Here is a 116,737-nt window from a genome sequence, read left to right as displayed (position 1 = left end):
CATTGTCCCCACCCCATTGTCCCGACTGTCCCCATCCCATTGTCCCCAACCCTGTGTACCAACTGTCCCCATTTTTCCCATCCCATTGTCCCCATTGTCTCCACTATCCCCATTGTTACCCACTCCATTGTCCCCCCATTGTCCCCTGTGTCCCCATTGTCACCCACTGCATTGTCCCCCCATTGTCCCCTGTGTCCCCATTGTCACCCACCCCATTGTCCCAATTGTGTCCCAATTGCCCCCCCCTTGTCACCACCCCATTGTCCCCACCCCATTGTCCCCATTGTCCCCCCAGTGTCCCCCGTGTCACCCACCACGGCGGTGGCACCGCTGCCATCCCACGATGGCCGCCCCGAGCAGGACCAGGGCCAGGAGGGAGCTGCCAACCCCTGCGGCCACTGCTGGGGACAGAGGGGACACTTTGGGGTCACCCAGGGTGGACTGCCCCCCTCTGTGACCCCGAGTGATGCCACCTGTGCCCTGTCACCTCTGTGTCACCTCTGTGTCACCTCCAGGGACAAATCCGTGGTTCCAAGCCCCCACAGTGACCCTGAGTGATACTACCTGTGCCCTGTCCCCTCTGTGTCACCTCTGTGTCACCAGGGACAGAGAGGGGACAAACCCGGGGTGCTGAGCTCCCAATGAGTGACGCCACCTGTGCCCTGTCACCTCTGTGTCACCTCCAGGGACAAACCCAGGATTCCAAGCCCCCCACAATATCCCCGAGCGCCATCACCTGTGTCCCTGTGTCCCCACGTTGTCACCTCCAGGGCCAGCTCAGGGCTGAGTGCCCGGAACACGCGGTGCCCGTCCTGTCCCAGCTGGTTGGTGGCCACGCACTGCCAGGTGCCCGAATGTCCCACATCGATGTCCCCGAGCTCCAGGAGGGGACCCCGGGCCACCTCCTGCCCGTTGTGCAGCCAGGTGAAGGTGACAGGGGCTGAGCCCACCTGCACCGAGCAGCGCAGGGTCACGTTGTCACCTGTGTGCACCTGGTGTGACAGGGGACCAGGGGTGATGGTGGCATTGGCCACGGGCACTGTGGGGACACAGGACAGAGGGTGATGGTGGCATTGGCCACGGGCACTGTGGGGACACAGACAGGGTTGGCACCAGGCGAGGTGGGATGGGGTTGCCGTGGGTGGGGTCACCCCGATCCCGAGGGTCCCACTCACCCAGGACGGTGACATTCATGGTGTCACTCTCGGCCACGCTGTCCCCGTCGCTGACCCGGCACCGGTACTGGCCGCTGTCATTGTCCCCAACGTGTCCCAGCTCCAGGCGGGGGCCGGTGCCCAGCGGTGCCCCCGAGCCCTCCCGGTGCCAGGAGAAGGACAGGGGACCTGTCCCCATGGCCACTGTGCAGCTCAGCACCAGGCTGTCCCCAAGTGCCACCTGTCCCCCGGGGGGCTGCGCTGACAGGGACACACCCGAGGGTGGGACCCCTGTGGGAGGAGGGGACAGCAGGGGACAGTGAGGGACACAGGGGAGGGCAGAGAGGGGCAGGGGGACCCCAGGGAGGGAGGGGGGTGCAGAGATGGGGGGGCTTGGAAATAGGGGGGGACAGGGAGGGGACACCGGGAGAGGGAGGGGGGTGACAGCAGGGAGGGGTGAGGGGACACAGGCAGGGATGGGGGGACTCGGGGACAGTGAGGGGGGGCCGGGGACAGGGATGGGAGGACATGGGGAGGGACCTGGGAAGGAATGGGGGGACTGGGGACAATAGGGGGGGACCTAGGGAGGGATGGGATGACTGGGGACAGGGATGAGGGGACATGGGGACAGAAGGGGGGGGACCCAGGGAGGGGTGGGGGGGACCGGGGACAGAGATGAGGGGACTGGGGACAGAGATGGGGGTCCCGGGCAGTAATGGGGGGACATGGAAAAGGTGTTGGGGAAGGATGGGGGTACCCAGAAAGAGCTGGGGGACCCAGGGTGGCACCCGGGAAGGAATGGGGGACACGGGCCATGGTTGGGGGACCCGGGGAAGGATGGAAGGAGCTGGGGAGGGACCCGGGCAGAGATGGGGACACCCGGGAATGGTGTCAGGGAGGGTTGGGGATCCCCAAGCAGGGCTGGGGGACATGGGAGGGGACTCGGGAAAAGAGGGGGGGACCCGGGGTGGGATGGGGGGACACGGGGGGAGTGATGGGGGAACCCGAGGAAGGACTCAGGGTGGGCTGGGAGCACCAAGTCAGGGCTGGGGGACTCAGGAAAGGTGTCAGGGAGGGCTGTGGGTGCCCAGGCAGTGATGGGGGTCCCCAACCAGGGGATCGGGGAGGGATTTTGTGGGGGCTCCCCGTGCCCATCCCCGCACTCACTGCGCACCGTGACGCTGAGCCGGGCGCTGCTCTTCCGCACGGTCCCACCCTGGGTCTGCACCTCACAGCTGTAATTCCCCGAGTGGGAGACCCCCACGGCGGGCAGCAGCAGCTGCGGGGACCCCTGCGGGCCCCCCACCACCCACCCGTCCCGATAGAACCGGTACAGGAGGGGGGCTGGGGGCCGCAGGGGGCTGGGGGTGCTGCGGCAGCTGAGAGTCAGGGGGGACCCCACGGTGATCTCGGGGGGACCCTGCAACACCGGGACCGAGAAGAGCTCTGGGAAGGAGAGAGGAGGGGATTTGTGAGCCTGAATCCCTGGGGAGGGGCTGTGGGGGTGTCGGGGTGGGGGCTGTGGGGGGCTCACCGTGCACTGTCACTGTCACCGGCACTGACCACCACCACTTCTCTGACGTCCAGTATTCCACCCAGCCCTCGCAGCTGTAGCTGCCGCTGTGGTTCAGCTGCAGAGGGGACAGGGACAGCTCGGTGCCATCGGGGAGCCCCCTCAGTTCTGTCCCCTCGTGGTAGAAGGACACCGAGGTGACCGTGCGGTTCCACTTGCCCCGGCAGCGCAGTGTCACCGTGTCCCCCTCCAGCAGCGCCCGCACCGGCACCTGCAGGACCAGCAATTCTGGGGGACAGAGGGGACCTGTCACACCCGATGGCACCAGGACCCCCCATTGGGTCTCCCAGCACACCAGGAATGCCCAGTTCCAGCACTGGGATGCTCTGGGATGTCACCAGACAGGCTCTGGTCACACAGGAGGTGACCCATGGAGCGGAGCCCACCCAGAGCCCTCGGGGTCCCCACAGCGCCAGCCTGGGCGTACCCAAACCCCGCTCACCATCTGAGACTGTCACTGGGGGGCTGCGCCCACTGCCAGGTCTGTAACACTCGTAGGTGCCACTCTCGGTGACAGTGAAGCTCTCCTGTCTCTTCTGCCACCAAGGCTTCCTGTTCTTGTACCAGGTGGTGGCACCGGAGCCCTGGCAGGTCAGTGTCACCCGGTCCCACAGCACTGGTGGTGTCCAGGGGGGCTCCACGAGGAGCTGGGTGGTCTGGGCACCTGCGGGTGACAGGGGACACCAGCCTGCCAGGGCCACCATGGGCACCTGTGGGTGACAGGGGACACCAGCCTGCCAGGGCCACCATGGGCACCTGCGGGTGACAGGGGACACCAGCCTGCCAGGGCCACCATGGGGCTGGGGACAGCGGCGTGGGGCCAGGGCATCCCCCGAGGACTCACCAGCGAGGCCGAGGGTCTGGGCTGGAAGGGAGAAGGGACAGGGCTCAGTGGGGGTGGCACCATGGGGACAGCAGCTCGGGGACACGGGGTGTGGGGCTGTCCCCGAGTTGTCCCCGTGGGGACAGAAGTTCTTGTGGGAAAGTGCTCGGGGACAGTCCCCAGCAGGTCTGGAGAGGCTCCCAGGGGACAGCTCTGTCACAGCCGCCCACGCGCCACGTTCAGGTGACACTGACGCCACCACGGGGACACCGCGGCCACCCCGTGATGGCTCAGGTCACCCCCGCCAGCCCCACGGCCACATGGTCCCCATGGCCCCGTTCTGATGGCACCTGTCCCCACGGCCACATCCCCGTGGTGATTTTCCCCTTGTCCCTGTCCTTGCATTCCTGTCCCTCTGTCCTCACGGTGCCAAACCCGAAATCTCTGTCCCCAAATCCTTGTCCCCAAATCCTTGTCCCCATCCTTCTCCCCAAATCCTTCTCCCCAAATCCCTGTCCCCAAATCCTCTCCCACATCCCTATCTGCAAATCCCTGACACTCCATTCCTGTCCCCAAATCCTCTCCCCAATCCCTGTCCCCAAATCCCAGTCCCCCCATTCCTTTCCCCCATCTCTGTCCCCAAATCCTTTCCCCCATCCTTGTCCCCAATTCCTGTCCCCAATTCCTGTCCCCCCATTCCTTTCCCCCATCCTTTTCCCCAAATCCCTGTCCCCCATTCCTGTCCCCAAATCCTTGTCACCCCATTCCTTTCCCCTATCCCTGTCCCCAAATCCTCTCCCCAAATCCTTGTCCCCAAATCCTCTCCCCCATCCCTGTCCCCACATCCCTGTCCCCAGGGCCACCCCACACTGGGGTGACACCGGCTCTGTCCCCCCTGGCCCTGCTGGCCTTGGGGACATCAGGGGACCCCTGTGCCCCTCTGTGCCCCCTCCCCAGCAATGTCTGTGGCACTCACCCCACAGGAGCAGTGCCACCCTCCCGGCCATCCCGGTGTCCCCAGCTGTCACTCGCGGCCAGGGCCACCTGTCCCCAGCCTGGTGGCTCTTGAGCTAAAGGGGAAGGAAGAGAATTTACATCTGTCCCCACGTGGGGGTGGCACACGGAGGGGGCAGGGTGGGGACAGGATGGGGACAGGGTGGGGACAAGGCTGGGGGGGACAAGGTGGGACATGGGGTTCTCAGGAGTGGGGGGCTCAGGGGGGTTTGGGGTGCCAGGGATGGGGGTCCAAGGGAATGAGGGGTCCCAGGGGATTGGGGGTCCTCAGAATGGGGGTGCTGAGGAGGGGGAGTCACTGGGATTGGGGGTGCAATGGGAATGGGGGTCCCAGGGCTGGGGGGACACAGGAATGGGAGTCTCAGGGAATGGGGGGGGGGGGGTCCCAGGGATTTGGGGTCCCTGGGAATGGGGATCCAGAAGAGGGAGAGTCACTGAAAATGGGGGTACCATGGGAATGGGGGTAGCCGGGGCTGGGGGGACACAAGGAATGGGGGTCCCATGGTTTGATTTCCAAGGGAATGGGGGTCCCAGGGATGGGGTCTGTGGGAATGGGGGTGCTGAGGAGGGGGTGTCACTGGGAATGGGGGTGCAATGGGAATGGGGGGTCCCAGGGCTGGGGGGACTCAGGGATGGCAGTGCCAGGGGAACATGGGCTCCAGGGATTTGGGGTCAGGGGATGGGGATGCTGGGGGAATGGGGGTTCCCATGGGAATGGGGGTTCCCATGGGAATGGGGGTTCCCGTGGGAATTGGGGGTCCTGGGAGAACCAAGGTGCTGAGGGAATGGAGATTTCAAGGGATGGAATGAACAGGGGAGGGTTCCTTGGGAATGGGGTCCTCGACCATGGAGACCCTGGGGAGTGTCAGCCCCAGATTTGGGTCCCAGGGATGGGGGGACACAAGGAATGGGGGTCCCATGGTTGGGTTCCCAAAGGAATGGGGGTCCCAGGGATGGGCAGTGGGTGGGCCCAGTGGTCTCAGCTCCTTCCCTGGATGCCTCAGGTTTTGGGGTGCCCCAGAGCCCAGCACAGCCCCCCGGAGGTGCTGCTGTTTTTGGGGGGTCACCCCACGTGGGTTCCGAGGGGCTCTGGGTCTGTCCCCACCCCCAGGGACTTTTTCTTCTCTTCATTTCCATTTCCTTCCCTTTTTTTTCTGCCGCTCTCGCACCCCCTCAGTTCCTGGGGAACTCCCGAGGGGTGAACGGGTTTGGGGGAGACCCGGGGAGGGGAAAAGGGGGTGCAGGGTGGGATGGGGGTGTCTGGGAGGCTGTGGGGGATGGGGGTGTCCGGCTGTGCCCCCCAATATTTCACTTTCTCTCTCCTGCAGCAGAAGGAGGGGGCCCTTTGTGATTAGTGTCACACAGGGGGTGGCTTCTGTCCTGGGGGTGACACATCCAGGAGATCCTGTCCTTGTTCTGGAGGTGGCACCTTCCAGAGTGGCACATCCAAGGGTGGCACCGCTGCAGGACCCCAAGCCCCCGGCCAGTGTCACCGAGAGGGGACAAACAGCAAGTGGCAGCTGCAAGACAAAGCCCGGTGGTGTCCCCCAATGTCCCCACATTGTCCCCTCGATGTCCCCGCAATATCCCTGCCATGTCCCCTCATTGCCCCTGCATTGTCCCCTCAATGTCCCCTCGATGTCCCCACAATGTCCCTGTCTGTGTCCCCTCAGTGTCCCCGCAATCTCCCCGGCTGTGTTCCCTCGATGTCCCCACAATGTCCCCTCAATGCCCCCACAATGTCCCCTCGATGTCCCAGCAATGTCCCCCGGCTGTGTCTCCCCAATGTCCCCGCATTGTCCCCCCATTGTCCCCTCAATGTCCCCACATTGTCCCCTCAATGTCCCCTCAATGTCCCCATGTTGTCCCCGGCTGTGTCCCCTAAATGTCCCCACAATGTCCCCTCAATGTCCCTGCATTGTCCCCACATTTCCCCCGCTGAGTCCCCTTGATGTCCCCTTGATGTCCCCGTGATGTCCCCTCAATATCCCCACAATGTCCCCTCATTGTCCCCTCAATGTCCCATCAATGTCCCCTTGATGTCCCCAGTTGTGTCCCCGCATTGTCCCCTCTCCTCGGCTGTGTCCTCTCGATGGTCCCTCAATGTCCCCGCATTGTCCCCGGCTGTGTCCCCTCAATGTCCCCACATTGCCCCCGCATTGCCCCCGCATTGTCCCCATGATGTCCCCTCAATATTCCCACAATGCCCCCACAATGTCCTCACGGCCTCGTTCTGTCCCCACGGCCTTGGGGACATTTCCGGGCCCAGCCCCGTTTTTCCTTCACCCCAAATCCGCCCCGAAGGATTTCCCGGAGCCGGGACGGGACCGCGGCCACTCCCGAACCTTCTGGAAGCCGCCCCGGGCGGGTTTGGGATCTCTTATCTCGGAGGCACCCGGATGGAAATCTCCTAATTGGATCCCAGGGTTAATTAGGTAATTAATCCCGGCGCTGTCACCTCCCGGGGGTTCGGGGCCAGAGCCAAATCCAACGCCCCAAAATTTGGGATCTGCTGTGGGAGAGGGCCTGGAGGCGGAGCGGCGATCCCAAATTTGGGAATATTTGTGGGAGGGAGGGTCCGGGGAACGGGAGGTGGGATTTAAAGCTGGAGAGAGAAATCCACGGAATCAAAATTCCAAGAAGACAGAAATCCCAGGAAACAGAATTCCAGGGAATCAGAAATCCAGGGAAACAGAAATCCCAGGAATGCAGAATTCCAGGAAAACAGAATTCCAGGGAACCAAAAATCCCGGGAAAACAGAAATCTCGGGAGACAGAATTTCCAGAAAATAGAAATGTCGGGAAAACAGAATTCCGGGAAAACAGAAATCCCGGGAAACAGAAATCCCAGAGAAACAGAATTCCAGGGAGGCAGAAATCCCAGGAAAACAAAATTTCTGGGGGATAGAAATCCTGAGAATCAGAATTCCCTGGAAAGAGAAATCCTGAGATTCAAAATTCCAGGGAAAACGGAATTCCAGGGAAAACAGAAATCCCCGGGGAACAGAATTCCCAAGAAAGCAGAAATCCTGGGAAAGCAGAAATTCCGGGAATCAGAATTCCGGGGAGACAGAAATCCTGGGAATTAAAATTCCAGGGAAAGAGAAATCCAGGGAAAACGGAAATGGCCACAAGGAGGGGACAGTGGACATCTCTTGGTGGCCACAAGGAGGGGACAGGGGACAGGGCCAGCTCCTGGTGGCCCTCGGTTCCCTGAGCTCCCCTTCCCTGGGGGGGATTTGGGGTTATTTGGGGGGATTTTAATGGGATTTGGGGACGATTTTTATGCAGGGACTTTTGGGGGGATTTGGGAACCTTCAGAGGATTTGGGGATCCTGAGGGGATTTTGGGATCCTGGAGGGATTTGGGAACCATGAGGAGATTTGGGATCTTGGGAGGATTTGGGGATCCTGAAGGGATTTGGGATCCTGGGGGAGATTTGGGGTCTCTGGGAGGAATTCGGGATCCTGGGAGGATTTGGAGACCCTGGGGGTATTTGGGGATTTTGGGAGGATTTGGGGTCCCTGCAGGGATTTGGGGTCCCACGGGTGCCCCAAACCTCAGGGCTCAGGTACAAATGCAAAACACCAAGAACTGAATAATCCCAAAACTCAACAAATCCCATAAAAACCCCACAAAAAACCTTCTGGGGAAAAAAAAAAAGAAAAAAAAAAAAAAAAACAAACAAAAAAACCACCACACCTTTTTTTCAGTTCTGGGAGTGTTTACCCCCAAAAATTGCCCTAAAAACCCCAAATCCCCAGGACTGAACCTCGTGTTTGTGCCCGGGGATGATTTAGGAGCGCGGCTGAACCTTGGAAAGCCCGGCCCTAATTAAGGCAGCTCATTAAGGGCCTGAATGGGGCCATTAACCCAACGTGCCCCAATTTGGCCTCGTTTGGAGCTCCCCGAATTTCGGCTTCGCTTCCTGTTTGGAGCTGCCCTAAAAGGCCCCGATGAGTCAGGGTTGGGGTTTTTGGGGGAAGGGAGAAGGCGAGCAGGGCTTGGGATGGGTCAGGGTTTGGGTTTGGGGATGATTCAGGGGTTGGGATGGTTCAGACTTTGGGATGATTCAGGGTTTGTCACTGGTTTGGTTTTTAGGGCTGAATTTGGGGCTGGGTTTTGGGGCTTGTTCCAATTTTGGGGTTGGATTTGGGGCTAATTTTGGGGCATGTTCCAATTTTGGGCCTGGTTTTTGAGGCCTGGTTCAGGGTTTGGGGCTTGTCCTGAATTTGGGGCTGTTTCTTGGGGGCTGTTTTTGGGGCCTGGTTCAGGCTTTGGGATGATTCAGGGTTTGTCACTGGTTTGGTTTTTAGGGCTGATTTTGGGGCTGGGTTTTGGGGCTTGTTCCAATTTTGGGGTTTGTTCCAACTTTGGGGCTGGTTTTCGGGGCTGGTTTAAGTTTTGGGGCTGGTTCAGGCTTTAGGGCTGGTTCAGCCTTGGGGTGATTTAGGGTTTGTCACTAGTTTGGTTTTTGGGACTGGTCCTGATTTTGGGGCTGGTTTTTGGGGCTGGTTCAGGGTTCGGGATGAGTCAGGGTTTGTCACTGGTTCAGTTTTTAGGGCTGATTTTGGGGCTGGGTTTGGGGTTTGTTCCAATTTTGGGGCTGGTTTTTGAGGCCTGGTTCAGGGTTTGGGGCTTGTCCTGAATTTGGGGCTGGTTTTTGGGGGCTGTTTTTGGGGCCTGGTTCAGGCTGTGGGATGATTCAGGGTTTGTCACTGGTTCAGTTTTTAGGGCTGATTTTGGGGCTGGGTTTTGGGGCTTGTTCCAATTTTGGGGTTTGTTCCAACTTTGGGGCTGGTTTTCGGGGCTGGTTTAAGTTTTGGGGCTGGTTCAGGCTTTAGGGCTGGTTCAGCCTTGGGGTGATTTAGGGTTTGTCACTAGTTTGGTTTTTGGGACTGGTCCTGATTTTGGGGCTGGTTTTTGGGGCTGGTTCAGGGTTCGGGATGAGTCAGGGTTTGTCACTGGTTCAGTTTTTAGGGCTGATTTTGGGGCTGGGTTTGGGGTTTGTTCCAATTTTGGGGCTGATTTTGGGGCTTGTTCCAGTTTTGGGCCTGGTTCGGCCTTGGGGTGATTCAGGGTTTGTCACTGGTTCGGTTTTTGGGGCTAGGTTTTGGGGCTTGTTCCAATTTTGGGTCTGGGTTTTGGGGCTGATCCTGATTTTGGGGCTGTTTTTGGGGTCTGGCTGTGATTTTGGGGCTGGTTTTGAGGCTGTTTTTTTTGGGGATGGCTCTGATTTTGGGGCTGTTTTTGGGGCCTGGTTCAGCCTTTGGGGTGGTTCAGGGTTTGTCACTGGTTCGGTTTTTAGGGCTGATTTTGGGGCTGGGTTTTGGGGCTTGTTCCAATTTTGGGGTTGGGTTTTGGGGCTGATTGAGGTTTTGGGTCTTGTTCCAATTTGGGGGGTTGGTTTTGGGCCTGGTTCAGAGTTTGGGTCTGGTTTGGCCTTGGGGTGATTCAGGGATTGTCACTGGTTCAGTTTTTAGAACCAGGTCAGGTTTTGGGGCTGATTTTGGGGCTTGCTCCAATTTTGGAATTCCCAACCCTCCCTCCTCCTGTTGTTTTCCCATTCATTTTTAAATTTAATTTAAATAAAATTCCCAACTTCCTTCTGTTGTTTCCCTATTGTTTTAAATTCAAATAAAATTCCCAACCCTCCCTCCTCCTGTTGTTTTCCCATTTATTTTTTTTTATATTCAAATAAAATTCCCAACCTCCTCCTATTGTTTTCCTATTTTTTTAAAATTCAAATAAAATTCCCAAGCTCCTCCTGTTGTGTTTTCCTTTTCTTTAATTTAAATAAAATTAATTTTTTAAAATTAAATAAAATAATTTTTTTAAATAAAATAAAATTATTTTTTAAATTTAAATAAATACATTTTAATTTCGATAAAATCGAATATTTAATTTAAATGAAATATTTATTTAAATAAAATATTTTATTTAAATAAAATATTTATATAAATAAAGTATTTAATTGTAATAAAATATTTAATTAAAAAACATTTCATTTAAATAAAATATTTACGTACATAAAATATTTAATTTAAATTAAAAATTAATTTAAATAAAATTAAAATACTTAAATAAAATAAAATCATTTTCAAAAAATAAATTTAAACAAAACCTCCTCCTGCCGTTTCCCCACACATTTATTTTTCACTCCATTTATCCCACCCCACAGCTGCTCCCAGCCATTTTTTCCAGCCGAGGAATTCCTGAAATCCCGGCCCCGGCCATTCCCTCGCTGGGAGCCGCGTCCCGCCCGGGGCTGGAATTCCGCTCCCATTCCGCTCCCAGGGTGACACACGCGCGGTTCCCGCGGCCGCGTCCCCCCCGTGTGTCACCCCGGTGTCACCCCGGTGTCACCGCCCCCGGGGGACGCGGCCCCGGTGCCGTCACCGCGGGGCTGCGGCCGGCAGAGGCGTTTGATCCCGAAATACAGAGGGGAAAATGGAATGTAGCACCAAAATACAGCAGGGAAAAGTGGATTTTAGCCATAAAATGCAGCAGAAAAATGTGGATTTTAGTCACAAAGTACGGAGGGGGGAAAGTGGATTTTAGTCACAAAATACAGCGGGAAAATGTGGATTTTAGTCCCAAAATATAGTGGGGGAAAGGGGACTTTAGTCACAAAATACAGAGGGGGAAAAGTGGATTTTAGTCACAAAATACAGAGGGGAAATGGGATTTTAGTCCCAAAATACAGAGGGGAAAATGGAATTTAGCACCAAAATACAGCAGGGAAAAGTGGATTTTAGCCATAAAATACAGCAGAAAAATGTGGATTTTAGTCACAAAATGCAGAGGGGGAAAAGTGGATTTTAGTCACAAAATACAGAGGGAAAATGTGGATTTTAGTCACAAAATACAGAGGGGAAATGGGATTTTAGTCCCAAAATACAGAGGGGAAAATGGAATTTAGCACCAAAATACAGCAGGGAAAAGTGGATTTTAGCCATAAAATGCAGCAGAAAAATGTGGATTTTATTCACAAAATGCAGAGGGGGAAAGTGGATTTTAGTCCCAAAATACAGAGGGGAAATGGGATTTTAGTACCAAATTACAGCTACTTTTTATCCCAAAATACAGGGGGGGAAAGTGGCTTTTAGTCATAAAATAAAGGGGGGGAAAGGGGGTTTTAGTAATAAAATACAGGGGGGAAAGAGGGTTTTAGTCACAAAATACAGTGACTTTTTACCCCAAAACACAGTGGGGGAAAGAGGATTTTAGTCCCAAAATAGAGGGGGAAAAGGAGATTTTAGTATCAAAACACTGAAGAGAAAAGCGACTTTTTGCCCCAAAATACAGCAGGGAAATGTGGATTTTAGTCCCTAAATACCGTGGGGGAAAAGCAACTTTTAGTCACAAAATACAGGGGGGAAATGTGGATTTTAGTCACAAAATACAGCAAATTTTATCCCAAAATACAGAGGGGGAAAGGGAATTTTAGTACCAAAATACAGGGGGAAAAGTGGATTTTTGCCCCAAAAAACACCCTGGACACCCTGAGGACCCTGTGCCATCCTGGTGGCTGCAGCCCATCTTTTATCCATGTTTTTAACACCTTTTTAATCCACATTTTTTACCTTTTATCCACGTTTTAAACCTGGTTTTTATCCATGGTTTTAACCCATTTTTTATCCATTTTAACCTGATTTTTATCCATCTTTTTAACTTATTTTTTATCCATGTTTTAACCCATCCTTTATCCACATTATACACATTTTTTACCCATTTTTTTATCCATTTCAACCTGTTCTTTATCCATGTTTTAACTCATTTTTATCCATATTTTTAACCCATCCTTTATCCACATTATACACATTTTTTACCCATTTTACCCATATTTTTAACCCATCCTTTATCCACATTATACACGTTTTTTACCCATTTTAACCCATTTTTATCCATTTTTACCCATATTTTTAACCCATACTTCATCCACATTATCCATGTTTTCTACCCATTTTTACCCATTTTTTAAATCCATATTTTTACCCCATCTTTCATCCACGTTATCCATGCTTTTGCCCATTTTTAATCCATTTTTAACCCACTTTTTACCCATTTTCAACCCATTTCCACCCACCTCCGCAACCCCTTTTTAACCCACGTTTGCAACCCATTTATTCTCCGCCTCTTTAACCTGTTTTCAATTAAACGCCGGCTTTAATTAAGCGATGCTTTTAATTAAACCGTGTTTTTCCAGCCCGTGCTGCTTTTCCACCCTTCCCTCACCCGGGGAGCAGCCCCAGGGCCGGAGCAGCCCCGAGGCTCCTGTGTCCCCTCGGTGCCACCCCCAGTGCCACCTCGGCGGGGTCCCCTCACCCCCAGCACCACTTTTGTCACCGCGGTGCCACCTCTGTCCCCTCGGGGCCACCGCGGGTGACGCGGAGGTGTCGCCTTTGATGGGGATGGGGACGGCAGGAGCGGCTCTGATTAATTCCAGGAGCAGCTGGAAAACAACCGGGGCTGGGGAGGGCAGGGCTGGCATGGGGACAGCGAGGGGACAGCGTGGGGACGACGTGGGGACAGTTTGGGGACACCACGGGGACACCATGGGGACACCGCCAGGAGCTGGCGCAGCCTGCAGCATCCTCGTCCCTTGTGGTCCTTGTCCCGTGTGACACCGGGGGACAGATGGGGGCAGATGTGTCACCTCAGGGTGAGGAAGCTGCTGGGGTCACCGAGCTCTCGGGGACAGCCAGGCCATTGTCACCAGTGGCACCTCCTCTGTCACCAATGTCACCTCCTCGGTGGGGCTCTGTGCCAGCCCCAGTGTCCGGTACCAGTGTCCACTGCCAGTGTCCAGCCATAATGTCACCTTCTCTGTCCATGCGGGTGTCCATCCTTAATGCCCACTGCCAGTGTCCATCCTCGTGTCCATCCCCAGTGTCACCTTCAATGTCCATCCCCATTGTCCTCCCCAATGCCCACTCCATTCTCAATGTCCACCCCATTGTCCATCCCCATTTTCCATCCCTATTTTCCACCTCCAATGTCCACCCTGGTGTCCACCTTGGTGTCCACCCCCAATGACCACCCCATGTCCACCCCTATTTTCCACTCACAATGTCCATTCTCAATGTCCGCCCCCATTGTCCGTTCCCAGTGTCCATCCTGTGTCCATCCCCCTTTTCCATCTCTATTTTCCACCTCCAATGTCCATTCTCAGTGTCCACCTCTGTGTCCACCCTTATTTTCCATCTCCAGTATCCAGTCCTGGTGTCCAGCCCTAACGTCCACCTCTATTTTCCACCCCTATTTTCCACCTCAATGTCCATTCTCAATGTCCACTCCATTCTCAATGTCCACCCCTGTTTTCCATCCCTGTTTTCCACCTCCAATGTCCATTCTCAATGTCCATTCTCAATGTCCATTCTCAATGTCCACCCCTATTTTACACCCCCATTGCCCACCCCTGGTGTCCATGCCCATTGTCTGACCCCATTTTCCATCCCCATTGTCCTGCTCCATTGTCCACCCCTGGTGTCCACCCCTAATTTCCACCTCCAATGTCCATCCCGAATGTCCATTCTCAATGTCCATCCCCATTGTCCACCCCTATTTTACACCTCAATTTTCCACCCTCATGTCCACCCCGTTGTCCACCCCATGTCCACACCTGTGTCCACCCCCAATGTCCCCCCCACGGTCCATCCCCGTTTTCCATCCCTATTTTCCATCCCAGTGCCCACCCCCAATGTCCACTCCATTCTCAATGTCCACTCCCATTGTCCATTCTCAATATCCACCCCCAGTGTCCATTCTCAATATCCACCCTCATTGTCCCCCCCAGTGTCCACCCTTATTTTCCATCCCCAGTGTCCACTCCTGGCGTCCATCCCCAATGTCCACCCCTGATGTCCACCTCTATTTTCCACCCCCGTTGTCGATCCCTACTGTCCACCCCCATGTCCATCCCGAATGTCCATTCTCAATGTCCACTCCCATTGTCCACCTCTGTTTTCCATCCCTATTTTACATCCCCATTGTCCACTCCTATTTTCCACCCTCCTTGGCCACCCCAGTGTCCACCCCCATTGTCCACCCCCATTTTCCATCCGTATTTTCAATCCCCCATGTCCACCTCAGTGTCCACCTCAGTGTCCACCTCCATCGTCCACCTCAGTGTCCGCCTCCATTTTCCATCTCTATTTTCCACTCCCAATGTCCATTCTCAATGTCCCTCCTATGTCCCCCCCCTCCCGTGTCCCCTCTCGGGCCGTGTCCCCCGTGTGGCTCCCGCCCTGTGCAGCCCTGCCCGGTCCCTGTCCCTGTCCCGGTCCCGGTGCCCCCCGTGCCGGCCGCAGCCCCGCACGTTCCGGGCCGTTCCGTTCCGAGCGGGGCCGGGCCGGGAGCGCGGCGGGATCTGGAGCACTCGGTGGCCCCGGGGCCGGGGTTTGGCCCCGTCGGGACAGCGGCAGAGCCGGCCCGGGCGGTCCCGGAACGGCGGAAGGGCCGAGAGCGGCCCCGGGGCAGAGCCGGGCCGGGCGGGGCCGGGATGGAACGGGGGTGGCACCGGAGAGGGAACACGGAACGGGGGGGGACGTGGGACTGAGGGGGGACATGGGACGGGGATGGCACTGGAGATGGGACATGGAGCAGGGAGGGGGGGGACATGGGACTGAGGGGACATGGCATGGAATGGGGACATGGCACTGAGGGGACATGGAGTGGGGGGGGACATGGGACTGAGGGGGGACATGGCACAGAGTGGGGACATGGCACGGAGAGGGGACATGGCACTGAGGGGGGACATGGCACTGAGAGAGGACATGGCACTGAGGGGGGACATGGGACTGCGGAGGGACATGGCACTGAGAGAGGACATGGCACTGAGGGGGGACATGGCACTGAGGGGGGACATGGGACTGCGGAGGGACATGGCACAGAATGGGGACATGGCACTGAGAGAGGACATGGCACTGAGGGGGGACATGGGACTGCGGAGGGACATGGCACAGAATGGGGACATGGCACTGAAAGGGGACATGGCACAGAATGGGGACATGGCACAGAATGGGGACATGGCACAGAATGGGACAAGGCACGGAGAGGGGGGCACAGGAAGAAAAGGGGTGACAGCACCAAGAGGGGGTCACACACTGGGGCAGGGTCACTGTCACCCACTGTCACATGGCCCTGTCCCAGCTCCTCCATCCCTGCCACTGTCCCTGTCCCCATGGGTTCCAACCAGTGCCAGGTGTCACTGTCCCAGCTCCTCCATCCACTGCCATGTCCCTGTCCCAACTTCTCCATCCATTCCTCTGTTCCTGTCCCATCTCCTGCCCCTGTTGTCACCTCCCTGTCCCCAACACTTTGTCCACTGCTGCGGTCCTGTCCCAGCTCCTCCATCCCTGCCACTGTCACTGTGTGGGAGTGACATCCCTGCCACTGTCCCTGTCCCCATGGGTGCCATCCAGTGCCATTTGTCACCATCCCAGTTCCTCCATCCGCCCTGTCCCATCTCCTCCATCCCTGCCATTGTCCTTGTCCCCAATGGCTCCTCCATCCAGTGCCATGTGCCACCATCCCAGTTTCCCAGTTCCTCCATCCCTGCCATTGTCACCGTCCCCAACAGTTCCATCCCTGACATGTCCCTGTCCCAGTTCCTCCATCCCTGTCATGTCCCATCTCCTCCACTGCCACTGTCACTGTCCCTATGGGTGCCACCCAGTGCCAGGTGTCACTGTCCCATCTCCATCCTGTCCCCCTGACCGTGTCCCTGTCCCTGCCATAGAGAGGGGACAGAGGGGACATGGCAGAGATGGAACTGCAGGGGACAAGGACACGGTCCCCATGGTCCCGGTGTGTGCCCGGTGCCCGGTGTGTGCCCGGTGCGGTGCCCGGTGCCCGGGGCCGGTCCGTAGGACGGACCTGCATCCCTTAAACCCCACTCCAGCCACACCTTTAATCCCTGCGAGTCCCGCACCCTGCGTGACCGAGCCGCCACCCCCGTCCCATTGTCCCCGCTGTCCCCCCAGTGTCCCCTCGCTGTCCCCCGGTGTCCGGCCGGGGTCCGGCGGGCCGGGCGCTCCCTAATTAGGGGGTGCGAGCGGAGCAGGGCGGCAGCCACGCACAGCTCGGAGCCACTCACTCATCCCGCAGGAATCCTCGCCACGGGGAGGAGCGGCCCCGGCACAGCGCCTAAAAGGGCCCCGCGCGGGCCGGCTGCTCTCGGAGCCTTCCTGCACCCTCCTCCTCCTCCTCCTCCTCCTCCTCCTCCTCCTCCTCCTCGTGCGCGGCGCCATGGCACGGCACGGCGCCAGCCTGCTGCTGCTGCTGCTCGGGATGATGCCAGGTACGAGCGGGCACCGCGGGGCGGAGTGAGGGACGCGCACCTGGGCACACCCGGGGCACCACTTGGGCACACCTGGGGCACAGCTGGGGCTCCTGGGCACACCTGGGGCTCCTGGTACACCTGGGGCTCCTGGCACACCTGGGGCTCCTGGGCACAGCTGGGGCTCCTGGTACACCTGGGGCTCCTGGGCACACCTGGGGCTCCTGGTACACCTGGGGCTCCTGGCACACCTGGGGCTCCTGGCATACCTGGGGTACTGGGCACACCTGCAGCCCTAGGCACACCTGGAGCACACCTGGGGCTCCTATCACACCTGGGGCACACCTGGGGGCACTTGGGCACACACCTAGGGTACACTTGGGACTCCTGGGCACACCTGGGGCTCCTGGCACACATGCGACCCTGAGCACACCTGGGGGACACCTGGGGCACACCTGGGGCTCCTGGGCACACCTGGGGCTCCTGGCACCTTGGACCTGGCACCTGGACCTTGGGCTCCTGTCACACCTGTGGCTCTGGGGGCACACCTGGGGTACACCTGGAGCACCTGAGCACACCTGGGGTACACCTGGGGCACACCTGGGCACACCTGGGCGCACCTGTTGCACACCTGGGGCTCCTGTCACACCTGGGGCTCTGGCACACCTGGGGCTCTGGGCACAGCAGGGGCTGCTGTCACACCTGCAGCCCTTGTCACACCTGTGGCTCCTGGGCACACTCACGACCCTGGGCACACCTGTGGATCCTATCACACCTGGGGCTCCTGTCACACCTGGGGCTCCTGGGCACACTTGGGGTTCTGGGCACACCTGGGGCACACCTGGGGCTCTGAGCACACACCTGGGGCTGCTGTCACACCTGCAGCCTCTGTCACACCTGTGACCCTTGTCACACCTGTGGCTCCTGGGCACACACGCAACCCTGGGCACACCTGTGGATCCTGTCACGCCTGGGGCTCCTGGGCACACCTGCAGCCCCTGTCACACCTGTGGCCACCACCAGGGTCCTGTGCTGGTGGCACCGAGCCCCGGCTGTCACTGGGGCTGTCACCGAGGGGACCAAGACACACCCGGGACAGTCCCCGCGGGTGCCCAGGGTGGGAGATGGGAGCTGCAGGTGTGGGGTCTTTGGGGTTTCAGGTGTGGGGTCTTTGGGGTTTCAGGTGTGGGGTTTTTGGGGCTGCAGGTGTGGGGTCGGGGGATGCAAGTGTGGGGTTGAGGGCTGCCAGGTGTGGGGTTTTTGGGGCTGCCAAGTGTGGGGTCATTGGGGTTTCAGGTGTGGAGTTTTTGGGGCTGCAGGTGTGGGGTCAGGAGCTGCCAGGTGTGGCATCTTTGGGGCTGCCAGGTGTGGGGTCTTTGGGGTTGCTGGTGTGGGGTTTTTGGGGCTGCAGGTGTGGGGTTGAGGGCTGCCAGGTGTGGGTTCTTTTGGTCTGCCAGGTGTGGGGTTTTGTGGCAGCAGGTGTGGGGTCCGGAGCTGCCAAATGTGGGGTCTTTGGGGTTTCAGGTGTGGGGTTTTTGGGGTTGAAAGTGTGGGAGTTTTGGGGCTGTAGATGTGGGGTCAGTGGCTGACAGGTGTGAGGTTTTTGGGGTTTCAGGTGTGGAGTTTTTGGGGCTGCCAGGTGTGGGGTCAGGAGCTGCCAGGTGTGGGGTCTTTGGGGCTGCAAGTGTGGAAGTTTTGGGGCGGCCAGGTGTGGCATTTTTGGGGCTGCAGGTGTGGTGTTTTGGGGGTTACAGGTGTGGGCTTTTGGGGGCTGCAGCTGTGGGTTCTTTGGCGCTTCCAGGTGTGGCATCTTTGGGGTTTCAGGTGTGGAATTTTTGGGACTGTATGTGTGGGGTTTTTGGGGCTGCAGGTGTGGGGTTTTTGGGGCTGCAGGTGTGGGGTCTTTGGGGTTTCAGGTGTGGAGTTTTTGGGGCTGCAGGTGTGGGGTCTTTGGTGCTTCCAGGTGTGGCATCTTTGGGGCTGCCAGGTGTGGGGTCAGGAGCTGCCAGGTGTGGCATTTTTGGGGCTGCAGATGTGAGGTTTTTGGGGCTGCAGATGTGGGGGGTTTTGGGATTGCAGATGTGGGGTTTCTGGGCTGCAAGTGTGGGGTTTTGTGGCAGCAGGTTTGGGGTCAGGACCTGCCAAGTGTGAGGTCTTTGGGGTTTCAGGTGTGGGGTTTTTGGGGCTGTAGCTGTGGGGTCAGGAGCTGCAGCTGTGGGGTCTTTGGTGCTTCCAGGTGTGGCATCTTTGGGGTTTCAGGTGTGGGGTTCTGTGGCAGCAGGTGTGGGGTCAGGAGCTGCCAGGTGTGGCATTTTTGGGGCTGCAGGTGTGTCAGGGCACAGGTTTGGGGTCCCTGTGCCCCATCCCTGCTCCTCGTGCGTCAGGAGCTGCAGGTGTGGGGTGCTCTGGGCGCCATTTTGGGGGTGACAGTGCCATTTCAGGGGGTGGCAGTGTCATATCTGGGGGTGACAGTGCCATTTTGGGGGTTGAAGTGCTGTTTTGGGGGGTGACAGTGCCATTTTGGAAGGTCACAATGCCATTTCTGGTGTGACAGTGCCATTTGGGGGTGTGACAATGCCATTTCTGGGGGTGACAGTGCCATTTTCTGGTGTGACAATGCCATGTCAGGGTGTGACAGTGCCATGTCGGGGTGTGACAATGCCATGTCGGGCTGTGACGGTGCCATTTCTGGATGTGACAGTGCCATTTTGGGGGTTAAAGTGCTGTTTTGGGGGGTGACAGTGCCATTTCCGGATGTGGCAGTGCCATTTTGAGGGGTGACAGTGCCATTTTGGGGTGTGACAATGCCATTTCTGGGAGTCACAGTGTTGTTTTTGTGGGTGCCAGTGCCATTTCAGGGTGTGACAGTGCCATTTTGGGGTGTGACAGTGCCATTTCTGGGGGTCACAGTGCTGTTTTTGTGGGTGCCAGTGCCATTTCTGGATGTGACAGTGCCATTTTGGGCGTGTGACGGTGCCATGCCAGGGTGCGGCGATGCCATGCCGGGGTGTGACCATGCCATTTTGAGGAGTGACAGTGTTGTTTTGGAGGGTGACAGTGCCATTTCTGGATGTGACAGTGCCATTTCTGGATGTGACAGTGCTGTTTTGGGAAGCGACAGTGCCATTTTTGGGCGTGACAATGCCATTTCGAGGGGTGACGATGCCATTGTCGGGCTGTGACAATGTCATTCTGTCCCCAGCTCTCCTGGTGGCCGTCAGGATCAACGGCAAGGGCCGCGAGGTTCTGTACCTGGCCAAGGGCGACTCGGTCAAGCTGGGCTGTCCGTATGTCCTGGAGCCCGAGGACAACGGACCCCAGGGCGTGGGCATCGAGTGGATCCAGATCAGCCCCGAGAGACCCAGCCCCGAGAACGTGGTGAGGGGAACGGGGGAAATGGGGGGACCAGGGGGGGATCGGGGGGTGCAGGGGGGGATCAGATGAGAGGGGAGGGACAGGCGGGACGGACAGGGAGTGACAGGGACAGGAGGGACAGGGAAGGATGGAGAGGGACAGACAGGGAACAGGCAGGGACGGAGAGGGACAGGTGGGACAGGCAGGGACAGGGAGGGATGGAGAGGGATGGGGAGGGACAGAGGGACAGGTGGGACAAACAGGGACAGACAGGACAGACAGGGGACAGGCAGGGACAGGAGGGACAGGCAGGGACAGACAGGGACAGAGGGGACAGGAGGGACAAAGGGACAGATAGGACAGAGAGGGACAGGGAAGGATTGAGAGGGATGGGGATGGACAGAGAGAGGGACAGACAGGACAGACAGGGGACAGGCAGGGGACAGAGAGGGATGGAGAGGGACAGAGGGGACAGAGAGGGACAGGGAGGGACAGAGGGGGACAGACGGGGACTGACAGGGACAGGAGGGACAGGGAAGGATGGAGAGGGATGGGGATGGACAGAGAGAAGGACAGACAGGACAGACAGGACAGAGAGAACAGAGAGGGACAGGTGGGACAGACAGGACAGACAGGGGACAGGCAGGGACAGGAGGGACAGGGAGGGACAGAGGGGACAGGCAGGGGACAGGGAGGGATGGAGAAAGAGGGGACGGGGAAAGGGAGGGACAGGCAGGACAGAGAAGGACAGAGGGACAGGGGGACAGGTGGAACAGGGAGGGACAGGAGGGACAGACAGGACAGACAGGGACAGGTGGGACAGGAGGAACAGAGAGGGATGGAGAGGGACAGAGAGGACAAATGGGACAGATAGGACAGGGAAGGGACAGGGAAGGTTGGGAAGGGCAGGGAAGGACCAGGCAGAGTTTGGAAGTGCTGGGATGGGAAGGATGAAGGGGGACAGGCAGGGACAAACAGGGACAGACAGGACAGGGAAAGGACAGGAATGACAGGGAAGGATCAGACAGGGTCTGGAAATGCTGGGCAGGACAGGGACAGGCAGGAGAAGCAGGGACAGGAAGGGACAAGGAGGGACAGGCAGGACAAGCTGGGATGGGATCAGATGGAGCCCAGCTGAGCAGGCAGGGACAGGCAGGGACAAAGAGGGTTGGGAAGGGCACAGAAGGACCAGGCAGAGTCTGGGAGTGCTGGGATGGGAAGGATGAAGGGAGACAGGCAGGGACAGGCAGGGACGGACAGGACAGGCAGGATTTGGCAGGACAGGGAAGGACCAGGCAGAGTCTGGAAGGATGAAGCAGGACAGGCTGGGATTGGATTAATGGGATGGAGCCCAGCTGAGCAGGCAGGGACAGGCAGGACAGGGAAGGTCTGGAAGGGCAGGAAAGGAACAGGCAGGGACAGGCAGGGATTGGCCAGAGGGACAGGCAGGGACAGGCAGGGACAGGCAGGGACAGGCAGGGCAGGGAAGGTCTGGAAGGGCAGGAAAGGAACAGGCAGGGACAGGCAGGGATTGGCCAGAGGGACAGGCAGGGACAGGCAGGGACAGGCAGGGACAGGCAGGGCAGGGAAGGTCGGGCAGCGTCTGGGAAGGACCAGACTGGGCTGGGCTGGGGTGGAGCCCTGCCAGGGATGCAGGGACAGGCAGGGACAGGCAGGGACAGACTGGTACAGGCAGAGACAATCAGGGACAGGCAACAAAAGGAAGGAGCAGGGAGGGACAGGAAGGGACGCAGGAGACAGGAAAGGACCAGAAAGGGACAGGAAGGGACATAGAGGTCTGAGGAGGGCAGGGAAGCCACAGGACAGATGGGAGAGGGAAGGACAAGCAGGGCCAGGCGGGAACAGGCGGGCCCAGAGCTGAGCCTAACCCTAAGCCAAGCCTGACCCTAACCAACCTAAACCCAAGCCCTAACCCAACCCCAACCCCAAGAACCAAAACCCAACCCTAATCCTAACCAACCTTAGCCCAACCCCAATCCCAAACCCAACCCAAACCCAAACCCAGCTCAACCCAAACCCAAACCCTAACCGACCTAAACCCAACCAAAACCCCAACCAACCCAATCCAAACCCAAACTCAACCCAAACCAATCTTAACCAACCCAAACCCAACCCTAATCCAACTTAACCCAATCCAAACCCAACCTAAACCCAAGCCAACCCAAACCCAACCTAAAACCAACCCCACTCAACCCAACCCAAACCAAACCTAACCCTAAACCCAACCCAAACCCCAAACCCAAAACCAAACCCAACCCAAAGCCAAACCCAAACCCAAACCAAACTCAACCCAAACCCAACTCAACCTCAACCAAACCCTAATCCAACCCAACTCAACCCAAACCCAACCCAAACCCCAAACCCAAAACCAAACCCAAACCAAACTCAACCCAAACCCAACTCAACCTCAACCAAACCCTAATCCAACCCAACTCAACCCAAACCCAACCCAAACCCCAAACCCAAAACCAAACCCAACCCAAAGCCAAACCCAAACCCAAACCAAACTCAACCCAAACCCAACTCAACCTCAACCAAACCCTAATCCAACCCAACTCAACCCAAACCCAACCCAAACCCCAAACCCAAAGCAAACCAAACCCAAACCCAACCCACCCCCAAGCCCCATCCGCAGCGTCCCCAAGGCCGCACTGACGCTGTCCCCGCGTCCCCGTGTCCCCAGTTCCTGTCCTACCAGGACCACCACGTGAACTACGGCAGCTCGGGGCTGCAGGACCGCGTGGCCTTCGTGCAGACGGACCCGGGCCAGCGCGACGCCTCCATCCGCGTGGCCGACCTGCAGGAGAGCGACACCGGCACCTACCAGTGCCGCGTCAAGAAGAACACGGTGGCCGTGCACGAGGTCATCGTCACCGTGCAAGGTGAGCGCGCGCCCGACGTGGCACCGCGGTGGCACCAATGTGGCACCTGTGTGGCACCGGTGGCACCTGTCCCCCACCCCCCGCCCCGTACTGAGGTGGCGTTGGTTCCTTATGGTCACATTTCTCTGTTGGTGGCACTGGTGGTGTCACCTGTGCCCCTTTCATGTGTCACCTGTGCCTCTCTCATGTGGCACTGGCAGTGTCACTTGTGGCCCTTTCATGTGGCCCTGGCGGTGTCACCTGTGCCCATCTCATGTGGCCTCTGGTGGCACTGGCAGTGTCCCCTGTCCCACTCCCAATTCCCCTTCTCGGGTGGCCCCTGGTGGCACTGACAATGTCCCCTGTGCCCCTTTCATGTGGCACTGACAGTGTCACCTGTGCCCCTTTCATGTGGCCTCCATTGTCACCTGTCCCATTCCCAACTCCCTTTCCTGGCTGGCCCCGGGTGGCACCTATGGTGGCATCACCTGTGCCCTCTCATGTGGCACTGACAGTGTCACCTGTCCCACGCCCAGGTCCCCTTCCTGACTGGCCCCTGATGGCACTGACAGTGTCCCCTGTGCCCCTTTCATGTGGCCCTTGGTGGCCCTGACAATGTCCCCTGTCCCCCATGCAGGTGGCCCTGACAGTGTCCCGTGTCCCCCCGCCCCAGGTGACTCCTGTCCCCCCACACTCCCCGGTGTCCCCTCTCCTTGGTGGCCCCTGGTGACTCTGATGGTGTCCCCCGAGTGTCTCCAACAGTGTCCCCTGTCCCCCATCCTGGCTGTCCTCGGTCCCTGTCCCCCTCCAGGTGTTCCCTGATGGTGTCCCTGTCCCCTTCCTGCATGTCCCCCATCCCTCCCTGTCCTCTGTCCCCTTTCGTGGTGTCCCTGTCCCTTGTCCCCTGTCCACTCTGCTGTCCCTGACACTGTCCCTGTCCCCCTCCCCTGTCCCTTGTCCCCCTGCTCCCCGGGCTGTGTGTCCCTGTCCCCTTCCCGCCTGTCGCTGTCCCCTGGGCTGTCCCTGTTGCTGTGGTGGTGTCCCCTGCTGGTGTCCCTGTGTCCCCTGCCCCTGTCCCTGTGTCCACTGATGTGTCACCCTGTCCCCTGACGCGTCCCCGTGTCCCCTGCCAGTGTCCCTGTGTCCCCTGACATGTCCTCGGTGTCCCCTGCCCCTGTCCTGGTGTCCCCCGCCACTGTCCCCGTGTCCCCTGCTGCTGTCCTGGTGTCCCCTGGGCTGTCCCCTGGGCTGTCCTGGTGTCCCCTGCTGTGTCCCAGTGTCCTCTCCCGTGTCCCCTGCTGTGTCTGTGTGTCACCTGAGCTGTCCCCGTGTTCCCTCCCCTGCTCCCGTGTCCCCTGACGTGTCCCGGTGTCCCCTGCCACTGTCCCTTGGGCTGTCCCTGCCCCTGTCCCCGTGTGCCTCCCGTGTCCTGGTGTCCCCTGCCGTGTCCCCTGCCCCTGTTGTGTGTCCCTTGGGCTGTCCCCTGAGCTGTCCCCGTGTCCCCTGCCTGTGTCCCGGTGTCCCGGGCTGTGTCCGTCCCGTGTCCCGGTGTCCCTTGGGCTGTCCCCTGAGCTGTTCCCGTGTCCCCTGCGCTGTCCCCGTGTCCCCTGCACTGTCCCCGTGTCCCTGCCATGTCCCCGTGTCCCGGTGTCCCCTGCCGTGTCCCTGCCGTGTCCCCGTGTCCCGGTGTCCCCTGAGCTGTCCCCGTGTCCCCTGCCGTGTCCCCTGACGTGTCCCCTGACGTGTCCCCGTGTCCCAGCAGAGAAGCCGGCGGCCCCGCAGTGCTGGAGCGAGGGGGAGCTGATCGAGGGGGGGTCGGTGCTGCTGCGCTGCTTCAGCCGGGGGGGCACCGCGCCCCTCTCGTACCAGTGGGCAAAGCTGGCCGAGGGCTACGGGGGGGGGCGCCTGCCCGCGGGCACCCTGCAAGGTGGGTCTGGGGGCACCGGGGGGGATTTGGGGGTTCTGGGGGTGTTTGGGGTGCCCCTGTGCTCAGATACCCTGCAAGGTGGGTCTGGGGGCACCGGGGGGCACAAAGGGGCACCAAGGGCATTTGGGGGGCATTTGGGGGGGATTTGGGGGGGATTTGGGGGTGTCCCTGCCCACGGGCACCCTGCAAGGCGGGTCTGGGGGCTCAGGGGGGGATTTGGGGGGGTTCAGGGGGGGTTTAAGGGGTCTCTGCCCTCGGGCACCCTGCAAGGGCTCGGGGGGGGGGGCCCTGTCTGGGGGTGCGTGTGGGGGGGAGGGGGTCGGTGTGTCCGTGTCCGTTTGTCCGTGTCCCTGTGTCCCTGTGTCCACGTCCCTGTGTCTGTCCATGTCCGTGTGTCCCTGTGTGTCCCCGTGTCCATGTGTCTGTCCATGTCCATTCGTGTCCCCATGTCCCTGTGTCCCCGTGTGTCCCTGTGACTGTCCATGTCCCCGTGTCCCTGTCCGTGTGTCCATCCATGTCTCCGTGTCCCCACGTCCCTGTGTCCCTCTGTCTGTCCATGTCCCTGTGTCCCCACGTCCCTGTGTGCCGCTGTGTCTCTGTCCCTCTGTCCCTGTGTGTCCCTGTGCCACTGTGTCTATGTCCCCATGTCCCTCTGTGTCCCCATGTCCCCGTGTCTGTCCATGTCCCCATATCCCTGTGTCTGTCCATGTCCTCGTGTCCCTGCTCTCCCTCTCCGGGGGGCGCAGGTGACACCGAGGTGACAGTGCCCGGTGACACCGAGGTGACAATGCCACCCGTGCCGTCCCAGGCCGTGCCCCCGGTGACCTCCTGATCCGCAGCCTGACCGTTGGCCACGCTGGCACCTACCAGTGCCGTGTCACCAACCGCGTGGGCTACTCGGTGTGCCAGCTGAACCTGAGCCCCGGGCCACGTGAGTGACGCTGGGGACACTGGGGACATTGGGGACATTGGGGACACTGGGGACACTGGGGACATTGGGGACATTGGGGACATTTGGGACACTGGGGACACTGGGGACATTGGGGACATTGGCGACATTGGGAACATTGGGGACATCGGGGACACTGGGGACATTGGGGACATTGGGGACATTGGGAACACTGGGGACGTTGGGGACACTGGGGACATTGGGGACACTGGGGACACAGGGCTGAACCTGAGCCCAGGGCCATGTGAGTGATATTGGGGACATCGGGGACATTGGGGACATTGGGGTGTGCCAGCTGAACCTGAGCCCGGGGTCACGTGAGTGACACTGGGGACACTGGGAACATCATTGGGGACATTGGGGACATTAAGCTGTGCCAGCTGAACCTGAGCCCCGGGGCCACGTGAGTGACAATGGGGACATTGGGAACACTGGGGACATTGGGGGCAATGGGGACATTGGGGTGTGCCAGCTCAGCCTGAGCCCTGGACCTTGTGAGTGACATTGGGGACACATTGGGGATGACACAGGGTGACACTGGGATGTCTCAGGTGCTAGGGTGTCCCAAAGGTGGCCCTGGGGTGGCATCAGGGATGGCTCTGGATGGCACCAGGCTGTCCCCGGGCTCCAGGCTGGCACTGCAGTGTCCCTGGGTGGCACCGTGGTGGCCCTGTGTGGCCCCGCGGTGGCAGCAGGGGCTGGCAGTGACAGCCGTGTCCCCGTGCCAGGCGGGCGCCAGGCTGGCATCATCGTGGGCTCCATCCTGGGCTCGCTGCTCCTGCTCAGCCTCCTGGGGCTGCTCATCTGGGCACTGATCGCCCGCTACCAGCGCAAGGAGTGCCAGCGCGCCTGCAGCGACTGCCGGTGGGTGCCAGGGGGGCACGGGGTGGCACTGGGCTGTACTGGGCACCAGTGACTGGCACTGGGTAGCACTGGGCTGTGCTGGGCACCAGTGACTGGCACTGGGCTGTACTGGGCTGTGCTGGGCACCAGTGACTGGCACTGGGCACTGATCACCCATTACCAGTGCCAGGAGTGCCAGCGCACCTGCAGTGACTGCCGGTGGGTGCCAAGGGGTGGCACTGGGCTGTATTGGGCTGTATTGGGCTGTGCTGGGCACCAGTGACTGGCACTGAGCTATACTGGGATGTACTGGGCTGTACTGGGCACCAGTGCCTGGCACTGGGCACTGATCACCCATTACCAGTGCCAGGAGTGCCAGCGCACCTGCAGTGACTGCCGGTGGGTGCCAAGGGGTGGCACTGGGCTGTATTGGGCTGTATTGGGCTGTGCTGGGCACCAGTGACTGGCACTGAGCTATACTGGGATGTACTGGGCTGTACTGGGCACCAGTGACTGGCACTGGGCACTGATCACTCACTACCAGTGCCAGGAGTGCCAGAGGGGCTGCAGAGACTGCCGGTGGGTGCCAGGGGGTGGCACTGGGCACCAGTGACTGGCACTGGGTGTACTGGGCTCTACTGGGCACAATTGGGCTGTGCTGGGCACCAGTGAGTGGCACAGGGCTGTACTGGGCATCAATGATTGGCACAGGGCACTGAGGGACACCCAGGGGTGTCACCAAGCAGGGGTGAGTGCCAGGGGGACACCAATGGGTGCCAATGGGTGTCACCAAGCACAGGAGGGTGGCACAGGGCACTGATGGTCACCAAGGGGTGCCAATAGGTGCCACCAGCCCCCTCGAGCGCCACCAAACCCCTCGTGGCACCACGGGCGGTGCCAACCCCCTTCCCCAAGTGCCACCCACCCCCTGGCGGTGCCACCTGACGATGTCACCGCGCTGTCCCCGCAGGAGCAGCACGGGTGGCACCATGCCCCGGCCGTGCGCCGCCTGTGCCCACCACTCGTACTCCCCGCATGGCATCAGCTACATGCAGTGCCAGCACGGCGACAGCGACGAGCGCGCGGCCGCGCTGCTCTGCAACGAGGGCATGCGACACCAGGTCACCTGTCCCGCGCTGTGACACCGCTGTGACATCGCCGCGACAGCGACAGCGACAGAGAGAACGACACAGAGAGCCCGCCCGACAAAGTGACGGCAGCAGCGGCTCCGCAAGCCCAAAAAAAAAACCCCGAAAAAGCTTCGAATTTCTACAAAATTCTTCCCGAAATCCCACAGAATCGTACACAATTCCAGAGAATTCCTCCCAAAAATTCCATAAAATATTTCAAAACCCACAAAAATTCCCACAGAATTCCACAAAATCCTTCAAAATCCCCCAAAAATTCCTGTCCTGGAGCGCCCTCCTGTGGCCACCACGGGGACAGCGACACAAAGAGCTCGCCTGTAGAAGTGATGGCCGGGGCGGCTCCTGAAGCGCAAAAAACCCTAAAACCGCTCAAAATCCTACAAAATCCCACAGAATTCCTAACAAAATTCCATAAATTATTTCAAAATCCCCAAAAATTTCTTTCTGGGGCGCCCTCGCGGGGCCACCACGGGGATAGCGAGAGTTCGCAAAAGTGACGGCAAGAGCGGCTCGCATCGCTCAAAAACCTTTAAAAGCTTCAAAATCCTACAGAATCCCACAGAATTTCCCACAAAAATCCATAAAATATTTCAAAATCCCCAAAAATTTCTGTCCTGGAGTGCCCTCGCGGGGCCACCACGGGGTCAGGGACAACGAGAGCCAGTCCACAAAGTGACGGCAGGAGCGGCTCCCGAAGCCCAAAAAACCCGAAAAAGCTTCGAATTTCTACAAAATTCTTCCCGAAATCCCACAGAATGCCAGAGAATTCAACCCAAAAATTCCATAAAATATTTCAAAACCCCCCAAAAGTCCCATAGAATTCCATAAAAGCCTTCAAAATCCCCCCAAAATTCCTGTCCTGGAGCGCCCTCGTGTGGCCACCACGGGGACAGCGACAGCAAGCGCCAGCCGGACAAAGTGACGGCAAGAGCGGCTCAGAAGCCCAAAAAAGCCTTAAAAAGTTTCGAATTTCTACAAAATACCACAAAATCACACAGAATTTCCCACAAAAATCCATAAAATATTTCAAAATCCCCAAAAATTCCTGTCCTGGAGCTCCCTCGCGGGGCCACCACGGGGACGAGGGCAGCGACAGCCAGTCCGCAAAAGTGACGGCAGGAGCGGCTCCCGAAGCCCAAAAAACCCCAAAAAACCTCAAAAGCTCACAGAATTCCTCCCAAAATTCCATCAAATATTTCAAAATCCCCAAAAATTCCTGTCCTGGAGCTCCCTCACGGGGCCACCACGGGAACTGGGACAGCGACAGCCAGTCCGCAAAAGTGACGGCAGGAGCGGCTCCCGATGCCCAAAAAACCCTAAAACCGCCCCAAATCCTACAAAATTTCTTCGGAAAACCCATAAAATCTTACAAAATTCCACAAAATTCCATAAAATATTTCAAAATCCCCAAAAATTCCTTTCCTGGAGCGCCCTCGCGGGGCCACCACGGGGACGGGGACGGGGACGGGGACAGGGACAGAAAGAGCCAGCCCGACAAAGTGACGGCAGGAGCGGCTCCCGAAGCCCCAAAAAACCTAAAAACCCTCAAAACCCCACAAAATGCCCCAAATCCCCCCCTCCGTTCCACTCTCCCCTGGTTTTATTGCTTTATTTTGGGGTTTGAGCCCTTTTTTTACAGCCACCCCATTTCCAGACCCTCCCAGTTTGGCGTCCCCATTCCCAGTTCCCAAATTCCCCATTCCATTCCCCATTCCCAGTTCCCATTCCCAGTTCTCCCAGTTCATTCCCCATTCCCAGTTTCCCCAGTCCCATCCCAGTCCCCCCACGGTGTCATTGTCACCCTCTGTCCCCGCCCCGGCCCCAAAAGCGGCCCCGTCCCCACATTTGGGATTTTTTGGGGGTTTTTTTTGGGGGGCCGGTTCGGAACGGAGCGAAAGGAAAACGAAGCCCAAAACCAGGAAAAAAAAAATGGAGAAAAAGGAAAATGAAAAAAAGGAAAAAATGGAATAAAATTGAGAGAATTGAGATGGGAGTGGCGTGACGGGGACAGAGGGGACAGGGAGGGGACAGGGGATGGGGACAAAGGTGACAAAAATGGCAAAAGAGATGGGGACAAGGATGGGACCGAGGGGACAGGGACAGAGGGGACAAACTGAGCGGGACGCTCCAAGCTAAAGATGCCCGGAGGTGACACTTGTGTCCCCAGCTCGCCCCTCTCAGTGGCCTGAGGTGGCTTCTGTCCCTTCCTCAGGGGGACACGGGGGTGGGGAAGGGAACAGGGGACGTGTCTCTGTCCCTGCTGTCCTTATTCCTTGTCCCTTTGTGTTCCTGTCCCCTCCTGTCCTTATTATATTTCCTGTCCCTTCGTGTCCACTCCTGTCCCCATCCCTGTCCCTGTCCCCTCCTGTCCCTATTCCCTGTCCCTGTGTGTCCCCTTCTGTCCCTGTTCTCTCCTGTCCCCGTCCCTTTGTGTCCCTGTCCCCATCCCTGTCCCCTCCTGTGCCTGTCCCCATCCCTTTGTGTCCCCTTTGTGTCCCTTCCTGTCTCTGTCCCTATTTCCCGTCCCCGTCCCTATTCCCTGTCCCTGTCCCTTTCGTGTCCCCGTCCCCTCCTGTCCCCATCCCTGCCCCTGTCCCTTTGTGTCCCCTCCTGTCCCTATCCCTGTCCCTATTCCCTGTCCCTGTGTGTCCCCTCCTGTCCCTGTTCTCTCCTGTCCTTGTCCCTGTCCCCTCCTGTCCCTGTCCTTGTCCCTTTCATGTCCCTGTCCCCTCCTGTCCTTATTCCCTGTCCCTTCATGTCCCCATCCCTGTCCCCCTCCCTGTTCCCATCCCATTGTGTCCCCTCCTGTCCCCATCCCCGTCCCTGTCCCTTCGTGTCCTCTCCTGCGACCCGCAGGGGGGCGGAGCTACTGAGGGGCGTGGTCAGAGAATGGGCGTGGTTCCGACTGATGACGTGTTTGGCCCCGCCCCCGTGGGTCCCGTAACGGCCGCCAGGGGGCGCGCGCGGCGGTTGCCGGGCAACGCAACATGGCGGGGCAGGTGGGGGGGGGCGGGGAAAACGGGGGAAAAAGGGAAAAAAATTGGGAAAAAATGGAAAAAAAGGGGAGGGAAAAGGGGAGGAAGGGGGGCAAAGGTGGGAGGGAAGAGAGGGCGAAATGGGGGGGAGAAAAGGGGAGCAAAGGGGGAAAAATGAGGGGACAAGGGGGGATAAGGGGGGACAGGAGGTTCGGGGGTCTCTGGGGAGGGGCCCGGAGGGGTCCCGGCTCTGAGCGGCCCCTCCCCCTCCCCAGTACGAGGACGCCTTCAGCCCCCCCCGGCTGCAGTGCTGGACCGTGCCCCGCCCCCCCCCAAAGGTACCCCCCGAGCTCGGCCTTGACCCCCCCCCCCCGGAGTGGGGGGGCATTGACCCCCCCAGACCCCTCCTCAACCCCAGCCCCGCCCCCTCAGAGCCCTCTGAGACCCCCAAACCCCTCCCAGGACCCCCCCGAGCCCAGTCCTGACCCCCCCGGGACCCCCCAACCCCACCCCAGGACCCCCAAACCTCACTCCAGGACCCATAAACCCCTTCCCAGGACCCCCAAACTCCATCCCAGGACCCCCAAACCTTCTCCCGGGGCCACCAGGACCCCTCCCCAGCCCAGTCCTGACCTCCCCGGGACCCCCCAAACGCCACCCCAGGACCCCCAAATCCCTTCCCAGGACCCCCAAACTCCCTCCCAGGACCCACCACGACACCCCCAACCCGGTCATCACCCCCGGGACCCCCCAAACCTCACCCCAGGACCCCTAAACTCCATCCCAAGACCCCCAAACGCCTCCCAGCCCCCCCCCCCCCCCCAGGCCGGTTCTGACCCCCCCAAATCCCCCCTCAGCTGCCGACCCCTCGCCCCCCCACCCCGTTCATCGCCGACGACCGGGGGCACCTCCTGCCGCACGTGCCGCGATCCAAGGTGAGCCCCGGGCAGTTTTGGGGTGTCCCCCCCCACTTTCGAGACAGTTTTGGGGTTCCCCATCGCTCCTGGGGCAGCTTTGGGGTCCCCCTCTCGCTCCTGGGGCAGTTTTGGGGGTCCCCCCTGCTCCCGGAGCGGGTTTGGGGTCCCCGGGGGACACCTGGGACAATTTTGGGGTGCTCCCCCGCTCCAGGGCCGGTTTGGGGTCTCCCCCGCTCCCGGGACAGTTTTGGGGTCCCACTTTCACTCCTGGAGCAGTTTTGGGGTCCCTCCCGATCCTGGGACAGGTCGGGGTTCCCCGGGGGGACACCAGAGCAGTTTTGGGGTCCCCCCCTTCTATCCCGGGACAGTTTTGGGGTCCCTCCTCCGTTCCCGGGGTCCCCTACCACCCTAGGGGGGACACCAGGACAGTTTTGGGGTGTCACCCCCCTGTCCCAGGACAGTTTTGGGGTGTCCCTCCCCGCTCCCGGAACATCGGGGCACTTTTGGGGTCACCCGCCAGTGCCGGGGCAGTTTTGGGGTCCCCTGACACCCCCAGGGGGACACGGGGGCAGTTTTGGGGTCTCTCCCCCCACCTGGGGCAGTTTTGGGGTCCCTTCCCGCTCTCGGGATCCCGGGGCAGTTTTTGGGATCCCCGTGAGGGCACCGGGGCAGGTTTGGGGTCCCCACCCCCGTTCCCGGGGGCACAACGGTGCCACCCCCGCTCCTGGGGTAGCTTTGGGGTCTCTCCCCGCACCCGGGGCAGTTTTGGGGTCCCCCCCGCTCCCGGAGCCCCGGGGCAGTTTTGGGGTCTCTCTCCGCACCCGGGGCAGTTTTGGGGTCACCCCCCCGCCGTGCCCCCTGCAGGTGTCGCCCTGGGGCACCTTCCTGGGCACGTGGGCGATGCCAGCGCGGATCCCCCCGGCCCGGCTGGACCGCAGCGCCCGCGAGCCCGGGGCGGCCGAGCGGCTGCGACGGGAACAGCCCCGGGAGCTGCGGAGGGCGTGCAACGGCATCCGGACACGGGTCACCGGCAAGGTGACACCCTGGGGACATGGGGACACAGCTGGGGACACAGCTGGGACATGGGGATAGACACAGGGAACAGCCCCAGGAGCTGCGGAGGGCGTGCAACGGCATCCGGACACGGGTCACCGGCAAGGTGACACACCTGGGGACATGGGGACACAGCTGGGGACACAGCTGGGGACATGGGGATAGACACAGGGAACAGCCCCGGGCACTGCGGAGGGCCTGTAATGGCATCCGGACACGGGTCACCGGCAAGGTGGGGACATGGGGACACAGCTGGGGCATGGGGACACACACAGGGACACAGACGGGAACAGCCTCGGGAGCTGCAGAGGGCTTGTAATGGCATCAGGACACATGTCACCGGCAAGGTGACACTCATGGGGACACAGCTGGGTACAGATGGGAACAGCCCCGGGCACTGCGGAGGGCCTGTAATGGCATCAGGACACATGTCACCGGCAAGGTGACACTCATGGGGACACACACAGGGACACAGACGGGAACAGCCTCGGGAGCTGCGGAGGGCTTGTAATGGCATCAGGACACATGTCACCGGCAAGGTGGGGACATGGGGACATGGGGACACAGCTGGGGACAGCTGGGACATGGGGACCTTCCTGGGGACACACACAGGGACAGCCCCGGGAGCTGTGGAGGGCCTGTAATGGCATTAGGACACGGGTCACCGGGAAGGTGACACTCAAGGGGACATGGGGACACATGGGGACACAGCTGGGGACACAGCTGGGTATAGAGGGGAACAGCGCCGGGCACTGCGGAGGGCCTGACACGGCATCTGGACACGGGTCACTGGAAAGGTGACACACCTGGGACACACCTGGGGACACCTGGGGATACACCTGGGACATGGGGACCTTCCTGGGGACAGCTGGGGACACACACAGGGACACACACAGGGACACACAGGGCCAGCCCCGGGCACTGCGGAAGGCTTGTAATGGCATCCGGACACGTGTCACTGGGAAGGTGACACCCCTGGGGACACGGGGACACACCTGGGGACACACCTGGGACATGGGGACACAGCAGGGACACCCCCAGGGCTCAAGGAGAAGCAGAGCAGGGGTGGCACAGAACAGATGGGAGAGAGGACAGGGGACAGCGGGATGGGGGACATGGGGGACACAGGGACATGGGGGGACACAGGGACATGGAGATGGGGGACAGGGGACATAGGGGGACAAGGGCATTGGGGACAGGGATGGGAGAATGGGGATGAGGGGACAAAGGGACATGGCAGATAAGGGGGGGACGGGGGATAAGGGGACACAGGGGGACAGAGGGATGGGGGACAGGGGGACACGGGGGGACAGGGACAGGGGATGTGGGGATAAAGGGACACAGATATGGGGGATGTGGGGACAAAGGGGGACAGAGGGACAGGGATGGGGGATGTAGGGGGGACATGGGGACAGAGGGATGGGACACAGGCATGGGGGATTTGGGGACAGGGGGACAAAGGGACAGTGGGATATGGGGACAGGGATGGGGGATGTGGGGACAAAAGGACACAGGAGTGGGGGACACAATTTTGGGGCTGTTCCCACAAGGAGCTCCCATTGTCCCCAGTGTCCCCAGTTCCCCCAGTGCTCCCCCATTTTGAGGGGCCCCCCCTGACCCCCCTCTCTCCCCCAGCTGCAGCAGCCCTGGCCCACGGAACCTTCTGGAAAGGACCAGGGGGGTCCCAGCGGGGGCTCCCCCCACGCTGAGCCCCCCAAACCTGGGGACAGCGCTGAGGGGGGACCCTGTCCCCAAAACCCCTCTGAGGTGGGACCCTGTCCCCTAAATCAGCCCTGTCCCCTGAACCCCCCTGAGCAGGGACCCCCCTGTCCCCTCAGCCCCTATTTGGGGGGTCCCCGTCCCCAAAATCCCCCTGGGGAGGGACCCTGTCCCCTCAATCCCTATGGCTGGGGACCCTCACCCCAAAATCCCCCCGGCTCCTGAGCCCCCCGAGGTGGCTCTGCTGTCACTGTCCCCTCCCCTGGGGACAATCCCCCCCACCCCAATCCCGCCTTTCACCCCCCTCAGGGGGGTCTGGGCCCCCCAAAAATGGGAAATAAAGGCTGGGAAATGCAGGAAATGCTTGGAATGAGCCCAAATCCTTTTGGGGTTTAGGGTTTGCCTCTGATCCTTCCTCCTCCTCCTCCTCCTCTCTGGTCCCTTGGGTGGATTCTTAATTAGGAAATTAATTGGGGATGGGATTGGGATGGGATCAAATGCCACACACCCCAAAATCCCAAATCCTGGAGAGGATTTTCACCCAAAAATCCTGGATTTTCCCCCCAAAAAATCCTGGATTTTCCCCCCAAAAAATCCTGGATTTTCCCAAAAAATCCTGAATTTTCCCCCCAAAAAATCCTGGATTTTCCCCCCAAAAGTCCTGGATTTTCCCCCCCAAAAAATCCTGGATTTTCCCCCCAAAAGTCCTGGATTTTCCCCCCCAAAAAATCCTGGATTTTCCCCCCAAAAGTCCTGGATTTTCCCCCCCAAAAAATCCTGGATTTTCCCCCAAAAGTCCTGGATTTTCCCCCCCAAAAAATCCTGAATTTTCCCCCCAAAAAATCCTGGATTTTCCCCCAAAAAATCCTGGATTTTCCCCCCAAAAAATCCTGGATTTTCCCAAAAAATCCTGAATTTTCCCCCCAAAAAATCCTGGATTTTCCCCCCAAAAGTCCTGGATTTTCCCCCCCAAAAAATCCTGGATTTTCCCCCCAAAAAATCCTGGATTTTCCCTGAAAAAATTCTGCATTTTCCCAGCAGGATCCCTCCCCACACGGAGCTGGGGCAGGAACTCAAGATGGGGTGAGGAGGGTCATTTTCCAAAGGTTAAAAATCCCCTAAAACTGACCCCAAAAACCCCTTTGCAAAAGTTAAAAATCCCCTAAAATCCGACCCCAAAACCCCTTTGGAAAGGTTAAAAATCCCCCAAACCCAACCCCAAAACCCACCAAAACCCCTTTGGAAAGGTTAAAAATTCCCCCAAAACCCCTTTGCAAAAGTTAAAAATCCCCTAAACCCGACCCCAAACCCCCTTTGCAAAGGTTAAAAATGCCCAAAACCCAACCCCAAAACCCTTTTGGAAAGGTTAAAAATCCCCCAAACCCGACCCCAAAACTCCCCCAGCTCCTCCAGAATTGCAAATTTTGGGGTTTTTTTCCCCATTTTTCCACGCTGGGCTCCTCTGGGGAGGAGGAGAAAGGAGAATCCCACACCTGGCTGAGGGACACGGGGCTGGAGGATCAGAGCCGCTTTATTGCGTTCCCCAGGGGACAGGTGACAACACCTGGGTGACAAAACTGGGGTGACAACAGCTGGGGTGACAAAGCCCTCCCCACCACGAAACCAGGACGTTCCCACTGCCAGGAGGCTCCAAAATTGGGATTTTTCCCCCCAAAAATGGGCTGAATAATGGAATTTCTATGGGGCTGATGACCCCAGTGGTGGCAGGGTGGTGGCATTGAGATGTCCCCTGTCACCCACCCCTGTGGGGCACTCTTGTCACTGGCAGGAGGCTCCAAAATTGGGATTTTCCCCCCAAAAATGGGGCTGAATCATGGAATTTCCAGGGGGTTGAGGACCCCAGGGGTGGCAGCAAGATGTCACCTGTCACCATTGCCTTCCCACTGGCAGGAGGCTCCAAAATTGTGATTTTCCCCCCAAAAATGGGGCTGAATCATGGAATTCCCAGGGGGTTGAGGACCCCAGTGGTGGCAGGGGGGTGGCACCGAGATGTCACCCCCATGGGGTGCTCCCCACTGGCAGGAGGCTCCAAAAATTGTGATTTTCCCCCCAAAAATGGGGCTGAGTAATGGAATTTCCATGGGATCCAGGACCCCAGTGGTGGCAGGGGGGTGGCAGCGAGATGTCACTTGCCACCACTGCCTCCCCATTAGCAAGAGGCTCCAAAATTGGGATTTTTCCCCCCAAAATGGGCTGAATAATGAAATTCCCACAAGTTTGAGGACCCCAGGGGTGGCATTGGGGTGGCACCGAGATGTCACCCCCGTGGCACTGCTCCCCATTAGCAGGAGGCTCCAAAATTGGGATTTTTCCCCCCAAAATGGGGCTGAGTAATGGAATTCCCACAGGACCCAGGACTCTGAGCGGTGGCAGGGGGGTGGCACTGAGATGTCACCTGTCACCCACCCCCGTGGGGCGCTGCCTCAATGGAGCTCCTTGTGCCGCTGTGGTGCCACCCCGGTGCCAATCCCACTCGTGGGGACACAGATCCCGCATTGTCCCGGCCTCGGGGACACGTGGGGACACCACGGGGACAATGGGGGACACCACGGGGACACCACGGGGGGGGGGGGTGGGGCAGCTCTGCTCATCCCGGGATTTTGGGGAGGGGGATGGGAGGGAGGGGCGGGATTGCCAGGATTCCCGGGATTCCGAGATTCCCAGGATTTCGGGATGGATTCCGGAATTTCGGGATTCCCAGGATTTAGGGATTCTGGAATTTCGGGATTCCAGGATTTTGGGATTCCCAGGATTTTGGGATACTGGGATTTCCGGAATTCCGGGATTCCAGGATTTGGGATTCCGGGATTTTGGCATTCCCGGGATTTTGGGATTTGGGGATTTTGGGATTCCCGGGATTCCAGCAGTCCCGGGATTTTGGGATTTGGGGATTTCGAGATCCCAGGATTTCGGGATCCCGGGATTTCGGGATTCCCGGAATTCGGGATTTCGGGATCTGGGAACACCCCGGGGCTGTCACAGCGCCGCCAGCGCGGCCGAGGACAGCAGGGTCAGGGCCAGCACCAGCAGCCCCGACTGCGTCACCTGCGGCAGCTTCAGCCCCTTGCCCAGGTCCCAGGCCTGCGGAGACAGCGGGGACAGCGCTGTCACTTTGTCCCCAGAGCGGGGCAGCTTCCCTCAGTGTCCCCTGCTCCCGCTCCCCGTTCACAGCCCCTTTTTCCCATTTTCTATCCCCCTTTTTTTCCATCCCCTCTCCCCTTTTTGCCATTTCTTTTCCCCTTTCCCATCCCCTCTCCCCTTTCCCCATTTCCTCTACCCATTCCCATCCCCTTTTTCCCATTTCCTCTCCCCTTTTTCCCAATTCCTCTCCCCCTTTCCATCCCCTTTTTCCCGTCCTTTTTCCCATCCCCTCTCCCCTTTCCTTTCCCACTTTTATCCCAGTTATCCCACCCCCTTTTATCCCAGTTTCCATTCCCTCTCATCCCAGTTATCCCACTCCCTCTCATCCCAGTTCCCGCTCCCTTCCCATTCCCCACTTCCAGCCCTTCTCCCCTCATTCCATCCCCTCTCCACACTCCCATTCCCACTCCCACTCTCCCCATTATTCCCATTCCCATTCTCCCCATTCCCATTCCCCTCAATTCCCATTCCCCATTTCCCATTCCCACCCTTCTCCCCGATTCCCATTTATTCCCATTATTCCCACTCTTCCCATTCCCATTATTCCCATTTCCATCCCCTCTCCCAAATTCCTATTCCCATCATTCCCATTATTTTCATTCCCACCCCTCTCCCCATTCCCATTATTCCCATTATTCGCATTCCCACTGTCTCCATTATTCCCATTCCCACTCTTCCTAGCTCCCATTCCCATTATTCCCACTATTCCCATTATTCCCACTCTCCCCAGTTCCCATTCCTATTATTCCCACTATTCCCCATCATTCCCATCATTCCCATCATTCCCATTATTCCAATTTTCCCCATTCTCATTAATCCCACTCTCCTCAATTCCCATTCCCATTATTCCCATTCCCACTCTCCACATCCCTGTTATTCCCATTATTCCCATTCCCACTTCCCCTATTCCCATCATTCCCATCATTCCCACTCTCCCTTCTCCCTGGCTCCCATTTCCATTATTCCCACTCTCCCCATTCCCGTTATTCCCATTCCCATTATTCCCATTCCCATCACCCCCACTATTCCCATTCCTACCCCTCTTCCCATTCCCATTATTCCCATTCCCATCACCCCCACTATTCCCATTCCTACCCCTCTTCCCATTCCCATTATTCCCATTCCCATCACCCCCACTATTCCCATTCCTACCCCTCTTCCCATTCCCATTATTCCCATTATTCCCATTAATCCCACTCTTCTCAGTCCCCATTCCCATTATTCCCATTCCCATTATTCCCACTTTCCCCATTCTCATTATTCCCATTAATCCCACTCTCCCCACTCCCATTATTCCCATTATTTCCATTATTCCCATTATTCCCATTAATCCCACTCTCCCCATTCCCATTATTCCCATTATTCCCATTCCCACTATTCCCATTATTCCCACTCTCCCCTCTCCCCAGTTCCCATTCCCATTATTCCCACTATTCCCATTCCCATCATTATTCCCATTATTCCCACTTTCCCCATTCCCATTATTCCCATTAATCCCACTCTCCCCAGTTCCCATTCCCACTCTCCCCATTCCCATTATTCCCATTATTCCCACTCTCCCCATTCCCATTATTCCCATTATTCCCATTATTCCCACTCTCCCCGTTCCCATTATTCCCATTAATCCCACTCTCCCCAGTTCCCATTCCCACTCTCCCCATTCCCATTATTCCCATTATTCCCATTCCCCTATTCCCATTATTCCCATAATGTGGAAAACCCTGAGCCCCCCAAACCCCAAGGGCCGTTCTGGGGTCGATCCCTCCCTGGGAATTCCACAAATCCACAATTCCCAAAATCCCAGAATTCCCAAAATCCCCAAAATCCCAGAATTCCAGAAAACCCAGCCCTCCCTCACAGTCCCAGTTCCAAACTGGAATTGGCTCCCATAAAACCCCTCCAGCCATTCCCAATCTTTTGAGCCATTCCCAAAACTCCTCTTCAATCTCATGGACCCAGGCAGGTGGGACACCCTGGGGCCACCCCCATTGTCACCTGCTGTCCCCAAAAGGGTCCTGGGGACATTCCAAGTGCACAATTCCCAGTTCCACACCGCGATCCTCCCATAAAACCCCTCCCAAAGTTTTTGTGCCGTTGCCAAAATTCCTTCCCGATCTCAAACCCTGGTCAGAGGGGACACCCCGGTGCCACCCCAGTGTCACCTGCTGTCCCCAAAAGGGCCCTGGGGACATTCCAGGTGCAGAGTCCCCAATTCCACAATGGAATTGGCCCCCACAAAACCCCTCCAGCCATTCCCAACCTTTTGTGTCGTTCCCAAAATTCCCGAAACCCGCGCAGGTGGGACACCCCGGTGCCACCCCCATTGTCACCCGCTGTCCCCAGAGGGACCCTGCGGGTGGCCCAGGCCCTCACCAGGTGGCGGACGCCGTTCCAGGTGTGGTAGCACAGGGGCAGGGCCAGCAGGAACTTGGCCGAGCACACGAGGGTGGGGCCCAGGCTGAGCGCCCGCACCTGGGCCAGGTAATGGGGGAACTGCTCAGGGAGCAGCAGCGCGGCCACCGAGAACAGGGACACACCTGGGGACAGCAGGGACACGCCTGTCAGGGACAGGGACACACCTGGGGGGGACAGATACACCTGTCAGGGACACACCTGGGGGGGACAGATACACCTGTCAGGGACAGGGACACACCTGGGGGGGACAGATACACCTGTCAGGGACACACCTTGGGGGGGACAGATACACCTGTCAGGGACAGGGACACACCTGGGGACAATAGGGACACACCTGTCAGGGACAGGGACACACCTGGGGACAGCAGGGACACACCTGGGGGGGACAGCAGGGACACACCTGGAGAACAGGGACATAGCTGGGGGGGATAAACCTGTCAGGGATATACCTGGGGAACAACAGAGATACACCTTGAGAGCAGGGATACACCTGGAATGGGGACAGGGATACACCTTGAGAGCAGGGATACACCTGGAATGGGCATGGAACACACCAGGGGAAACAGGGATACACCTGGAAGAACAGGGATACACCTGGAGAACAAACAGGGATACACCTGGAAAGGGAACAGGGAGAACAGGGATACACCTGAAATAGGGATCCAGAGAGAACAGGGATACACCTGGAATGGGGACAGGGATACAGCTGGAGGACAGTGTGGGACACCTGGAATGGGATGGAACACACCAGGGGAAACAGGGAAGAAACTCGGGGATGGAAAAATTCAAATGGAAAAAAGTCAGAGAAATGGGGATGGAAAAAACAGAGACGGGGAAATTTAGTGGGGAATTTTAGGGGAGATTTTGGGGGGATTTTGAAGGGATTTTGTGGTGGTTTTGGTGTGGATTTGGGGGGGAATTTGTGGGATTTTGGGGGGATTTTGTGGTGCTAGAAAATGCAGAGCAGGGGCTTCCCAGCAAACCCCAAAGCTGGGAATGGGGGGAATCTGTGCTGTGGGAACCCAGGGGTGTCCCCAGGTGTCCCCAAGGTGTCCCCAGTGCCACCCACCGAGGCTGAGGGCGACGCCGGTGCCGCGGTGGGTGATGGACATGGCCATGGGCAGCGACCACCTGCAACACAAATGGGCTGGGGTCACCCCAAAACCCACAGGAACGGGGCTGGGGGGCACCCCAAAACCCCGGGGATGGGGTGGGGAGGGGGATTGGGGTGAATCTGGGGGACTGGGGGGAATCTGGGGCATTTTGGGATGGCCTGGGGTGAATTTGGGGGATTTTGGGGGGAATCTGGGGGAATTTGGAGGGTCCTGGGATGAATTTGGGGGATTCTGGGGTGGCCTGGGGGGAATCTGGGGGAGTTAGGGGTGGCCTGGGCTGAATTTGGGTGAATTCAGACTGTCTTGGGGGATTTTAGGGTGCCCAGGGTGAATTTGTGGTTCCTGAGCTGATTTTGGAGTTTCCAGAAAGATTTTTGGAGGTTCCCAGCTATTTTTGGGGTGGCTTTGGGCAATTTTGGGATGATTTGGGGTGATTTTGGGGTGGTTTGAGCAGTTTTGGGGTGATTTGGGCTGTTTTAGGGACGGTTTTGGGGTGATTCGGGGTAGTTTTGGGGTGGTTTGGTCTGGTTTTGGAGTGATTTGGGGTGATTAGACTATTTTTAGGACGACTATGACCATTTTTGGAAGGTTTTGGGGTGGTTTTTTGGCTGGTTTTGGAGTTCCCTGGCCGGTTTTGGGCTGGTTTAGGGGCGGTTTGAGTGGTTTTGGGGTGTTTTGGGGCAGTTTTGGGGTGTTTTTGGGGTGTCCCTCACTTGTAGATGCTGACGTGGGGGGACAGGGGCCGCCCCGAGCGTTCGTTCCTCTCCCAGAACCTCCTCATCTCCTCCCGGGCCGTGGTGGCCATGGGGACGGCCCTGGGGGAGAGAAAGGGACTGAACCCGACCCCAAAAACCCCAAAAAACTCTAAAAAACCCTAAACCCACCCCAAAAAACCCTAAATCCACCCCAAAAAAACCTAAATCCACCCCAAAACAACCCCTGAACCCACTCTAAAAAGAAACCCCTAAACCCATCCCAAAAGCCCCAAAATCCCTTCCCAGTCCGTCCCAGTCCCTCCCAGTCCATCCCAGTCCCTCCCAGTCCCTCACAGTTTGGTCCTAGTCCATCCCAATCCATCCCAATTCCATCCCAGTCCACATCAGTCCCTCCCAGTTTGGTCCCAGTCCACCCCAGCTCATTCCCAGTCCATCCCAGTTTGGTCCCAGTCCACCCTAGCTCATTCCCAGTCCAGCCCAGCTCATTCCCAGTCCATCCCAGTTTGGTCCCAGTCCATCCCAGTCCCTCCCAGTCCATCCCAGTCCCTCCCAGTCCATCCCAATTCCATCCCAGTCCATCCCAGTCTCTCACTGGTGCAGGGTGGGGCCGGGCCCCAGCCGGGCCAGGAGGCAGCGCCGCCCCAAACCCCTGGAAAAGAGAGAAAAAAATGGGGGAAAAATGAGAAAAATGGGGAAAAAATGGGACACCGAGGGTGACACCGAGGGGACACTGAGGGTGGCACTGAGGGGACACTGAAGGGACACTGAAGGGACACGGAAGGGACACGGAAGGGACACGGAGCTGGCCCGGCCCCGCCGCTCCCGGGCCGGAACCGAGACACCGCCTCAGGCCAGGCCCGCCCCCGCCCCCGATGTCCCCTCGGTGTCCCCTCGGTGTCCCCAATGTCCCCCAGTGTCCCCCGGTCTGTCCCGGCCCCTCGGAGTCACCTCAGAGCCAGCGCCGCCATCTTGGAGCCGCCGCGCCGGAAGTGCCGTGACGCAATTCCGGTTCCGGCAACAGGCGGGATCGATAACCGACATCGGTTATTGGTATCGGTATTGATATTGGTCATTGACAATGGTCATTGATACTGGTATTGATATTCGTAATGATATTGGTATTGATATCGGTCACTGGGAGCGATAACTGATATCGGTAATTGGTTTCGGTTATTGATATCGGTCACTGGTATCGGTCAGTGGGATCGATAACCGATATCGGTTATTGGTATCGGTATTGATATTGGCATTGATATCGGTACTGGGATCGATAACTGATATCGGTTATTGATACTGGTAGTGATGGTACTGATATCAGTGTTGATAGCGGTCACTGGGATCGATACCTGATACCGGTTATTGGTATCGGGATTGATATCGGTATTTATGTCTGATATTGATATTGGTCATTGATATCGGGCACTGGGATCCATAACCGATATCGGTTATTGATACTGGTACTGATGGTACTGATATTGGTGTTGATATTAGTCACTGGGATCGATAACTGATACCAGTTATTGATATCGGTCACTGGGAGCGATAACTGATGTCGGTTATTGGCATCAGTATTGATATCGGTACCAGGATTGATGACCGATATCGGTTATTGGTATCGGTTATTTATATCGGTATTTATATCTGATATTGATATTGGTCATTGATATCGGTCACTGGGACCGATAACTGATATCGGTCCTGTTATTGATCCCTGTTTTCAATCCCGTTATCAATCCCGTTATCAATCCCGTTATCGATCTCCATTATCCCCCTGAGCAATCCCCTCTTTGCAGTTTTTCCCCTAAAATCCCCCAAACCCCCCAAAATCCCCCAAACCCCCCCTCGCCCTGCCCCAGCTACGAGCACTGTGTCCCCCCCAATGTCCCCCACAATGTCCCCCCTCCCCGTCCCCCTCAATGTCCCCTCTATGCCCCCCCATGTCCCCTCTGCCCCCAATGTCCCTGTCCCTCCATGTCCCCCTGTGTCCCATCTCCCCTCTCTGTCCCCTCCATGTCCCCTCTCTGTCCCCCCCATGTCCCCCCCGTGTCCCCCCCATGTCCTCCCCCATGTCTCCCCTCTGTCCCCTCAATGTCCCCTTTGTCCCCCTCGTGTCCCCTCTCTGTTCCCCCATGTCCCCTCTCTGTTCCCCCATGTCCCCTCCATGTCCCCCCCATGTCCCCCCACCTCTGTCCCCGCTGTCCCCTTAATGTCCCCGCCGTCCCCTCCATGTCCACCCCATGCCCCCCCCGTGCCACCCCCTGTGTCCCCCCCCGTGTCCCCCCCCGTGTCACCGCCATGTCCCCTCTACGTCCCCTCTCTATCCCCACCATGTGTCTCCCACCGTGTCCCACCCTCTGTCCCCTCTCTGTGCCCCCATGTCCCCCTCCATGTCCCCTCTGTGCCCCGCCATGTCACCCCCATGTTCCTTAATGTCCCCCCAATGTCCTCCCATGTCCCCCCACTCTGTCGTCTCTCTGTCCCCCCCATGTCCCCTCCTGTCCCCTCTGTGTCCCTCCCATGTCGCCCCCCGTCCCCCTGTCCCCCCCACTCTGTCCCCGCTGCCCCCTCATGTCCCTCCATGTCCCCTCCACGTCCCTCCATGCCACCCCCGTGTCCCCCCCATTGTCTCCCCCCCATGTCCCGCCCTCTGTCCCTCTCTGTGCCCCCCATGTCCCCCCGCGTCCCCACCCTGTCCCCCCCCTGTTTCACCCCCATGTCCCCTCCCTGTCCCCTCCATATCCCCCCCACAATGTCCCCCCGTCCCCCACTCTGTCCCCCCTCTGTCCCCTCTCTGTCCCCCCCAATGTCCCCCCATGTCCCCCCGCTGTCCCCTCAATATCCCCTCAATATCCCCTCAATGTCCCCTCTCTGTCCCCCCCATGTCCCTCCATGCCACACCCGTGTCCCCCCCATGTCTCCTGAGTGTCTCCTCAATGTCCCCTCCCTGACCCCCCACTTTGTCACCCCTTGTCCCCCTCCATGTCCCCTCGGTGTCCCCTCCATGTCCCCTCCATGCCACCCCTCTGTGTCCCCGCCATGTCCCCCCATATCCCCCTGTCTCCCTCATGTCCCCTCAATGTCCCCTCCATATCACCCCACTGTGTCCCGTTAATGTCCCCTCAATGTCCCCTCAGTGTTCCCCCATGCCACCCTCATGTCCCCCACTCTGTCCCCTCAATGTCCCCTCCATGTCCCCCCATTGTGTCCCCCCATGTCCCCCACGCTGTCCCATCAATGTCCCCTCAATGTCCCCTCAATGTCCCCTCCATGTCCCTCACTCTGTCACCCCAATGTCCCCCCAATGTCCCCCCAATGTCCCCCCGTGTCCCCCACTCTGTCCCCTCAATATCCCCTCAATGTCCCCCCAATGTCCCCTCATTGTCCCCCCAGTGTCCCCCCGTGTCCCCCCAATGTCCCCCCGTGTCCCCGCTGTCCCCCCGGTGCCACATTCCTGCTCCCCCGCCCCCGCGGCGCGCGGGAATGCGGCCGGACAAAGGCCACCAGTGTCCCCGTCCCCCGGGCCACCCTCGGTGTCCCTCGGTGTCCCTCAATGTCGCCTTTGAGCGGGGTCCCCGCGGCCCGGCCCCCCCGCGCCCATTGGCCGGGATTTGGGGACGGGGCCACCCTAAAACCGCGTCCCCGCCGCTGTCCCCTCCGTGTCACCGACCGCCACCATGTCCCCGAGGGCCACCCGCCGCCTCCTCCTCGTGGCCGGGCTCGTGGCGGCGCTGGGTGAGCTTGGGGACAAGGGACGGTCCCCAAAAAGGGGGTGGCAAGGGGGGGGGGTGGTGACAGGAGAGGTTTGGGGGTGGCCCTGGGGATGGGGACACGCGGGGCTTGGGGACTGTCACCTCAGCATGCGGACACGGGGGGCTTGGGGACTGTCACCATGGCTTGGGGACACGCAGGGCTTGGGGACTGTCACCTCAGCATGGGGACACGCAGGGTTTGGGGACTGTCACCGAGCCTTGGGGATTGTCACCACAGCTTGGGGAGTGTCACCAGAGTTTGGGGAGTGTCACCAAGACTTGGGGATTGTCACTGAGCCTTGGGGAGTGTCACCGCACATTGGGGATTGTCACCAAGACTTGGGGAGTGTCACCATGGCTTGGGGACTTGGGGATTGTCACCTCGGCTGGCAGGGGACAGCGGGGGTGGCACCAACCTGGACACAGTGGCGGGTGGCGGTCAGGACAGTTTTGGTCACTGTCACCAACCTGGGGACCGGGGCTGGGTGTGGCTGCCATTGTCACCTCCTTGGGGACAGCTGGAGGTGGCGGCCAGGACAGTCCCGGTGGTTGTCACCGAGCGGTGGCATTTGTAGTGGCACCTCCTTGGGGACATTGTCGGGGGTGGCTGTCAGGACAATGCCGGCCATTGTCACCTCCCTGGGGACAGCTGGGGGAGTGCCACACCCAGCCCCGCCCTTGTCACCCATGGGGACACTGTCCCCTCCCTGCCACCTCTGGGGACAGCAGCGCCGCCACCCCGCTGTCCCCTTCATGCCACCCATGGGGACGGCAGTGCCGCCACTCCGCTGTCCCCTCGCAGCCTTCGCGCTCCCTTTGGTGGCACCTCGGTGACACTGCGGGCTGTGGTGGCACCTCGGTGACACTCCGGGCTGTGGTAGCAGCTTGGGGACACTCCGGGCTGTGGTGGCACCTGGGTGACACTCCGGGCTGTGGTGGCACCTGGGTGACACTGCGGGCTGTGGTGGCACCTCGGTGACACTCCGGGCTGTGGTGGCAGCTCGGTGACACCGCCCCGCGCGGGGGGCGGGGCTGTGACGTGTCTCTGTGTCGCGCGGGGGGCGGGGCTGTGACGTGTCTCTGTGTCGCCGTGTCCCCAGGGCTGTCGCCGGTGTCCCCGATCCACGTGTACACGCAGCGCGAGGTCCACGGCACCGTGGGCTCCAGCGTCACCCTGTCCTGCAGCTTCTGGTCCAGCGAGTGGATCTCGGAGGACATCTCCATCACCTGGCACTTCCAGGCCGATGGCTCCCGCGACAGCATCTCCGTCAGTGTCACCGCTGTCCCCAAAATGTCCCCAAGCCATCCCCGTTGTCCCCATCCCGTTCCCATCGCGCCTCGGTGTCACCTCGTCCCAGTGGAGCCTTCCCTGGTGTCTTCTTGCGCTGTGGTGGCATTGAGGTGTCCCCAGAGTGTCCCCACGGTGTCTCCAAAGTGTCGCCATTGTCCCCACGCTGTCCCCAAAATGTCCCCGTTGTCCCCAAGCCATCCCCGTTGTCCCCATCCCGTTCCCATCTCTCCTCGGTGTCACCTCGTCCCAGTGGAGTCTTCCCTGGTGTCTTCTTGTGCTGTGGTGGCACTGGGTGTCCCCAAAGTGTCCCCATGGTGTCCCCAACCCTTCCCCATTGTCCCCACGGTGTCCCCAACCTGTCCCCATTGTCCCCAAAGTGTCCCCAAGCCATCCCCGTTGTCCCCATCCTGTTCCCGTTGCTCCCCGGTGTCACCTCATCCCGGTGGAGTCTTCTCTGGTGTCTTCTTGGCCTGTAGTGGAACTGAGGTGTCCCCAAAGTGTCCCCAGTGTCCCCACAGTGTCCCCAAAATGTCTCTGTTGTCCTCATGGTGTCCCCAACCCATCCCCGTTGTCCCCAGGCCATCCCCATTGTCCCCATCCCGTCCACGGTGCGCCCCGGTGTCACCTTGTCCCAGTGGAGTCTTCCCTGGTGTCTTCTTGCCCTGTGGTGGCACTGGGGTGTCCCCAGAGTGTCCCCATTGTCCCCACGGTGTCCCCAGCCCGTCCCCATTGTCCCCAAATTGTTCCCAACCTGTCCCCATTGTCCCCATAGTGTCCCCATCCCATCACCGCCACGCCCCAGTGTTCCCACGTCCCAGTGGAGCCGTCCCCGAGGGTGACACGGTGTCTTCCTGCCCTGTGGTGGCACTGGGGTGTCCCCAAAGTGTCCCCACGGTGTCCCCAACCCATCCCCATTGTCCCCACGGTGTCCCCATCCCATCCCTGCTGCTCCCTGGTGTCACCTCATCCCAGCAGAGCCGTCCCCGAGGGTGACACAGTGTCCCCAAGGTGTCCCCAACCCATCCCCAGTGTCCTCACAGTGTCCCCAACCCATCCCCATTGTCCCCATCCTGTCCCCATCACTCCCTGGTGTCACCTCATCCCAGCAGAGCCGTCCCCGAGGGTGACACGGTGTCTTCTTGCTCCATGGTGGCACTGGGGTGTCCCCAAAGTGTCCCCAGGGTGTCCCCAGTGCCCACAGGTCTCAGCACCAGCCCCAGAGGACAGAGCTTCCCTTGAGGTGACACCGTGTCCCCTCACAGTGTCCCCGCAGTGTCCCCTCAGTGTCCCCATGTCCCAGCCCCATCCCTGACGGTGACACCGTGTCCCCTCACAGTGTCCCCGCAGTGTCCCCTCAGTGTCCCCATGTCCCAGCCCCATCCCTGACGGTGACACCGTGTGCCCTCACACTGTGGTGGCACTGAAATGTGCCCACAGTGTCCCCACAATGTGCCCACAGTGTCCCCGCATCCCGGTGCCCACCAAAGCCCAGCGCCAGGCCAGTCCTGTCCCTGCAGGTGACACCGTGTCCCATCACACTGAGGTGGCACTGGGATGTCCCCACAGTGTCCCCGTGTCCCAGCCCCACCCTGCAGGTGTCACCCTCCCCCCTCAGTGCCACCTTGGTGCCACCACCAGCACCTCCATCCCTCTCCCACCCCCTCTGTCCCCACTGTCCCTTCTGTCCCCGCCCTCGGCTGTCACCCCGGGTGACCTCGGTGTCACTGTCACCTGGGTGACCTCGGTGTCACCGTCACCCTGGATAACCTCAATGTCGCTGTCACCCTGGATAACCTCAATGTCGCTGTCACCCCGGGTGACCTCGGTGTCCCTGTCCCCCTGGATAACCTTGGTGTCACTGTCCCCCTGGATAACCTCAGTGTCCCTGTCCCCCTGAGTGACCCTGGTGTCACTGTCACATCCATGTCCCTGTCCCCCCGTGTGACTTTGATGTCCCTGTGTCCCCGGGTGACCCTGGTGTCGCTGTCACATTGATGTCCCTGTAACCCCTGGTGACCCTGGTGTCACTGTCACATTGATGTCCCTGTCCCCCCGGGTGACCCCGGTGTCGCTGTCACATTGATGTCCCTGTAACCCCTGGTGACCCTGGTGTCACTGTCACATCGATGTTGCTGTCCCCCCATGTGACCCCGGTGTCGCTGTCCCCCCGTGTGACCCCGGTGTCCCTGTTCCCCCGGGTGACCCCGATGTCCCTGTCCCCCCGTGTGACCCCGGTGTCCCTGTCCCCCCGGGTGACCCCGGTGTCACTGTCACATTGATGTCCCTGTCCCCCCGTGTGACCCCGGTGTCGCTGTCCCCCTGGATAACCCCGGTGTCCCTGTCCCCCCGGGTGACCCTGATGTCCCTGTCCCCCCGGGTGACCCCGGTGTCACTGTCACATCGATGTTGCTGTCCCCCCGTGTGACCCCGGTGTCCCTGTCCCCCCGTGTGACCCTGGTGTCGCTGTTCCCCCGTGTGACCCCGATGTCCCTGTCCCCCCGGGTGACCCCGGTGTCCCTGTCCCCCCGGGTGACCCGGGTGTCGCTGTCCCCGTCCCAGATCTTCCACTTCGCCAAGGGCCAGCCCTACATCGACGACGTGGGGACGTTCAAGGAGCGCATGGAGTGGGCGGGGAACCCGCGGCGCCGCGACGGCTCCATCGTCATCCACGGGCTGGAGCCGAGCGACAACGGCACCTTCACGTGCGACGTCAAGAACCCGCCCGACATCGTGGGCAAGTCCTCGCAGGTCACGCTCTACGTGCTGGAGAGAGGTGCGACACGGCTGTCACCTCCCGGGGGTGGGGACACGGCTGGCACCGGGGGGGGACACGGCTGGCACCGGGGGGGGGACACGGTTGTCACCTGGAGGGGACACGGCTGGTACCGGGGGGGGACACGGCTGGCACCTCTCTGGGGTGGGGACATGGTTGTCACCTGAGGGGAACACGGCTGTCACCTCCCGGGGGTGGGGACACGGCTGGCACCTGGGGGGGACACGGCTGTCACCTCTCTGGGGGCGGGGACACGGTTGTCACCTCCTGGGGGGGACACGGCTGGCACCTGGGGGGGACATGGTTGTCACCTGGAGGGGACACGGCTGGCACCTCTCTGGGGGTGACACGGCTGGCACTGGGGGGGGACACGGCTGGCACCTCCCTGTGGCGGGGACACGGGTGTCACCTCTCTGGGGGCGGGGACACGGCTGGCACCTGGGGAGGACACGGCTGGCACCTGGGGGGACACAGCTGTCACCTGGGGGGGACACGGCTGGCACCTCCCTGGGGGGACAGTGCTGTCACCTCCCTGCGAGGCAGGGACACTGGGCGGTGGCACCTGCACTGCTGGCAGTGACAGCGGGCTGGTGTCACCTCCCTGATTCTCGGCGGTGGCAGGGACATGGGACTGGTGCCACCTCCCTGGTGGTGGGGACACTGGGCTGGTGGCATCTCCCTGATTCCCGCTGCTGCTGGCAGGGACGCCTGGGTGGTGTCACCTGCACTGCTGGCGGGACACCGGGCCAATGTCACCACCCTGCTCCTCCACTGCTGGCGGTGACACTGGGCTGGTGTCACCTCCCTGATCCCCTCTGGTGGCGGGGACACGGTGCTGGTGTCACCTGCACTGCTGGCAGTTGGCACCACGGGGTTGGTGTCACCTCCCTGACCCTGCTGCTGGCGGTGACACCAGGCTGGTGGCACCTCCCTGATCCTCTACTGGTGGGGGTGACACTGTGCCACTGTCCCCTCCCTGCAGCTGGAGGGTGACACGGTGCCGCTGTCCCCGCAGTGCCACTATCCCCACAATGCCACCGTCCCTACAGTGCCACCCACTGATGGGGGTGACACAGTGCCACTGGTGCCACTGTCCCCGCAGTGCCCCCCACTGCCGGGAGGTGACACAGTGCCCCTGTCCCCGCAGTGCCACCCCGTTACGGTGTCCCTGTCCCCACAGTGTCCCCCACTGCCCCGGGGGTGACACAGAGCCCCTGTCCCCGCAGTGTCCCTGTCCCCACTGCCCCGGGGGTGCGACACAGTGTCGCTGTCCCCTCAGTGTCCCCCACAGTCCCGGGGGTGACACGCTGTCGCTGTCCCTGTCCCCTCAGTGTCCCCCACAGTCCCGGGGGTGACACGCTGTCGCTGTCGCTGTCCCCGCAGTGCCGCCCCGTTACGGTGTCGTGCTGGGCTCCGTTATCGCCGGGGCGCTGCTCGTGGTGGCCGCGCTGGTGGCGCTGGGCTACGGCGGCCGCTACTGCTGGCGGCGGCGCCAGGCGGCTCTGCAGCGGCGGCTCAGGTCAGCGCGACCCCTCCCCAAACAGGGACCCCTCCCCAAACAGGGACCCTGCCCCAAACAGGGACCCCTCCCCAAATCGGGGCCCCTCCCCAAATGGGGACCCTGCCCCAAAACGGGATCCTTCCCCAAACAGGGACCCCTCCCCAAATGGGGACCCTGCCCCAAAACGGGATCCTTCCTCAAATGGGACCCCTCCCCAAATCGGGACCCCTCCCCAAATCGGGACCCTTCCCCAAATTGGGACCCTGCCCCAAAACGGGATCCTTCCCCAAACAGGGACCCCCCTCCCCAAATTGGGACCCTGCCCCAAACAGGGACCCCTCCCTGAGCTGCGAGCCCCCCAAACCGCGACCCCTCCCCAAACGGGACCCCTGCCTAAACGGGACCGCTGCCCTAAATGGGGACCTCTCCCCAAATCGGGACCCCTCCCCAAATCGAGACCCCTCCCAAGACCGGGACATTCCCCAAACAGGGACCCCTCCCCGATTTCCGTGACCACCGGGGGCACCAATTCCGCCATCCCGAGCCGCGACCCCTCCCCAAACCGGGGGCTGCAATCCCACCATCCCAAGCCGCTCTTTTCCCCTTCCCCCCAAACCGGCACTACCGGGGCTGCAATTTCCTCGCCCTCTCCCCACACCGGGGGTCCCTCTCACCATCCCGACCCCGTTTTTCCCCTTTTTCCCCCCATTTTCCCCCGCAGCGCCATGGAGAAGGGGAAGCTGCAGCGCTCGGGCAAGGAGGGCTCCAAGCGCAGCCGGCAGGTGAGCGCCGGGCGGGGCGGGGGGCACGGCGGGCTGTCCCCCCGGTCCCCCCGGTCCCCGGGCCCGCCGGGGGCTGCGGGTGAAGCCCCCCTGTCCCCGCAGGCCCCCGTGCTCTACGCCATGCTGGACCACGGCCGCAGCGCCAAGAAAGCCAAGGGCGGCGCCGGCAAGGATAGGAAATAGCGGTTAGCGGGCAGGGAGGGACCCCCGGGGGCGGCCGGGGCCTCGGGGGACCCCCGGCCCCCCAAAGTCATCATGACCATCGAGATGGAGCTGCGGGGGGAGCCCCGGGCCGCGGCCCCGCCCGCCGCCCGCTCGCCGAGCCGGGGCAGCCTCAAGAACGCGCTGCTGAGCATCGTCAGACCCAACTCGGGGGGCTCCTGAGGGACCCCCGGCGAGGAGCGGGGTGTGGTCCTCGCCTCGGGTCCCCCGCCTTGGGGACAGCGCTGGCGACAAGCGCGGCTCCCCCCCCGGCCACCCTCGGTCGCTCCCTGCCCAGCCCCGGGTGGGATTCGTGCCCCGGAACGCGGGGTTGGGGTCGGTGCCCCCTCCCCGGGGCCGTGTCCCCCTCCTCCCTGAACTCGGGGGGTTTCTCTCTGTGCCCCCCCAATTTCGCTCCTTTTCTGGCCGTTTTCTCGTCTCTCCCCGCGGCCGAGCCCAAATGACGTCGCGGGGTGGCCCCTTTGTCCCCTCCCTTTGTCCCCCCATTAACCCCCGCGCCCCGTAACCCCCGGGACCCCTCCCCAAACCCGGCCGGAGCCCCGTGGGAGGGGGCGAGGCTGCGGCCGGGCTGGGGGAGCCGCCCGTGCCCCCCAAGGACGCGTTTTGTACCCCCTGTCCCCGTCCCCGTCCCCTCCGTGTCCCCGTGGTGCCATTAATAAAGCTGACATCTCCGGGAGCCCCGTGCCACTGTCACTGCCACTGTCACTGCCACTGTCACTGCCACTGTCACTGTCACTGCCACTGTCCCCACACCACGGCGACATCGCTGTCACCCCCAGCAGGGAGGTGACACTTGGACGGTGACCTGGTGGCACCCCAGAGTCCCCAATGCCACCACCCTCAGCGCCACCCGCCGTTAATTAAAGCTGTAATTAACACAGCCAAAGCTCGGGGGGGGGTGGGGGGGGGGTGGGCTTTGGTGTCCCCTCGTGTCCATTGTCCCCTCGGGGGGGTGGCTGTCACCTTCTCGTGGAGGGAGGGGACAAAGACCCCGGCCCGGCGCTGGGGGGGCATTTGGGGCACGGAGCATCGCGGGAACGGCCCCGGTGCCCCCCCGGTGCCCCCCCGGTGCCGTTGTCCCTTTCCCTAATAAGTCAGCGCTGCCCGACCCCGCCGTGTCCCCTGGGGCCACCGCCGCTGTTTTTCTTTCCACGGAGCTATTTCTGCACCGGAGCGCGGCATTGCGGGGCCCTGGGAACCGCCCCGAGCCCCCCAAAACCCGGCTGCGAACCCCCCAAAATTGGGCTGAGAATCCCCCCAAAATTGGGCTGTGAAATCCCAACAATTGAGCTGCGAACCCCCCCAAAACCCGGCTGCAAATCTCCCAAAATTGGGCTGTAAACCCCCCCCTAAATCCGCCTGCAAAGCCCCGAAAATCTGGCTGCAAAATTGGGCTGCGAACCCCCAAAAATTGTGCTGCAACCCCCCCTAAATCCGCTTGCAAAGCCCCAGAAAACCAGGCTGTGAACAGCCAAAAACCGGCTGTGGACCCCTCAAAATTAGGCTGTGGGCCCCCCAAAACCCGGCTATGGACTCCTCAAAATTCGGCTGCGAACCCCTCAAAATTGAGCTGCAATCCCCCCTAAATCCGCCTGCAAATCCCCCCAAAAACCGGGCTGTGAACACCCAAAACCCGGCTGTGGACTCCTCAAAGTTCAGCTGCGAATCACCCCAAAATTGGGCTGAGAACCCCCCAAAACCCGGCTGTGAACCCTCCCAAAATTCGGCTGCTAATCCCCCCGAAATCCTCCTATGAAGCCCCTCAAAACCCAGCGGCGAAGCCCCCCTATCCTTCCGTGAACCCCCAAATCTGGCTGCACACGCACCCCAAAATTCGGCTGCAAACCCTCCCAAAATTCGTCTGCAAACCCCCCAAAAATTCGGCTGCAAATCCCCCAAAATCCGTCTGTAAATCCCCCCAATATTCGGCTGCAAACCCCCCCCCAAAGTTTGGCTGTAACCCCCCCGAAACCCTGTCAGTGGGGACCCCTCCCCAAATTCCCCCGAGCCCCCAGCGCAGCCTCCTCTTCCTCACTCTTTATTCTCTGCACGGGCCAAAAGCCCCTCGGGGTGGGGACAGTGACAGTGACAGAAATGTGGGGAGGGGGCGGTGACAGTGACAGAAATGTGGGGAGGGGGCGGTGACAGGGACAGAAATGTGGGGAGCCCCGATTTCCTGGGTTGGGGGCTGCAGCGGGACCCGTCCCCCCGTTTGGGGACACCAGGCGTGTCCCCAGCGCCACCACGGGACAGGAAAATGGGGAATTTCATGGAAAATTGGGGATCCCATGGAAAATGGGGGTTCCCATGGAAAATTTGGGTTCCCATGGAAAAATGGGGGTTCCTATGGAAAATGGGGGTTCCCATGGAAAGCGGGGGGTCCCACGCCGCCCCCTCCCCAGGGCCACTTCCCCTTGGGGACACGGGGTTGTGTCACCCCCCAAATGCCCCTGGTGTCACTACACCGGGCAGGGAAGGTCGTGCCCCCCTCGGGAGGGTCCCCACGGGGTTTGGGGGTCCCCAGGAGGGGTTTGGGGGTCCCGGGGGTCCCTCAGGGCCGCGGCTCCCCCCGGCGCTGGCGGGAGCGGCGGAAGCGGCCCTGGATGGCGAGAGCCGCTCGCTCCGTCTCGGGCGCGCTCAGGTCGATGTCGATCTCCTCCTCCTCCTCCTCCTCCTCCTCGTCCTCCTTCTTGGGATCAGCCTTGGCTGCCGGGGAGGGGGGGACAGGACGGGGACATGCTTGGGGACAGGCTGGCACTGCCAGATTGACGGTGGGCACACTCAGGGGGACACCAAGGGGGACACCCTGGCACCAATCTTGGGGACAGGGGACAGCCTGGCACTTCCAGATTCACCCAGGGGACACCCTGCCACCAACCTTGGGGACAAGGGACAGCCTGGCACCCCCAGATTCACTGTGGGGACACTCAGAGGGACACACTGCCACCCCCCTGGGGACACGGGACACCAAGACCTCTCCCAGGGGGGACACCCCAACACCTGCGAGGGGACAGGAGAGGTCCCCAAATGCACGCAGGTGCCACCCCCCGCAAGGACGGGGACAATGGGGGGACCCTGGGGTCTGCGGGGACAGCGGTGACAGCGGTGACAGAGGTGACAGAGGTGACGGAGGTGACAGCGAACCCGCGCCCCACCTGTGCCGGCGCTCCTCACCTTGCTGCTGCCCACCGGGGGCCTCCGCCGCGGAGGGGGGGACACGGGGACTGCGCTGCGGAGAGAGGGGACCCGGGGGTGACACAGGGTCCCCCATTGTCCCCGAGGTCCTCCCATTGTCCCCGGGGGTCCCACAGCCTCCAGCCCGAGCGGAGCTCACGGGGGCTACGCCGAGAAGAGAGGAGGGCCCGGGAGGACAGGGGAGGTGACACCGGTGGCCCGGGGTCCCCAAAGTGTCCCCTTGCCCTGCAGCCCCCCGTTCCCATTTGTTCCCAGCGCTGCTCCCCGCCCGGCTCGGTGCTGGAAACCCCGGGAAAGGGACAGAGTCCCGGTTCCGGTGCCTCCCGGTTCCCGCACCTCGCTCATCCCGCCCGGTGTCCCCCGATGTCCCCCGGTGTCCCCCGGTCCCCCCCGGTGTCCCCACCTCGCTCATCCCGCCCGGTGCCGCCGCCGCTCCCAGCGCGGGACCGGCGCTGCCGCCGCCGCCTTTATAGGGGGGGTTTGAGTGACAGCCGCGAGCAGCCAATGGGGAGAGGGGGTGGGGCCTAAATGGACACGCCCACAAGGATGGCTCCTCCCCGCCCCGATCCAGGGGTGACGGACACGGGGGGGACATTGGGGACATTGGGGGGGACACAGAGGGGCATTGGGGACATTGGGGACATTGGGGGACATGGGAACATGGAGGGGACACGGGGACATTGGGGGACGTAGGGGGACTTTGGGGGCATGGGGACACATGGGGACATAGGGGGACCTGGTGGACATGGGGGACACAGAGGAATATTTGGGATATTGGGGACATTGGGGACATGGGGACACAGGGGACCTGGGGGACACAGCAGGACACAGGGAAACATCTGGGATATTGGGGACATTGGGGACATTCGGGGACATTCAGGGACATGGGGATCTGGGGGCACTGGGGACACTGGGGACCTGGAAGACACAGGGGGACACTGGGGACATGGAGACATTGTGGGACATTCGGGACATGGGGACACGGGGGAACACTGGTGACATTGGGAACATTGGTGACATTGAGGACATTGGGGACATGGGGACCCGGGGGACACGGCAGAATTGTGGGACATGGGGACATGGGGACATGGGAGGTAGGACAGGGGACACGAGGGGACACAGCGGATCTTGAGGGCACCAGGGTGACCCTGAGCCCCCCGAGTGCCACCCTCCTGTTGGGGTGACACCTGGGGACAGAGCACAGGCGCTGTCCCGGGATGGTGACGCTGCCAATCCCCTTATGGCGCTGGTGACAGTGACCTCCCTGTGGGGACAGCGGTGGCAGGACGGCCACCAGTGTGTGTGACACGGGGTGCCACCCTCAGCACGTGGCTGTGACATCCCGGCTGTCCCCTCCGTGCCTCGCTGTCCCCTCTGCGGGTCTCTGTCCGTCTGTCTATCTCCGTGTCCCTCTGTCCCCGCTTGTCCCGCCCCGGGTGCCACCCCAGGTGCCACCCCCGGTGCCACCTGTCCCCCCCGCCCCGCGCTCTGTCCCCGCCTGTCGCAGCCCCAAGTTCAAGGTTCAAACTCCACGCGGCCCTTCCTGGGACCGCCGGTGACACGCGGGGACAGCCGGGACAGGAGGGGACAACCGGGACAGGAGGGGACACACAGAGACCGGAGGGGACACACAGAGACCGGAGGGGACAGCCGGGACAGGAGGGGACACCCAGGGACCACCAGGGACACCCAGGAATGGAGGGGACACTCGGAGACCGCCAGGGACACGCGGGGACGGCCGGGGACACGGAGGGACACGATGTCCCCTCACTGCATGGGGACAATTCCCTGTCACCGACCGCATCGGGGGACACCGACTCAGGTACCGCCAGCAGGGGGACAGGAGGGGACAGGAGGGGACACGCAGGGACAGGAGGGGACACTTGGCAACAGGAGGGGACACTCGGGGACTAGCAGGGTCACTTTGTCCCCATTGGGGACATGTTTGGGCTGGCAGGGACACACAGGGACAGGAGGGGACAGGAGGGGACGCACAGGGGCTGGCGGGACACACAAGGACCAGCGGGGCCACTTTGTCCCCGTTGGGGACACACAGGGACAGGAGGGGACACACAGGGATCGGAGGGGACACTTGGGGACACGCAGGGACAGGAGGGGACACACATGGACAGGAGGGGACACACGGGAATCGGAGGGGACACTTGGGGAACAAGCAGGGTCACTTTGTCCCCATTGGGGACATGTAGGGCTGGCGGGGACACTCAGGGACGCTTGGGGACGCTTGGGGACACGCGGGGACAGGAGGGGACACTCGGGGAATGCAGGGGACACTCGGGGGCTGGCAGGACACGCAGGGACAGGAGGGGACACCACGGGGACAGAGGGGACACCGCGGGGATGGGGGAGTTCACATGGGTGACAGCGCCGCGGGACACGGTGACACGAGGTGGCCTGGAGGGGACGGGACCGGTGCTGGCAGTGTGCCACCCCCGCTGTCCCCGTGTCCCCAGGCGTGTCCCTGTCGAGCCCCCCCGGCACAGCCCAGGACCCCGCTGGGGACACGGAGCCCGACGGTGACAAAGTGTGCGCCGTGTGCGGGGACAGGGCCAACGGGTACCACTTCCACGTGATGAGCTGCGAGGGCTGCAAGGGCTTCTTCAGGTGGGGACACCGCGGGGACACCTGGGGACACTGCGGGGACAGCCGGGGATACCGCGGGGACGCTGTGGGGACAGCTGGGGACACTGTGGGGGCACTGCGGGGACACTGTGGGGACAGCCGGGGATACCGCGGGGACAGCTGGGGACACTGCCTGGACACTGTGGGGACACTGCGGGGACAGCTGGGGACACTGCCGGGACACTGTGGGGACACTGCGGGGACAGCTGGGGACACTGAGGGGACAGCTGGGGACACTGAGAGGACACTGTGGGGATACTGTGGGGACACTGCTGGGACAGCCAGGGACACTGCGGGGACACTGAGGGGACAGCTGGGGACAGAGTGGGGACACTGTGGGGACACTGTGGGGACAGCCGGGGATACCATGGGGACAGCTGGGGATACTCTGGGGACACTGTGGGGACAGCTGGGGACACTGTGGGAGCATTGCGAGGACAGCTGGGGACACTGCGGGGACACCGTGGGGACAGCCGGGGACAGCTGGGGACAGTTGGGGACACTGCGGGGATGCTGTGGGGACACCTGGGGATACCGCGGGGACAGCTAGGGACACTGTGGGGACAGTTGGGGACAGCTGGGGACACTGCAGGGACACTATGGGGACAGCCAAGGACACTGTGGGGACACCACAGGGACATTGCGGCGACACTGCAGGGACACCACGGGGACAGTTGGGGCCACCGTGGGGACAGCTGGGGACAGCTGAGGACACTGCAGGGATGCTGCAGGGACAGCTGGGGACAGGGAGGGATGGGATGGGACATGGGGACAAAATGGGGTGGGACAAGGGGACAGGACGAGGGGACAAGATGGGATGTGGGGACAGGAGGGACTGGGATGGGAGAGGAGGGGGTGGCACAGGACGGTCCCATGGATAGGGACAGCGTGTGACAAAAGGGGACAGCCCTGTGGCTGAGGACACACGGTGACAGTGGCTGTGTCCCCATCCTGCAGTGGCAGTGGCTGTGTCCCCCTGGTGGCACTGCCTGTGTCCCCTTGGTGGCAGTGTCCCCAGCCCTTGATGGCACTGCCCATGTCCTCTTGTTGGCAGTGTCGCCTTGGTGGCAGTGCCCGTGTCCCCCTGGTGGCAGTGTTCCCCTGGTGGCAGTGCCCGTGTCCCCCTGGTGGCACTGTTCCCCGGGTGGCAGTGTCTGTGTCCCCTTGGTGGCACTGCCTGTGTCCCCCTGGTGGCAGTGTCCCCGTGTCCCCCTGGTGGCAGTGCCCGTGTCCCCCTGGTGGCAGTGTCCCCCTGGTGGCAGTGTCCGTGTCCTCAGTCTCTGGTGGCAGTGTCTCCATTCCTGGTGGCAGTGTCCCCCTGGTGGCAGTGTCCCCCTGGTGGCAGTGCCCGTGTCCCCCTGGTGGCAGTGTCCCGTGTCCCCGTGTCCCCGCAGGCGCTCCATCCTCAAGGGTGTCCGTTTCTCGTGTCCCCTGGCGCGGCGCTGTCCTGTCACCAAAGCCAAGCGGCGACAGTGCCAGGCCTGCCGCCTGCAGAAGTGCCTGGACGTGGGCATGAGGAGGGACAGTGAGTGACACGGGGGACACCGGGGGGACACGGGGCAGGGCAGAGAGGGAGGACATACAGGGCACACAGGGGACAAGGGACACAGGGCAGCAGCTGGGTGGGATGAAGGGGACCTGGAGGGGACAAGGGACAGGGTGGGGTGGCAGGGGAGGGGACAGAGGTGGCAGCAGGGGATGTGGCACAGAGAGGACAGCGGGGACCCTCTCGAGTGTCCCCGATCGCTGTCACCCGTGGCTGCGGTGACAGCGGTGACACGCGCCGGGCGTGGCAGTGATCATGTCGGAGGAGGCGCTGCGGCGGCGGCGGGAGCTGCGGGGACAGCGGGGCCAGGCCGGGGGACAGCGGGGACACGAGGGACAGCGGGGACACGAGGGACTGACGGCCGAGCAGCAGGAGCTGATCGCGCTGCTCATCGGCGCCCACCAGCGAACCTTCGACTCCAGCTTCTCGCAGTTCACGCACTGCTGGGTGAGCGGGGACAGCCCTGTCCCCAACGGGACACCCCTGTCCCCAAATGGGACCCCTTGTCCTCAAACAGGACACCCAGTCCCCAAACAGGACCCCTTGTCCCCAAACGGGACACCCTGTCCCCAAACAGGACACCCCTGTCACCAACGGGACACCCTGTCCTCAACTGGACACCCCTGTCCCCAATGGGACACCCCTGTCCCCAAACGGGACCCCTTGTCCTCAAACAGGACACCCCTGTCACCAACGGGACACCCCTGTCCCCAATGGGACACCCCTGTCCCCAAACGAGACACCCCTGTCCCTAAACGGGACCTCCCGTCACCAAATGTGACCCCCTGTCCCCAAACTGGACCCCTGTGGCCAACGAGACCCCCTGTCCCCAAAGATGTCCTCACTATTCCCAAAGATACCCCAGCTGTCCCCAAAAATGTCCTGACTGTCCCCACGTGTACCCAGACTGTCCCCAAAGATGTCCTGACTGTCCCCACAGGCACCCAGACTATCCCCAAAGATGTCCTGACTGTCCCCACAATGCCCCAAAAGGTGTCCTGACTGTCCCCACGTGTACCCTGACTGTCCCTAAAAATGTCCTGACTGTCCCCACGATGCTCCAGCTGTCCCCAAAAGATGTCCTGACTGTCCCCAAAAGATGTCCTGACTGATCCCAAGATTCCCCAGCCGTCCCCACCGCCACCCCGCCTGTCCCCTCTCTGTCCCCGCCTGTCCCCTCGCTGTCCCGCCTGTCCCAGCGCTGTCCCCTCGCTGTCCCCAGCCTGCCGTGCGCCTGCTGGTGCCGAGCCCGCCTGGCGGGGCTGTCGCGGCGGGGGTGTCGCTGTCGCCGTCGCCGCGGGAGGAGGCGCTGCCGGACGTGCTGTCGCTGCTGCCGCAGTTCGCGGACCTGAGCACGTTCATGATCCAGCAGGTGATCAAGTTCGCCAAGGAGATCCCGGCGTTCAGGTGCGCGGGGGACACCGCGGGGTGCTGGCGGGCGCCACCCGCCGCCCTGTCACCGTGTCACCGTGTCGCCGCCGTGTCCCCTCCCCGGCAGGAGCTTGCCGCTGGAGGCGCAGATCTCGCTGCTCAAAGGGGCCACGCTGGGCATCTGCCAGATCCGCTTCAACACCGTGTTCAACCCCCGCACCAAGGCCTGGGAGTGCGGGCAGCGCTGCTACACCATCCGCGACGGGGCCCTGGGTACACCTGGGGACACTGGGGACGTTGGGGACAGTGGGGACAGTGGGGACAGTGGGGACAGTGGGGACAGTGGGGACATTGGGAGTGCGGGCAGCGCTACTACACCATCCGCGACAGGGCCCTGGGTACCTGGGGACACCTTGGGGACACTGGGGACACCTGGGGACATTGGGGACATCTGGGGACATTGGGGACAATGGGGACACCATCCGCTATGGGGCCCTGGGTACTGCAGGGACACTGGGGACATTGAGGACACCTGGGGACATTGGGGACAGTGGGGACAATGGGGACACTGGGAGTGCGGGCAGCACTACTACACCATCCGCGACAGGGCCCTGGGTACCTTGGGGACACCTTGGGGACACCTGGGGACATTGGGGACAACGGGGACACTGGGGACAATGGGGACACCATCCGCGACGGGGCCCTGGGTACCTGGGGACACTGGGGACATTGGGGACAGTGGGGACATTGGGGACAACGAGGACAATGGGAGCACGGGCAGCGCTGCTACACCATCCGCAATGGGGCCCTGGGTACCTGGGGACAGCTGGGGACAATGGGGACAATGGGGACACCTGGGAGTGCGGGCAGTGCTGCTACACCATCCGCGACAGGGCCCTGGGTACCTTGGGCACACTGGGGACACCTGGGGACATTGGGGACAATAGGAGTGTGGGCAGTGCTGCTAAACCATCCACGACGGGGCCCTGGGTACACCTGGGGATACCTTGGGGACAATGGGGACACCTGGGGACACCTGGGGACAATGGGACACCTGGGGACACAAGGGGACAGAGCCTCCAGCTGTGCCAGGGGAGGCTCAGGGGGGAAATTTGGGTAAATTCCTCCTAAAAATGGGAAAAGGCCCTGGAAGAGCTGCCTGGGTGCTTCAGAGCCACCACCCCGGAGGTGTCCCTGGAGGTGGCACTTGGTGACAATGGTGGGGACCAATCCCAAAGCCACTTCCCACCCTAACCCAGGGATTTGTGCCCCTCCGTCCCCAGCCGGGTTCCAGCAGGTGTCCCTGGAGGTGACAAGGGTGGGGACCAATCCCAAAGCCCTAACCCGGGATTTGTCCCCTCCCCAGCCGGGTTCCAGCAGGTGTCCCTGGAGGTGACAAGGGTGGGGACCAATCCCAAAGCCCTAACCCGGGATTTGTCCCCTCCCCAGCCGGGTTCCAGCAGGTGTACCTGGAGCCGCTGCTCAAGTTCCACGAGAGCCTGCGGCGCCTGCGGCTGCACGAGGCCGAGTACGCGCTGCTCCAGGCCATGCTGCTCTTCTCGCCGGGTAAGCCCCGCCTCGGCGGGGACACGGGGACACCCCGATGTCCCCAAAGCCCCGCTGAGGTCACCCCGCGTCCCCTCAGACCACGCCGGCATCGCCCAGCGCGAGGCCATCGACCAGTTCCAGGAGAAGGTGGCGCTGACCCTCAAGAGCTACATCGACCACCAGCACCACCCCGAGGAGGGCAGGTGAGCCTTGGCACGGGGTGGCGCTGTCCCCAAGGGGGGGGGGACGGCCACCAGAGCCGGCTGGGTGTCCCCAAGGTTCCTGTACGCCAAGCTGCTGCTGCTGCTGACGGAGCTGCAGACGCTGAAGGTGGAGAACACGCGGCAGATCCTGCACATCCAGGACCTGTCGGCCATGACGCCGCTGCTCTCCGAGATCATCAGCTGAGCAGGGTCCCCTGTGTCACCCTCCTGTCCCCAAGTGTCACCCCCAGCTGCCTCCAGGCACAGAGTAAAGCTCCTTTATTTATCCTGGCTCCCAGGTGTGTCACCGCGGGGAAACTGAGGCACGGCCGCCATGGGGACAACGGGGAGCACCCCCATGGCAGCAGCCACCCCCAGAGAGTGGCACTGGGGACAATGGGGATCCCCAGCCCCAGAGAGTGGCACTGGGGACAATGGGGACCCCCAGCCCCAGAGAGTGGCACTGGGGACAATGGGGACCCCCAGCTCCCCCCGTGGCGCTGTCACTCGCTGTCCCCAGCCCGCCGTGTCCCCGCTGTCCCTGTGGCACCTGCACGGCCTGGCCTGGCAGCTCCCTGAGCAGGACGGTGCCACCACACGCTGTCCCCGTGTCCCTGCTGTCCTGTCGCTGCTATCCCCACTGTCCCTGTGTCCCTGCTGTCCTGTCCCTGCTGTCCCTGCTGTCCCCACTGTGCCATCCCCACTGTCCTGTGTCTGTTGTCCTGTCCCTGCTGTCTCCACTGTCCCCGCTGTCCCTGCTATCCTGTCCCTGCTGTCCCCACTGTCCCCTGTCCCCACTGTCTTGTCCTCCTGTCCCAGCTGTCCCCAGTGTCCCTGCTGTCCCTCTGTCCTGTCCCCTCTGTCCTGTTCCTTCTGACCCATCCCTGCTGTCCCCTCTGTCCTGTCCCCCCTGTGCCTGCTGTCCCTCTGTCCTGTCCCTGCTGTGCCCTCTGTCCTGTCCCTGCTGTCCCCTGTCCCTGCTGTCCCCTCTGTCCCATCCCCACTGTCCTGCCCCCACTGTCCTGTCCCTGCTGTCCCCCCTGTCCTGTCCCTGCTGTCCCTGCTGTCCCTGCTGTCCCTGTCCCTGCTATCCCTGCTTTCCTGTCCCTGCTGTCCCTGTCCCCCCTGTCCTGTCCCTGCTGTCCCTGTCCCCGGGCTCATCCCACGGTGACGGTGAAGCCGCAGTGGAAGCGGCTCCTGCAGTGGTTCAGGAACGCTCCCAGCGCCAGCGTCACCGGCAGCGGCGGCAGCTTCTTCTCCAGGACCCCCCCCACGCTCCAGTTGCTGTCCAGGAGCCCTGCGGGGACAGGGGACACTCAGTGACACCGGCAGGGGACACGAGGACACCTGAGTGACACCAGAAGGTGACACAGGGACACCTGAGTGACACCGGCAGGGGACACGGGGACACCTGAGAGACACCAGTAGGGGACACGGGGACACCTGAGTGACACTGGCAGAGGACACAGGGACACCTGAGTGACACCGGCAGGGGACATGGGGACACCTGAGTGCCAGGTAACAGTGAGGACACTTGAGTGACACAAGCAGGGGACACAGGGACACCCGAGTGACACCGGCAGGGCACACGGGGACACCTGAGTGCCAGGTGACAGTGGGGACACCTGAGTGACACGAGCAGGGGACACAGGGACACCTGAGTGACACCGGCAGGTGACAGCAGAGACACCTGAGTGACACTGGCAGGTGACAGAGGGGACACCTGAGGTGGGGACACCTGAGTGCCACCAGCTGGTGACAGTGGGGACACTGAGTGCCCCTGGCAGGTGCCAGTGGCCAGGAGGGGACACTAAGGGGACACGAAGGGGACACTAAGGGGACACGAAGGGGACAGTGCCCACCTCTGAAGACGGCGTTGGCCCCGGGCAGGGTGAGCTGGTAGCCGAAGGTGAAGGTGCTCTCCTGCAAACGCGTGTTGGCCTCCAGCTCCACACCCACCTGCACCTGTGGGGACATTGTGGGGACACCGTGGCGACAGTGGGGATAGCGGGGACACCAGGGGACAGTGGGGACACTGTGGGGGACATGTGGGGACACGCACCTGCTCGTTGGCCCGGTGGTAGTAGCTGGCGTGGGCTCCTCCATAGCCCACGTTGAGCGTTGTCACCCAGTTTGGGGCTGCGACAGAGAGAGGTAATGTCCCCACGGGTCCCCAAGGTGTCCCCAAGGCATCCCCAAGGTGTCCCCAAGGTGTGCCTGAGGCATCTCCAGGTGTCCCCAAGTGTTCCCAGGTGTCCCTAGGGTGTCCCAGAGGTGTTCCTGAGGCCTCCCCAGGTCTCCGCAAGCTGTCTCCAGGTTTCCTGAGATGTCCCTGAGATGTCCCCAGATGTCCCCAGGTATCCCCCAGGTGTCCCCCAGGTGTCTGCAGGCATCCCCAGCTGTTGCCATCTGTCCCCATCAGTCCCCATCAGTCCCATCTGTCCCTGTTTGTCTTCATCTGTCCTGTCTGTCCCTGCTATCCCCACCAGTGCCAGATGTCCCCAGCTGTCCCCAAGGTGTCCCAGCTGCCCCCATCCGTCCCCATCTGTGCCCTGCTATCCCCATCAGTCCCACCTGTCCCATCAGTCCCATGAATCCCATCTGTCCCCAAGGTGTCCCATCTGCCTCCAGGTGTCCCCAGGTGTCCCATCTGTCCCCATCAGTCCCCAGTGTGTCCCATCTGTCCCCAGTGTGTCTCATCTGTCCCCAGTGTGTCCCCATCAGTCCCATCTGTCCCTGTGTCCCCATCTATCCCCATCTGTCCCCAAGTGTCCCCTCTGTCCCCAGTGTCCCCAAGTGTCCCCACCTGTCCCCAGGTGTTCCATCCGTCTCTATCTGTCCCCAATATGTCCCATCAGTCCCCAGGTGTCCCCAGGTGTTCCATCTGTCCCCAATGTGTCCCCAGTGTGTCCCATCAGTCCCCTGGTGTCCCATCTGTCCCCAGTGTGTCCCCAGGTGTCCCCAGGTGTCCCCAGGTGTCCGTACCCGAGTATTTCCCGGCCAGGGTGAGGATGGCTCCCTCCTCCCCGGGCCGCCGGTGGTACACGAGCTCCCCGCCCAGCACCAGGCGGGCGGTGACGCTCTGCAGGAAATGTGCCACCACGATCACTGCGGGGACAGCGGGGACAGCCGCGCCTCAGACGGGGCCCTGGGGCCGGGTGGGGCTGGGGTGGGGCTGGGGTGGGGCTGAGTGGGGCGGGGCTGGGCCAGTGGCCCTGGGGTGGGGCAGGGGCGGGGCTGGGGCGGTGTCCCCAGGGCGGGGCTGGGGCGGTGTCCCCAGGGTGGGGCTGGGGCTGGGCAGGGCTGGGTGGGGCCAGGGACAGTCTCAGCCATGTCCCCAGGGCGGGGCCAGGGCAGAGTCCTCAGGGCGGGGCAGGGCTGGGCGGTGTCCCCCGGGTGGGGCAGGGCGGGGTCGGGGTGATGTCCCCAGGGTCACACAGGGCCGGGCACACTCTCAGCAGTGTCCCCAGTGCCAGGTGTGTCTGGGGCGGTGTCCCTAGGGTCACACAGGGCCAGGCACAATCCCAGCAGTGTCCCCAGGGCTGGGTGGAGCTGGGGCGGTGTCCCCAGAGTCACACAGGGCCAGGCACACTCTCAGCAGTGTCCCCAAGGTCAGGTGGGCCCGGGCACAATCTCAGCAGTGTCCCCAGGGCTGGGTGGAGACAGGGCGGTGTCCCCAGGGTCAGGAGGGCCTGGGCACAGTCTCAGCAGTGTCCCCAAGATCAGGCAGGGCCGGGCACAGTCTCAGATGTGTCCCCAGGGCCAGGTGTGTCCAGGGCGGTGTCACCGGGATCAGGGCAGGGCTGGGCACACTCTCAGCAGTGTCCCCAGGGCCAGGCACACTCTCAGCAGTGTCCCCAGGGTCACACAGGCCCGGGCACACTCTCAGCTGTGTCCCCAGGGTCACACAGGGCCGGGTACACTCTCAGCAGTGTCCCCAGGGCCGGGCACACTCTCAGCAGTGTCCCCAGGGTCACACAGGGCCGGGCACACTCTCAGCAGTGTCCCCAGGGCCGGGCACACTCTCAGCAGTGTCCCCAGGGTCACACAGGGCCGGGCACACTCTCAGCAGTGTCCCCAGGGTCACACAGGCCCGGGCACACTCTCAGCAGTGTCCCCAGGGCCGGGAACACTCTCAGCAGTGTCCCCAGGGCTGGGTGTCCCCAGGGTGGTGTCCCCAGGGTCACACAGGGCCGGGCACACTCTCAGCAGTGTCCCCAGGGCCAGGTACACTCTCAGCTGTGTCCCCAGGGCCAGGCACACTCTCAGCAGTGTCCCCAGGGTCACACAGGGCCGGGCACTCACCGGAGCCGCCCAGCAGGTCGGGGTTGCCCAGGGTCAGCGTGGCCGTGCAGTCCTCGCCCCGGTACTCGCCGTCGAACTGCCACGTCACAAACTTGGCCTGGTGCGTCTGGGGACGGGGGACAGGGACAGCGCTGCTGGTGGCACCGGGGGGCGGGCAGGGAGCGGCTGGCACGGGCGTGGCACCCCCGGCTCACCTGGAACACGGCCTTGGCACGGAGGTGGTCGCCCAGCAGGTGCAGGGCCTGGGCATTGAGGCTGCCACTGCTGTCCATGTCCCCGAGCAGCGTGGGGAACACCTGGGGACAGCACAGGGCATGGGGACAGGGCATGGGGACAGGGGATGGGGACAGGGGACAGGGGAACACCTCGGGACAACACAGGGCATGGGGACAGGGGGACAGGGACAGGGGACACCTGCGGACAGCACAGGGCATGGGGACAGAGACAGAGGACAAGGGAACACCTGGGGACAGGGGGACACAGGGACAGGGGGACACAGGGCCACCACCAAGCGCCCCTGGGGCTGGCTGGGACCTGGCACTGTGGCCATGGTGAGGCCACCAACAAGCCCAGGGCCACCTGGGGCCACCAGGGCCACCAATGACCCCAAAATCACTGATGACCACAAGGCCACCAATGACCCCGGGGTCACCTGGGACCCCCCCTCACCCGAGGGCCACCCACATCCCTGAAGCCACCAGTGACCCCAGGGCCACTCTGAGGCCACCAACCCCCTCAGGGCCACCAACCACCCTTGGATGGCCAAAGTGACCCGCTGATGGCCTGGGGGTGACCATGAGGCTCCAGACCGGGTGACACCCCCTGTGCCACCCCCTCAGGCCGGTGGCACCCGCGCTGTCACCTCGGTGGGCCCCAGCTGGCGGTCCCCCACGAAGGTGGCGTTGAAGCGGTAGCCGGAGGGGCCCAGGGTGCTCATGTGCACCGTGTGTGTCACCTGCGGGGACAGGGACAGTCACAGGGGACAGGGACAGCGCGGGGGGCATCCCACAGGTGTCCCCAGGTGTCCCCTGCCCCACCTGGAAGTGGCTGCTCAGGGTCTTGGTGACGATCAGCTTCACCCCCTCCATCTGCGGCGGGAACACCTCTGGGGGGACACGGCTGTCACCCCTGGGGACACGGCTGTCACCCCCAGGAATGGCTGTCACCCCCCAGGTGACACCCCCAGCCCCGTTTTGGGGACAGCACTGACACCCCCGGGCCAGCCCCCCAGGGGACACCGCTGCCACCCCCGCTGTCCCCTCCTCACCCCAGTGTCCCCTCAGCCCCTGTGTCCCCCCTCAGCCCCGCTGTCCCCCCGCGCTCCCCCGCCGTCCCCGTCCCCGCACCTTTGCAGAGCCGGTGCAACTCATCGAAGCTGCCGGGGTTGCCGCGGGGCTGGGCCCGGCGCGGGGCCCGGCCCTCGGCGTTGCCCATGGCCCCTCACGGGCCCCCGCCGGCCGCCGCCATCGCGGGCGGCGCCGCCCGGAGCGCCTTCAGGGGGGGCGCCGCCGCCATCTTGGCTGCGGGCAACGGGCGCCTCTCATTGGCTGAGCCGGGAGGGCGGGGCAGCGCCGGAATGCGACCCCTCCGGCAACCTGGACCCGAGCGGCGATGTTCCGTAGCGGGAGCGTTCCGCGCCACCCTCCTGTCCCCAAATCCCCAAATCCCGAGTGTCCCCAAATCCCCATATCCCGAGTGTCCCCAAACCCCCGCGTGTCCCCAAATCCCGCGTGTCCCCAAATATTGCTGTCCCCCAATCCCGAGTGTCCCCAAACCCCCGCGTGTCCCCAAATCCTCGCGTGTGTGCCCAAACCCCCGCTGTCCCCAAATCTGGACCCCCCCCCATGACCCCTCCCCACCTCGCTGTCCCCTCCCTGTCCCCTCTGTCGCTATCACCCCACTGTCCCCTCCCCGCGCCACCCCCCGTGTCCCCTGCCTGTCCCCATCCCCGCAGTGACCGGGGGGACTCCGACCTTTGTCCCCGGTGCCACCCCCGCCCTTTGCCCCCGCGTCCCCAGCCCGGTGGGGGTCGGTGACACCGCGGGCGACAACCTTCGGCCCTTGGGGGCAGGGGGGGACAGCAGGGGACAGGAGGGGACAGCAGGGGACAGGGCCCCCCCGCGCTGCCCCTCGGCCCCGCCGTGTTTGCCCGGGGGGGGCGGGATCGGCATAAAAACGGGGCCGGGGGAGGGGAGACCCCAAAACTGCAGCGACACCGGAGAGGTGAGGGGACAGCGGGGGACAGGAGGGGACAGGGACAGGGGACAGGGACAGGGAGAGGGCAGGGACAGGGGGGAAGGATTGGGATTGGGGACAAGGTATGGGGACAAGGTATGGGGACAGGGATGGGGGAGAGGGACAGAGGACAAGGATTGGGGACAAGGAGGGGACAGGGGACAGGGATTGGGGACAGGGGACAGGGACTGGGGACAGGGACAGGGATGGGGAGAGGGACTGGGGACACAGAGGGGACAGCGGACGCGGGATTGAGACTGGGGACAGGGACTGGGGACATAAAGGGGCCAGGGAGAGGGAAGGGGACAGGGACAGGAATGGAGACAAGAGACAAGGAGGGGACAGGGGCAGGGATTTGGGGACAGGGAGAGGGACGAGGACAGGGGAAACGGGGACAGGGATTGGGATTTGGGGCAGGGATTGGGATTTGGGACACAGAGGGGACAGGGACGGGGACAGGGAGGGACGGGGGCAGGGATTTGGGGACAAAGAGAGGGAGAGGGATGGGGGACAGGAACTGGGATTGGGATTTGGGGCAGGGATTGCGGTGTGGGGTTGGAATTGGAAACTGGGGTCAGGATTGGGCGTAGGGCTGCGATTGGGATTTGGGGTTCGGATTGGATTGGGGTGTAGGGCTGGGATTGGGGTGTGGGTCAGAATTGGGGTGTGGGGTCAGGATTGGGGTGTAGGGCTGGGATTGGGGTGTGTGTCAGGATTGGTATTAGGGGCTAGGGGCAGTTTTGGGGTGGGATAAGGGGAGAACAGAGCGTGGGGCTGGGTGGGGACAGTGGGCCAGGGATGTGGGGCTGTGGGTTAGGAATGGGGCTGGAGGTTTCTCTGGGGCAGGAATGGGGTGGGATGGGTCTGGAAGTTTTTATGGGGCTGGGATGGGATGCGATCCATGGGATGGGGCTGGAAGTTTCTATGGGGTTGGAAGGTTTTATGGGGCTGGAATGGGACGGGATGGGGCAGGGTTGGAAGTTTCTATGGGGCGGGAAACTCCTGTGGGCCTGGAAGTTTTTATGATCCTGGAATGGGATGGGATGGGATTAATGGAATGGGATGGGGCTGGAAGTTTCTATAGGGCTGGAAGTTTTAATGGGGCAGGAATGGGATGGGATAGGGCTGGAAATTTTCATTGGGTTGCGATAGGATAGGATTAATGGGATGGGACGGGGCTGGAAGTTTCTATGGGGCTGGGATGGGATGGGATCCCTGGGATGGGTCTGGAAGTTTCTATGGGGTTGGGATGGGGTGGGATGGGATTTATGGGATGGGATGGGGCTGGAAGTTTCTATAGGGCTGGAATGGGATTTATGGGATGGGATGGGGCTGGCAGTTTCTATGGGGTTGGGACGGGATGGGCTGGCATCTCCGTGGGGACACAAGTGCCACCTGTCCCCGCGGTGTCCCCGCCGTGTCCCGCAGCCATGCCGCTGCCGGTGCTGGCCCTGCTGCTGCTGCTGCTCGCCGCCCGCCCCGGGGCCGCGCTGCCCGGGCAGGACGGGCCGGGGCAGCCCCCGGAGGAGCCCCCGGAGGAGCCCCCGGAGGAGCCCGCGGGCAGCGCGGATTTCCTGAGCCGGCAGCTGCAGAGCCTGAGCGAGCTGGTGAGCAGAGAGCTGCCCCCGCAGCTGCGGCCCCAGGAGCTGCGCGCACAGGCCGGGTACGGGGGCGGGACCCCTCCCCAATTCCGGGACCCCTCCCCAATTCCAGAACCCTCCCCAATTCCAGAACGCCACCTGGGACCCCTCCCCATTCCGGAACGCTCCCTGGGACCTCTCCCCAGTTCCGGAACCCTGCCCGGGACCCCTCCCCAATTCCGGGACCCCTCCCCAATTCCAGAACCCTGCCCGGGACCCCTCCCCAATTCCAGAACCCTCCCCAATTCCAGAACCCCGCCCGGGACCCCTACCCAATTCCAGAACCCTCCCCAATTCCGGAACCCTCCCCGGGACCCCTCCCCACTCGGGACCCCTCCCCAATTCCAGAACCCTCCCCAATTCCGGAACCCGCCCCAGGACCCCTCCCCATTCCGGGACCCTGCCCGGGACCCCCTCCCCATTCCAGGACCCCTCCCCACTCGGGACCCCTCCCCATTCCAGAACCCTTCCCGGGACCCCTCCCCATTCCGGAACCCTGCCCGGAACCCTGCCCGGGACCCCTCCCCAATTCCAGAACCCTCCTCTCCTCGGGACCCCTCCCCCGCCCCCTCCTCACCCGGGACCCCTCCCCTCCCTTCCTGAGACCCCTCCTCGAGACCCTCTTGGGACCCCTCCCCTCCTTCCCGTGACCTCCCCCCTTTCTGGGACCCCCTCTCTGGGACCCCTCCTTTCCCCTGGGACCCCTCCCGTGACCCTCCCGGGACCCCTCCCCTCTCTGGGACCCCTCCCCATCCCCGCTGACCCCCCCGGTGCCCCCCAGGCTGTACCTGGAGCGCGCTAACAAGCAGCTGGAGCCGCTGGCCCGGGAGCTGCAGAACAACGTGCTGGGGCTGTTCTCGTCCCTGCTGGGGCTGCGCCGGGCCGAGACCCCCGAGACCCCCTGAGAGACCCGGGGGGGCACCCCCGAGACCCCCTGAGAGCCCCACATGGACCTGGACTGAGCCCTGAGACCCGCAGGATGGGCCTGGACACAGCCCCGAGAGCCCCTGAGACCCCCACACGGACCCCAAATACAGCCCTGAGAGTCCCACATGGACCCCACTATGGCGCCGAGACCCCCACACGGACCCCAATATGGCCCTGAGATCCTGACATGGAGTCCAATAAAGCCCCAGGACCCCCTGAGACCCCCAGGATGGGCCCAGACACAGCCCAGGGACCCCCACCCCAGACCCCAACCCAGTCTTGACCCCATCCTAGGTACCCTGAGACCCCTCCCCAATCCAACCCAGAGCCCTGAGCCCATCACAGAACCCCAAATAAAGCCCTGAACCCCCCCCTGTGTCCTTGGAATTGGGGCTGGGGGATTCCCTGGGGCTATGGGGAGGGGTCTTTGGGGCTGTGGGGGTGTCAGTGGGGCTGGGGGGCGTTTCCGGGGTGTGGATGTCATTTGGGCTGGAGGAAATGTTGGGGGGTCCCTGGAGTTTTGAGGGGGGTCCCCATTGCTCTTTGGGGGGCTCGTCGTTGCTGGTTGGGGGGGGCGTTCCTTGGGGTGGTGGGGTCCCTGTTGCTGTTGGGGGGGGGTCCCTGAGGAGGGGGAGGTCCCTATTGCTATGAGGGGGTCCCTGGGCCTGTCGAGGGTCCCCATTGCTCTTTAGGGGGGTCCCCGTTGCTGTGGGGGGAGTCCCTCTTGCTATGGGGGGGTCTCTGAGGAGGGGGCAGTTCCTGAGGAGGGGGCGGTCCCTGTCACTGTGAGGGGGTCCCTGGGCCTGTTTTGGGGTCCCTGTCGCTGTTTGAGGGGGGTCCCTGATAAGGGGGCGGTCCCTGGACTGTGGGTGCCGCCCCCTCAGCCAAGCCCCGCCCACCTCCCCCCTCCTCTCTGCCCTCACTAAAAATGGCGGCGCCGCCTCACGCACCGTGCGTGCCCTCACCCAAAATGGCGGCAATGACGTCACCGCGCCCGCCACTCCCGCAGACAAGATGGCGGCCCCGTGCCGGGGTGGCGGCGTGACGTCAGTTCCGGCGGGGCGGCATGGCGGGGCCCGGCTATGGCGGACGCGGCGGCGCGGCGGGCGGTGGCGGAGCTGCCGCTGCTGCGGGCACCGGCGGGGCCGCGGGACCGCGAGGGCTGGGCCGAGCGGCTGCGAGAGGAGTACCGGGCGCTCATCCAGGTGCGTGCGTGGCGTTCCTCCCCTCACGGATCCCGCCTGGCCGTGCTTCCGTTCCGTCTCGGGGCTCTCCCGGCGTCTCAAATCCCTCCCGGTTTTCCCCTCGCGGTGTCGCTCCGGTGTTCCCCTGCTGCTCTGTTCCTCCTTCCAGACCACCCCCATGTGCCCGCCGGTGTCCCCCGGTGTCCCCTCGATACTCCCGGTGTCACCCCCCGGTCCCACCCAGTGTTCCCCCCATGAGTGCCCTCAATACTCCCGGCGTCCCTCAATCCCTCCCGGTGTCCCGTGTCACCCCCCTGGTGTCCCCTCAGTGCTCCCGGTGTCCCCCGGTGTTCCCTATCACACCCCTCTCTGTCCCCCGGTCCCTGCCGGTGTCCCCTCGATCCTCCCGGTGTCTCCCCAGTGTCCCCTGTCACCCCCCGGTGTCCCCCCTTGAGTCCCCTCAATACTCCCGGTGTCCTTCAATTCCTCCCGGTTTCCCTCCTCGATGTCCCCCGTCTTCCCCCGGTGTCCCCTCAATACTCCCGGTATCTCCACGGTGTCCCCTGTCACTCCCCGGTGTCCCCTCAATACTCCCGGTGTCCCCCCTGGTGTCCCCTGTCACCTCCCGGTGTCCCCCTGGTGTTCCCCGGTCTACCCCCGGTATACCCCCGGTGTCCCCTTGACACTCCCGGTGTCCCTCAATCCCTCCCGGTGTCACTCTGCGGGGTCCCCCCGTGAGTCCCCTCGATCCTCCTGGTGTCCCCTTGACACTCCTGGTGTCCCCCCTTTCCCGGTACCGGTGACTCCCCCGGTCCCGGTGACCCCCCCGGTGTCCCGGCAGTACGTGGAGAACAACAAACGGGCTGACACCGACTGGTTCCGCCTGGAGTCCAACCCTGAGGGCACCCGGTAAGAGGGGAGGGAGCACCGGGACCCCCCCCCGGGTCACACCGGGACCCCCCGGGATTGTCACAAACCCGCCCAGGGCAGCTCCGGTGTCCGTGGGGGGGGTCCCAGCACCGGGGGAGGGGTCCCGGGGGGCTCTGAAGGGTTTTGGGGGGATCCTGGGGGGATCTCAAGGGTTTTGGGGGGGTCCCAGAGGGGGTTCCCCCACGCTGAGGAGGTCCTGGGGGAGTCTTAGGGGGGGTCTGGGGGGTTTTGGGAGGATCCTGGGGGGCTCAGGGTTTTTGGGGGGGGGTCTTAGGAGGCGTCTGAGGGGTTTTGCGGGGGTCTGGGGGATTTGGGAGGGGGTCCTGAGGGGGGTCTGAAGGGTTTTGGGGGGTCCCAGAGGGGATTTCCCCCACACTGAGGGTCTTTTAGGGAGGGGTCTGAGGGGTTTTTGGGGGCTCAGGATTTTTTGGGGGGGGGTCTATAGGGGACGTCTGAGGGGTTTTGGGGGGTCTGGAGGGCTTTTAGAGGAGGGGGCTCCCCACGCTGAGGGGTCCCAGGAGTGTCTGAGGGGTTTTGGTGGGGGGGGGGGGTCACGGGTGAGTTTGAGGGGCTTTTTGGGGGGGGTTGAGAGTTTTTTGGGGGGTCCTGGGTGGGGTCCCGATGTGAGCCAGGAGGGGTCCTGGGGTCACTGAGGGGTTTTGGGGGGGGTCCCAGGAGGGTCCCAGGGTCAGTGAGTGGATTTGGGGGGGGGTCTTGGGGTCAGTGAGAGGTTTTGGGGGGAACCCAGAGAGGGTCTGAGGGTCTTTGGGGGGTCTCAGGGGTGTCTGAGGGGTTTTGGGGGGATCCCAGGGTCACTGAGGAGTTTTGGGGGGGGTCCCAGGGTGGTCCTGGGGTCACTGAGGGGTTCTGGAGGGATCTTGGGGGGGGGGTCCCAGGGTCCGTGAGTGGATTTAAGTGGGGGGGGGGGGTCTTGGGGTCAGTGAGAGGTTTTGGGGGGATCCCAGAGAGAGTCTGAGGGCCTTTGGGGGGTCTCAGGGGTGTCTGAGGGGTTTTGGGGGGGTCATGGGGGTCGCAGAGGGGTTTTGAGGAGGTCCCAGAGGTGTCTGAGGGGTTTTGGAGGGGTCTGAGGGGTATTGGGGGGGGTCCCAGGGTCACTGAGGGGTTTGGGGGGGTCCCAGGCTCACTCAAGGTTTTTGAGGGGGCAGTCATTGGGGAGTTTTGGGGGGTCACTGAGGGTCCCCCCATGTCCCCAGGTGGTCGGGCAGGTGCTGGTACATCCATGAGCTGCTCAAGTACGAGTTCAACATCGAGTTCGAGGTGAGGAGGGGTCTCGGGGGGGGTTTTTTGGGGGGGGTCTCAGGGGGGTTTTGGGGGTGCTGACCCCCCCCCGCCCCCCCAGATCCCGGTGACGTACCCGGGCACCGCCCCCGAAATCGCCATCCCCGAGCTGGACGGGAAAACAGCCAAGATGTACCGGTGAGGGGGGGTCTTGGGGGGGCTTTTTGGGGCGTTTGAGGGGGTCCCGAGGGATTTTGAGGGGCTTTTCAGGGGGTCTGAGGAGTTTTGGGGGGTCCTGGGGGATTTCTGGGGGGCTTTGAGGAGGTTTTGGGCATGGGAGGGGTCCTAGGGGGGCTTTGGGGGGATCCTGGGGGTGTTTAGGGGGGTCCTGAGACTCAGGAGAGTCTGGGAGGGGTCTTGGGGGGGTCTGGGAACAGTCCTGGGGAGAGTTTTGGGGGTCCTGGAGGTTGCTTGGGGGGGCTGGGGGGGGATCTGGGAGGGATCTGAGGGGTTTTTGGGGGGGGTCCCGGGGGAATTCGAGGTGTTTTGGGGGGGGGGGTCTGAGGAGTTTTGAGGGGTCCTGGGGTGGCTTAGGGGGGGGGGGGGTCTGGGTGGGGTCTTGGGGAGGGTTTTGGGGATTGGGGGGGGTCCAGGAAGGATCCTAGAGGGAACTTTGGGGGGGGTCCTGGGGCTCAAGGGGGGTCTGGGGGGGGTCCTGGGGAGGGTTTTGGGGATTGGGGAGAGGTTTGGAGGGGTCTTGGGGGGTCCTAGGGAGCCTGGGGGGGACTTGGGGAGGGGTCCTGGGACTCCAAGGGGTCCGGGAAGGGTCCTGGGGGAGCTTTGGGGGTCAGGGAGGGGTCGTAGGGGGGGGGGTTGGGGCTTGGGGGGGAGATTTGGAGGGGTCCTGAGGGGGTCCTGGGGCTCAGGGGGGATCTGGGACGGATCCTGGGGAGGATTTTGGGGGGTCTGAGGGTATTTGGGGGGTCCCAGGGGGGGTCTGACAGCTCTGTGCCCCCCCAGGGGGGGTAAGATCTGCCTCAGTGACCACTTCAAGCCGCTGTGGGCCAGGAACGTGCCCAAGTTCGGGCTGGCACACCTGATGGCACTGGGGGTGAGCACCGGGGGTGGCACACCCGGGGGTGGCACCGGGGAGGGGGGGACACGGGGGTGGCACTGGGGGTGGCACCGGGGGGCACCAGGAAGGGATTTGGGGGGTGCTGAGGAGGGGTCCTGGGGAGGGTTTTGGGGCTTGGGGTGGCACTGGGGTATGGGGGACACTGGGGGGGCGCTGTCACCTGTGTGGGGACAGCAGGGAGAGGGGACAATGGGGGCTCACCCCTGGGGGGGGGGGGGGGGGAGGGTGACGGGGGGGGCTGTCAGATTTTGGGGTGGGGGATGTGACACTAAGGGAGGGTGACACAATCTGGAGGGGTGACACTGGGGGGGGTGACACCCATAGAGGGGGTGTGACATTATGGGGGTTGTCACCCTTATGGAGGTGTGACACTGGGGGCGTGACACTCATATAGGGGGTGTGACACCAAGGGGGGTGGCACGTTCTGGGGATGTGACACTGAGGGGTGGGGGGGGTGACACATTTTGGGGGTGTGACACCAAGGGGGGGGGGTTTCACCTTTTCGGGGGGGGGGGTGTGGCACGTTCCAGATGTCCCCACCCCACTGACCCCTGTCCCCACAGCTGGGTCCATGGCTGGCCGTGGAGATCCCGGACCTGATCTCCAAAGGCCTCATCCAGCACAAGGACAAGTGACCAACCTGGGGGGACCTTGGGGGTCCCCCACCCCACTTTGGGGGTCTCCCACCTCCCCATTCCCCTCGGGGGTCCCCCCATTCCTCTCCCAGCTGCTGCCACCCCTCCCCACCGCTTCGCTGCTGCTCCCCAATAAACACTGAACCCCGATTTAGTGGCGGTTTGTTATTTTGGGGGTGACACGGAGGGGATTTATGTGCCCCCCCCCAAAAACCCGCGAGGGTCGCGGCCCCTTTAAGACGCCGCGCGGTTTCCATGGCGACGCGTGTTGTGGAGGGGCGTGGCCGGGAGGGCGGCGCATGCGCAGAGCCAGCGGCGAGGCCGCCGGGGGCGGGGCCGGCTGAGGGAGGCACAAAGATGGCGGCGGGTGCGGCGGGAGTTGTTGCCATGGCGGCCCGCGGGAGGTGCGGGGGGACCGCGGGGCGACCCCGCCGAGGGGCGCAGGGGGGCGAGGGGGGCCGCACTTGGGGCTGGGGGGGCTCCGGGACAGCGGACACCCCCGCCAGGGGAGCGGCGGGGCCGGGCGGGGGGTGCGGGACAGGGCCCCGGGGGGGCGGGGGGGTACCGGGATGATGGGGGGGGCAGCGGGAGCGCCTCAGGGGGGCACCGGGATAGGGGAGGGGGGAACCGGGGCGGGGGGGGGGCACGGGGGAGACCCCCGGTGAGGAACCCCGGGCCCGGAGAGGGGGGCGGGGCCCTGAGGGGCGGGGGGTGATGGGGGCACCGGGAGGGGTCCGGGGAGGCTGCGGGAACCACTATGGGGGGACCACTATGGGGATTACGGGCCCAGGGGTGCGGGAACGGCTTTGGGGGGACCCGGGGATTGCAGGGGGGCTGAGGCCGGGAACCGCTTTGGAGGGACCCCGGAATTGCGGGGGGCTGAGTCCGGGGGGTGCGGGAACGGCTTTGGGGGGACCCCGGGGGGTGCGGGGGGGCCCGAGCTTTGGGGTCCCCCTGAGCTTTGGGATCCCCCGAGCTTTGGGGTCTCCCAGCTTTGGGGTCCCCCTGAGCTTTGGGATACCCCGGAGCTTTGGAATCCCCTGAGGTTTTGGGGTCCCCCCGAACTTCGGGGTCCCCCGAGGCTTTGTGGCCTCCCAGAGGTTTTGGTGTCCCCCGAGGCTTTGGGTTCCTCCGAGCTTTTGGGTCTCCCCGAGCTTTGAGATCCCCCGAGGTTTTGGGATCTCCCGAGCTTTGGGATCCCCCCAAGTTTTGGGATCTCCCCGAGGCTTTGGGGTCTCCCCAAGCTGTGGGACCCCCCGATCCTTGGTGTCCCCCCGGTAACCCCGATGTCCCCGCAGGGCCCCCGCCGACGGGACGCTGTGTCCGGCCGCCGGGCGCGGGGGGCTGTGAGCAGGTGGGTGCCCCTTCCCCTCGCCCTTGTGCCACCCTCCCGACCCTGCCACCTGGTCACCGTGCTGTCGCTGTCCCCGCAGGCCCCGCCATGCCCCAGGCCTCGGAGCACCGCCTGGGCCGCGCCAGGGACCCCGGTGCCCCCGTGGTGACGGCGCAGCCCCGGGCGGGCTCCCGCCTGCCCAGCGGGCACCGGGCGCTGAGCCAGGAGCGCCATGCGGCCCCCAACGGGCTCAGCCCGGCCCCCAAACTGCGCCTGCTGCCCCCCCGGCCCCCGCCGCCCCCCGACGACCCCCGCCCCAAGAAGCTGGAGCTGGAGCGGGGCCGGGCGGCCAAACGGGGGGACCCCGCTCCCCGTGGGCCGGGGGGACGCCGGGGGCCGCTCAAGGCCGATCACGGCGTGAGGGTGCCCGGGGGAGCCCCGCAGGTGCCCGGCAGCGCCTCCTTCTCTCTGCCCAGCGCGGCCGAGCGCCGCCGGAGCAACCTGGCCCGCTCCAAATCCATCAGCATCGGCGACCTGAGCCAGGGAGGCGGCGGTGGCGGCGGTGTCGCCGGTGTCCCCAGCCGCGCCGAGGACGTGGCGGTGGCGCTGAGCCGCTTGGTGCTCAGGGACTGCGGGCACCCGCTGGGTGCGGGCGCGCTGGCGCTCCGCCGGAGCTCCTCGCTGCGCAGGGTCACCGTGAGCACCGGGCCCGACGGCAAAGGCACCGCGGCGCTGCTCTCCGTGCGCCCCGAGGGCGGCCCCCGCGCCCGCCCCGAGCCCGCCTTCGGCCACGGCCCCGGCAGCCCCGCGAGCGGCCGGACCGAGGACAAGGCCGCGGTAAGAGACCGCGAGGGACCGAGGGGTGTGGGGTGGGGCAGCCGTGTCCCCTGCCCTGGGGACATTTTGAGACCCCTGCGGTATCCCCAGGTTTAGGGACGTGTTGAGACCTCCAGCCTTGGGGACATTTTGAGACCCTCACACTGTCCCCAGATTTGAGGGTATGTAGAGACCCTCATGCTGTCCCCACCTTTGGGGACATTTTGAGACCCCTGTGCTGTCCCCAACCTCAGGGACGTTTTAGCCTTGGGGACATTTTGAGACCCCCCCCCCCCCAGAGTCCCCAGACTTGGGGACATTTTCTGACCCCCATGCTGTCCCCAACTTTGGGGACATTTTGAGACCCTCTCAGTGTCCCCAGCTTTTGGGACACTTTGAGACCCCTGTGGTGTCCCCAGCTTTAGGGACATTTTGTGATCCCCACATTGTCCCCACCTTTGGGGACATTTTAAGACCCCCATGCTGTCCTCAGGCTTGGGGACATTTTGCCACCCCCATGCTGTCCCCAACCTCAGGGACATTTCGTGATCCCTGCAGTGTCCTCAGCTTTTGGGACACTTTGAGACCCCTTCAGTGTCCTCAGCTCTGGGGACATTTTCAGCCCCCCACACTGTCCCCAGCTTTGGAGACACTTTGAGACCCCCACACTGTCTCCAGCCTTGGGGACATTTTGTCACCCCAATGCTATCCCCAGCTCTGGGTACATTTTGTGACCCCCCAGTGTCCCCATCCTCAGGGACACTTTGAGACCCCTGAGATGTCCCCTCGGGGGACATTTTGTGCCCCCCGCAGTGTCCCCGCTCAGGCTCGGTGACATCCCCAGGGTGGCACAGTGGTGGCACTCTCACCTGTCCCCGCTCCAGTCCTGTTTTGGGGACCCCCACGGCTCTGGGGTGGGGTCGCTGCTGTCCCCCCCAGCTCAGGTGGCTGGTGCCATCCTTGTGTCCACACAGCTCCAGAGTGACCACGAGTGACCGGTGGCACTCTGGTGACACTGAGGTGACACCGAGGTGGCCGCCGCCCCCTCCCCGTTTCCGCATCCGTGCCCCCCCCCCCCCCCCATCCCTCACCTGCCGTGCCACGTGTGGGGCGATCGTAATCCCCAAAACGCCACCGGGCCACGGCCACCCTGCCTTGTCCCCCCTCGGGATGTCCCCAGCGCTGTCACAGGGTGTCCCTCATCCCCGCCAGCCCCCCAAAACCCCTCTGTGGAAACCCCGGGGGGATTTTTGGGGGGTGTTTACCCCGCAGGGGCGGCAGCTCCGGCTAATTAATCCCGCGGGATGAGCCCAGAATAGCGCGGGGGAATCGGATCAGCTAATGAGCTGAGGGGGAGGAGGGCGCACCGCGGTGACCGGTGCCACCACCGCCGGTGCCACCGGGAGCCGCGGCGGCCATGCCGGGGCTGCAGGGAGCCACGCTGGTGGCCGAGCTGCCGCGGAAGCTGCAGCGCTCGCTGCTGCCCCGCCGGGAGCTGCCGGGGCGCCCCACCGACATCGCCGAGTCCGTGGTGCACACGGCGGTCATGGGGCTGCTGCTGGTCACCGGAGAGGTGAAGGCACCGCCGGGGGACAGCCGGGGGGACACCCAGGGGGACACCCAGGGGGACGGGGTGTGGCTCACCGGGTGTCCCTCGCTGTGTCCCCCCCAGACACACCACACGCTGCTGCTGGGCTCGGGCCACGTCGGCCTCAGGAATTTGGGCAACACGGTAAGAGGGCAGCGAGACCTTCCCCGGGAGGGATTTGGGGTCACCTCGGGGTTCCCAACCTTCCTGTCCCTGTGGTCTGGGCTGTGGGAGGGATTTGGGGTCACCTTGAGGTCCCCCAGGCTCAGTGGCCTTGGTCCCATCTTCTTGTCCTGTTGGGATGTCACATTCCCAGAGCTCCCCCAGCCCCACAGTGCTGTCCCCAGGGTCTCCAACCCTCCTGTCCCTGTGTTCTGGGCTGTGGGAAGGATTTGGGGTCACCTCAGGGTCCCCAACCCTCCTGTCCCTCTGTCCTGGGGTGCAGAAGTGATTTGGGGTCCCCTCGGGTTCACCTCGGGGTTCCCCATGCTTGGTGGCCGTTGTCCTGTTCTCCTGTCCTGCTGGGATGTCACATTCCCAGAGCCCCACAGTGCTGTCCCCATGGTCCCCAACCCTCCTGTCCCTCTGTCCTGGGCTGTGGAATGGATTTGGGGTCCCTTTGGTGTCCTTTAAGTGTCCCTTGGTGTCACCTGGGCGTCCCCTCAGTGTCCCCAACCCACCGCAGCCCCATCCCACTGGGGCCATCACATCCCCGGGTACCCCCAGCCCCACGGGGCACCCTGAGGGAGCCCTGGTGGCAGTGCCACCCGCCGTGATGTCCCCGCGGTGTCCCCTCAGTGCTTCATGAACGCCGTGCTGCAGTGCCTGAGCAGCACCAAGCCCCTGCGGGATTACTGCCTGCGCCGCGACTTCCAGCAGGAGCAGCCCCCCGGCCCCCGCGCCCCCCAGGAGCTCACCGAAGGTGGGACAGACCCCCTAAAACTCCCACAGCACCCCTAGAACGTTCCAGAACCCCCTCAGGGGGCGCTGAGCCCGCAGTGTCCCCGCTGTCCCCGCAGCCTTCGCCGATGTCATCGCCGCCCTCTGGCACCCCGACTCCTCCGAGGCCGTCAACCCCGGGCGCTTCAAGGCCGTGTTCCAGAAATATGTGCCCTCCTTCACGGGTTACAGGTGAGATATCCCCCCAAAAAAAAACCCTTTTGGGGACCCCCCCAAGAGGACAAAGTGTCACCGAGTGTCCCCACAGCCAGCAGGACGCGCAGGAATTCCTCAAGTTCTTCATGGACCGGCTGCACGTGGAGATCAACAGGAAGGGCCGGCGCACCCCCAGCATCCTGTCGGACACACGGAGAGCCCCGGCCCTGGAGGACCCCGAAACGCTCAGGTGAGAGAGGGGGGAGGCTTGTTGGGGAGGGGGAACCCCGATTTTGGGGACAGCTGTCACCCCGATGTCACTTCGGTGTCACCTTTGCAGCGACGACGAGCGCGCCAACCAGATGTGGAAGCGCTACCTGGAGAGGGAGGACAGCAAGATCGTGGGTGAGCGCTGGTAATGGGGGTGTGCCCCCCCTCTCCCTGGGACCCCAAAACATCTGGGGGTGCCCCCCCTGAGCCCCCTCTTTGCCCCCCAGATCTCTTTGTGGGGCAGCTGAAGAGCTGCCTCAAGTGCCAGGCCTGCGGCTACCGCTCCACCACCTTCGAGGTGTTCTGCGACCTCTCGCTGCCCATCCCAAAGGTACGGTGGGGTCACCCCCAAAAAACCCTTTAGACCCCTCCAAAAACACTCCAGACCCCTGATACACCCCTCAGAATCCCCCCAAAACCCCTAAGATTCCCCAAAAACCTTTCAGACCACCCAAAAACCCTTCAGACCCCCAAAAACACCTCAGAGCTATCCAAAAACCCTTCAGACCTCCTAAAAATGCTTCAGATCCCCCCCAAAAACCCTTCAAACCCCCAAAAGCACTTCAGACCCCCAAAAACCATTCGGACCACCCCAAAAACTCTTCAGACCCTGCAAAAACCTCAGACCCCCCAAAAACCCTTCAGATCCCCCCAAAAACCCTTCAGACCCCCAAAAACTCTTCAGACCTGTCCAAAAACCCTTCAGACCCCCCCCCAAAATGCTTCAGATCCCCTCAAAACCCCTCAGACCCTTCCAAAAACTCCTCAAGCCCACCAGAAACCCTTCAGACTCCCCCCGAAACCTCACAGACCCCTTCAGAACCCTTCAGACCCCTCCAAAAACTGTTCAGATCCCTCCAAAAACGCCTCAGATTCCCCAGAAACCCCTCAGTTCCCGCCCAAAATGCTTCAGACCTCCCTAAAACTCTTCAGACCCCTCCAAAAACCTGTCGGACCTCCCAATAAAACCCCTCAGACCCCCCAAAACCCCTCAGACCCCTCCAAAAACCCCTTAGACCCCTCCAAAGACCCCTTAGACCACCCCAAAAACCCCTCAGACCTGTCCAAAAGCCCCTTAAACCTACCAGAAACGCCTCAGAACCCCCCCAAAAACCCCTCAGACCCCCCCAAATTCCCCCCCTGACCCCCCAAATCCCCCTCCTGCCCCCCTCCAGAAAAGCTTTGCCGGGGGCAAGGTCTCGCTGCACGACTGCTTCAGCCTCTTCACCAAGGAGGAGGAGCTGGACTCGGAGAACGCCCCGGTGAGAGGATGAACCCCCCCCGGGACCCCTGCCTGAACCCCCCGATTTGTCCCCAAAGCGTCCCTGATGTCCCCTGGCCCCTCAGGTGTGTGACAAGTGCCGGCAGCGCACGCGCAGCACCAAGAAGTTGACGATCCAGCGCTTCCCACGCATCCTGGTGCTCCGTATCCTTTGGGAATCGGCCCCGAGCTGGGGGACACCCTCAAATTTTTGGGGGTTTTGGGGGATGGGTGGGGAGCACAGGGGTCACCCATCCGTCTCCCCCTTCCCTTAACCCTGGGCAGACCTGAACAGGTTCTCCACCACGCGCTACTCCATCAAGAAATGCTCCGTCTTCGTGGACTTCCCGCTGCAGCAACTCAACCTGCGCGAGTTCGCCAGCGAGAAGGCGGGTGAGGAGAGCTCCCGGGTGGGGTTTTGGGGTTTTTTTGGGGTGTTTTGGGGTTGGGGGGGATCCTAAACCTGACCCTCACCGTGCTGCAGGCAGCCCTGTCTACAGCCTGTACGCTCTGTGCAACCACTCGGGCAGCGTGCACTACGGGCACTACACGGCGTTCTGCCGCGACCCCGCCGGTTGGCGCGTCTACAACGACTCCCGGTCAGTGCCCCCCGCCCCTTCCCGTGCCCCGAGCCCCGGTACCGAGCCCCCGCGGCCGGTACTGACGGTGTCCCCGCAGCGTCTCGCCCATCAGCGAGAACCAGGTGCCGTCCAGCGAGGGCTACGTGCTGTTCTACGAGCTGGAGGAGCCGCCCGGCCGCAGAGCCTGAGAGCCCCGAGCGGAGCCGCCTGCGGGGCCGGGGCTGCGGGGGCACCGCCGGGACCCTGCCCCGGGACACACCGGGAACCCCCCCGGGATCCTCCGGGAACCCCCGGGAACCCCCCGGACCCGCGGAGAGGGGGGTGCGGGGGGAGCGGCCGCAGCCCGCGCGGCCCCGGGGGGTTTTGTGAATAAATTTATTAAAAAAACCCCAAAAAGCGCCGAGTTTGAGGGCTTTGGGGCGGGGTTTGATGCTAAAGGGGCGGGGGTTTGCGTTTGACTGACATTGGGTGGGCGTGGTTTGAGGGGGTGTGGTCTGCTGATGATTGGTTAGAGATGGGCGGGGTCACCGCAGCGTGCCGTGGGCGATGATTGGCTAGTGGCGTATAGGCGTGGCTTATCGATATGGGCGCGCCCCTCCCGCCACAGCGAGCTGTCCATCAACGCCTTGAGCGTCCTCATTGGTCCGCCTGCTGTCAGCCCCGCCCCTTCCCCTGATAAGCGGCGGGAAGGGGCGTGGCCAGCGCGGCGGACTCGGGACAGGTGAGGGGGGTGGTCCCGGAGCTGCGGGGCCCGGCGAGACCGGGGGGTCCCGGAGGGTCTGGGGGCTCCCGGTGGGTCCGGGGGCTTCCGAGCGGCTCTGGGAGCTCCTGGCGGGTCTGGAGGCTCCCGGCGGGTCCCGGGGTGCGGGACCGGGCAGATGCGGGAGCTCCCTGTTCGTCCGGGGGCTCCGCTCTGACCGTGCCCGCCCCAGCTCCCCTCATGCCGCCCACCGTGGCCGTCGTGGGCGGCGGCATCAGCGGCCTGGCCGCCTGCTACCACCTGGTGCGCGCCCCCCGCCCGCCCAAGGTGAGCGAGCGTGCGACCCCCGAAACCTTCCCCACGGGACCCCGGAACCTTCCCCCGCTTCATCCCGGGACCCCCGAACCTTCCCTGCTCCATCCCGTGAACCCCGCTCCCGTTCCCTCCCGGTGTCCGTCCCTCCCCGGTGCTCCCGCTCTTCCGGGTCATTCCGGGACCCCCGATGTCCATCCCCGGGACCCCAAATCCCCCCGGGGTTCCCTTTTTCCTCCCCGGGACCCCAGTTCCTCCAGAGTCCCAATTCCCGCGGGGTCCCGGTGGTGATCCCGGGGGTCTCGGTGATGATTTAGGGGTCCTGGTGTTGATTTGGGGGTCCTGGGAGTGACTCGGTGTTCCTGGTGTTGATTTGGGGGTCCCGGTGTTGATTTGGGAGTCCTGGTGTTGATTTGGGAGTCCTGGTGATGATTTGGGAGTCCCGGTTGTCATTGGGGGTCTCGGGGGTGACTCCAGGTCCCCGTGCTGATCCGGGGGTCCCGATTATGATTGTGGGGTCCCCGTGGTGATTTGGGTTCCCATTGATGATCCGGCGGTCCCGGTGGTGACCAGGGGGTTCCTGGGGATGACTCGGGGGTCCCGGTGGTGATTGGGGGTCCCGAGGTTCCCAGTTATGATCTGGGGGTTCCCGTGGTTACCGGTGTTCCCAGTGGTGACCGGTGGTCCCGGTTGTGATCCCGGGGGTCCCGGGATTCCCGGTGTTGATTTGGGGTGCCGGGGGTCCCGGTGTTGACTCGGGGGTCCTGGTGTTGATTTGGGGTCCCGAGGTTCCTGGTTATGATCCCGGGGGTCCCGGTGTAGATTCGGGGTGCCGGCGGTCCCGGTGTTGATCCCGTGTCCCTTCGGTCCCGGTTATGATCCCGGGGTTCCCGGTGTTGATCCGGTGTCCCAGGGGTCCCGGTGTTGCCCCGGGGGTCTCGGTGTTGACCCGGTGTCCCGGGGGTCCCCAGGTGGTGCTGCTGGAGGCCAGCGGTCGCTTCGGGGGGTGGCTGCAGAGCACCCGGAGCCCCGAGGGCGCCGTGTTCGAGCATGGCCCGAGGGGCGTCCGGCCCGCGGGGCCCGCGGGGGCACAGACCCTGCACATGGTACGGGGGAATGGGGGGTCCCCGGGGCTGGGTTTGGGGTCACAGAGGGGTTCTGGGGGGCTGGAGGGCTCCCTGGGGCTGGGTTTGGGGTCACAGAGGGGTCTCTGGGGTTTGGGGGGGTCCCCGGGGCTGGGTTTGGGGTGATAGAGGGCTCCTGGGGGGCTGGGGGGGTCCCTGGGGCTGGGTTTGGGGTGACAGGGGGGTCCTGGGGGGCTGGAGGGGTCCCCGGGGCTGGGTTTGGGGTCACAGAGGGGTCTCTGGGGTTTGGGGGGGTCCCTGGGGCTGGGTTTGGGGTGCTAGAGGGGTCTCTGGGGTTTGGGGGGTGTTGGGGGGCTGGGTTTGGGGTCACAGAGGGGTCTCTGGGGTTTGGGGGGGTCCCCGGGGCTGGGTTTGGGGTGACAGGGGGGTCCTGGGGGGGTCCCTGGGGCTGGGTTTGGGGTCACAGAGGGGTCTCTGGGGTTTGGGGGGGTCCCTGGGGCTGGGTTTGGGGTCACAGAGGGGTCTCTGGGGTTTGGGGGGGTCCCTGGGGCTGGGTTTGGGGTCACAGAGGGGTCTCTGGGGTTTGGGGGGGTCCCCGGGGTTGGGTTTGGGGTGACAGAGGGGGCTCTGGAGAGGTCTTGGGGTGACAGGGGCATCCTGGAGGGGGTCCCTGAGGGGGTGTTGGGGGGTCCTTGGGGCTGGCTTGGGGTGAAAGAGAGGGTCCTGGGGGGCTGGGAGTGGGGTTTGGGGGTCCCTGAGGTTGGTTTGGGGGTGACAGAGGGGGTCCTGGGTGGGTATTGGGGGTTCTTGGGGTTGGTTTTGGGGTATCAGAGGGGTCCCCAGGGGGGTTGAGGGAGCTCTCTTGAATTGGGGTCTGGGTTCCCCGGTGCTGGGTTTGGGGTCACAGAGGGGTCCCAGGGTGGGTTTCTGGTGACAGAGGGGGGACTGGGGGGTCCCTGGGGGGGTTTTGGGGTGACAGGAAGGGGTCCCGGGGTTTGGAGGAGGGATTCCTTGGTGGATGTTGGGGGTCCTTGGGGCTGGGTTTGGGGTGCCAGCGGGGTCTCAGGGTGGCTTTGTGGTGACAAAAGGGGTTCCTGAGGGGCTGGGGGGGATTTGGGGTGACACAGGGAGCCTTGGGGGGTCCTGGGGTGACAGGGGCATCCTGGGGACTGGGTTGGGGCTGACAGAGGGGTCCCTGGAAGAATTTTTGGGGTGCATGGATGAATTCTAGCAGTCCCTGAATGATTTTTGGGGGTTCCTGGATGAATCCTGGGGATCTCTGGGTGGATTTCGGGGTCCCCATGTGGATTTTGGGGGGTCCCTGAATGAATTTTGGGACTTCCTGGATGAACCCTGGGGGTCCCTGGATGATTTTTGGGGTCACTGGATGAATTTTTGGGGGGTCGCCATGTGGATTTTGGGGGTCCCTGGATGATTTTTGGGACTCTCTGGATGAATTTTGGGGTCCCTGTGTGGATCTTGGGACTCCCTGGATGATTTTTGGGGTCCCTGGATGATTTTTGAGCTCCCTGGATGAATCCTGAGGATCTTAGGATGAATCGTGAGGGTCCCTGGATGAATTTTGGGGTCCCTGCGTGGATCCTGGGGGGTCCCTGTGTGGATCCAGGGGGTCCCTGGTTGATTTTTGGGGTTCCTGGATGAATCCTGGGGATCTCTGGGTGGATTTCGGGGTCCCTGTGTGGATTCTGGGGGGTCCCTGGAAGAATTTTTGGTGTCCCTGGATGAATTCTGGCAGTCCCTGGATGAATTTTGGGGTCCCTGCGTGGATCCTGGGGGTCCCTGGATGATTTTGGGGGTCCCTGGGTGACTCGGGTGTCCCTGTGTGTCCCCGCAGGTGTCGGAGCTGGGGCTGGCCGGTGACATCCTGGCTGTCCCCAGGGAGCACCCGGCGGCTCGGAACCGCTTCCTGTACCTGGGGGGGGCCCTGCACCCCCTGCCCTCGGGCCTCGGGTGGGTGGCACCTGTCCCTTGTCACCAGGGCCACCCCCCCCCCCCCCCCCCCCGTCACCAATGTCACCCCTTGACTGTGCAGTGTCCCTCAGGGCTGTCGCCAATGCCACCCCTGTGTGTCCCTGCTGTCCCCAGTGCCACCCCCGCTGTCTCCAGTGTGGGCTGTGCCCTCTGTCCTTGGTGCCAGCCCCCTGTCCCCAATGCCACCCTCGCTGTCCCCAATGCCACCTCCTGTCCCTGCTGTCCCCAGGGGTTTGCTGTGGGCCATGCCCATTGTCCCCAGCGCCGCCTCTGTCCCTGCTGTCCCCAGGGGTTGCTCAGGACTGTCCCCAATGTCACCCCTATGTCCCCAGGGGTGTGCTGTGGGCTGTGCCCCCTGTCCCTGCTGTCCCCAGTGCCATCCCTGCTGTCCCTGTTGTGTCCCCAGGGGGTTGCTGCAGGCCGTGCCCCCTGTCCCCAATGCTACCCCAGTGTCCCCCCTGTGTCCCCAGAGGTTTGCTGCGCGCCGTGCCCCCTGTCCCTGGTGCCAGCCCTGTGTCCCCAGTGTCACACTCCTCTGTCCCCAGTGGATTGCTCCGTGCTGTGCCCCCTGTCCCCAATGTCCCCAGGGGTTGTTCAGGGCTGTCCCCAATGCCACCCCAATGTCCCCTCTCTGTCCCCAGAGGTTTGCTGCGTGCCGTGCCCCCAGTCCCTGCTGTCCCCAGGGGGTTGCTCAGGGCTGTCCCCGGTGCCACCCCAGCTGTCCCCCAATGCCACCCCAATGTCCCCGCTGTGTCCCCAGGGGTTTGCTCCGCGCGGTGCCCCCTGTCCCCGGTGCCATCCCAGCTGTCCCCAATGTCCCCCTGTGTCCCCAGGGGTTTGCTGCGCGCGGTGCCCCCTGTCCCCGGTGCCATCCCAGCTGTCCCCAATGTCCCCCTGTGTCCCCAGGGGTTTGCTGCGCGCGGTGCCCCCTGTCCCCGGTGCCACCCCAATGTCCCCAATGTCCCCGCTGTGTCCCCAGGGGTTTGCTGCGCGCGGTGCCCCCTGTCCCCGGTGCCACCCCAATGTCCCCGCTGTGTCCCCAGGGGTTTGCTGCGCGCGGTGCCCCCTGTCCCCGGTGCCACCCCAATGTCCCCAATGTCCCCCTGTGTCCCCAGGGGTTTGCTGCGCGCGGTGCCCCCGTTCTCGCGGGCCCTGCTCTGGAGCGCTCTGCGGGATCTCCTGACCCCGGCGGGGACGGCGCCGGACGAGAGCGCCCACGGCTTCGCCCAGCGCCGCTTCGGGCCCGAGGTGGGTGCCCCAAAACCCCTGATCTGCCCCAAAACCCCCTGGAACCACCCACAGAACAACCCCAGAACCCCTGATCCGCCCCAAAACCCCCTGGAACCACCCACAGGTCCACTCCAAAATCCCCAGAATCCCCCCAAAACACCTGATCTGCCCCAAAACCCCCTGGAACCACCCACAGAACAACCCCAGAACCCCTGATCCACCCCAAAACCCCCTGGAACCACCCACAGAACAACCCCAGAACCCCTGATCCACCCCAAAACCCCCTGGAACCACCCACAGAACAACCCCAGAACCCCTGATCCACCCCAAAACCGCCTGGAACCACCCACAGGTCCACCCCAGAACCCCTGATCCACCCCAAAACCGCCTGGAACCACCCCAAAACCCTTGATCCACCACAGAACCCCAGATCCACCCTAAAAACCCCCAGTTCCACCCCAACACCATCTGGAGCCACCCCCAGAACCACCCCAGAACTCCCCAAATCCACCCCAAAACCCCCTGGAACCACCCACAGAACAACCCCAGAACCCCTGATCCACCCCAAAACCCCTGATCCACCCCAAAACCCCCTGGAACCACCCCAAAACCCTTGATCCACCACAGAACCCCAGATCCACCCTAAAACCCCCAGTTCCACCCCAGAACCACCCCAGAATCCCCACAAAACCCCCAAATCCACCCCAAAACCCCCTGGAACCACCCACAGAACCACCCAAAACTCCCAGATCCACCCCCAGAACCACCCCGAACCTTCAGATCCGCCCCAGAATCCCCTGGAACCACCCCCCCAAATCCCCCAAAACCCCCAGAGCCCCCCAAGGCCCCGATAACCCCCCCAAAGGCCCCACCCCAAACCCCGATAACCGAGCCCAGAGCCCCGCCCGGCCTTATCGGGGTCTCCCATGGCTGGGTGGGGTCCCACTGTTCCTCTGTCCATGTGTCACTGTCCCTTTGTCCCTGTATCGCTGTCCCTCAGGTGGCCGTGGACAGCCTGTCACTGTCCCTGTGTCCCTGTCCCTGTGTCACTGTCACTGTGTCACTGTGTCCCTGTCCCTGTGTCACTGTCACTGTCCCTGTGTCACTGTCCCTGTGTCCCTGTCCCCAAGTGGCAGAGCTGGCTGTGGACTCGCTGTGCCGGGGGGTGTGTGTCACTGTCACTGTCCCTGTGTCACTGTGTCACTGTCACTGTGTCACTGTCAGTGTCCCTGTGTCCCTGTCCCTGTCACTGTCCCTGTGTCCCTGTCCCCAGGTGGCGGAGCTGGCTGTGGATTCCCTGTGCCAGGGGGTGTGTGTCACTGTCACTGTGTCACTGTCCCTGTGTCACTGTCCCTGTGTCACTGTCACTGTCCCTGTGTCCCGTGTCACTGTCTCTGTCCCTGTGTCCCTGTCCCTGTGTCACTGTGTCACTGTCCCTGTGTCCCTGCCCCTGTTCCCAGGTGGCAGAGCTGGCCGTGGACTCACTGTGCTGGGGTGTGTGTGTCACTGTCCCTGTGTCCCTGTCACTGTCCCCATTGTCCCTGTGTCCCCAGGTAGCAGAGCTGGCCGTGGATTCCCTGTGCCGGGGGGTGTGTGTCACTGTCACTGTGTCACTGTCATTGTCACTGTCCCTGTCCCCAGGTAGCAGAGCTGGCTGTGGATTCCCTGTGCTGGGGGGTGTGTGTCACTGTGTCACTGTCCCTGTCACTGTTCCTCTGTCACTGTCCTTGTCACTGTTCCTGTGTCACTGTCCCTGTTCCCATGTGGCGGAGCTGGCCGTGGACTCGCGGTGCCGGGGAGTGTGTGTCACTGTCAGTGTCTCTGTGTCACTGTCCCTGTCCCTGTGTCACTGTCCCTGTCACTGTCCCTGTGTCCCTTTCCCTGTCCCCAGGTGGCCGAGCTGGCCGTGGATTCCCTGTGCCGGGGGGTGTGTGTCACTGTCAGTGTCCCTGTGTCACTGTCCCTGTCCCTGTCCCCAGGTGGCGGAGCTGGCCGTGGATTCCCTGTGCCGGGGGGTGTGTGTCACTGTCAGTGTCCCTGTGTCACTGTCCCTGTCCCCAGGTGGCGGAGCTGGCCGTGGATTCCCTGTGCCGGGGGGTGTGTGTCACTGTCAGTGTCTCTGTGTCACTGTCCCTGTCCCTGTGTCACTGTCACTGTCCCTGTCACTGTCCCTGTGTCCCTTTCCCTGTCCCCAGGTGGCCGAGCTGGCCATGGATTCCCTGTGCCGGGGGGTGTTTGCCGGGGACAGTCTGTCAGTGTCCCTGTGTCACTGTCCCTGTCCCTGTCCCCAGGTGGCAGAGCTGGCCGTGGATTCCCTGTGCCGGGGGGTGTGTGTCACTGTCACTGTCCCTGTGTCACTGTCCCTGTCCCCAGGTGGCGGAGCTGGCCGTGGATTCCCTGTGCCGGGGGGTGTTTGCCGGGGACAGCCGGGCCCTGAGCGTGCGCAGCTGCTTCCCTGCGCTGTTCCAGGCCGAGAGACAGAGGGGCTCTGTGCTGCTGGGGCTGGCACTGCCACACGGTGGGGACATGGGGACATTGGGGACATGGGGACATTGGGGACACTGCTGGGGCTGGCACTGCCACACGGTGGGGACATGGGGACACTGGGGACACTGCTGGGGCTGGCACTGCCACACGGTGGGGACATTGCTGGGGTTGGCACTGGGACACTGTGGGGACACCCTGGGGACACTGCTGGGGCTGGTGCTGGCATCTGGTGGGCAGGGGGATACCCACGGGGACCCTCAGGTGCCACCTCTTGGACGGGTCCATCCTGCGGAGCTGGGACAGGGGACACCCCGGGGCTGGGGACAAGGTGGGGACACCCCCAGGCTGGTGACAGCGTGGGGACCCCTGATTTGGCTGTCACCGGGATCCACTGAGGGCTGGGACAGGAGACACGGGACACGGGGGGGACACCCCGGGGCTGGGACAGGGCACACCGGGGGCACACCCCGGCACGGGGGACGCCGTGTCCCCCTCCCGCGCGGTGTCACCGCGGTGTCCCCGCAGGTGGCGGCGGCGGGGCGGGCCCCGAGGCGGGGCTGGCGCGGCGGGCGCGGGCCGAGCGCTGGAGCCAGTGGTCGCTGCGGGGCGGGATGGAGTCCCTGGCGCGGGCCCTGGTGGCCTTCGTGTCCCCGCGCGGCGCCGAGCTGCGCTGTCACACGCCCCTGACACACCTGTGCCACCGCCGCGGCCAGTGGCAGGTGGGGACACCGCCCGCGCCACCCGCTGCCTTCACTGTGTCCCCTCCCTGCTCTGCATCCCACTGCCACCGTGCTTTGTCCCCTCCTCGGTGTCCCTTGTGTCCCCTCCCCGCTCTGCATCCCCTGCCACCGTGCTTTGTCCCCTCCCCGGTGTCCCCCGGGTCCCCTCTAGAGTGTCCCCAGTCCTGTTCCCAGTGTCCCCAGTGCTGTCCTCAGTCCTGTTCCCAGTGTGTCCCCAGTGTCCCCAGTCTCCTTCTCATTGTCCCCATTGCCCCCAGTCCCGTCTTCAGTGTCCCAAGTCCTGTTCCCAGTGTCCCCAGTCCTCTCCCTATTGTCCCCATTGCTCCCCAGTGCTGTCCCCGTTGTCCCCAGTGCCCCCAGTGTCCCCAGTCCTGTCCCCAATGTCCCCAGTCCCCTCCTCAGTCCTGTCCCCAGTGTCCCCAGTCGCCTCTTCATTGTCCCGTGTCCCCAGTGCCCCCAGTGTCCCCAGTCCTGTCCCCAGTGTCCCCAGTCCCCTCCCCAGTGCTGCTGTCCCCATTGTCACCAGTGTCCCCAGTCGCTTCCTCATTGCCCCCAGTGTCCCCATTGTCCCCAGTGCCCCCATTGTCCCCACTGTCCCCTGTGTCCCCAGTCCACTCCCCAGTGCCCCCAGTACCTCCTGTCCTGTCCCCTATCCCCTCCCCACTGTCCCCAGTGTCCCCAGTCCCCTCCCCAGTGTCCCCAGTGTCCCCTGCTGTCCCCGCAGCTCACCGTGCCCGGTGCCACCCTCACGGCCGATCACGTCATCAGCGCCCTCCCGGCCTCAGGTACAGACACAGGGCTGGGGGTGGGTGTCCCTGCCGTGTCCCCTCGGTGTCCCCGCGGTGTCACTGATGTCACTGACGCTGTCCCCCCGGTGTCACTGACACTGTCCCCGCGGTGTCACTGACTGTCCCTGCTGTCCCCATGGTGTCCCTGACACTGTCCCCGCTGTCCCCGCGGTGTCACTGACTCTGTCCCCGCTGTCCCCCGCGGTGTCGCTGACGCTGTCCCCGCTGTCCCCGCTGTCCCCGCGGTGTCACTGACTCTGTCCCCGCTGTCCCCGCTGTCCCCCGCGGTGTCACTGACTCTGTCCCCGCTGTCCCCACTGTCCCCGCGGTGTCACTGACTCTGTCCCCGCTGTCCCCGCGGTGTCACTGACTCTGTCCCCGCTGTCCCCGCTGTCCCCCGCGGTGTCGCTGACACTGTCCCCGCTGTCCCCGCTGTCCCCGCGGTGTCACTGACGCTGTCCCCGCTGTCCCCGCGGTGTCACTGACTCTGTCCCCGCTGTCCCCGCTGTCCCCCGCGGTGTCACTGACTCTGTCCCCGCTGTCCCCAGCGCTGGCGCGGGCGCTGCCGCCCGAGGCGGAGCCGCTGGCTCGGGAGCTCGGGGCCATCCCGGCCGCCTCCGTGGCCGTGGTGAACCTGCAGTACGAGGGCGCCGCGCTGCCCGTCACGGTGAGCGCTGCCCGCTGTCCCCGCGCTGTCCCCGCGCTGTCCCCGAGCCCCGCGGTGACCCCAGCCCGTCCCCGTCCCCGCAGGGCTTTGGGCACCTGGTGCCATCCTCGGAGGACCCGGCGCTCCTGGGCATCGTCTACGACTCGGTGGCGTTCCCGGAGCACGACGGGACCCCCGCGACCCCCGGGGCGGCCTCGCTGCGCCTCACGGTGGGGACACCGGGGAGGGGACACAGGGGACACTGAGGGAGTGACACTGGGAGGGCCTCGCTGCGCCTCACGGTGGGGACACCGGGGAGGGGACACTGGGGACACCAGAGGGAGTGACACTGGGGACACTGGGAGGGCCTCGCTGCGCCTCACGGTGGGGACACCGGGGGGACAATGGGGACAACATGCAGGGTGACAGGAGTGATTTGGGGGGCTCACAGTGAGGACACGGGGGAGGGACACAGGGGACACCGGTGGGGTGGCACTGTGGACACTGAGGGGGGTGATAGGGGTCGTCTGGGGGGCTCATGGTGGGGACATCGTGGGGGGACACTGGGGACATCATATAGGGACACGCGGGAGGGTGACACCAGGGACACTGTGGGGGTGACAGGGGTGGTTTTTTTGGGGGGCTGGCAGTGTCCCCCGGGTGATGCTGGGACCCCCTCGCTGTGGCTCACGGTGGGGACACCATGGGGGGACACTGGGGACACTGAGGGGGACAATGGGGACAACATGCAGGGTGACAGGAGTGATTTGGGGGGGCTCACGGTGAGGACACCGAGGACACCAGGGGAGACACGAGGGGGTGACACTGGGGACACTGAGGGAGTGATGGGTGGTTTTGGGGGGCTTATGGTGGGGACACCAGGGGGTGACACTGGGGACACCAGGGGGAGTGACAGGATTTATTTGCGGGGATATTGTGGGAGGACACTGGGGACACAGGAGAGTGACAAAGAGGACACTGGAGGGGGTGACAGGGGTGGTTTTGGGGGGCTGATGGCGTCCCCCAGGTGATGCTGGGACCCCCTTGCTGCTGCTCACGGTGGGGACACTGGGGACATCATGTGGGGACATCTGGGAGGGGTGACATTGGGGACCACCAGGGGGGTGGCACTGGGCACACTGTGGATGTCCCAGGGCTGATTTTGGGGGGCTCACAGTGGGTGACACTGGGAGGAGGTGGCCATGGGGACACCGTGGGTGTCCCAGGGCTGATTTTGGAGGGCTGATGGTGGGTGGCACCGGGGACACTGGGATGGGGTGACCATGGGGACACCGTGCGTGTCCCAAGGCTGATTTTGGGGGGCTGACGGTGGGTGACACTGGGAGGGGGTGGCCCTGGGGACCCTGTGGGTGTCCCAGGGCTGATGTCGGGGTGTCCCCAGGTGATGCTGGGCGGGGCCTGGTTCCAGCAGAGCTTTGGGGACCCCGCCCTGGTGGCCCCGGAGCTGCTGCTGAGCCGGGCACGGGCGGCCGTGAGCGACCACCTGGGGCTGGCCGGGACCCCCAGGAACGCCATCGTCAGCGTGCAGCAGGTGGGGACACCGGGGGGTGGCACTTCGGGGAGGGTGGCACTTTTGGTGGGGGACATTCTGGGCGGGGGTGGCTCTGTGGCTCTGGGTGAGTGACATTTTGAGGGAGGTTCTGGGTGGGTGACACTTGGTTGGGGTGACACTCCAGGTGGGTGACATTTTTGGGGGGGCTGTGAGTGGGTGACACTTTGGGTGGGGAACATTCTGGGGGGGGTGACATTTTGGGGGTGGCTCTGGGTGGGTTATGCTTTGGTGGGTGACGTTCTGGGGGGAATCTGAGTGACACTTGAGAGGGGTGACACTCCAGGGGCACTCTGGGCAGGTGACACTTCGGGGGGGCTCTGTGTGGATGACACTTGGGGGGGTTCAGGGTGGGTGACATTTCAAGGGTGGCTCTGGGTAGGTGACACTTTGGAGAGGTGACATTTGAGGGTGGCTCTGGGTGGGTGACACTTTGTGGGGGTGACACTCTGAGTGACATTTTAGGGGGAATTCTGGGTGGGTGACATTTTGGGGGAGCTTTGGGTGGATGGCACTTTGGGGAGGTGACATTTTGGGGGTGTCTCTGTGTGGGTGACACTCCGGGGTGTCTCTCAGGGTCTCACCCGTGTCCCCCCTCTTTCCCCAGGACTGCATCCCCCAGTACACGCTGGGACACTGGGAGCGCTTAGGTGAGAGTGGCAGGGCTGGGGGTGTCCCCACTGTCCCCAGGGTGTCCCCAGGGTGTCCCCAGGGTGTCCCCACTGTCCCCGCTGTCCCCCAGAGCGCATCCAGCGGTTCCTCAAGGAGCAGCAGCTGCCCCTGAGCCTCGTCGGCGCCTCCTACTCCGGGGTCTCCGTCAACGACTGCATCGCCAGCGCCAGGGCGGCCGTGGGGAGGATTTTGGGGTCCCCCCCCGAACCCTGACCCCCTGACCCCCCCCCCCGCATTCCTGGGGTCCCCCCACGGCCGCCAGTGTAGGACAAAATGATTTTTTTTTTTAATTGAAAAAAACCCTTTAGAAAGGTCCAAGGAGCGGCTCATAAATACAATAAATACCCGCGTGCCCCGGCCGGGGACCCCAAAACCCGGCCTGGGACCCCAAAACTGATCTGGGGACACCATAAACGCAGCCAGGGACCCCAAAACCGATCCGGGGACCCCAAAACCTCACCAGGGACTCCAAAATTGATCCAGGGATCCCAAAACCCAGCCAGGGACCCCAAAACCGATCTGGGGGACCCAAAACCAATCTGGGGAGCTCAAAACCCCACAGAGGACCCCAAAACCTAGCCAGGGACCCCAAAACCGATCTGGGGACCCCAAAACCCAGCCAGGGACCCCAAAACCTCACCAGGGACCCCAAAACCTCACCAGGGACCCCAAAAACCAATCTAGGGACCTCAAAACCCCACTGAGGACCCAAAAACTGATCCGGGGACTCTAAAACCAATCCAGGGACCCCAAAACCGATCTGGGGACCTCAAAACCGATCCAGGGACCCCAAAGCCCCACCAGGGGGATGGGGGGCAGGGCTGGGAGACCCCTGTGTCCCTCCCCCCCGAGGGTGTCCCTGTCCCCATTGGGGTGTCCCTGTCCCCCCATCCCAGAGTCCACACATCCCCCGTGGTGTCCATTCGAGGGGGGGGGGGTCTCAAGGCAGGGCTGATGCCACGCTCTGATTGCCCCCCCTCGCTGTCGCTGTCACCGTCACTGTCCCCTCTCGGCGGGGCGGTGACAGCGACAGCGGCAGCGGCAGCAGCGCGGGCAGGTCCTCGCGGGGCGCTTTGCGCAGCATCTCCTGCCGGAAGCGGCTGGCGGCGGCGGCACCGGCGGCGGCACCGGGGCGGGCGCGGGCGCGGGGGTCGCAGCCGATGTCGGCCGTGAGGTTGGTGTAGAGCGGGAGCAGCTCCCGCGCCAGCAGCGCGTAACTGAGCGAGTTCATCCCGTCCTGCGTCCACGTGCGCTGCGTGCGCACCAGCAGGTCGAACCTGGGGACGCGCCAGAGATGGCACTGATGTCACCTGTGTCCCCTTGGGGTCACCCTACGCCTGCACCAGCAGGTCGAACCTGGGGACACACCCGACATTGTCATCAGTGTCCCCTTGGAGCCACCCTCACACCTGCACCAGCAGGTCGAACCTGGGGACATGCCAGAGATGGCACTGATGTCACCTGTGTTCCCTTGGGGTCACCCTACACCTGCACCAGCAGGTGAAACCTGGGGACACAGCCCAGATGGCACTGATGTCACCTGTGTCCCCTTGAAGCCACCCTCACACCTGCACCAGCAGGTGAAACCTGGGGACACGCCAGAGATGGCACCTGTGTTCCCTCTGTCCCCTCACGGCCACCCCGGAGTCACCTGCACCAGCAGGTGGAACCTGGGGACACGCCTGACATTGTCACCCGTGTCCCCTCTGTCCCCTCGTAGCCCCCTGCACCAGCAGGTCAAACCTGGGGACACAGCCCAGATGGCACTGATGTCACCTGTGTCCCCTCCCAGAGCCCCCTGCACCCGCACCAGCAGGTGAAACCTGGGGACACGCCCGAGATGGCACCTGTGTGCCCTGTGTCCCCTCTGTCCTCTCTGAGTCACCCTGCACCTGCAGGTGGAACCTGGGGACACACCCAACATTGTCACCCATGTCCCCTCTATCCCCTGGTAGCCCCCTGCACCTGCAGGTCAAACCTGGGGACACAGCCCAGATGGCACTGATGTCCCCTGTGTCCCCGTGTCCCCCGCACCTGTGCGGGTTCTCCTCGTTGCCTTTGTCGCTCTTGTGTTTCACCATTTTGTAGTGGCCGATGGAGACGGGAGGGCGGGAGATCTTCATCCCGGCCAGGCGCACCCTAGGGGACAGCGGCGACAATGGCACCGGGGCGGGGACAGCGACAGCGACAGCCCCGGGGTGGGGCCACAGCGCTGGGACAGCCCCCGTGTCCCCAGCGGTGGGGACACAAATATGGGGACAGTGAGAAAGGAGGGTCACGGTGTCACCCTGAGGGGACAGGGACACCGCCGAGGTGGCCCTCAGGGTGGTAGCACAGCTCCAGGGTGGCAGTGACAGCCGCCACACAATGACACCATCACCATGTCACCCTGAGGGGACAGGGCGTGGGGACACCTCCAGGGTAATGTCACACCCTCTGAGTCCCCTCCAGGGCAATGTCACATCCCCAATGTCCCACGCAAGACAATGTCACACGTGCCATGTTCCCCTCAATGTGACAGGATACCATCCATGTCCCCCCCAGGGCAATGTCACAGCCCCCACGGCCATGCCACACCCCTTGTGTCCCCTCCCAGGGCAATGTCACATCCCCAATGTCCCCCCCAGGGCAATGTCACAGCCCCCACGGCCATGCCACACCCCTTGTGTCCCCTCCCAGAGCAATGTCACCACCCCACGTGGCACTGCCACACCCCTTGTGTCCCCGCCAAGGTGACAGAACACCCCCCCGTGTCCCCCCAGCTCGGTGGGCACACGATGCCACCCCCCAAGTGCCACACGCCCGTGCCATGGCAGTGTCCCCAGGCTGTCCCCAGGCTGTCCCCAGCCCTACCTGGTGGCGATGTCATCGTCCTCGCCCCCCCAGCCCCAGTACTCGTTGGGGAACCCGTTGATCTTCATGTACTGGTCTGGGGTCAGCGCCGAGACCCCCCCGAAATACTGCGGGTACGGCAGGCTGGGGACACAGGGGACACTGTCACACCCTCTGTGACACCCCCAAAGTGATGTCACACCCCCCATGGCATTGTCACACTCTCTGTGTCCCCCCGCAAAGTGATGTCACATCCCCCATATCCCTCCCAAAGGGATGTCACACCCCTCATGTCCCCTCCAGGGCAATGCCACATCCCTTGTGTCCCCCCCCAAGCTGACAGAACACCCCTCATGTCCCCTACAGGACAATGCCACACTCTGTGTCCCCGCCAAAGGGATGTCACACCCCTCATGTCCCCCCCCAGAGCAATGTCACACCTCCCATGGCAATGCCACACCCCTTGTGTCCCCCTGCAAGGTGACAGAACACCCCCCATGTCCCCTCCAGGGCAATGTCACACCCTCTGTGTCCCCCCGAGGGTGACAGGAGACCCCTTGTTTCCCCCCCAGGGCACTGTCACACCTCCCATGGCAATGCCACACCCCTTTTGCCCCTTTTGCCCCCCCCTAAGGTGACAGAACAGCCTTCATGTCCCCTCCAGGGCAATGCCACACCCTCTGCATCCCCAGGGTGTCCCCAGGGCGTCCCCGGGTGTCCCCAACGTGCCCCAGGGTGCCCCCAAGGTGTCTCAGGGTGTCCCCAGGGCATCCCCAAGGTGCCCCAGGGTGTCCCCAGGGTGTCCCCAAGGTGTCCCCAGGGTGCCCCAGGGCGTCCCCAGGGCGTCCCCAGCGTGTCCCCAGGGCACCCTCAGGGTGTCCCCAAGGTGCCCCAAGATGTCCCCAGGGCGTGCCCAAGGTGTTCCCAAGGTGTCCCCAAGGTGCCCCAGGGTGTCCCCAAGGTGTCCCAGGGTGTCCCCAAGGTGCCCCCAAGGTGCCCCCAAGGTGTCCCTAGGGTGCCTCAAGGTGCCCCAGGGTGTCCCCAGGGTGTCCCCAAGGTGCCCCAGGGTGTCCCCAGCATGTCCCCAGGGTGTCCCTCACCTGTACCCGAATTTGTTCATGGCCACGGAGGCGTGTTTGGGGTTCCAGGGGTCGCACGTGTACAGGTTGTGGTCGTTCTCGGGGATCAGGTCCACGTCGTGCAGGAACAGGCAGTCCCAGTCCTCGTCCTTCAGCGCCTCCTTCACGCCCACGTTCAGCAGCTTGGCCCGGTTAAACGTGCAGTTCCCGGCCTGGGGACACCCCAAAATCCACGGGGGTCACCCCAAAATATCCTGGGAAACCTCTAAACCACCTCCTCTAAACCATCCCTAAAAGTCTAAACCATCTCTTCGCCCACATGTTCAGCAGCTTGGCCCGGTTAAATGTGCAGTTCCCGACCTGGGGACACCCCAAAATGTTCTGGGGTCACCCCAAAATGTTCTGGGGTTACCCCAAAATGTCCTGGGGATACCCCAAATCCTCCTGGGAACACCCCAAACCATCCCCACTGAACCATCTCTTCACCCCCACGTTCAGCAGCTTGGCCCGGTTAAACGTGCAGTTCCTGGCCTGGGGATACCCCAAAATCCACGGGGGTCACCCCAAAATAGCCTGGGAAATGTCTAAACCATCCTGGGAATCTCTAAACCAGCCCTTCACGTTCAGCAGCTTGGCCCAGTTAAACGTGCAGTTCCCGGCCTAGGGACACCCCAAAATGTCCTGGGGACACCCCAAAATGTCCTGGGGATACCCCCAAAATATCCTGGGGACACCCCAAAATGTCCTGGGCACACCCCAAACCCCCTAGAGATGCCTCAAACTCCCCTGAGGACCTCTCAAACCCCCCTGGAGAGCCCCTAAACCAATTCAAATCCCCCTGGGCACCCCCTCAAACCCCCCTGGAGATCCCCCAAACCACATCAAACCACCCTTGGGACCCCTCAAACCACCTCAAGGCCCCCCTGGAGACCCCTCAAACCACCCCAAACCCCCCTGAGGAGCCCCGAAACCACACTGAGAACCCCCTGAACCACCCCAAACCCCCCTGGGGACCCCACAAACCCCTTCAAGGCCACCCCGGGGACTCCCTGAACCACCTCAAACCACCCTGAGGACCCCCCCCAAACCCCCCTGGGCACCGCCAAACCCCCCCAAGGACCCCTCAAACCACCTCAAATCCCCCTGGGGATGCCCCAAACCCCCCTGGGCACCCCCTAAACCCCCCTGGGGACCCGTCAAACCACCTCAAATCACCCTGAGCACCCCCTAAACCACACTGGGGACCCCTCAAACCTCTCTGGGGACCCCCCCAAACTGACTCAAACCACTGTGAGGACTCCCCAAACCCCCCCCCGGGGACCCCTCAAACCACCCTGAGGACCCCCCCAAACCCCTCTGGGCACCCCCAAACCCCCCCGGGGACCCCTCAAACCACCTCAAATCCCCCTGGGGATGCCCCAAACCCCCCCGGGGACCGCCTGGCACCCCCCTGGCACCTGGTGCACGACGTAGATGCCGTAGTGCAGCTGCTGGCGCTGCAGGAAGGGGTGCAGGTAGTAGAGCAGGTGGCCCAGGTGGCTCTCCCGGTTGCGGTGGGGGACGATGACGGCGGTCCTGGAGCGGGACTCGCACTGGGGGGGCCGGTAGCGCCCCCCCCGCCGCACCCCCGGGTTCTTGGCCCGGATCTGCTCCAGCGACGGCGCCCGCGAGAAGGACACGGCCAGGGGGCCCACTGTGGGCAGGGGGCAGTGAGAGAAGGGGCATTGGGGGGCATTGAGAGGGGCAGGGGGCCCAGTGTGGGCAGGGGGCAGTGAGAGAGGGGGCATTGGGGGGCATTGAGAGGGGCACTGGGGCCATAGAGAGGGGCATTGGGGGCCCACTGTGGGGAGGGGGCAGTGAGACAGGGGGGCATTGGGGGGCACTGAGAGGGGGATTGGGATGGCCGGGGGGCCCACTGTGGGAAGGGGGCAGTGAGGGGGGCATTGGGGGGCTGAGAGGAGGACTGGGGGCATGGAGAGGGGCATTGGGGGGCCACTGTGGGGAGGGGGCATTGAGGGGCATTTGGGGGGCTGAGAGGGGGATTGGGGGGCACTGAGAGGAGCAGGGGGCAATGAGAGGGGCATTGAGGGGCATTGGGGGCATGGAGAGGGGCATTGGGGGGCACTGGGACAGCCAGGGGGCCGCTGTGGGGAGGGGGCATGAGAGAGGGTACTGGGGGCACTGAGAGGGGCACTGGGGACCCACTGTGGGGAGGGGGCACTCAGGGGGGCACTGAGAGGGGCTTTGCGAGGAGCTGAGGGCACTGAGGGGACACTGCGAGGGGCACTGGGGGTGTCCCCTCAGGGTCCCAAACTGGGCTGGGTTTGTGTCCCCAAATCCCAAACCAGGCTGGGTTTGTGTCCCCACATCCCAAACCGGGCTGGGTTTGTGTCCCCAAATCCCAAACCGGGCTGGGTTTGTGTCCCCACATCCCAAACCGGGCTGGGTTTGTGTCCCCACATCCCAAACCGGGCTGGGTTTGTGTCCCCAAATCCCAAACCGGGCTGGGTTTGTTCCCCTCCCGGGGGTCCCGGGTTTTGCCCCCACCCCAAACCGGACCAGCCCCCCCCACATTTCCCTTCCCGGCCCGGTTCTGTCCCGGTTCTGTGCCGGGAGGGGGCGGCTCCTTCCCGGGACAGGACAGGTTGGGGAAGGGAACTGGTCCGACCGGTTCTACCGCCCGGGACAGGCTCGGGTCCTGCCCGGGAGCGGCGGGAACGGGTTCTGTACCGGGAGAGGGGATGGAACCGGTTATTTACCGAGGGATGGGCTAAAACCGGTTCCGTACCGGGGAAGGAGCAGCCCCGGTTCCTCCTCCCATGGGGAGGGGGTCTCTCCTCGGTCCTTCCCCCGCCCCGGGGGTCCCCGGTTCTTTCCCCCTCCGGTTCCTCCCGGTTCCCATCCCGGTGCTCCCGTTCCCCTCCCGGTTCCCTCGTGCCCCTCGGTGCTCCCGTTTTCCTCCCGTTTCCTTTCCCCGGGAGTCTCCGTTTCCTCCCGGTTCCCCTTCAGGGGGTCTCCGTTCCTGTCCGGCGCTCCCGTTCCTGTCCCCTTCCCCCTCGTTCCCCTCGGTGCTCCCGGTTCCCTCCCCGGTGCTCCCGTTCCCCTCTCGGTCCCGCCGTTCCCATCCCGTTTTCCCTCTCCGGTTCCCCCGTTCCCGTCCCAGCTCCCCCTCAGGGGTCTCCGTTCCCATCCCGGTGCTCCCGTTCTCCTCCCGGTTTCCCGTCGGGAGTCTCCGTTCCCTCCCCGGTTCCCCTCCCGTTCCCCTCCCCGTTCTCACCGAGGAACGGCGATCTCTCGGGGCAGAACGGCAGCGGCCTTGCAGGATCCGGCGTCGCCGCGGGGCCATTCCCGGTGCCGCCACCGACGCGGCTCAGGTTGGCGTACACGTCGTGGGTCCGCGAATAATCCACGACGGGACCGGCGGAGCGACCGAACAGCGCCGTGAGGTTGCGGAACCCACCGAGCGAGAAATACGCCACGAAAGCGAACTGGCACCCGACCAGCAGCGCCAGCGAGCACGGCCGCTCCAGCAGCCGCCGCAGCATCGCGGGGCCGCCCGGTGTTACCGGGAGCCGCCCGGTGTTACCGGAGAGCTTCCCGGTGTTACCGGAGAGCCGCCCGGTGTTACCGGAGAGCCGCCCAAGCGGCCCGGGGCAGCATGGCGGGAGCACCGGGGCTGTGGGATAGAAGGGACACGGATTGGAGAGGCTCCGGGAGATGGAACGGGGCCGCTCCGGTAGCGGGAAAGGAGCGGGGGTTGCTCGGTGCTCGTTGGGAAAGGGAAATGGGTGGGTTCGGCGCAGCGCCCGTGTAGCACCGGGAGGGAATCGGGCCACGCAGTGCCGATCTCCGGTACCGGGAAGGACCCGGTTCAGTCCCTGCCTGGCCCTGGTACCGATTCCGGCTCAGCCCAATCTGGTCCCGGTGCTGCCTGCCCCACCGAGTACCGCCGGTCCCGGTACGGCCTGATCCCGGTGCCACCCCGCTGCTCTTGGTCCCGGTACCGGTACCGCCCGGCCCCGGTACCCGTTCCAGCCCCGGTCCCGGTTCGGCCCCCCCCCGGTTCCGGTACCCGCTCCGGTACTTCCGGGCCCGGTTCCGCGCTCCCACCCCCCGGGCAGCCCTCGCGGGTCACCCCCCTGCCCCCGGTACCGCTCCGGTCCCGGTACCGGCCCGGGCCCGCTCAGCCCCGCCCGGCCGCCGCCATCTTGGAGCGGAGGGCGCGGCGTGATGACGTCACAGGGCGGGGCTGCAGCGAGGTCACGCTCCGGGCGGGCGGAGAGGGCACAGCGGGGAGGGGGCGGTCGGGGAGAACCGGGGAGGGTCCCGAGGGGGCTCCGGTGGCGCTCGGTGACCCCGGAACGGAGCGCGGGGCCCGCAGAGACCCGGGAGTGCCCGGGGAGGGCGCGGCCTGTGTCAGTCACGCCCTGAGGGGGCGCGGTCAGACTGGGCGCCGTCGCCGTGGCAACCGCTCTTTTCCCCGCCCCTTATTAGAATTTTTCAATTTCTTTGGTGACGTCACGACAACGACGCGCTGTGATTGGACGGGGGATTGGAGAGGCGTGTCCGCGCCACGTGTGTGACTTCCCCCCCCCCCACTCCTCGCGTTTGTGCGCATGCGCTGCGCGTCTGCCCACACGCGTCATGGCGGCGCTCACAGCTGCCCTTGCCCTTCCCATCCACGGCGTTCCCGCTCTAAGCACACAATGGCGTCACATCTGCCCACGCCCAACACAGAGCCGCTCATTGCGTCTGTGCTTCCCATCCACAGCGCTCTCCGCCCTTGCGCAGCGCCAAGGTCACGATGCCCACACCAACATGGCGGCACTGCCCGCCTCACAACATCGTGTTGCGCATGAGCAGTGTACACAGGATGGTTGCAGGGGATATGCCCGTACCCAACATGGCAGCACGCTTCCCGCCAGCATCATGGCACATTGCGCATGCGCAGATCACTCATGATGATTGCCGGGCATCTCTCCGTATCCAACATGGCGGCGCCCACAGCGTCTGCCCTTCCCTGCCATGGCTGCCCCCGCGCATGCGCATTGCCAAGGGCACGATGGCGGCGCTGCGGGCGCTGTGGCGGCTCCGCGGCCCCTCGGGGCTGAGCGCGGCGGGGGCTCGGCTGGGCCCGGCCCCGGCCCGGTGAGCCCGCGGGGGACACGGGGACAAAGCGGGGAGGGTTATGGGGAGGCTCTGGGGCTGTTCCCGCTCACCGCCCGGCCCCGCAGGTGCCGCCAATGGCAGCCCGACATCGAGTGGGCGCAGCAGTACGCGGGGGCCATCATGTACCCCAGCAAGGCCACCGAGAAGTGGGTGCCGCCACCCTGGAACGGTGAGGGGACAGCGGGGACACTCTGGGACAAGGTGGGGAGGGGGCTCTGGGAGGGCCCTGAGGGCTCTGGGGGGCCCTGAGCAGGGAGGACGAGGCTTTTGGGGGCTGTCGGGTACTTTGGGGGTGCTCTGAGGGCTTTAGGGGGGCACAGGAGGGGTCCCGAGGCCTCTAGGGGGGCTCTAGGGGTGCTCTGAGGCGGTTTGGAGGCGGTTTGGGCGGCCCACGAGGGGTGTCAGGGGCTTTGGGGGGTTCTAGGGGGGCTCAGAGAGCTTTGGGGAGCCCAGGAAGGGTCCCAAGACCTTTAGGGGGTGCTCTGAGGCGTTTTGAGCGGTTCAGGAGGGGTCTCAGGGCCTTTGGGGGGTTCTAGGGGTGCTCTGAGGCGGTTTGGGAGGTCCAGGAGGGGTTTCAGAAGCTTTGGGGATGGTCCTGGAGGGGTCCTGAGATCCTGAGTGGGGTTTAAGGAGGGCTTTGGGGGCCTTGGGGTGGTTTGGGGGTCACTCAGGATCCCCACAAACCCTCAGCGGGTGCTGCTCCCTCCTTGTCCCCAACATTTGAGGGGTTTTGTGCCCTCCCTGAGGGGGCTCTCCCTGTGTCCCTGACCCCTCTCTGTGTCCGCTCCCATGTCCCTGACCCCGGCACTGTCCCCTGTCCCCAGACAAGGACCCGGTGGCCCACAAGAAGGTTTCCAGCCTGACCATCAACTTCGGGCCGCAGCACCCGGCGGCGCACGGGGTGCTGAGGCTGGTGCTGGAGCTGAGCGGGGAGACGGTGAAACGGTGCGACCCGCACGTGGGGCTGCTGCACCGCGGCACCGAGAAGCTCATCGAGTACAAGACATACCTGCAGGTGAGCCTGAGAGCCGTGGGATCTCTGAGATCCTAAATTCCCTGAGATTCCCATGCCTGAAACCCCCATTTCCCTGAGATCCCATTGCCCTGAAACCCCCTTTCCCATGGGATCCCCATGTGGGGCTGATGCACTGCGGCGCCGAGAAGCTCATCGAGTACAAGACCTACCTGCAGGTGATCCTGGGGTCCCAAATTCCATGGGATCCCTGAAATTCCCATCCCTGAAGCCCCCATTTTCCTGGGATCCCATTGCCCTGTCACCCCCATGTTGGGCTGCTGCATGGTGGCACCAAGAAACTCATCGGGTACAAGACCTACCTGCAGGTGATCCTGGGATCCCTGAGATCCCAAATTCCCCGAGATCCCTGAGATCCCCATCCCTGAAACCTCCGTTCCCATGGGATCCCCATTGCCCCCCACACCATAGCACCAAGAAACTCATTGAATACAAGACATACCTGTAGGTGATCCTGAGACGCATGGGATCCCCAATTCCATGGGATCTCCATCCCTGAGATCCCCGAAATCCCATTGCCATGGATCCCCATGTGGGGCTGCTGCACCACAGCACTGAGGAACTCATTGAGTACAAAACCTACCTGCCTGTGATCCTGAGATTCCCAATTCCCTGAGATCCCAGTACTCCCAGTATTCCCAGTGCTCCCAGTACCTCCCCTATTGTGACTATTCCCGGTATTCCCATTATTCCCAATATTCCCAGTCCTCACAGCGCTGCCAGTACTCTCAGTCCTCCCAGCACTCTCAGCACTCCCAGTACTCAAATCCTGCCAGTATTCCCAGTACTCTGAACACTCCCAGTCCTCCCAGCAGTCCCAGTACTCAAGTTCTCTCAGCACTCCCAGTATTCCCAGTACTGCCAGTCTTCCTAGTATCCCCAGTACTCCACTGTTCCCAGTACTGCCAGTATTCCCAGTACTCACAGTATTTCTAGCGCTCCCAATACTCGCAACACTCCCAGTATTCCCAGCTTTCCCAGCCCTCTCAATATTCCCAGTATCCCCAGCCCCCCCAGTGCTCCCAGTATCCCCAGTGCTCCCAGCCCTCCCAGCTCTCCCAGTGCTCCCAGTATCCCCACTATTCCCAGTATCCCCAGTGTTCCCAGCCCTCCCAGTGCTCCCAGTATCCCCAGTGCTCCCAGCCCTCCCAGTGCTCCCAGTATCCCCAGTATCCCCACTATTCCCAGCCCTCCCAGTGCTCCCAGTATCCCCAGTGCTCCCAGTGCTCCCAGTATGCCCAGTGCTCCCAGTCTTCCCAGTATCCCCACTATTCCCAGTATCCCCAGTATGCCCAGTGCTCCCAGCCCTCCCAGCTCTCCCAGTGCTCCCAGTATCCCCACTATTCCCAGTATCCCCACTATTCCCAGTATCCCCAGTGTTCCCAGCCCTCCCAGTGCTCCCAGTATCCCCAGTGCTCCCAGCCCTCCCAGTGCTCCCAGTGCTCCCAGTATCCCCACTATTCCCAGCCCTCCCAGTGCTCCCAGTATCCCCAGTGCTCCCAGTGCTCCCAGTATGCCCACTGCTCCCAGCCCTCCCAGTATCCCCACTATTCCCAGTATCCCCAGTATCCCCAGTGCTCCCCAGCCCTCCCAGCTCTCCCAGTGCTCCCAGTATCCCCAGTGTTCCCAGCCCTCCCAGTGCTCCCAGTATCCCCAGTGCTCCCAGCCCTCCCAGCCCTCCCAGTATCCCCACTATTCCCAGTATCCCCAGTATGCCCAGTGCTCCCAGCCCTCCCAGCTCTCCCAGTGCTCCCAGTATGCCCAGTCTCCTCGCGGTCCCCGCAGGCCCTGCCCTACTTTGACCGCCTGGACTACGTGTCCATGATGTGCAACGAGCAGGCCTACTCGCTGGCCGTGGAGAAGCTCCTCAACATCCGCCCCCCTCCCCGGGCTCAGTGGATCCGAGGTGAGGCTCCCCCCAGCATTCCCAGCTCCCTGGCACCCCCAGGATTTAGGGGATCACCCCCCTTTTTATCCCCTTTTCCCCCCGTTTTTTCAGTTCTCTTCGCCGAGATCACGCGGCTGCTGAACCACATCATGGCGGTGACCACGCACGCGCTGGACATCGGGGCCATGACCCCGTTCTTCTGGATGTTCGAGGAGAGGGAGAAGGTGGATTTGGGGGGATTTGGGGTTCGGGGGGTGGGATTTGGGGCTGTGGGGGTGCCGAGGGTGCTGAGCAGCAGCGGGGTCCCCTCTGTGTCCCCCCAGATGTTCGAGTTCTACGAGCGCGTGTCGGGGGCGCGGATGCACGCGGCCTACGTGCGGCCCGGGGGCGTGCACCAGGTGAGGGGCCGGGGTGCTGCCCTTCCTGGGCACCCCGTTTCCATGGGAACCCCATCCCTGGGATCCTCATTCCCATGGGAACCCCATTGCTGGGAACCCCATCCATGGGCACCCCATTTCCATGGGAACCCCATTCCTGAGAACCCCATCCCTGTAAACCCTATTTCCATGGACACCCCCATCCCTGGAAACCCCATTCCCATGGGCCCCCCATTCCCACGGGCACCCCATTCCCATGGGCCCCCCATTCCCACGGGAACCCCATTCCCATGGGCCCCCCATTCCCACGGGCACCCCATTCCCATGGGCCCCCCATTCCCACGGGAACCCCATTCCCATGGGCCCCCCATTCCCACGGGCACCCCATTCCCACAGGAGCCCCATTCTCATGGGCACCCCATTCCCATGGGAGCCCCATTTCTAGGATCCCCATTTCCATGAGAAACCCATCTCTGGGATTTCCAGTCCTATGGGATCCCTATTCCCATGGGCACCCCATTTCCATGAGCACCCTATTCCTGGGATCCCCATTCCCATGGGCACCCCATTTCCACGGGAACCCCATTTTCACAGGCACCCCATCCCTGGGATCCCCATTTCCATAGGACCCCCATCCCTGGGATGTCTGTACCCCCAAGATCCCCATTCCCCTGAGAACCCCATCCTTGGGACCCCCATGATTTCCCTGGGATCCCCATTCCCTTGGGACCCCATCCCTGGCACCCCCATCCCTGGCACCCCATTCCCGTGGGATCTCCTAGCTTTGGGACCCCCTGCCCGCATCCCTGGTGCCACCTGAGCTCTCACCTGTCCTGTGTGTGCCACCAGTGTCACCTGTCCCAATCTCAATGCCACCAATCTCATCAATGCCACCTGCCCCAATCCCATCAATCCCACCAATCCCACCTGTCCTGTGTGTGCCACCAATGCCACCTGTCCCAATCCCAATGCCACCAATCCCATCAATGCCACTTGTCCCAATCCCAATGCCACCAATGTCACTTGTCCCAATCCTAATGCCACCTGTCCCCAAACCCAATGTCACCAATCCCACCTGTCCCAATCCCAATCCCACCAATCCCACCAATGCCACTTGTCCCAATCCTAATGCCACCTGTCCCACCTGTCCCCAAACCCAATGTCACCAATCCCACCTGTCCCAATCCCAATCCCACCAATGCCACTTGTCCCAATCCTAATGCCACCTGTCCCACCTGTCCCCAAACCCAATGTCACCAATCCCACCTGTCCCAAATCCCAATGCCACTTGTCCCACCCATCCCACTTGTCCCAGTCCAACCAATCCCACCTGTCCCGTCAATCCCACGTGTCCCAATCCCAATGCCATCAATCCCAATCCCACCTGTCCCACCTGTCCCACATGTCCCACCTGTGCCAGGACCTGCCCCTGGGGCTCATGGACGACATCTACGAGTTTGTGAAGAACTTCTCCATCCGGATCGACGAGGTGGAGGAGGTGAGGGGGCGAATTTGGGGAATTTGGGAATTTGGGGAGGGGACAGCCAGGCTGCTGTCACCTGTCACCTGTCACCTGCGAGGGGCAGGGTCATTCCTCACAGCATGAGGGGAGGAGGTGACACACATGGCGGTGGAGGGGGACAGGGACAGGTGAGGGGTGGCAGAGACAGGTGAGGGTGCCAAGAACAGGTGAGGGGTTGCCAGGGACAGGTGAGGGTTGCCAGGGACAGGTGACAGTGGCAAGGACAGGTGAGGGTTGCCAGGGACAGGTGACAGTGGCAGGGACAGGTTTTGGGGTGAGAGACACGTGAGAGGGACAAGGAACAGGTGCCAGCGCCAGGTGAGAATTTCCAGCACCAGGTGATGGTGCCAGGTGACAGTGGCAGGGACAAGTGAGGAGTGCCAGGGACAGGTGAGGGCTGTGAAGGACAGGTGACAGTGCCAGGGACAGGTGAGGAGTGCCAGGGACAGGTGAGGGGTGCACAGGTGACAGGGACAGGTTTTGGTGCAAGAGACACACGAGGGGGACAAGCAACAGGTGCCAGCGCCACGTGAGCGTTTCCAGCACCAGGTGACGGTGCCAGGGCCAGGTGAGAAGTGCAGGGCAGGTGCCAGCTGTGCCAGGTGTGCCAGGTGTGCCTCTGTCCCCAGATGCTGACCAACAACCGCATCTGGAAGAACCGCACCGTGGACATCGGCGTCATCTCGGCCGAGGAGGCGCTGAACTACGGCTTCAGGTGAGGGCGGAGCCCCAGGTGTGCCCCGCCCTGCAGGGGGGCGGGGCCGAGCTCAGGTGTGGGTTTGGGGTGTCCCCAGTGGGCGGGGCCAATCTCAGGTGCATTTTTGGGGACGGGGCCAATATCAGGTGCATTTTTGGGGTGTCCCAATGGGCGGGGCCGAGCTCAGGTGAGTTTTTGGGGTGTCCCAGTGGGCGGGGCCAATCTCAGGTGTGGTTTTGGGGTGTCACAGTGGGCGGGGCCAATCTCAGGTGCATTTTTGGGGATGGGGCCAATATCAGGTGCATTTTTGGGATGTCCCAGTGGGCGGGGCCAATCTCAGGTGTGCTTTTGGGGGCGGGGCCAATCTCAGGTGTGTTTTTGGGGGCGGGGCCAAGCTCAGGTGTGTTTTTGGGGTGTCCCCAGCGGGGTGATGCTCAGGGGCTCCGGGATCAAGTGGGACCTGCGCAAGACTCAGCCCTACGACGTCTACGACCAGGTGGAGTTCGACGTTCCCATCGGATCCAACGGGGATTGCTACGACAGGTACAGACCCACCTGGCCTGGGGGGACATGGGGACAGGTATGGACCCACCTGGGCTGGGGGGACATGGGGACAGGTATGGACCCACCTGGCCTGGGGGGACACGGGGACAGGTACGGACCCACCTGCCTTAGAGTGGAGAGATGGAACCCCATCTTTGGGACCCCCAGGACCCCGATCCCATGGGACCCCATCCCCAGGACCCCCCTGCCAGAGACCCCTCCCTGACTCACCTGTTCCCTCAGGATCCCCCTTTCCCTGAGCCCCCCATTTTCTGGGATCCCCCGTTCCTCTGGGATCCCATATCCCAGTTTTGGGCCAGATCCCCCATATCCCGTTTTTGGGGTGCAGGTACCTGTGCAGGCTGGAAGAGATGCGCCTGTCCCAGTTTTGGGGCGCAGCAGATCCCATACCCATTTTTGGGGTGCAGTATCTGGGTTTTGGGGTTCAGGGGATCCCATATTTCATTTTTGGGGTGCAGGTACCTGTGCCGCGTGGAGAAGATCCCATACCCCATTTTTGGGGTTCAGGGTGTCCCATATCCCGTTTCTGGGGTCCCCCAATGCCGTTTTTGGGGCGCAGGTACCTGTGCCGGGTGGAGGAGATGCGCCAGTCCCTGCGCATCATCCTGCAGTGCCTCAACAAGATGCCGCCCGGCGAGATCAAGGTGGACGACGCCAAAGTGTCACCCCCAAAACGCGCCGAGATGAAGGTGACAGCGCCCAGAGCCACCAGAGCGGGGGTGGCACCCGGGGAGGGTGGCACCAAAGCCTGGTGGCACCCAGGGTGGGTGGCATCAAGGGTGGGTGGCACCCAGAGCGGGTGGCACTGAGGGCAGGTGGTACCATGGGCAGGTGACACTCAGGGCAGGTGGCACCCAGAGCTGGTGGCACCAAGGGTAGGTGGCATTAAAGGCTGGTGACACCCAGCAGAGGTGGCACCAAGGGCAGGTGGCACTGAGGGCACCCAGGACAGGTGGCACTCGGGGCAGGTGACACTCAGGGCAAGTGACACTGAGGGCAGGTAGCACCACTTGCAGGTGGCATTAAAGTCTGGTGTCACCCAGGGCAGGTGGCACTGAGGGCAGGTGCCAGTGCTGCAGTGCCACTCAGGGCAGGTGACACCAAAGCCCGATGCCACCCTGGGCAGGTGGCAGTACTGCAGTGCCACCCAGGGCAGGTGGCAGTACTGCAGTGCCACCCAGTGCTGCAGTGCCACCCAGGGCAGGTGGCACTCAGAGCAGGTGGCAGTGCTGCAGTGCCACTCAGTCCTTCAGGGCAGGTGACACCAAAGCCTGGCACCACCCAGGGCAGGTGCCAGCGCTGCAGTGCCACCAAAGGCTGGTGACACACAGGGCAGGTGACACACAGGGCAGGTGACACACAGGGCAGGTGGCACTGACCCAGGGCAGGTGCCAGCTCTGCAGTGCCACCCCTGTCCCCACAGACGTCCATGGAGTCCCTGATCCATCACTTCAAGCTCTACACCGAGGGCTACCAGGTGCCACCCGGGGCCACCTACACGGCCATCGAGGCCCCCAAGGTGACACTTCTTGTGTTTGTCCCTGTCCCTGTGTCGCCAGCCCTGTCCTTGTGTCCCCAGTTGTGTCCCCATGGCCTCAGTCATGTCCCCGGTCCTGTTCTCACAACCACAACCCAGTCCCTTTGTCCCCAGTCTTGTCCCCTTGTCCCCAACCCTGTCCCCATGTCCCACTCCATGTGCTCAACCCTGGCTGCTACTCTGTCCCCATGTCCCCAACCCCGTCCCCATGTCCCCAACCCTGTCCCCATGTCCCCCCAGGGTGAGTTTGGGGTGTACCTGGTGTCCGATGGCAGCAGCCACCCTGTCCCTATGTCCCCAGCTGTGTCCCCATGCCCCTAACCCTGTCAGTGTGTCCCTGGCACTCTCCATTGTCCCCACGGGAGGAATTTGGGGTGTACCTCGTGTCCGATGGCAGCAGCCACTCTGTCCCCATGTCCCCATTGTCCCCATGTCCCCAGCTGTGTCCCCATTGTCCCCAGCTGTGTCCCCATTGTCCCCATGTCCCCAGCCCTGTCTGTGTCCCTTACCCTGTCCCCACTGTCCCCCAGGGTGAGTTTGGGGTGTACCTGGTCTCCGATGGCAGCAGCCACCCTGTCCCCATTGTCCCCAACCCTGTCCCCATTGTCCCCATTGTCCCCATTGTCCCCAGGGTGAGTTTGGGGTGTACCTGGTCTCCGATGGCAGCAGCCGTCCCTATCGCTGCAAGATCAAAGCACCCGGATTCGCTCACCTGGTACGGCTGGGGACACCTGGGGACACCTGGGGACACCTGGGGGACACCTGGGATAAACCTGGGGGACACTTGGGGACAACTGGGTCACACCTTGGCACACCTGGAGGACACCTGAGCACACCTGGGGACATCCAGGGCACACCTGGGCACACCTGGGCACACCTGGGTCACATCTGGGCACACCTGGGGGACACCTGGGCACACCTGGGAGACATCCAGGGGACACTTGGGGACACCGAGGGCTCAGGGGGTTGGGGACAGGGGACGCTGGGGGGTCCCTATGGGTGCGTTGCTGTGGGGGCTATGGAGGGTAATTAACCCCTGCGGGTTAATTGGGGTACTGAGGGTTAATTGAGGGTCCTTGGGAGTTAATTGCGGGTTAATTCGGGGTTGGTTAATTGGGGGGGGGGTCCTGGGAGTTAATTAGGGGTTAATTGGGGGCCCCTGGGGTTGGTTAATTGGAGGTTCCCCATGGATTAATTGGGGGTTTCTGGGAGTTAATTAAGGGTTAATTGGGGGTCCCTGGGGTTGGTTAATTGGGGGTTAATTGGGGGTTCCTGGGAGTTAATTAGGGGTTAATTAGAGGTCCCTGGGGATGGTTAATTGGAAGTTCCTGGGAGTTAATTGGGGGTTAATTGAGGGTCCCCATGGGTTAGTTTGAGGTCCCTGGGGGTTAATTGGGGGAGTCCTTGTGGGGGTCCCTATGGGTTAATTAGGGGTTAATTGGGGGTTAATTGGGGGTCCCTGGGCTTGGTTAATGAGGGGTCCCTGGAATTGGTTAATTGAAGGTTCCAGGAAGTTAATTAGGGATTAATTGGGAGTCCCTGTGTGTTTATTAATTGATGGTCCCTGGGAGTTAATTGGGGGTCCCTGGGCTTGGTTAATTGGTGGACCCTGGGAGTTAATTAGGGGTTAATTGGGGGGTCCTGGGGTAGTTCCCATGGGTTAATTAGGGGTTAATTGGGGGTCCCTGAGGGTTGGTTAATTGGGGGCTCCTGGGGTGGTTCCCATGGGTTAATTGGGGATTAATTAGGGACTAATTAGGGTCACCTTGAATTAATTGGGGGTTAACTGGGGGTCCTCATAGGTGGGGTTCTCTGTGGGTTAATCGGGTGTTAATTTGATGTTAATTGTGGTAACTCTGGGTTAATTAGGCATTAATTAGGTGCTAATTAGCTGTTAATTGCTGTCCCCCAGGCCGGGCTGGACAGGATGTCCCAGGGCCACATGCTGGCAGACGTGGTGGCCATCATTGGTACGTCCCCCTCCCCATTTTGGGGTTCCCATCCCTATTTTGGGGTCCTTGTCCCCTTTTGGGGTTCCCCCTCCCCATTTTGGGGTTCCCATCCCCATTTTGGGGTTCCCCCTCCCCATTTTGGGGTTCCCATCCCCATTTTGGGTCCCTTTCCCAGTTTCCCTTCTTCCCCATTTTGGGTTTTCCTTTCGTTCTCTTGATGTTTTTTCCCCATTTTAGGGCCTCCTTCCCTCTTTGTGGGATTTCTTCCCTTTTAGGGTTTCCGTCCCATTTTGGGGTTCGCTTCCCCAATTTTCCCCTGTTGGAAACCTCCTTCCCTTTTTTGGGGGGGCTCCTTCCAGTTTGAGGGGGCTCCTTTCCCAATTTGGGGTTGTTTGTGCCCAGTTTGGGGTCCCCTTCTCCATTTTGGGGTCTCCTTCCCTTTTTAGGGCACCCCTTCCAGTTTTGGGGTCTCCTTCCCCTTCCCAACACCCATATCCCAGTTTGGGGTTGTTTGTGCCTAATTTGGGGTCCCCTTCCCCACTTTTGGGGCGTTCCTTCCCCATTTTGGGGTTCTCCTATCTCAATTTGGGGTTCTCCTTCCCTTTTTAGGATTTCCTTCATTTTTAGGGTCTCCCTCCTTTTTGGGGTGCTCCTTTTACTTTTGGGGTGCTTCTTTCCCTTTCCCAACACCCATATCCCAATTTGGGGTGGTTTGTGCCCAATTTGGGGTCCCCTTTCCCACTTTTGGGGGGTCTCCCTTTCTTTTTAGGGTCTCCTTCCCTCTTTAGGGTTTCCTTCCATTTTTAGGGTTTCTCTCCCTTTTTGGGGTGCTCTTTCACTTTTGGGGTCTCCTTCCCCTTTCCCAACACCCATATCCAATCTGGGGGGTGTCTCACCCCAATTTTGGGTTCTCTCCCCCCATTTTGGGGTGCCCTGACCCCCTTTTCCCCCACAGGCACCCAGGACATCGTCTTTGGGGAGGTCGATCGGTGAGGGGGGGGGGTCCCCGTTTTCTCTCCGTGTGCTGCTGCGGTTTGGGGGTGTCCCTGCACCCCCATTTCGGGTCAAATAAAGCCAGAATCGGGTCCTGAGCCTGCCTGTCCCCTTTGTGTCCCCTTTGTGTCACCGGCGTCACCTCCTCCCCTGGTTTGTGGGGGATCCTTCCACACTTTGGGGGGGTTCTCGCCCAATTTGGGGGTCTCCTTTTCCTTTTGGGGGGGCTTCTTTCCATTTTTGGGGTCTCCTTCTCCTTTTAGGGGGGCTCCTTCTCCATTTGGGGTCTCTCTCCCCAATTTGGCGGGGTCTCCTTTCCTTTCTTGGGCTCTCCTTCCCCTTTTGGGGTCCCTTCCCCTTTCAGGGCCTCTCTCCCCAATTTAGGGGGCTCCTTTCCTTTTTTTGGGGTCTCTTTTTCCTTTTTGGGGTCTCCTTCCCCTTTCAGTGTCCCTTCCCCTTTTGGGGCTCTCTCCCCAAATTTGGGGGGCGGCTCTTTTTTTTTTTTTGGGGTCTTCTTCTTTCCTTTAAGGGTCCCTTCCCCTTTTGGGGCCCCTTCCCATTTTAGGGCCTCTCTCCTCAATTTGGGGGGGACTCCTTTCCTTTTTTGGGGTCTCTTTTTCCCCTTTTTGGGCTCTCCTTCTCCTTTTAGGGCCCCTTCCCCTTTTGGGGCTCTCTCCCCAATTTGGGGTCTCCTTTCCCTATTTTGGGGGGGCTCCTTTCCTTTTTTTGGGGTCTCTTTTTCCTTTTTAGGATCTCCTTCCCCTTTCAGTGTCCCTTCCCCTTTTGGGGCCTCTCCCCCAGTTTGGCCCCAATTTGGGGGGGGGGTCTCCTTTTCCCCTTTTTTGGGGTCTCCTT

General features: G+C 62.7%; 12 protein-coding genes across 14 annotated transcripts; 8 read left to right on the top strand and 4 right to left on the bottom strand.

Annotated features, from left to right (window-relative positions):
- The first annotated feature begins 16,816 nt into the window (after positions 1-16,816).
- VSIG8 (V-set and immunoglobulin domain containing 8) lies at positions 16,817-27,944 on the top strand. Its single transcript, XM_054294993.1, has 8 exons — positions 16,817-16,868; positions 20,050-20,225; positions 22,906-23,104; positions 23,721-23,756; positions 24,843-25,010; positions 25,819-25,945; positions 26,671-26,823; positions 27,773-27,944. The coding sequence occupies exons 1-8, from the start codon at positions 16,817-16,819 to the stop codon at positions 27,942-27,944; spliced, it is 1,083 nt and encodes a 360-aa protein (XP_054150968.1).
- Positions 27,945-30,937: 2,993 nt separating this feature from the next.
- Positions 30,938-34,604, top strand: CFAP126 (cilia and flagella associated protein 126). The gene is made up of 5 exons (XM_054294991.1): positions 30,938-30,949; positions 31,201-31,263; positions 31,783-31,860; positions 32,707-32,872; positions 34,531-34,604. The coding sequence occupies exons 1-5, from the start codon at positions 30,938-30,940 to the stop codon at positions 34,602-34,604; spliced, it is 393 nt and encodes a 130-aa protein (XP_054150966.1).
- A 2,954-nt stretch (positions 34,605-37,558) lies between these two features.
- SDHC (succinate dehydrogenase complex subunit C) lies at positions 37,559-43,029 on the bottom strand. The gene is made up of 6 exons (XM_054294985.1): positions 42,971-43,029; positions 42,615-42,671; positions 42,020-42,121; positions 41,261-41,322; positions 40,150-40,313; positions 37,559-37,716 (listed from the first exon to the last, which is right to left on the bottom strand). Exons 1-6 carry the CDS (start codon positions 42,988-42,990, stop codon positions 37,612-37,614), a joined length of 510 nt encoding a protein of 169 aa, XP_054150960.1. The 5' UTR covers positions 42,991-43,029; the 3' UTR covers positions 37,559-37,611.
- Positions 43,030-45,696: 2,667 nt separating this feature from the next.
- On the top strand, positions 45,697-52,502 carry MPZ (myelin protein zero). The gene is given in 6 exon segments (XM_054294990.1): positions 45,697-45,754; positions 46,872-47,038; positions 49,622-49,835; positions 51,219-51,354; positions 52,058-52,118; positions 52,221-52,502. Coding segments are annotated over 6 exon segments (918 nt in total).
- Positions 52,503-54,891: 2,389 nt separating this feature from the next.
- PCP4L1 (Purkinje cell protein 4 like 1) lies at positions 54,892-56,008 on the bottom strand. The gene is made up of 3 exons (XM_054294981.1): positions 55,939-56,008; positions 55,515-55,569; positions 54,892-55,046 (listed from the first exon to the last, which is right to left on the bottom strand). Exons 1-3 carry the CDS (start codon positions 55,945-55,947, stop codon positions 54,892-54,894), a joined length of 219 nt encoding a protein of 72 aa, XP_054150956.1. The 5' UTR covers positions 55,948-56,008.
- Positions 56,009-56,508: 500 nt separating this feature from the next.
- Positions 56,509-63,048, top strand: NR1I3 (nuclear receptor subfamily 1 group I member 3). The gene is made up of 9 exons (XM_054294988.1): positions 56,509-56,629; positions 58,007-58,157; positions 59,570-59,700; positions 59,972-60,168; positions 60,944-61,128; positions 61,220-61,365; positions 62,542-62,658; positions 62,738-62,843; positions 62,919-63,048. Exons 1-9 carry the CDS (start codon positions 56,509-56,511, stop codon positions 63,046-63,048), a joined length of 1,284 nt encoding a protein of 427 aa, XP_054150963.1.
- An 849-nt stretch (positions 63,049-63,897) lies between these two features.
- TOMM40L (translocase of outer mitochondrial membrane 40 like) lies at positions 63,898-68,601 on the bottom strand. Of its 3 annotated transcripts, XM_054294979.1 has the most exons (10): positions 68,495-68,601; positions 68,186-68,253; positions 68,011-68,103; positions 67,343-67,444; positions 67,149-67,254; positions 65,829-65,951; positions 64,906-64,982; positions 64,706-64,808; positions 63,983-64,140; positions 63,898-63,924 (listed from the first exon to the last, which is right to left on the bottom strand). In XM_054294979.1, exons 1-9 carry the CDS (start codon positions 68,580-68,582, stop codon positions 64,001-64,003), a joined length of 900 nt encoding a protein of 299 aa, XP_054150954.1. In that variant the 5' UTR covers positions 68,583-68,601; the 3' UTR covers positions 63,898-63,924; positions 63,983-64,000. The 3 variants fall into 3 exon arrangements, with proteins under 3 accessions (XP_054150954.1, XP_054150952.1, XP_054150955.1); XM_054294977.1 differs by lacking the exon at positions 63,898-63,924 and having other exon boundaries at positions 63,965-64,140; XM_054294980.1 differs by lacking the exons at positions 63,898-63,924; positions 65,829-65,951 and having other exon boundaries at positions 63,965-64,140.
- A 4,431-nt stretch (positions 68,602-73,032) lies between these two features.
- On the top strand, positions 73,033-77,120 carry UFC1 (ubiquitin-fold modifier conjugating enzyme 1). The gene is made up of 6 exons (XM_054294986.1): positions 73,033-73,155; positions 73,976-74,043; positions 75,279-75,342; positions 75,425-75,501; positions 76,324-76,414; positions 77,002-77,120. The coding sequence occupies exons 1-6, from the start codon at positions 73,033-73,035 to the stop codon at positions 77,071-77,073; spliced, it is 495 nt and encodes a 164-aa protein (XP_054150961.1). The 3' UTR covers positions 77,074-77,120.
- A 1,386-nt stretch (positions 77,121-78,506) lies between these two features.
- USP21 (ubiquitin specific peptidase 21) lies at positions 78,507-84,399 on the top strand. Its single transcript, XM_054294982.1, has 12 exons — positions 78,507-79,243; positions 80,895-80,954; positions 81,609-81,732; positions 81,830-81,941; positions 82,018-82,155; positions 82,246-82,310; positions 82,403-82,506; positions 83,351-83,437; positions 83,523-83,601; positions 83,722-83,829; positions 83,921-84,035; positions 84,115-84,399. Exons 1-12 carry the CDS (start codon positions 78,515-78,517, stop codon positions 84,203-84,205), a joined length of 1,812 nt encoding a protein of 603 aa, XP_054150957.1. The 5' UTR covers positions 78,507-78,514; the 3' UTR covers positions 84,206-84,399.
- A 315-nt stretch (positions 84,400-84,714) lies between these two features.
- Positions 84,715-96,452, top strand: PPOX (protoporphyrinogen oxidase). Its single transcript, XM_054294987.1, has 13 exons — positions 84,715-84,738; positions 84,950-85,044; positions 86,001-86,135; positions 87,970-88,085; positions 89,222-89,354; positions 91,710-91,854; positions 92,349-92,542; positions 93,288-93,348; positions 93,900-94,018; positions 94,102-94,227; positions 95,400-95,549; positions 96,175-96,217; positions 96,310-96,452. The coding sequence occupies exons 2-13, from the start codon at positions 84,958-84,960 to the stop codon at positions 96,450-96,452; spliced, it is 1,452 nt and encodes a 483-aa protein (XP_054150962.1). The 5' UTR covers positions 84,715-84,738; positions 84,950-84,957.
- A 727-nt stretch (positions 96,453-97,179) lies between these two features.
- Positions 97,180-104,374, bottom strand: B4GALT3 (beta-1,4-galactosyltransferase 3). Its single transcript, XM_054294976.1, has 7 exons — positions 104,320-104,374; positions 103,428-103,826; positions 101,608-101,843; positions 100,172-100,362; positions 99,093-99,215; positions 98,274-98,378; positions 97,180-97,516 (listed from the first exon to the last, which is right to left on the bottom strand). Exons 2-7 carry the CDS (start codon positions 103,693-103,695, stop codon positions 97,180-97,182), a joined length of 1,260 nt encoding a protein of 419 aa, XP_054150951.1. The 5' UTR covers positions 103,696-103,826; positions 104,320-104,374.
- An 817-nt stretch (positions 104,375-105,191) lies between these two features.
- NDUFS2 (NADH:ubiquinone oxidoreductase core subunit S2) lies at positions 105,192-115,912 on the top strand. Its single transcript, XM_054294983.1, has 14 exons — positions 105,192-105,298; positions 105,385-105,488; positions 106,144-106,334; positions 108,138-108,258; positions 108,352-108,464; positions 108,564-108,638; positions 110,038-110,115; positions 110,769-110,854; positions 111,260-111,379; positions 111,960-112,089; positions 112,824-112,919; positions 113,569-113,652; positions 114,850-114,907; positions 115,845-115,912. Exons 1-14 carry the CDS (start codon positions 105,192-105,194, stop codon positions 115,880-115,882), a joined length of 1,401 nt encoding a protein of 466 aa, XP_054150958.1. The 3' UTR covers positions 115,883-115,912.
- The last annotated feature ends 825 nt before the right edge of the window (positions 115,913-116,737 follow it).

Source organism: Melozone crissalis, unplaced genomic scaffold (assembly GCF_028551555.1).
Source record: "Melozone crissalis strain CALT ecotype California unplaced genomic scaffold, PUWL_Pcris_2 ptg000441l_1, whole genome shotgun sequence".
Classification (NCBI taxonomy): Eukaryota; Metazoa; Chordata; class Aves; order Passeriformes; family Passerellidae; genus Melozone; species Melozone crissalis.
The sequence above is the reverse complement of the archived record's forward strand: the minus strand, read 5'-3'. Positions and strand labels throughout refer to the sequence as shown.

Bases quoted from the DNA above. Each gene is read 5' to 3' on its own strand.
- VSIG8 (XM_054294993.1), top strand. From the start codon at position 16,817: ATGGCACGGCACGGCGCCAGCCTGCTGCTGCTGCTGCTCGGGATGATG. The intron at 25,946-26,670 runs GTGACGCTGGGG...TGGCAGTGACAG, and splicing joins CTGAGCCCCGGGCCACGTGA to CCGTGTCCCCGTGCCAGGCG. The intron at 26,824-27,772 runs GTGGGTGCCAGG...CTGTCCCCGCAG, and splicing joins CGCGCCTGCAGCGACTGCCG to GAGCAGCACGGGTGGCACCA.
- CFAP126 (XM_054294991.1), top strand. The intron at 31,264-31,782 runs GTACCCCCCGAG...ATCCCCCCTCAG, and splicing joins TGCCCCGCCCCCCCCCAAAG to CTGCCGACCCCTCGCCCCCC. The intron at 31,861-32,706 runs GTGAGCCCCGGG...TGCCCCCTGCAG, and splicing joins CGCACGTGCCGCGATCCAAG to GTGTCGCCCTGGGGCACCTT.
- SDHC (XM_054294985.1), bottom strand. From the start codon at position 42,990: ATGGCGGCGCTGGCTCTGAG. The intron at 42,672-42,970 runs GTGACTCCGAGG...TCTCTTTTCCAG, and splicing joins ATGGCGGCGCTGGCTCTGAG to GGGTTTGGGGCGGCGCTGCC. The intron at 42,122-42,614 runs GTGAGAGACTGG...TCTCTCCCCCAG, and splicing joins CCCGGCCCCACCCTGCACCA to GGCCGTCCCCATGGCCACCA.
- PCP4L1 (XM_054294981.1), bottom strand. The intron at 55,047-55,514 runs GTGAGGAGCGCC...CCTCCCCGGCAG, and splicing joins CCCCGGTGGGCAGCAGCAAG to CCAAGGCTGATCCCAAGAAG.
- NR1I3 (XM_054294988.1), top strand. From the start codon at position 56,509: ATGGGGACACGGGGGAACACTGGTGACATTGGGAACATTGGTGACATT. The intron at 59,701-59,971 runs GTGAGTGACACG...CGGGCGTGGCAG, and splicing joins CGTGGGCATGAGGAGGGACA to TGATCATGTCGGAGGAGGCG. The intron at 61,366-62,541 runs GTACACCTGGGG...TCCCCTCCCCAG, and splicing joins CATCCGCGACGGGGCCCTGG to CCGGGTTCCAGCAGGTGTAC.
- TOMM40L (XM_054294979.1), bottom strand. From the start codon at position 68,582: ATGGGCAACGCCGAGGGCCGGGCCCCGCGCCGGGCCCAGCCCCGCGGC. The intron at 68,104-68,185 runs GTGGGGCAGGGG...CTGTCCCCGCAG, and splicing joins CCCTGAGCAGCCACTTCCAG to GTGACACACACGGTGCACAT. The intron at 64,809-64,905 runs GTGCGTGTCCCC...ATGTCCCCACAG, and splicing joins ACCACCGGGCCAACGAGCAG to GTGCAGGTGGGTGTGGAGCT.
- UFC1 (XM_054294986.1), top strand. From the start codon at position 73,033: ATGGCGGACGCGGCGGCGCGGCGGGCGGTGGCGGAGCTGCCGCTGCTG. The intron at 74,044-75,278 runs GTAAGAGGGGAG...CCATGTCCCCAG, and splicing joins TCCAACCCTGAGGGCACCCG to GTGGTCGGGCAGGTGCTGGT. The intron at 75,343-75,424 runs GTGAGGAGGGGT...CCGCCCCCCCAG, and splicing joins AGTTCAACATCGAGTTCGAG to ATCCCGGTGACGTACCCGGG.
- USP21 (XM_054294982.1), top strand. From the start codon at position 78,515: ATGCCCCAGGCCTCGGAGCACCGCCTGGGCCGCGCCAGGGACCCCGGT. The intron at 80,955-81,608 runs GTAAGAGGGCAG...GTGTCCCCTCAG, and splicing joins TCAGGAATTTGGGCAACACG to TGCTTCATGAACGCCGTGCT. The intron at 82,311-82,402 runs GTGAGCGCTGGT...TTTGCCCCCCAG, and splicing joins GGAGGACAGCAAGATCGTGG to ATCTCTTTGTGGGGCAGCTG.
- PPOX (XM_054294987.1), top strand. From the start codon at position 84,958: ATGCCGCCCACCGTGGCCGTCGTGGGCGGCGGCATCAGCGGCCTGGCC. The intron at 92,543-93,287 runs GTGGGGACACCG...CTGTCCCCGCAG, and splicing joins ACCGCCGCGGCCAGTGGCAG to CTCACCGTGCCCGGTGCCAC. The intron at 96,218-96,309 runs GTGAGAGTGGCA...GCTGTCCCCCAG, and splicing joins GGGACACTGGGAGCGCTTAG to AGCGCATCCAGCGGTTCCTC.
- B4GALT3 (XM_054294976.1), bottom strand. From the start codon at position 103,695: ATGCTGCGGCGGCTGCTGGAGCGGCCGTGCTCGCTGGCGCTGCTGGTC. The intron at 101,844-103,427 runs GTGAGAACGGGG...CCCTGCCCACAG, and splicing joins CGAGAGATCGCCGTTCCTCG to TGGGCCCCCTGGCCGTGTCC. The intron at 100,363-101,607 runs GTGCCAGGGGGG...GGGTGTCCCCAG, and splicing joins GCATCTACGTCGTGCACCAG to GCCGGGAACTGCACGTTTAA.
- NDUFS2 (XM_054294983.1), top strand. From the start codon at position 105,192: ATGCGCATTGCCAAGGGCACGATGGCGGCGCTGCGGGCGCTGTGGCGG. The intron at 112,090-112,823 runs GTGACAGCGCCC...CTGTCCCCACAG, and splicing joins CAAAACGCGCCGAGATGAAG to ACGTCCATGGAGTCCCTGAT. The intron at 112,920-113,568 runs GTGACACTTCTT...CATTGTCCCCAG, and splicing joins CGGCCATCGAGGCCCCCAAG to GGTGAGTTTGGGGTGTACCT.